Source organism: Carcharodon carcharias, chromosome 16, assembly GCF_017639515.1.
Source record: "Carcharodon carcharias isolate sCarCar2 chromosome 16, sCarCar2.pri, whole genome shotgun sequence".
NCBI lineage: Eukaryota > Metazoa > Chordata > Chondrichthyes > Lamniformes > Lamnidae > Carcharodon > Carcharodon carcharias.
The window spans coordinates 106,179,398-106,323,576 of record NC_054482.1 but is presented as its reverse complement, the minus strand read 5'-3'; positions in this window follow the sequence as shown (position 1 = coordinate 106,323,576).

The window sequence follows — 144,179 nt, the reverse complement described above, 5'->3', positions numbered from 1 at the left end:
AATTTGATCTTGTATGTCCAGCTTTGTTACAGTGGCAACATACTACTTTTCTTCTTTCTCCTTTGCCTTCGACCTTTCCATCTTTAATAGGCTGGCGTCCTTCAACTGGTTCCTTGTTACTAACACTTTTACCATCACCAGGTTTTCTATACCTCCAATTCCCTTGCAGACTCCCATATGATCCTTTTTCTACACTCAATTGTCTGTGTGAAATATCCTAAGTATCGGATAAAGCAACAGCTTTCCTGATCTTTTTACTTTGTCTTTCAGCTAGATATGCCTTGATAATTATTGGAATGCTATTTTTAAATTCATTCATAATCATAATTTCTCTTACATTTTGAAAAATTGTGTCTAACTTTAATGTCCTAAACTATTGATCCCAGAGAATTTCTTTTTCTCTTGCAAACTCGACAAATGTCTGATTAGGTCTCTTTCTTACAGTCCTAAACTTCAACTGATAAGCTTCAGGGATCAGCTCATAAGCATTTGGATTGCCTTTTTTAACTACCTCGTAGTCTGCAGGCTGTTCCTCTGATAAGCTAGCATTGACATTCATTGCTGTCCCTGACAGAACACTCTGTAACATTATAGTCCAAGCATCTATTGGCCAATTCAACTTCATAGCTGTAGGGGTTCCCCTTTTCCCTCAGTAACCCTCCTCACATTCAAGTTCATGACACCAGATTCACAAGTGTATGGCTTGAACAGAATGACCAGCGAGACAAGTTTCTTCTGATAATTCACAATCGCTTTATTGAAACACCCACAACCCCACAGCACAAAACCCCAAAATTTAAAGCAACCCGTTCCCGGTACCCGACGCAAAGTCACCACAACTTGGTTAAAACTTAACAAAAACACGGGCAAAGCACTATGTCCTGTCCTGAAGCCTTAAGAAAAAAATCCTCAGACCAATATCACCAAGGTACAGCTGAAACAAGTTACAAGGTACCGGCAAAAAACACCAGGCTTTCACCCCAAACCTTCACAAAACCCTCAAATCAACATCACTATGATTTGGCTGAAACTTACAATCCCCAACACGACTGGTCTGTCCGGTGTTGACTGTAGGCTTGAGTCAAGGTGACCAAACTTGACCCTTCTTCCAACTGCAGCACAAAGCCTCATATCTGCTTTTCTTTTATAATAATTTAACTCAGATGTGTCAAAACATATTTCCTGTGTTCCAATGTCCATTGATTCCATGCAAAGTCCAGACAAATGTCATCTGCTCCTGCTGGTTCAAACAATACAGGGTTTTCCATGGAAGATGTATCCAGACAAATATTATCAGTTCTCATTGTATCAGCAATCCTCCTGCTGTTTGAGGTGGCACAGTAACAGCATCTGGCTCCAAAGTTGATGAGAGTTTGAATGAACCTATTCCTGTATTATTGTCTGCGGTGGTTGAATAATTCCATGAGTGTATTGTATTGATGATATGTCCTTTGTGCCATTGTATTTGGTAATCAGACCTTGCTGATCACATTGGTCAATGTCCAAACACTTTTGATGAGTCACTGTGTTTTCACTAAATATCCGAATTAACCCTTCGCTACCCAGCCCTGCCCTGCTGACTGCAGATTATCTTTTTGAAATTTATAGTTCCAATCATGAGGTCAAAACATGTTGAAATTTTGTTCCATAAATTTCCCAATTGAAGGGGATTTCGATCCTACATAGCTACCTTTTCAAATGAGGTGAAATTTCTTTGAACTCCATCCTCTGTAAATTTAGGCACTAACCAAAGATTTTTAGTTAAGTCAAACCCCTCACAGGAATCAAAGTCATCACCTGAGTCACTATCTCTCATTTCCTCCCTTTCTTCTAAGCTCCACTTTAGACAATTCATACTGTCTGGCTTCGTCTTCTCTCTAAAACTTTCTATCTCTTTCTTTCTCTCTTTCCTCACTTGCTAACTTCCCTCTCTGAAACTGACGCTCAAGCTTTGGTATTTCTATTTCCTGCAATCTTTTCTGTTTCTTTTCTTGCTCCTCCTTTTCCAACTGAAGCTTTGATATTTCGATTTCTTTTAATCTGCCCTTTTCTTTTTTAAGTTTTTAATTTCTTTCTTTTTCTTTTTCTTCCAATACAAGTCTTTTCAGTTCCATTTCTTTTTCAAGTTCAAACTTCTGCCTTTCTCTGTCTCTTTCCATATCAAGCTGCTTAATTTGCAACTGAAGTCTTCCATTTCCAGCTATGACACATTAGTTTCAGGTGTCTCCTCCTCTAACTTTAAATGCTGAGTAAGTACTTTAACCATATCAGCCTTACAGATTTCTGCTTTTATTCCTACCTGCATTTCACCTGCTAACCTTCTCAGCTGTGTTTTAGTCAAAGATTTCAAATACTCCACAGTCACATCTTCCACTCCCAGAAAAGTCTTAGCAACTACCAAGTGATGTTGCAGTCCAACAACTTTAAGATCTCTCAATATGAGACTCCTGAGTTAAGTACTCTCCTCGTACTTGTATCCTTTAAATTCACAAACCCCAATTCAATCAAGGAGTTTTAAATCCCAGACGAGCCCCAAAATTTGTTATGACCACAGCCAATGATACTCACTGAGCAAACCAAATCCCAGAGGGAAACTTGTCTGACTGATCATAATTTTTTTTTTGTAAATAAAGGGAAAACTACTGATCCCAGAAGCACAGAGCAGTAACACTTTTATATTAAAAAATTTATTAACAACAAGAAGGAAAGACTTAACCACACAAGAGTCAAATTATACAGTTAAACATTCTTACTAAATATTCCCCCCAAAAAACCCATTTGGTCAGAACACACAAGTAAGCCACTTGGCAACAGATCCCTTGTAATTTTTAACCATAAAAATCCAGTAACTTTACCCAAGGCAAAGACTGCTGCTACTTTAATAAAGTATACCACACAACATCTCACACTCTTCCACTCTGTTGTGGAAATCCAAAAGAAGCTCAGAAACAGATTTCTTTCCGAAAACAAAAAATTTTCTGGCTTGAAATTGGGTGGCTGCTTCAAATTCACATCTTTTCTCAGCACAGAGCTGGTCTTAAGACATCTCCCCACATAGCCAACACAACTCAACTAAACATCTTTCCTTAAATATCTTTTTTACTCTTTCATCCTAGACTCCATTGTGCTAAGCATCACTTTGAACTCAACTTTTCCAGAATATAAAAACCTTTCATGTGTTCTTATCATCTCCACTTTTCGGTCAAATAAAATTTAATAACTTTCCCTTGTTTACATACGAAACCTTTGTAAATTGTAAAAATCCCTTGTCATCTCTATTACCCTTTGAAATTCAACTGCTGAAAAGTCAAGTCCCTACCCCTCACCTAATGCAAATTTTAAAACCCAACCTATTTACCTGTGTATTCAACTTCACCATAGCCTCGCATTACAAGTGCATACATCTGGTACCTTTATCTTTCATCTCTCAGTTCCCATAGACAAGCTGCCTCTATGAACCTTCCCCCAGTTTAACTTATCATGGACACACATAGACATGCACACAGCCTTCTTTACAGAATATTACCATATACCCAAAAAATATTAACATCTATCTTCACACCTACCTTACCCACCTACACCTACCTTACTGCACCTACTCATCTACCCATGAACCCACTTACTTACCTTACCCACCTACCCACCTTACAGCCCCAGCCACAGCAAGCAGCTGCAGCGACTTCCAGCGCTCAGAAGACTGCTGGAGGCCAGGAATCTGCTGAGTCTGAGTCAGATGACGAGACTCTGGACTTGGTCATACCTCAGTTGCTGGAGCTGCAAAGGCAAGCTAGGTAACATCAGGAAGGAATGTCCACTGCACTCCTTCAGATGATAGTGCAAGCATATCAAGGTCAACATTGGTAGGATGGTGGTTGCCAAGGAGACCTTGGTCCAGGACATCGCCTCTGCACTATGCGCAGGCTGAACTCCATCACTGACGCCATAGTTGGCCTCCAACAGTGTCAATGCAAGAGAGATGTGGGGCATTTCGATCTCACTCCAGCTTCCCCTTCTCCTCAGGAAGTCAGCCAGGGGCCCTTGGGCACCCATAGGGAGGAGGATCAGCAGGTGCACACCCCAGGGCCATCCACCTAGGTAACTCCAGGAATGTTCAGCCCATCCAAATTCCTTCTTCCTGTGACTTCAGCAACTCTATCTCCACAGGCCAAGGAGGGTGGCACTTCCGCACAGCGGGACTCCGAAAGCAGCCGGGGCCCTCCAGATATCGGCCCTTCAGAGGACACCAAGGTCATCACTGACAGAGTGTAGCAGTCAGCAGGCTGCTTCCACCACCGCTGTGGGTGTGCAAGGAATACCATGTAGCTGCTGGGTTAGGAAGATTAAGAAGATGTAGTTGCATGGCCTAGGCACAGCTGTCAATCATTTGTACATAATATTTACTATTGTAAATAAACTCCCAAGAATATCTCCTTGACTATGGCTCCTTGTTATGATGAGCAGTGAGCGCAGTGTGATTCCTGCACAAGATAAAGGCAGGTGTCTCAGTCCAGGGCCTCTTCCTTGTGCAGTGTGTAACCTTCAGACCAAAGTGATGGTCCGGCTTGTTATTGCTGCTAGAATGTCGTGGGCAGGCATCACAGAGTTCCGTCATTCTCTCTGTGTGCTCTCAGCACCTTTGAGGTGGACCTGGCCCCCTACTCTTCAGCATCTGTGACCAGTGATGCTGTGCTCCTGAAGGGGTCAGGTGCTGAAGGAGGACACAGGATCAGGTGCTTTTAAAGTTTCACGGCAGCGTTTCCATGATATGACCCTAATCTCAGAGCGCAAGTGAGCTGCCCTCAGCCAGGCAGGGGTCAGACATCACAGAGGCAATGTGAAGATCTGTGGAGTGTCCTCACTGCATGTCATCATCATCCCCCTGGAATCTAGCGACTATTAGTGTCTCCACTGCGTCTCCATGACATAAGCCTGAGCACTGAGGGTATGTGCGCTGCCAACAGCCAACACAGGAGTCAAACATTCACAGAAACAAGGTGAGGATGTCAGGACTGTCCTCACTGCATCTCATCATCATCCTCCACAAATCTTGTGGTTATAAGGGCTGCAGATAGCATCTGTGGAGAAAAACAGAGTTAATATTTCAGGTCAATGTCCTTTGGTTCTGATGAAAGGTCTTTAACTCGAAACAGATGCTCCCTGGCCTGCTGAGTATTTTCAGCATTTTTTGTTTCCATCACAAAAGCAGATTATCTGGTCATTATCATGTTGCTGCTTGTGGGAGTTTGCTGTTTGTTTTTATTCATTCACGAGATGTAGGCTTCCCGGGCTAGGCCAGCATTTATTGCCCATCCCTAATTGCTCTTTAGAAGGTGGCGGTGAGCTGCTGCCTTGAACCGCTGCAGTCCATGTGGTGTAGATACACCCACAGTGCTGTTAGGGAGAGAATTTCAGGATTTTGACCCAGTGACAGTGAAGGAACGGCGATATATTTCCAAGTCAGGATGGTGAGTAACTTGGAGGGGAACTTGCAGCTGGTGGTGTTCCCATCCATCTGCTGCCCTTGTCCTTCTAGGTGGTAGTGGTCGTGGGTTTGGAAGGTGCTGTCTAAAGAGCCTTGGTGAATTCCTGCAGTGCATCTTATGGATGGTACACACTGCTGTTACTGTGCGTTGGTGTGGAGGGAGGGAATGTTTGCGGATGAGGTGCCAATTAAATGGGATGCTTTGTCCTGGATGGTGTCAAGCTTCTTGAGTACTGTGGCAGCTGCACTCATCCAGGCAATTGGGAGTATTCCATCCCACTCCTGACTTGTGCCTTGTAGATGGTGGCCAGACCTTGGGGAGTCAAGAGGTGAGTTACTTATCGCAGGATTCCTAGCCTCTGACCTGCTCTTGTAGCCACAGTATTCATATAGCTAGTCCAGTTCCGTTTCTGGTCAATGGTAACCCCCAGGATATTGATAGCAATGATGGTAATGCCATTGAATGTCAAGGGGGGTGGTGGTTAGATTCTCTCTTGTTGGAGATGGTCATTGCCTGGCACTTGTGTGGTGTGAATATTACTTGCCACTTGTCAGTCCAAGCCGGGATGTTGCCAGGTCTTGCTGCATTTGGACATGAATTGCTTCAGTATCTGAGGAGTAACAAATGGTGCTGAACATTGCGCAATCATCAGCGAACATCCCCGCTTCTGACCTTATGATGGAAGGAAGGTCATTGATGAAGCAGCTGAAGATGGTTGGGCCAAGGACACTACCCTGAGGAGCTCCTGCAGTGATGTCCTGCAGCTGAGATGACTGAGATCCAACAACCACAACCATCTTCCTATGACTCCGAACAGCAGAGAGTTTTCCCCTGATTCCCATTGACTCCAGTTTTGCTAGGGCTCCTTGATGCCACATTCAGTCAAATGCTGCCTTGATGTCAAGGGCAGTCACTCTCACCTCACCTTGGGAGTTCAGCTCTTTTGTCCATGTTTGAACCAAGGCTGTAATGAGGTCAGGAGCTGAGTGGCCCTGGCGGAACCCAAAGTGAGTGTCAGTGACCAAGTTATTGCTAAGCAAATGCTGCTTGATAGCACTGTTGATGACCCCTTCCATCACTTTACTGATGATGGAGAGTAGACTGATGGGGCGGTAATTGGCCGACTTAGATTTGTCCTGCTTTTTCTGTACAGGACATAGCTGGGTCGATGCCAGTGTTGTAGCTGTACTGGAACAGCTTGGCTAGGGGCGCAGCAAGTTCTGGAGCAAAAGTCTTCAGTACCATTGCTGGAATATTGTCAGGGCCCATAGCCATTTCTTGATATCGCGTGGAGTGAATTTAATTGGCTGAAGACTGGCATCTGTGATGCTGGGGACCTCCGCAGGAGACCGAGATGGATCATCCAGTCAGCACTATGGGCTGAAGAATGTAGCAAATGCCTTATCTTTTGCACTGATGTGCTGGGCTCCCCCATCTTTGAGGATGGGGATATTTGTGGAGCCTCCCTCTCTAGTGAGTTGTTTAATTGTCCACTACAATTCACGACTGGATGTGGCAAGACTGCAAAACTTAGATCTGATCCGTTGGTTATGGGATTGCTTAGCTCTGTCAATCACTTGCTGCTTATGCTGTTTGCCATGCAAGTAATCCTGTGTTATAACCACATTTTTAGGTATGCTTGGTGATGCTCCTGGCATGCCCTCCTGCACTCTTCATTGAACCAGGGTTGATCCCCTGGCCAGACGGTAATTGTAGAGTGGGGGATATGCCGGGCCATGAGGTTACAGATTGTGTTCGAGTACAATTCTGCTGCTGCTGATGGCCCACAGTGCATCATGGATGCCCAGCCTTGAGTTGCTAGATCTGTTCAAAATTTATCGCATTTAGCATGGTGGCAGTGCTAATGTGAAGGTGGGGCTTCGTCACCACAACGACTGTGTGGTGGTCACTCTTACTGATACTGTCATGGACAGATGCAGGGTTGACAGGGCCATTGTTGTTTCTGGTGCCTAGGTCGATGCCTGGTGGTCCGTCTGGTTTCATTCCTTTTTTTGAGGCTGGCGGTTTGCTAGGCCATTTCAGAGGGCATTTAAGAGTCAGAGTCACATGTAGTCCAGATTTCCTTCCCTAAAGGGCACTAGTGAACTAGATGAGTTTTTACAACAATCATTTCATGGTCATCATTAGACTTCCAGATTTTTATTGAACTCCCATGGTAGGATTTGAACCTGGGTCCCCAGAGCATTACCCTGGGTCTCTGGATTACTAGTTCAGCAATAATTCCATCGCCTCTCCTGTGAGCAAATTGGTTACCGTGTTTCCTACATTGCAAGGGTGACTACACTTCAAAAGTACTTCACTGGCTGTAAAGCACTTGGAGAGATTCTGAGGTCGTGCAAAGCACTTGATTAATGCAAATCTTTCTTTATTTAAGAATAAAGGTGAACATGGTTGAGTAATGACAGCTCCACATAGGGCCTCAAACGTTTTTGGTTGAAGGATCCTTTCTCAAATGCATTTGTAATCTCAGACCCCGCCCCCAAGTCGTGCAAGTTATAATACTATATATAACTCACAATATAAAACTGCTAGAAGTGACGTACGTTCATACGCATGGACCCGTTCTTTGCAAACAAAAGGTACATTTTTAAGACTTGACCCTTTTTTGAATTACCCAGGAGCTTGGGAAGCCTATAGTTCCCCGTTGCTTTCTCCATGGCAACAACTTGGCCAATCAGAGCCGACTTGCCAGCCAATCAGCACCCTTTTTCCTGTGGTATAATTTGTGATCGTTTGAAATTTGGCATTCTTGCATTTGTCCTGATGAGTGCAAGATGAAAAGCTTCAGCAACACGCCTCTCTTTTCAGCAATATTCAACTTCTGTGCTTACTATAAAAGTGCTGCATGTAAGAAATGTTTTATAATGCTTGAAATCTTGAACTCGCCCACTGCAAGCCTTGATAATTGTGGGTCAGTTTGACAATCTTGGTGCCGCTCTCAGTGCTCCTCCATGCGCACTCCCCATCCCGGTGAGACACACACCCCATGCTGCACTGCACATGTGACAGCTGCACCCTGCTCCCATCATGCATCAAGCCCAGCCCCTCAGAAAGTCTTTTGGACACCAGGTGCCTGTGACCTCACTTTGAGAACCACTGCCCTGTGCTGTACCACACATGGAAAGTTGAAGCTCAAACTGAGACATATGAGGGGCCTTGAAAGCATTGATAAAAAGTGCCTCATTATTAGTTTCAATAAGCTAAAGATGTTTGAGAAGCAAGTGGGACCAATATATTGGATCAAAGGGTAAACAGCTGCATGTGAGGACATTGTGCAGTCCAGTAATTTAGACATTTGTGTTTGAACTCTGGAATCTAGTCTAAACTCAGCCCAGACTCATTTGGTAGAAGTTTCTTTGCTTTCCCAGATGTAAGGATCCTTTGGAACTGAACAGTTTAAATTGAGTTCCCAGCAGACACAGCCAGGACTGTTGCAAGTGTATTAGGGCACCCAGGCAAACGTTCAGCCTTGCACCCCCCCCTCTACACCCCCTCAATTAACTTTCAAAAATGAATACAGAAAAATGGCGCTAGAACTTGTTCCCCATCAGCCCCAATCTCGCACAACTGTTAAAAACTCATGGGCAGTCATTATTGACGGCCTGACCTCTCTCCAGTGTCAGCCTCCCACTATTCTGCGGCTCCATGCTCCCCTGCCACCAATAGAATTGTGTGCTCCCGCACTTCTCTTGAGACCTCAACAGCCTCATTACCCAGAGAATACTCAGATGTTTTCTGACTTGTTGAAAATGCAGAACTCCGAGGCAACCGGCATTTTTGATTAACTGGCATCATCCATTCCCCATGCATGCTGGAGCCTGTTTGTTCGCCTGTGTAGTTTACATGAACAGGCAAACAACTTTTAAACTACAAAACCCTTTTGCGTTAACTCTTTTATTTTTATATTTTCTAATTGATTTCGATCCAATGTTTGACACAAGTTTCATTTGCACGGTGAACTTTAAAACACAGTGCTTATTTGAAGTCAATGTTTGAATGTCATAATTTAAATTGATGAGTAAAATATTAATTTGAATTAATTTTATCTGTGTGATTGGGCAGACGATTGGCCGACGCTCAGGTGAGGGGGAGACAGGGAGATGTAAATTCAGACAAAGTAACCTCCCCCTACCAGTATTTCCTGACTTTAGGAGATTTTCAAGCACAATTCTAACATTTTAAACAATAAATTTCTTTCCCTAAGAGTCTATGAATGAAGGAATCCAGCTGTCTTTACAGAAAATCTTGTTTTAAGTGGAGATTTCTTGTTCTGCCTTGTGGAGTTTTCCTTCCCACTGTTCCTCTGTCTTTCTGTCTCTGTCTCTCTCTCTCTCTCTCTTTTTCTCCATTTGTGTGTGTGTATCTCTCTCTCCTTGACTCTAGCTGTCTTCCTGTTTTCTCTATTTCTTCCTATGTGTCCTTTATTCCTGTGTGTAGTGTATATGTTTCTCTCCCTCCCTGTCTGTGAATGTCTCTCCCTCTGTCTGTTTGGTCTATCTGTGCGTGTCTCTCTCTCCCTGTGGTTGCATGTGTACATGTCTCTCTTTCTCTCTCTCTCTCTCTCTGATGTTCTCTCACTCTTGTGTAGGGTCCTTCTTTGCTAGTGGGTCTTCCATACTCTGATTCTCCCGCTTTCAATTTTTCTAACTGCTCTGGTGTGGTATGCTAATCATGCTGATCTATTGGTTATTCATTGACCCCAGGATAGAATCTTTTCCGTTGGAAAGTTCTGTTCATCTCCCTCTGTCTCAGTTTCAGCCTCCTCTAAGCTGCTAACATGTAACTACAAACATGAATGCACTCCATGCATTCATTCAATATTTCCAACATGTTCAAGCACTGTGTGTTCATGAGAAACAGTGAGAGAGCAGGCAACTCCTTCAAACTCAACCACAGCAGACCAAATATAGAGGGACAGAATCTATGATTGGAGGAGCAGCTCTGCCTTTCCCGGTCCTCCTGCTCCTCCAATCACAACTCTACTGTAAGTTCCCACTCTCAGCAACTGTCAGAAACTGACCTTTGGTCAGCTTCATGGGTTTCTGGCCAATTAAGTTCTGATTTTTTTTGAAAAGCTGGCACTTTTTCGCTGGGCCCTCCCCACAAATTTTTTCCACCCTAGGCAATTACTTAGTTTGCCTAGTGGTTGCACCGGCCCTGGACACAGCCAACCTTCTTTACAATAATTGATCGTCTGCCCTCGTATTTCCTTTTGTGTCTCTGTCCAAATTTTTGAGAACGCTTTTATTATGTGAAAGGTGCTTCAGAAATATAAGCTGTTGAGTAGGTGAAGTGTTATGCTGTATCAGATCATGAAATGTCGGACCCAGAGAGAGTGCTCACTGACACCAATCACCCAAAAATAAAAATGTGTCGTTCTTTACCATCATAACCATCCACACTCACACCCCATCTTAATGAACACGAAATTCACAATGAGCCAAAAAAAACCTCTTAAAACATAAAACGTCATTGATGGACAGTGTTGGATATAGACTAAGCCACGTTGTCTGATGAAAAGCCAGAAAAAGGATCTTAAAAAATCTTTTCAATTGGCAGTGGGTTGGGAAGGCCATTCAGGGGCCTCCTGGCCCAGCACTTTATGGGGGCAGTGACAGGAAGGCAGCGGGCTCCCCACCTGCCACCCTCCCACCTAATTAAATGCACCCCCCCCTCCCCCCATTACCTAACTCATCACAGGGAAGGGCATTAAATTCCACCCTAAGGCTGCCTATTTCCACCTAGCATTGCCTGAGTTTGCACCTGTCTCAGCTGAAACCCACATCCAGGCCAGTTTTACCTCTATCCTTGACTATTCTAATGGCTGGCTGGCCTCCAACATTTTATGTGTAAAAGCAAAATAATGCAGATGCTGGGAACCTGAGATAAAAACAGGAAAAGGCTGGAAAAGCTCAGCCGCCACCTGTGGGAAGAGAAACCGAGTCAATGTTACGAGTTGGTATGGCTCTTCTTCTTACCCTCTGTAAACTTGAGGTCATTCAAAACTCTGCTGCCTGTGCCCTGACTCACATCAAGTCCCGTTTACCCAACACACCCATGTGCTTGCTGACATACGCTGTGCTTTGATCTTAAAATTCTCATCTTTGTTTTCAAATCCCTCCCTGGCCTCACCCTTCCTCTATAACTTCCACCAGCTCCACAACACTCCAAGATATCTGTGCTCATCTAATTCTGGTCTCTTGAGCATTTCCAATTTTAGTCGTTTCATCATGGTGGCTGTGCCTTCAGTGGCCTAGGAGCTGAAATCCCTCCCTAACCCTTTCTACCTCTCTAGCTCTATCACCTCCTTTAAGATGCTACTTAAAACCTCCATACCTGACCATGTTGTTGGCCTTCTGTCCCAGTGCCTCCTTAAGTTGCTTTACTTATGGCATACAATGTGGGAAAATGTGAGCTTCTCCACTTTGTCAAGAAGAATAAAAAAGCAGAATATTATTTAAATGGAGAACTCTGTGGTACAGAGGGATCTGGATGTCCTGGTACATGAATCACTAAAAGCTATCATGCAGGCACAGCGAGTGATTAGGAAAGCAAATGGAATGTTGGTGTTTATTCCAAGGGGAATAGAATATAAAAGTAGGGAAGCATTGCTACAGCTGCACAGGACCTTGTTGTGTGCAGGTCTGGAGTACTGTGTACAGTTTTGGTCTCCTTACTTAAGGAAGAATATAATTGCATTGGAAGCAGTTCACAGAAGATTCACCTGGTCAATTCATGGGAAGAAGGGGCTTTCCTCTTGTGACGAAAGGTCGGGCAGGTTAGGCCTACACTCATTGGAGCTTAGAAGAATGAGAGGTGATCTTATTGAAACAGAGAAGATTCTGAGGGGGCATGATAGGGTAGATGCTGAGAGGATCTTTCCCCTTGTGGGGGGCTCTAAAACTAGGGGGCAAAGTTTCAAAATGAGGGGTCTCCTCTTTAAGATGGTGATGAGGAAGAATTTCTGCTCTCAGAGGGTCTTTAGTCTTTGGAATTCTCTAAGCAGCGGAGGCAGGGTCATTGAATATATTCAAGGCTGAGTTAGAGTTTTGATCGACAAGGGGTTAAGTATTATGGCGTTTGGGGGTGGGGGGGGGGGGGGTGCGTGGGGAGGAGGGGTGGTGCGGGCAGGATGTGCAGGCAAGAAAGTGGAATTGAGGCCACAATCAGACCAGCCATGATCTTGTTGAATGGCGGAGTAGGCTCGAGGTGCCAAAAGGCCTACTCCTGCTCCTATTTCTTATGATCTAATGATCTTATACTGCTCATGTCAAGGGGCCTGGAATGTCTTATTACATTAAAGATGATATATAGACACAAGGCACTGTTGTTATTTGAAAAATGTAACAGCAGTTGGCTGCAAGTGATTGAGCTGGCCATGAAGGACCTGGATGTATGGTGCAGGGTTGTGTGTGATAATCTGAGTTAACTAGTACTTGACCCCGCTGAGTGGAATGGGATTGACTGTGGATAATAGAAGAAACTTTGCAGTGCTTCAGTGTCTCTCTCTATCTCTTCACAGATCAAGAATTTCCACGGTGCTGCTTCTATCCTCCAATCTGCAACTCACTTATACACTGAAAGCCCCATTAACACACCAAAGATACCAGCAAAGTTCCTGTTCTGGTTATGTCAACATCGCAGACTAACATATGTATGCTGCCAAAATTTATTTATGAATGAAACACAATGTGATAATGACCAGATAACCTGATTTTTTGTAATGATGACTGCAGGACAAGCATTGGCCAGGACACCAGGGAGAAACCCCCCTCCCCCCACAGGGCCAGCTGTCACTTGTTTTCATGTTTTGCTCTCACAGAGCGCTGACCCTTCTTCTGCTATTAACACCTTCTGCTATCTTACCTTTATGCCGCTATCAGCATCTTCTTTACTCTTCATCACCACCATTAACACTCCCTTGATCTTGTGTCCATGACATCTCTGTCGATCTCTCCTTAGCTGTCACCTATCCCTGACCTTCTATCTCGTTCCACCTGCTCCACTGCCCCTTAAATAGAATAAATTTTTATCACATCTTTACTCCTCTTCAGCTTTGAAGAAGAGTCATACGGACTTGAAACATTAACTCTGTTTCTCTCTCCACAGATGCTGTCAGACCTGCTGAGTTTTTCCAGCATTTTCTGTTTTTATTTCAGATTTCCAGCAGTATTTTGCTTTTATTTACCAGAGCAAAATCCTCTGCTCTTCTTCAAAATAGTGCCATGGGATCTTTCACATTCTCCCAAACAGGCAGATGGGACCTCGGTTTAATATCTCATCTGGAAGATGGCACCTCCAACAGTGCAGTGCTCCCTTCGTCCTGCACTGAAGTGTCAACCTTGCTTTCTGTACTGAAGCCCTGGAGTGGGATTTGAACCCTGGATATTGTGATTCAACTGACACCTGTTATGGTGGCGAAGCAGGAACAGCTTAAGATATTCCTGACATTTGTGCTTTCTCTGTTCTATGGATTGCCACCCAGTGCACTCCATAATTTCTGGTCTCTGTACAGGGTAGACTGTGGCTGCTCTGATGATATACCTGTCTGCTGTATTACATCATCTAATCACACTGATTAGATCTCTCGATCTCTTACCAGCAACTTTCCCAGGTGGTAGTAACTCCTTGCTCATAACTCCTGAATAATGTGCCCGCACTGTGTCATTTTTCTCGTCATAATCAGCCTCATCACTTATCCTATTCTTATCCCAGTTCCAGGGTTATCTCATTTGTTATGTTCTTCTTCAATTAATATTCAGCACATGTCTGTAGCACCATAACTCAAACACCTCCAGGTGTCTCCTTGTTTCCCTCTTCAAGTTGCAACTGTCGAATCGCTACAATAAAACTCACCAAACATAACATTAAACATGAACTCCGAAGAAGAGTCATACGGGCTCGAGGCGTTAACTCTGTTTCTCTCTCCACAGACGCTGCCAGACCTGCTGAGTTTTTCCAGCATTTTCTGTTTTGGTTTCAGGTTTCCGACATCCGCAGTATTTTGCTTTTACAACATTAAACATCGTTAGGTATGACTGGATTGGTTTTATTGGTCCAACAAACTCCTATATTTTCTTAAGTGAGCCTTTTTGCGATTGTTACCCCTCCATTTAATTTCTCCTTGACCTTAGACCTCTGATATTAGTAGTTATCCAAGGAAGCAATTTCAAGAGCTTGTGTTACCTCCACATTTCAATGACTCCAGAAGCTGTTATTCCTTGCTATGGCAGTGAGGTGGGATCTGTTAGAATCAGGCAGAAAGAAGAGGTTGGAATTATTTATAAAAAGCAGGGTCATGGGACGGGGCAATTAAATGGGCTTTGATGCCCTGGGCAATGCATCTGAGACATGCCCCCAGCAAAATGGCCACCTTGCGGGGAATGGGTGGCTGACTGGCCACAGTTTTAGCCCCCCATCCAGATGCAGAATGTGAGCCCCCTGCCGCCCCTATTGTAAGGGGTACTCAAATAAACCCCTTTTCTCAGTGGTCAAAGACCCCTCAGCTGGTCTGGATCCTGACCCTCATTTGCATTTCAGCAGTGGATCTAGGAAGCACAAAAAACACAGGCCCCTACTCCACTCCCCTCACCTTTGCACCAATTGTTTCGCAGGGACATGGGTCAAAATAATCTATCCTTGTACAAATTAATGTTAATGAAAAGAGAACTGGGGCTGTTTTTAATTATTGTCAAATAGTCTTAAAACAATCCCCCTGCGTGGGCTCCCAATAGCACCCACTTGGACAAAGTACTGGAGCTTGAACATCACTTATGGAAACTCCACAACCTATAAGGGGTGATGGTGGTTTAGTGGTCATGTCAGTGGGCTTGCCACCCAGATGCTAATGCCCTAGGGCCATGGGCTCAAATCCCATCATGGCAGCTGGTGGAATGTAAAATTCCATTAATAAACCTGGAATTATAGGCTAGCCTTAGTAATGGTGATTTTTTTTGTTGTAAAAACAGATCATTCATGTGCTATAGGGAAGGAAAACTGTCATCCTTACCTGATCTGGCCTGCATGTGGCTCCAGATCCAGGATCATGTCTCTTAACTGCCCATGAAATGGCCTAGCAAGCCATTGCAGCCAAACAGCAAATAGGGATGGACAACAAATGCTGGCCTTGCCAATGATGCCTGCATCCCATGTGGGAAGAAAACAAAGAGCCAGAGCTTCTGAAAGGAGAAGGAGGAGCAAACACTTTTTAGATTAGCAGCCACTTGACCTACTTTAATAAAAACAAAAAAACTGCGGATGCTGGAAATCCAAAACAAAAACAGAATTACCTGGAAAAACTCAGCAGGTCTGGCAGCATCGGCGGAGAAGAAAAGAGTTGACCTACTTTGACTGTTACAAATTTCAAAGTTTCCAGAAAAGCCGACTGCTTTAACATTGATATAATTATTTTTACACTGGAAATATTTGACAAAGAGAAAAAGCACAGGAAAGAAAATATGCCACAAAAAATTTGTTGTTAGGCATTTCAGATGTTATTACCACCAGTCGAGTGGAACTTCATGGCTGCTGTGGAATAATGAAGTGTAGCGTACGTACCATTGGTAACTAATGCACCTCAGTCTTACTTGTCGAGTGCTTGTGTTAATATCCAAATACATTACTCACCTTTAAAGCATGCTTTCCATTTAATTATTAATACTACATAATGCCTCATGCTGACAAAGATCAATTTATGAATAAAACTGATTACATTTCTTTCAAAGATGTGGTACCTAGTCCTGGAATGTCCCAGTCTGTCGCATCAAGGAAATTAATCATGGCTCTATATAATGATATTTCATTTAGAAAGCATTAAAGAACTGATGTCTTGAATCACTATGCATCTTGACAGTGATATTTGTTCTTCTAGGACAGGGATTTATTAATCGCGAAATGTATTTTTTCAAAAAAAGTATGGGCTCCATCAAGCCAATTTAACGCACATGTTAGGGCTTTCATACTGAGTAAAACAAAACATCTCGCGACGTAATATTGCTAATGGATTATGATTTGTTGCTGGGATCAGTCTATACGTTAGGACTAATCAGATGTGGGCAGCTTTTTAAATTTAATTTTAATATACCAAGGCCTCCAAATGATTTACATTCCTCAGCTGTTGTTTCATGCAGGGTGCAATATCCTCTCAAAACAGCAGCTTGCACAATAAAAATTATCTGAGATCATAAGTCTTGCACCGCTACAAATTTTATTAATTCAGCAAGGTTGTATTTCAAGTGGTTTATTATTGAAACAGCTGCAACTAATAGTTAGCTGCTGCAAATCTAAAGGACCAAGGCTATTTTTCTTCCTCTCTCTGCTAAAGACATAATGAACTCTTGATCAAGTCAGGGGGCTGTTTCCAGGTGCTTGTGCCACAGAATGGATGAGTGTACCATTACCATGGTAGCGGCAGGTTTTGTCTTAACCTCGCGTTGGGCTTCTGCAGACTGAGGCATGCTTCTCCTCTTCTGTGAGCTGCCCCAACACCGGATGTGACAGCTGTTTCCAATGAGTCCCCAGCAAGACTCGGACCACATGTATAGAAATACAATCCCCTGGATTAGCCTTTACAGTGAGCGCAGGCGATTGGAATCAAATATAAAACACGAAGGCATGTGCGTGGGATAAAAGCATGCGTAATGCGCAGTAAAGCAAAAGCCACTAACAGGAGACACATTGTCAGCGTTTTCTGCCTTTGAAGTGAGGTGGAAAAAAGGGAACTTTGTAGCACATAAATAAATAGTGCAGCGCTGTTTATTGCTGTGACTGGGTGGAATTCTGGATAGTCTTTTCATAACATCACAGTATAGATAATGGTGCAGTATTATGACTTTTCATGCACAAGCCCTGCTCTATTTTATATATATATATATATATATATATATATGTGTGTATGTGTGTATATATACATACATGAACACACTATATATAGCGCATGTATGCATGTGTACATGTGCATATTGTGTGTGCATATTGCATTGTATGAATGTGTCTAGGTGCATTATGTGTGGGAATATGTGTGTCCATCGACTATTAACACTGTTTCTCTCTCCACAGGTGCTGCCAGATCTGCTGAGTATTCTTATTTCAGATTTCTAGAATTTGCAATATTTTGCTTTAGTGTATCCATCGATATTGATATAAAGATACACAGCACAAACCAACCCAGCAATAGATGTTCTGCTTGACATAGCTTTCTCTCAAGGTCTAAGGCTCCTTTGCTTTCCATTTCCCTGAGTTTTGCTGTGTGGATTTAAACCCGATCGTAAATAAGAAATGACGTACAGTGAATTGATTTTTTATTTGGTTAAATGTACAACTTTGTTAGTGATCTGAGACAGCACTGGACAATTCCACTCTGACTATTACCCACTGACGTGTAATCCACGGAGGATGGATTGAGAAGGTTGTGGAGGGAAACAAATAAAACTTTACCTTCATGAAGAGGCAGCAGTGGTCTGTTTATTTCTCTCCTTTAAAGCATTTACTCCTCACCTTTGAAATTTTTGATGTGACGTGGGCATCATTGGTAAGGCCAGGATTTATTGCCCATTCCCAACTGTCCTTGAACTGAGTGGCTTGCTAGGGAGCAGTTGTGGTTGTGCCAATCACATTACTGTGGATCTGGAGTCACACATACATCTAGAATGGAATTAGTGAACCAGGCAGGGTTTTTTTTCAAATGACAATGTTATGCTCACCACTACTGAGGCTAGTTTTCAACTCTAGATTTATTAATTGAACTTAAATTCCACCAGCTGGATGTGAACTCACATCCCCAAAGAATTAGCCTGGGCTTTTTTGATTTATGAGGCTAATGTCATTACCACTACACTACCATTATTCCATGCTATCGATTGCTTGCCTTAGTCTAAGTGTCTGTTGATAAGCCGCATGGCTTGTTCCAGAGGAGCCCTCCATCTAGTTTGGACAAAATCCTGGGCTTTAATTTCACATGCACGTGGCATGTCAGCAGCCCCGGAAGTGGGTGTATAATCCGCTCCCGGGCGAGATCGTATTTCCAACGCGTTTTCACGTTGGGTGGCCAATTAAGCTCCGCCCAGCGTGAAACGGGTCTTCTCAATGATCGGAAGGCCCAAGCAGGTGCAGGAGCCTGTCAGGCGCCGGGTCCAATGGTGACCCAGTGGGGGATTTAAAAGCAGCAGAGGCAGCTCCCTGAAGGCTGCAAAGGGACACTTTGTAGCTTTGGAGTTCTTTGTCAAAACACTTTTTTTCAGCTGCAATGGCATCTGTATCTGCTGGGCACTCTCCAGGCGGGAGGGCAAGTCCTGTGGGCACTCGGCTCCCCGGTTCTCGGATGGTGCCTGGGAATCCTCGTGGAAGAGGTCAGTGCCAGGCGAGACATCCTCATCCCCAGAGATGGCAAGAGGAGGCCACCGCACCTGACCAAAAAAGGATGGGCAAAGATGGCACTCCAGGTCACTGGCCATGATGTTGTGTGGCACACATGGGTGCAGTGCCACAAAAGGTTCAATAATCTGCTGCGCTCAGCAAGGGTGAGTAGCAAGTTGGCATGGATCTGTGTGGGGAAATGTTAATGGCTGGCTGTCCCCGGTGGTGCTCAGGGGTGTAAGAGTCTGAGTGCCAAGTGTCAATGACATTGGCACCGGCCAAGGCGATGAGTTCTGGCTGCTTGACCTGATTGCTTTGCGGGTTGAGGGCCATGACTTGGTTGTGCCTTGCAAGGTGTTCCTCAGTTGGGGGTGGCCAGACTGCAATAGTGCTGCAGGTAGAAGGTGGACTAATCAATGCTCCTCTGTTCTTTCAGGAGAAAAGAAGCCATAACAACATCAAGAGGTCAAGGACAGGCAGAGGCCTCCCCAAACCTGCTCATCAGGAATGGGAGAACAGACCAGATGAACGTGTGGCTGGAGAAATAGTGTAGAAGGGAGGGATTTAGATTCCGGAGGCATTGGGACCGATTGTGGGGAAGATAGGAACTGTACAAGCTGGATGGGTTGTACCCCAGCAGGATCGGGACGAATATCCTCACAAGGGTATTCACTAGTACTGTGGGAGAGGGTTTAAACTAGATTGTCAGGGAGATGGGACCCTGAGCAGGGAGACACAACAGAGGGAAACAAAGATAGATATGATAGATGGAAAAGAGAAAGCAAAAGTGGAAGGCAAAGGAAACAGGGGCTAGCAGCAAATAGGGCCATAGCACAAAAAAAATGTGTAAAAATGTTAAAAAAAAACAGTCTAAAGGCATTGTATCTGAATGCATGGAGCATTCGCAATAAGGAAGATGAATTAACAAGACAAATAGATGTAAACAGGTATGATATAATTGTAATTATGGAGACATGGCTGCAGGGTGACCAAGGCTTGGAACTGAATATCCAAAGATATTCAGTATTTAGGATGGAGAGGCAAAAAGGAAAAGGAGGTGGCGTGGCATTGTTAGTTAAGGTTGAAATCAGTGCGATAGTGAGAGAGGATATTGGCTCAGAAAATCTAGATGTAGAATCAGCCTGGAGCTAAGAAGCAACAAAGGGAGGAAAACATTAATAGGAGTTGCCTATATGTCTCCAAACAGTAGTGATAAGGTAGGGGACAGCATTAAAAAGGAAATTAGAGATGCATGTAACAAGGGTGCTACAATAATCATGGGTGACTTTAATCTATGTATAGACTGGGAAAACCAGATTAGCAATAATACTGTGGCAAATGAATTCCTGGAGTATGTACGAGATGAGTTTTTAGACCAGTATGTCGAGGAACCAACTGGGGAACAGCCTATCCTAGATTTGGTATTGCACAATGAGAAGGGTTTAATTAATAATCCTGTTGTGCCGGGTCCTTTGGGGAACAGTGACCATAACATGATAGAAATCTTTATTAGGATGGAAAGTGAAGTAGACCGATTAGAACCTAGGGTCCTAAACCTTAACAAAGGAACTACATAGGTATGAGGTGTAAGTTGACAAAGATAGATTGGGGAACTTCAATAAAAGGCATGATGGTGGATAAGTAATGTCTAATATTTAAGGAACAAATGTATGCATTGCAAAAGTTTTACAATTATTTCTGGTGAAAAAATACAACAGGAAAAGTGGCCCAACCATGGCTAACAAAAGAAATTAAGGATAGTGTTAGATCCAAAGAGGAGTCATATAAAGTTGCTAGAAAAAGTAGTAAGCCTGAGGATTGGGAGCAGTTTAGAATTCAGCAAAGGAGGACCAAGAGATTGATTAGGAGGAGAAAAATAAAGTATGAGAGTAAACTTGCATAATAGCAGACTATAAAATCTTATATAAGTATGTAGAAAGAAAAAGATTAGTGAAGACAAATGTAGGTCCCTTACAGTCTGAGATGGGAGAATTTATAATAGAAAACAAGGAAATAGCAGAGCAATTAAACAATTACTTTAGTTTTGTCTTCATGGAGGAAGACACAAATAACTTCCCAGAAATACTAGGAAACCAAGGGCCTAGTGAGAAGGAGGAATTGAAGGAAATTAGTATTACTAAAACAATAGTGCTGGAGAAATTAATGGAACTGAAAGTCCAGGACCCGCTAATCTACATCCCAGGGTACTAAAGGAGGTGGCCATGGAAATGACGGATCCATTGGTTGTCATCTTCCAAAATTCTGTAGATCCTGGAACAGTCCCGGCAGATCGGAGGTTGGCAAATATAACTCCACTATTTAAAAAAGGAGGGAGGGAGAAAACAGCGGAATACAGACTGGTTAGTCTAACCTCAGTAGTAGGGAAAACGCTAGAGTCTATTATAAAGGATGTGATAACAGGACACTTAAAAAATATCAACGGGATTAGACAAAGTCAACATGGATTCATGAAAGGGATGCAGTGGATAAGTGTGAAGTTATCCACTTTGTTGGAAAAACAGAATAGCAGAGTATTATTTAAATGGTGATAGATTGGGAAATGTTGATGTACAAAGGGACCTGGGTGTCCTTGTATACCAATCACTGAAAACAAGGCAAGCAGGTGCAGCAAGCAGTTAGGAAGGCAAATGGTGTGTTGGCCTTCATTGCAAGAGGATTGGAGTACAGGAGCAAGGGTGTCTTACTGCAGCTGTACAGGGCCTTGGTGAGTCCACACCTGGGGTATTGTGTGCAGTTTTGGTCTCCTTACCTGAGAAAGGATATACTTGCCATAGAGGGAGTGCAGCGAATGTTCACTAGACTGATTCCTGGGATGACAGGATTGTTATAAGAGGAGAGATTCGGCTGACTAGGTCTGTATTCACTGGAAGTTAGAAGAATGAGAGGAGAGCTCATTGAAACATATAAAATTCTGACAGAGATGGACAGACTGGATGCAGGAAAAATATATCCTCTGGCTGGGGAGGGGTGTCTAGAACAAGGGGTCACAGTCTCAGGATACGGGGTAGACCATTTAGGACTGAGATGAGGAAAAACCTCTTCATTCAGAGGGCATTGAACCTATGGAATTCTCTACCACAGAAAGCTGTAGAGAACATGTCATTGATTATATTTAAGAATCACCATCTTGCAAACGATTGCAGGGCCCCAATGAGCCAGCCTTGATGCCGGTGGACCAGTGCCCATCAGATACACCCGTGTCACACCCCCTCTCTGCATCAGGCACCAGTGCAGATACCAGCACCTCGGTGGGCATTAGATTGTCAGCTACAATGTCAATGCACAGCCGTGAGAGCATGGCACAATATCATGAGGAGCAGCCGGAGGCAGAGAGTGTCCAGGGTGCCAGCAGACAGAGGACTGGCTGGAGACCAGGACCATGCTGAGTCTGAGGCAGATGATGAGCCTTTGGGGTCATCCATTAAGCAGCAGATGCTGGATGTCCAGCGGGATGTTTGGGAGGACCTGACAGAGATTCCTGAGTGTTTACATGTCATAGTCTCTGTTGTGGAGGAGTCCATGCGGAGCACGAGTACTGCATTGACCCTCAGCACCGAGTGCACAGCCTCCTCCATCGAGAGAGTGGCGACCCTCATGGAGAGGCAGCTCCAGGAACAGAATTAGGGGTTCCTGGGGTTGCACTTGGACCTGCAAACTCTCACACATGCGCTGAGCTTAGGAGGTCACTGCCAGTGTGAGAGTTGGATGAGGCACCTAGTATCTCTGCTAGGTGCCTGTCCATGAATGGTGAGCAGGGAGATCCAGAGCAACCTCAAGTTGGTGCACAGGCTTCTTATTGTCTCTGCGGGCTCCTCTCAGGGCACTCTGGATGACGGTAGCATCTCCCCCACCCCTCTGCCAGTCTCTGTGGCATCTGATGAGGCTGCGATGACTGAGGAGTGCCCAGTTGTGGCATTGGATGCTCCCTCCCAGACGGGGCCTGCACAGGCTCCACTGGCCAGAGAACGACCGCCAAGGTCATCAAGGCCAATAGGACAGCAAAGTCAGCAAGCTGTCTCCAATGCCAGTGCCAGTGAGGGGGGATCACCAAGACACAGCACTCACAAACTCAAGATTATATACAAAGATGCGAACAATGAACAGGAGTAGGCCATTCAGCCCCTCAAGCCTGTTCTGCCATTTAATAAAATCATGGCTGATCTGATAGTAACCTAAAATTTGCATCCCATCTACCCCCGATAACCCATCACCTCCTTGCTTACCAAGAATCTATCCACCTCTGCCTTAAAAATGTTCAAAGGCTCTACTTCCACCACCTTCCCAGAAAGAGAGTTCCAAAGACTCATGACCCTCTGGGCGGAACTTTCCCAGATTTGCACTAAGTGCAGTAGTGGGTGGGTAAATCGACGTTTTACCCGCTGGCCATGATGGTGGGTTTTCACACCGTATCATCCCGAACCTGACTCATTATTCATGAACTCCCGGGAAACACGCCGTTTCCATGGCGGGCGAGCTCTCACTTGCCCACTCGCGATAACCCCATCGCTGCATCACGCCGGGTGCCATGTTTAAAGTCCAGATGCAAGCGCACATCTCAGTGCTTCCAGCTCACCCCTGCTACACGGAAGACATGGCCCTGAAACTGAAGAAGACTCCAGGTTCGGGTTCAGTGACACATCCCTCAAGAACATTTTAGACGCTGTGGAGGCCCACCAGGATGTCCATTACCCCTACTCTGGCTGCAGGATGGGCAGCAACAGCAAAAACCTGGCTTGGGAGGCGGTGGCAGCGGTGGTCAGTGCCAGCACCCTTCAAAAGAGGACAGCCACCCAGGGCCCCAAAAGTTGAATGATCTCCTCAGTTCTGTTAGGGTAAGTCACTTATCTCATCATTCAACTCACACACCCATCACACATCCACAGGGCCTGCACTCACTGCTGGTTCAAGGGAAATCACCATTCACTCTCTCACACTCATCGTCATTGGCCTCATCCTGTCCGTGGGACCGTTCACCACCTACACATGCCAGGTATACTTATCATCTGGCCTGGCAGGCATCCTGCTTACACTCTCTCTATCTCTATCCATGCAGGGCAAACTGGCTCACAACAAGAGGGAGAGGTTGCAGACCAATGGCACAATGCCCGAAATCAAGGCTCTCACAGATTTTGAAAACAGGGCCATCCAGCTGGTTGGCAAGGATCTGGACCGGTCCTGTGCTGACAGTGAGGTTGGCGCTGCTCCACCAAGTGAGGGTCCAGCAGTGCAACATCCATCAGACAACCATGCTGTGAGTGATGTGTCCTCTTTCACAGGCCACTGCCATGCACTAATTTTCTCTCCTTGCTTTCACATGTGCCAAACAGTCAACAGAGAGCGTGACCCAGGACCTCTAATCAAGCCCTGAAGAGGAATCTGGAGGCACCCTCCCTGAAGTCCCGTCACAGCGCTCCCCACACCCTCAAAATTCGCCTCACAGTCAGGGCTGGACTTTCCCCCTGCTTACTAGCCTTTTGTGATTCATGCACTAGGACACCCAGATCCCGCTGCACCTCAGAGCTCTGCAATCACTCACCATTTAAATAATGTGCTTCTCTTTTATTCTTCCTGCCAAAATGGACAATTTCACATTTTCCCACATTATATTCCATTTGCTAGATCCTTGCCCACTCACTTAATCTATCTATATCTTTTTGTAGCCTCCTTATATCCTCTTCACAACTGACTTTCCCACCTATCTTTGTGTCATCAGCAAATTTGGCAACCATCCCATCCATCCTTTCATCCAAGTCATTTATATAAATTGTAAACAGTTGAGGTCCCAGCACTGATCCTTGTGATACACCACTCATTACATCTTGCCAACCTGAAAAAGACTCATTTATGTCTACTTTCTGCTTCCTGTTAGCCAGCCAATCTTCTATCCATGTTACACCTACAGCATGAGCTTTTATTTTCTGCAATAACCTTTGATGGGGCACTATTGTCAAAAGACTTCTGGAAATCTAAGTACAGTACATCCACCGGTTCCCCTTTATCCACAGCACATGTTACTTCCTCAAAGAACTCCAATAAGATGGTTAAACATGATTTCCCTTTCACAAAACCATGTTGACTCTGCATGATGACCTTGAGCTTATCCAAGTACCCTGCTATAACTTCTTTAATCATAGTTTCTAACATTTTCCCTATGGCATATGTTAAGCTAACTGGCCTGTAGTTTCCTGCTTTCTCTCTTCCTCCCTTTTTGAATAATGGAGTTACATTTACTATTTTCCAATCTAATGCGACCTTCCCCGAATCAGTCACCAACTTCACTCAACTGTGAACAGCTGACTGGGACACTCCACACAGATCAGCCACTGGAAGAGCTGGAGGCATAGACGTTGAAGGCCACTGTGACATTCAGAGCCACTGGCATTGTGTGGTCACCCAGATTGTTGGGGGTGATCTTTGGCCTAATCATCTGACATATGGAGGTCACAGTCTCCCTGGAGAGGTGGAACCTCCTCCAGCACTGCACTTCTGACATATTGAGGTGGCTGCATCGCTGCCTGTACACTCTGGCAGCAGGATAGTAGAGTCTTATGCGGCCCCTTTTGTCTTGGACACCCTGCTGGCCCTGCACCCCTTGTGCCTGCGCCTCTCCTCCCACAGGTTGCTCGCTTGATGGACACCTGGCCTCCTCTCCCTTCTGCCCCTCTCTTCCTCCCCAGAGGAGATCCCACCAGTGGAGTAGGCAATCCCCATTACCAGAGAAAGAGAAGGCTGTCTGGTGACTGGAAGGGTACACACGGTATAAGGGGCCTTGGAGATGCCAATGAGTCCTGAAATGAAGGCTAGCAATGCAAAGACTGAAGCTCAAAACAGAGATCAAGCTGTCAAGTTTCAATAAGCAACCAGCAATAAACTATCCCCTAAACTCCTCACTACTCACAATGGCAATGCTGCTGACCCTTTTTATCCTGCCCTTGGATGAGGTTTCGTTAAAAACGTGTTGTCCGCCTGCCCGTTTTGCCTGTGTGACGAGTGGGAAATTGTACGGGCAACGTAAACTCGTGGACAATCGGATTATTAATGGCCTTAGTTGGCTCTTTAATTGTTAGCGGGTGTGGCTCTGACTCATGCACGTGCCCGCTGACCTCAATATTGCTCATGTGCGCCATGTCACCATGTCAGGACGCACACCTGACGTCATTTCACGCTATTTCTCGTGTGTTCGGGTCAGCTGCACCCCCACCCGATCAACGTAAAATTCTGGCCCTGCATTTATTATAATGCATCAACCATTTTTTTAAAAAAATGTAAAAGTAAAATACTGCGGATGCTGAAAATCTGAAACAAAAACGAAAATTGCTGGAAAAACTCAGCAGCTCTGACAGCATCTGTGGAGAGAAAGACAAAGTTAACGTTTCATGTCCGTATGACTCTTCTTCAGAAATAAAGAGATGTAGAAATGTGGTGAAATATATACTGTTCAGGGGGAGGTTGGGACAGGTGAAGCTGGGTAGAAGCCAAGCAACAAATGGAGGCAAAGGAGAGATTGCAAAAGATGTCATAAGCAAAAGGTTGAAGGGGTGTTGATGGTGGTGATACCGGCTAAAGGAGGTGTTAATGGTGACATTAAGAATAGAAAGCAGGATGAGCAAGTGACCGATGGACCTAGTGGGGGTGGGGTGGGGGGAGGGGACTGTATGGGAGAAAAGGTCAAAATAGGCTAAAAGGTGAGGATAAAACAATGAATGTAAACAAATTTTAAAAATAATAAAAGGAATAGGTGGGAGAAAAAAATGTATATATAAAAATTAAAAAATAAATATTTGAGAAAAGGGGATCAAAAAGGGGTGAGGATGGAGGAGAGAGTTCGTGGTCTGAACTTGTTGAACTCAATGTTAAGTCCAGGAGGCTGTAAAGTGTCTAATCAGAAGATGAGGTGCTGTTCCTCCAGTTTGCGTTGAGATTCACTGGACGTCCTTGTTCTGCTGCAATGTTCCAGTGAAGCGTAAATGTCGAGGGTGAGCCTGCCTCAGCTTAAACACCTCGCCCCGCTTTAATTTTTCAGGTGACAGCCAGTTAATTACTCTGAGGCTGGACCTCCAGGAGGACATCCTTCCTCACAGAGCTGAGGTGAATTGGTGGCTGGAAGCTCTGCCCATCGGCAACGCCAAGCACCATTGGTTGTCACTGCTGGTACTGTGGGTAGGTCAGGGAGATGGTGTTCAGCCCAGACATTGAGGTAAGCTAGAGATCTCTCCACGGTCAGGCTGAGCGGCCCCAGTAAAAGGGGTTTGGTGTCAGGCTGCACAGGGTTGGGGAGGAGTATGGATGTGGGGAGGCAGAATTGTGGGAACAGACCTCTGATTGGCACAGAGGGCCCAGGAAGGAGGCACCACTCTACCACCCCCCACCCCCAAAAACCCGATTAAAAATCTGCCTATCTCAGCCCTGAATATACTTAGGGACCCAGCCTCTACAGCCCTCTGTGGTCAAGAATTCCACAGATTGACTACCCTCTGAGAGAAGAAATTCCTCCTAATCTCTGTCTTAAATGGGCAACCCCTTACTCTAAAATTATGACCTCTGGTCCTAGACTCTCCCACAAGGGGAACCAACCTCTCAGCATCTACCCTGTCAAGCCCCCTAAGAATCTTATATGTTACAATAATATTGTTTCTCATTCTTCTAAACTCCAATGAGCACAGGCCCAACCTACTCAACAGCTCCACATTAGAAAATCCCTCCATAAGGGGATCAACCTAGTGAACCTTTTCTGGACTGCCTCCAATGCTAGTATATCTTTCCTTAGATAAGGGGACCAAAACTGTTCACAGTTTTCTAGGTGTGGTCTAACTAATGCCTTGTGTAGTTTTAGCAAGACTTACCTGTTTTTATACTCCATTCCCTTTGAAATAAATTCCAACATTCCATTTGCCTTCCCTGTTACCTGTTGAACTTGTATATTAGATTTTTAGGATTTATGCACAAGGACCCCTAAATCCCTCTGTGCTGCAGCCTTCTGCAGTCTTTCTCCATTTAAATAATATTCAGCTCCTTTATTCTTCCTGCCAAAATTCATAGCCTCGCATTTTCCCATATTATATTCCACCTGCCAAGTTTTTGCCCATTCTGTTAACCTGTCTATATCCCTCTGAAGACTCTTTGTGCCATCCTCACCACTTGCCTTCCCACCTATTTTTGTGTCAACTGCAAACTTGGCAACATTCAGTACATTCACTTCCCTCAACTAAGTCATTAATATATATTATAAATAATTATGGCCCCAGCACTGATCCCTGTGGCACTCCACTAGTTACAGTACCATCTTGAAAATGCCCCCCTTAACCCAACTCTCTGTCTTCTTTCATTTAGCCAATCCCCTATCCATGCTAAAAACTACTCCCAACACCATGGGTCTTATTAAGTAGCCTTATGTGTGGTACCTTATTGAATGCCTTTTGGGAATCCAAATATATTACATCTACTTGTTCCCCTTTATCTATCTTGCTTGTTACCTTCCCAAACAATTCTAATAAATTTGTCAGGCATGATTTCCCCTTCATGAAGCCATGCTGACTCTACTTGATTATATTATACATTTCTAAATGTTCTGCTATTACAACCTCTATAATAGACTAACATTTTCCCTATGATGGCTGTTAAGCTAACTGGCCTATAGTTACCGCTTTTTGTCTCCCTCTCTTTTTGAATAAGGGTGTTTTCCAATCTTCTGGGACTTTTCCAGAATCTAAGGATTCTTGGAAGATTAATACCAGTGTATCCATTATTTGTGTCGCTACTTCCTTTAATATTCTAGGATGCAACCCATTATGTCCAGGGGACTTATTGACCTTTAGCCCCATTTGTTTCCCATGTACTTTTTCACTAGTGATAGTTATTGTATTTATTTCCTCATGTCCTTTTGCTCCTTGATTATTTAGTATTTTTGGAATGCTATTAGAGTCTTCTACCTTGAAGACTGATGCAAAGTATTTATTCAATTCCTCTGTCATTTCCTGGTTCCCCATTATTATTTCCCCAGTCTCATTCTCTAAGGGGCCTATGTTCACTTTGGCCTCTCTCTTCCTTTTTATGTATTTGAAGAAGCTCTTAATGTCCATTTTTATTTACTTGTTAGTTTACCATCAAAGTTTATTTTCTCCCTCTTTATTATTTTTTTGGTCATCTTTTGTTGGTTTTTAAAACCTTCCCAATCCTCTGCCTTACCACTGAACTTTGCCACATTGTATGATTTTTCTTTCAATTTGATACTATCCTTAACTTCCTTGAACCATGGTTGGTTTATCCCCTTTCCTAGGTTCCTGGTAAAGATACAATTGACTTTAAATCCTTAAACCCTCCTCCACTTCTCCATTCACATGAACTAACATTGAAACATCCACCCACAAGTGCTTGCCTTTTATTTCACTAGGACCTTTTGTACTGCATGATATTAATGCTACTTCCTGATTCACCCAGGTGTCATGAATACTTTAATCACAAAAAATGGTTCATTTTTAAGGACTAAAAACATTCTGGGAAAAATTGTGTTTGTCCCTTAAAGGGTTAATGCAGGACTCTGATTGCTATTCCTGGAAAAGACAGCCTTTTACAAGAAAAGGTAATTAAGTAGTTTTTAAAAACCTCCTGACCCTGGTGGACTGTGTACAAAGGGGGGTCACATGGTAGTTTATGGCTCTGAAAAAATAAACCATGTCTGGAAAACTGTGTTTAAAGATGGTTTTGGATTTGCTTTTAAAAAGAAGGACCAACTGCTTGCGGAAAGAAGACAGCAGCTTTTACGCAGTCCAGAGCCAGTCCACAGCAGAATGGGAGTCTAAGCTGCTTCTAAGCAGCTCTGCATGCTGGAATTGAGTATCTGCAAGTGCTCCTCGAGTCTGCCTGAAAAGCAATGCAAGAGTCATGGATTGTTAGCAGACCAGTGCCGAGACCCCAACCATATAACCCGTATACCATTTCAAGGACTATCCTTTTCCTTTGAACCATTGACTTTTAATCTTTGGCAGAATTCCTGGCTGTATAACAAGCTGAAAACATCATTTAAGTATATGTTGTGTCTCGTGGAGTAGTGGGACTGGAGACAGACAGTGCACTCCTCCCATCCCAGTTGTAACACAGCAGTTCCTTCAAAGGTGGTAATCTCTGGATTATTACCTGAGCCATGAGCAAATTAGCATAGGGTTAAAAAGATTCGAGAGATGAATGCATGGCTCAAAGATTGGTGTGGGAGCACAAAAACAGAAAATGCTGGAAAAACTCAGCAGGTGTAACAGCAACTGTGGAGAGAAAAAAAACCCAGAGTTAACATTTCAAGTCCGATACAGACACGAAACGTTAGCTCTATTTTTTTTTCTCTCCACAGATGTTGTTAGACCTGCTGAGTTTTTCCAGCATTTCCTGTTTTTGTTTCAGATTTCCAGCATCCACAATATTTTGCTTTTATCTTAGCTCTTTGTTTTTATCTTGGTGTGGGAGAAATGGGCTTTGATTCATGGGCCCCTGGCACCAGGAGTGGGGACATTGGGAGCTGTGCCGTTGAAACAGTTTTCACCTGAATCATGCTGGGACCAGTGTTCTGGCGAGTCATATAACTAAGGTAGAGGGTGTTTTAACTTAAATATTTCGGAGGAAGGAATCATGTGAGAGGAGATGTAGCAAATCATAGGGTAACAATGAGGAACTAGAGCAGGGTAGCGATTTGGGTAAAGCTAATCATGTGTGGCAAAAGGTACAAAGAGTACAAACTTAGAGCACCAGCAGATAAGGCTAGAGATTGCAAAAATGATAAACAGACAGAGTTAAAGTCTCTGTATCTGAATGCATGCAGCATTCATAACAATGGCTGAATAGAGGGAGATGGTGGCACAGTGACATTGTCACTGGACAGGTAATCCAGAGGCCCAGGGTAATGCTCTGGGGACCCGGGTTTGAATCCCACCATGGCAGTGCAATTTGAGTTCAATAAAAATCTGGAATTAAAGCCATTGTCGATTGTCATAAAAACCCATCTGGCTCACAACTGTGTTTTAGGGAAGGAAATCTGCTGTCCTTACCTGGCCTGATCTACATGTAACTCCAGGCCCATAGCAATGTGGTTGACTCTTAAATACTCTCTAGAGGCAATTAGGGATGGTTACTAAATGTGGGCCTAGACAGCAATGCCCACATACCATGAACAAATAAAACAAAATTGTTAGCAGAGCTGGAAATAAATAAATATGACCTGATAGCCATCATGGAGACATGGTTGCAGAGTGACCAAGGCTGGGACCCGAATATTTAAGGGTATCTGACATTTAAAAAAAGTGGTAGGGTAGCTCTGTTAATTAAGGGCGTCATTAGTACAACAGCAAGAGTTTACCTTAATTCGAAAGAGGAAGATGAAGAATCAGTTGGGGTAGAAAGTTCTATAATGGGTTTTCTCTGCCAGTTTACTGCTCAAACTCTCAAGGTTAACACTAACCTCCATATGGCTCCACCCCCATCCTTTACAGCTGTGTAGTTGGAACATGCAGAACCAAGTTGGCGTTTGTGTTTTGTTCTTTAGGCCTAGCAGAGGTGGCAGCAGAGAGATGCTATAATCAGCCTCAGTGCCCCACAAAATTGATCAATGTCTGCACTCCTGATGACTGCTGCTGGAATTGTACACGTGGACAGGATCAGGCTCAGCTGTGATGTTATAGCTTACAACCTTTCACAAAAACCAGTTGGGCAGTCTCAGAAAGCAGCACAGATCCCCGCATCAGTCAAAAGACAAGGGCAGAAAACGGGAAGAGAAACATATTTGTCTTCCCCCCCACACACAACAAAAGTAGATTTTGTTGGATTGTCCTGATTTACATTGTTTATAAAACCTTTAGACCTCAACTACTACTGTATTGTTGCTTAACATCCTTTCTAACAGATTAAATTAACAAAACCATATTACAGTTCAGGTCATGCTGTATCTAATCTATTTGTTTGGCTTACTTTTCATGTAAACCTCCCTTTGTATTAAGTATCATTGTTCAATCCCTTTATAATGGACTTTACAGTTTAGTTATCCTTCCTTCAAAATCCTCGAATTCTTCCTCAGTAATTATTGCTGTGTTCAGATATATTTATACACAGTAAAATCCCACCATTTGCGACTTCTCTTTCATGAATTTGCTTATCTGCGCAACAGTCTTTGTACACCAGATTGCCCGTTGTGGGTCCAAATGTTTGCTTATTTGTAGTTTTAAACGTGGAAAGTGCGCACTGCACGTGTGCCGTCTGCCATTGTTTGCATGTGAGTGTTCCTTGTGGTGATTTAATTACTGATCACAGTCCATCTCCAGTCCCAAGTACTGTAAGTGTGACAAAGTTTACATTGTTCTTGTTCTATTGTTTTATTAAACAACTTCTCCAGTAAATTTCCGTTTAAATTTATCAAGAATATAGCTTTTTTACCTTTGATCCTTTATACATGTAAACTTTTAGGATGGCTGGAACCTATCTAATTGGCTCCCATTGTAAAGTATGCTCGCTGTTCATGATTTCGCTGTTTGTAAGGTTTTGTGGGAACGTAACCCCTGCAAATGGCAGGACTTAACAGTATTCATTCAGGTATTGTTTGCTAAATATAATACCATCAAACCAAAGAAGCTTACAGCTTAAAGGTGACCACTTGGCAAAGTGCCTGTGTTAGCTCTTTACTAGAGCAATGCAAAACTAAACACCCTTCCCTGCATGCTCCAAATAGCCTTACATCTTCCTCTGTTTCAAATAATAATTCAGTTTTCCCTTAACAGAGGTAGTGATCTGTGCCCTGACCCCCTCCCAATTCCATGCTCCAACAGCCCATTGAAAGGTGTTATAGACATTGGACTTCACAAGATGGTAATTTAAAAAATTTATTCTGTTTATTCTTTCATGGGATGTGCAAGTTGCTGGCACAGGCAGCATTTGTTGCCCACCTATAATCGCCCTTGAACTGAGTGACTTGCCACGCCATTTCAGGGGGCAGTGGAGAGTCAACCGCATTGCTGTGGGTCTGAAGTCACATGTAGGTCAGACCAGGTAAAGGTGGCAGATTTCCTTCCCTAAAGGACAATAGATGGGTTTTTATGACAGTCAACAATGGTTTCATGTTTACCATTCCTGAGACTAATTTTTCGATTCCAGGGGCAGGATCTTCCGGTCGGCGAGTGGGGGCAGGGCCTGCTCGCCGACAAGTAAAATGACGCAGGATGGTGTCAGGTGGAACTCCCGACGTCACCCCGCGGCATTTCCATTTTCAGGTCGGCGGGGGAGCAGCCATGTCAGCTGGGCGCCTGCCAACCTGTCAACAGCCTTTTGAGGCCATTAAAAAACCAATTTAGATAATTAATGGGCCTGCCCGTCCAACCTTAAGGTTGGTGGGCAGGCCGGGACACCTGGCCGGCTTCAGAAAAAACATGAAACCTCATCCACGGGTGGGATGAGGTTTCATGAGTGATTTAAAATCTGCACATTGAGTTTTAATAAAAGTTATGGTCATGTCCCAACTCATGTGACACTGTCACATGAGGGCACATGGAAGGGAAATATTGGGATGGCTTTTATTAAAAATTTGAAGTCCGAACTGATTTCCCTGAGGCAGCACTTAGCCTCAGGGAGATCTGTGCGCTCTTTCACACTTATGCGTGAGAATCCCCCCCCCCCCTGCCCACATAGGGAACACACAGTGCTTCCTGGTAGACGTCATGCTGGGTGGGCCTTGATTGGGCCACCCACTTAAAATGATGGTGTGCCCCCAATCAGGGGCGCTGATTGGAAGTGTGCCTGCTTGCACCTGCTCCTGCACTTCCACCCCTGATGGGGGGGACATTTTTCCCCAGATTATTACTTGAGTTCAAATTCCACCAGCTGCCGTGGTAGGATTTGAACCTCTGTCACCAGAACATTAGCCTGTGCCTCTGGATTACTAGTCCAGTGACATTGCCACAACGCCACTGTCTCCATCCCCCCCACCCAAATTGTTTTAAAATATCTCCTTTAACTTAATGCAAAACAGAAGATTCTATAAAAAACACTACAAAACTTCTCTAGTTGGAGATGGGCCCATGTAATCTGGGTGCCATGGGGAAAGAAACACAAACAGAAACATTTTGAAATACCAAGTAGTTTCCACACCTGAGACAGCTGCTTTTTGAGACTCAGAGAGAGATAGAGAGAGAAGGCAGGTGCTGCTGTGTGGAGGAATAAAGCAGCAGCTGCTGTGAAAAGCAGAGAAGGACAATTTAGTGTTAGCAAGCAAGCGGGATGCTTAAGAGAGTTGGTTTTCTGTTTGAATGGAATGGAACAGAACTGATGGGACTTCTGTAAATTTAGGGAACAAGGAGCCATCCAGATGTGTTTTGCCGGTGAAAATTGGATGTGGAAGACTCGGACTAAGTGGAACAACTTTCGAAAAACATTGGAAGTTTTGACCTAGCTTGGCAGGAAGAACATAGCCTGCTGGAGAGCTGGGAATAACTTTGGGCTTGTTCGTGTAATGTTACACATCTACCAGAAATATAATGCACAGCAAAATGAGTTGTAAGAAGAATCTCGCTGGCATTAGTTATTGAATGTGAAAGTACCTTTTCTTCAGTTTGATATATTCATTGCCTGTTAACAACTATTTATTTGATATATGTTGATTTTAATTTGTTGTTATAGCAGAAGTTTTAAAACATGAATTCTTGTCCTTTGGTTTTTCTGTCAGTCACTGGGAAATTCATCTCTTTGTGAAAGTTATTGGTCTCTGAGGGAATTGTAAAAATTGAGAAATTTACTTGAACTTGTCTCCTCATTCTCAGTGATGATTTTAGAAGGTAGCCCTGCATCACTGTCATTCCTTATTGACTCTGGTAGGAACTTAGAACTTAGGAGCAGAAGTAGGCCATTCGGCCTTTTGAGCCTGTTCCACCATTCAATGAGGTCATGACTGATTTGGTTGAGGCCTCAACTCTACTTTCCTGTCTGCCAGCCCATAGGCCTTGTCTCCTCAGCCAACCAGAAATCTATCTAATTCAGCCTTGAATAAATTCAATGACCCAGCCTTCATTGTTTTCTGGGGAAGAGAATTCCACAGATACATGACCCTCTGAGAGAAATAAATTCTCCTCATTTCCATCTTAAAACTGAGACCTCTTATTCTTAAACCATGTCCCCTAGTTCTAGTCTCTATGTTTCATATATGTTTCAATGAGGTCAGCTCTCACTCTTCAAAACCCCAATGGGTATGGGGTCAACCTGTTCAACATTTCCTCATAAGTTCTTCATCCCAGGAATGAGCTGAATGAACCTCCTGTGAACTGTTTCTAATGCAACTATATCTTCTTAAAGTAAGAAGACCAAAACTGTACACAGTACTCCAGCTGTGGTCTCACCAATGCCCTGTACAGCTGCAGTAAAACTTCCCCATATTTGTATTCCACTCCCCTTGCAATAAACACCAACATTCCATTTGCCTTCCTCATCACTTGCTGTACCTGCATTTTGTGATTCATATAGCAGGACACCCAGATCCCTCTGTACCACTGAGTTCTGCAATCCTTCTCCATTTAAATAGTATGCTGCTTTTTCTATTCTCCCCACCAGAGTGGACAAGTTCACATTTTCCCACCTTATATTCCATCTGCCAACATTTTCCCAATCACTTAAGTGATCTATATCCTTTTGTAGACTCTTTACCTTGTCTTGACAACTTAGTTTCCTACCTATCTTGGTGTTATTAGCAAATTTAGCTACCATACCGTTCAGCCCCTTCATCCAAGTCATTGATATAGATTGTAAATAGTTAAAGCCCAAACACTGAGCCCTGTGGAACTCCACTAGTCACAGCTTGCCAACCCAAAAGAGACCTATTTATCCCTACCCTCTGCTTCCTGTTAGCTAACCAATCCCTTATAACCTACACTATGCACTCTTATCTTGTGTAGTAACCTTTAATGTAGCACCTTATCCAATGCCTTTTGTAAATCCAAGTACACCACATCTACAGGTTATCCTTTATCTGCCTTGCTTGTACTTCCCCAAAGATCTCTAATAAATTAAGTATAACTAAAAAAAGACATGTTATCTAATCTTTTTGTCTTGCACTCATCAGAACAATTTGTAAGAATAACAAACGTAAAGGGGACAACAATTTATACTTCATGAGAAGAGAGTACTGCTTGGATGGCTAGTGGACTCTGATTGGTAAAGGCATTGCTGTGGAGCATATACCAGTTAACTGTTGACTGATAGTTAACTGCTAAGCTTTGTTTAAATTCAAACCAGGCATGTTGACTTTGATTGGTCAAGGCATTGCCTTGGGGAATGAACCAGAGAATGACTGTTTAGTTGAAACAGGCGCAATGTGTGTACATGTTCTTTCTGTCTGCAAACATCAATGGTTAACACCTCATCTGATGGCCAGCAATTTCAACAATGCCTCAATACTTCACTGGGAGTATCAGACTAGATTTCTGTGCCAAGTCTCTGAAATGGGATTTGAGTGTACAACCTGTTGCTGGGTCAAAATCCTGGACCTCCCTCTCTAACAGCACTCTGGGTCAACCTACACCACATGGACTGCAGCGGTTCAAGAAGGCCACTCACCACCACTTTCTAAGGGCAAGTAGGGATGGGTTATAAATGCTGGCTTAGACAGTAACACCCACATACCATGAATGAATAAAAAAACTCCTAACTCAGAATCAGGAGTGCTATTCACTGAGCCACAGATCAAAAGAAACTTTAAGAGAGAATCTCTGCAGCATAACGTAATTAACTATTACACATTTTTAACTATGTGAACCTTTGTTTTGTGTCAGTGTTGATTCTCAAAATCTTTAGCTACAGTAGTGCTGAGCATGCCATGTGCCCTTTGGTACCTCATCCAGTGAGAGGGATGCCAATGGTCCCAACAGGTAGTTGACCACAAAAGGACAATCAGAGCCAAGCCTATTCCTGCTCACATATCCAGCAAGAGTCAGAAGTGATCAGGAACTGGAAGACTGGCTTATCTCCTCTTCACTTGCCTGGATGGGACAGAGACCAATCGCAGCCCTGCTTCCTCCGACCCCCATTGCCTGTTCCACCCCTGCCCCCCACCCCCGCATCCCCCCCACCGCCCCCCCCCGCCGGCTTACAGCAGCTGCTGTTTTTCTCACCAGTGTCCTGTGGGGGCATGTCTAAAATGAAATCTTTTCCACAGGAAACAACGGTGAAAGAAAATGCATAAATAAAGCCAAATTTGTTTAATTCGGCAGTGAGGTAGGTTAATCAATGATGTCAATGAAAATGCCAATCAGGTGAAAATGTCAGGGAACATTGGTTATTCTGAAGGCTAATTGGATGTAAATTGTTTGCATCTGGATAAGCGAATTTTGCAACAAAAGTATTTATTACCTTCTTTTGAAGGGATTTCAGTCAGTGGTCTTTATAATCATATTGTTTATTGGCAAGTTCATTATTGTTGAGCTACACTGAAACTTGCGCTTGGCCTAAATAGCCAAGTGGTTATGGTACTGGGTTTGTAACCCCAAGATCAAGAGTTCACATCTCATAATGGCAAACTATGAAACAATGTAACTTCAGATGGAAACATGTTTGTACTTGAAAGAGTTACACTGAAACTTGCTGGCTCTGAATGACTGAAGTGACGTGTGGGATGTTGAGAGCTTGACTGGTTACAGAACAGGTGTTGATCGCACAGTCTTCCGTGTTCCAACAGGGTGTAGCTGAAAGCAGGAATTTTTCTTATTAAACTCAAGTATGGCCATAGAGGAGCAGAGGATAGTATACATGCTTGATCTGTCCATACTGGTGTGATGAAAATATAATAATTTTCATCACATTATTGTGATTTATTGTAATGATAGGTTAATATTGGGGTGTGGATTAGTTTCTCTGTGTGGATGTGTATGTGTGGGGGATTTAATTAAATTGAGGACGGCTAGTCAGGAGCTTTTGGGCAGAATTTTTGCCATCGGCGAGCAGGGGGCGGGGCCCACTTGCCAATGCGTAAATTGACACGGGATGATGTTGGGCGGAACCCCTGACATCATCCCACCCCATTTAAATTTTTGAGGAAGGCGGGGCCGCAGCAAAATCAACTGCGGGCCCGTCGACCTGTCAATGGCCAATTGAGGCCATTGACAGGGTCATTTAAACAATTAAAGGACCTGCCCGTCCAACAGGCCAGGAGCCCCGGCGGCAATTAGAGAAAACAGGAAACCTCATCCAGCGGCGGGATGAGGTTTCATGTAGGGTTCAAAAGAGTTTAATAGAGTAAATTATGAACATGTGCCACCTCATGTTACATTATCACATGAGGGGGACATGTTAGGGAATTTTTTTTTCTATTTTTCATATTTTTCAAAGTGTCAGCGATCTCCCTGAGGCAGCACTTAGCCTCAGGGAGATGTGCACATGCACAAAAGTGCCCACTCTCACATTTGGGGAACCCCCCCAACCACCAGCACAGGAAGTGCATATCGCTTCCCGCCGGACATCACGCTGGGTGGGCCTTAATTGGCCTGCCCATGTAAAATGTCGGCAGGGCCCCCTTCTCCGGCGGGGATCGGCTCCCCACCTGCTGGAGATTGGGTCGAGCCCGCTCGCCCGACGGGCAGAAAATTCAGCCCTTTGATGTATCAAAAGGGAAGTTAGGTTTGAAATGCTAAATACGTAAACATGGCTAAGGTTTTAGAATGTGAGGTGTGAGGAACATTTGCATTTTTAGTTAAATTAGAGCAGCTTGAATTTCAAAGAGATGGTAGATGTTACACCTGGCTAAAAGAAGCTAAGCCAAACAGTGTGTTTATTTTTCCTAAAGTTACTGATAATATAAGTACTATGAAAGGTTTATATTATGAGAAAAGTCAAGTTGAAAAAACATATGGGAACAATGGAATTTACATTAAAAAAGGAGAAACATATACAAAGGAGAAGGCATTGCAAGAGCTAACATGTGTGAAAAGCCTCCAGCCTCTGGCCATCAAGTTGCTGCCTACAGGAACTGAAGCTAAGAAAACTCACTTTATCACTCTCCGTGACATTGTGTACTTTGCCTGGGTCTGTTAAAATCTATTTTGTTCTTACTGTTACCTTAATAGAGATCTAACTGGAAGTTTTCTATTATTTATTCACAGGATATGGGCTTCGCTGACTGGGCCAGCATTTATTGCCCATCCCTAATTGCCCTTGAGAAGGTGGTGGTGAGCTGCCTTCTTGAACCGCTGCAGTCCATGTGGTGTGAGTATATCCACAGTGCTGTTAGGGAGGGAGTTCTAAGAGTTTGACCCAGTGACGGCGAAGGTGATATATTTCCAAGTCAGGATGGTGTGTGGCTTGGAGGGGAACTTGCAGGTGGTGCTGTTCCCATTTGCTGCCCTTGTCCTTCTAGATGGTGGTGGTGGTGGGTTTTGAAAGTGCTGTCTAAGGAGATTTGGTGAATTCCTGCAATGCATCTTGGTGAATTCTAGCAGGTACACACAGGGTGGAGGGAGTGAATGTTTGTCGATGTGGTGCCAATCAAGCGAGCTGCTTTGTCCTGGATGGTGCCAAACTTCTTGAGTGTTGTAGGAGCTGCACTCATCCAGGCAAGTGGGGGATATTCCATCAAGCTCTGGACTTGTGCCTTGTAGATGGTGGACAGGCTTTGGGGAATCAGGAGGTGAGTTACTCGTCACAGGATTCCTAGACTCAGATTAATTAGGGGATTTAGGAGTTATTATAGTAGTAATTTGTAGACCTATATGTGCTTAAAATCTTTTCTTCTATTAATAAGTGCTTAATTTAGTATTGTAAAAAACCTCTAAGACTCGGTGAACTTATTACTACTGAATTCAAGGCACACATCTTGAAGTAAAATACAAATTGCAAAACAGTTGTGGTAGCTGTTTCAAATTTCTCTCTGGGATTTGAGCAGTTCGGTATTTACCATGCATTGTGCCATAACACTGGAACCATATCCACAATCTGACTGGCAAATGAAAATAGGCCTATTAATTTGAATATGTAGCCTGATTCTCAAGTATTAACCTGGCACCTAAGCCCCCAACATGGTAGGCTAGCAGGGGTACATTTCTGATGAGAGTTACTCCACCTGCCACATTTAATGAAAGGCTTTTCACCATTCTTGGCCCTTCTCCTCACTGATCACTGCCTTTCATGACTCTCGATCTCTTAGCTTTCCCCACTATCAATCCCCAACCTGAACTCCTGTGATCCTGAACTGGTCATTCATCTCATTGCTGCCTGTGCAGCCTTCCTGCGAGCAAATTGACTGTTGCATTTTCTTTCTCTTTTTTATCTTGATGGACAACAACCTGAGGGCTAGTGACATTGAGCCGGGTTTGCAAAGTAGGTCAGGAACCCACCCTGCACCCCTCCCTCTCCCTGTATGAATTCCAGGTCCCAACCCCACACCTCAGTGGCGTTGCTCTGGCAGCGTTATTGTGCTGATTGGCTAGGAGGTGAGCTCGGTGCCCAGGAGCTGTCTGCAAAGCACTAATGGTGAAAGTGTGCAGCCGCCATGTTGGGGCCTGCCATTGCTTTGTCGAATACAGCATGCAGAACATTGGAGGGCCAGGAGCTGGGACACCAAGGAAAACGACAATGCAAGCAAAATAAAAGTAAAATGCTCAAACAAATGAGCCCATCAAACTTCAGTTTTTTCACAAATAGAAAGAAACTTTCTGCTGTCCCCACAATGACCTCTGACAGTTATGCACTAATGTGCACCAGGCTGTTTGGGTTCACCTGAGTAAACATCAAAAAGCTCATTCCCGACCTTAAGGGCCCATTAAGAAACTTCTAAAGGGGTTTAATGGGCTATTAATTGGCGGCAAGCGGGATTCCTGTCCCCTAACCCCCACAGGCCCTTTGAAAATTGCAAACTGTCCCCAGACGACCTCCGGGCCCACGAGTTTGAAATTGCACTCGCACCAGGTCCTGACCTCACCCTCATTCGATAATCCGGTCCATTGAATCTAAAATTACCAAACTAACAACTATGAAATAATACAATTACCACAAATTCAGAGGAGAGAAAATATTAAGACTGAGCGAGACTCATTTTACACAATCATAACAGACTATGTTTCAGTATATTTATGGATGGCACTCTAAAAATATCAGGCCTTACTTTTTTCTGAAAAAGTTCTTTAGAAAACTACGTTGTGGTTGAGGAGGGTCCCTTTGTTGCAAAAATAAAGTATTCAGCACCAAATCATTACTTGAGTCATTAGCAAATTACAAGTTGGTTTCATATTTACCGTCCACAAACTTGAGAGTGAATTTTAAAAAATTTTCTTTCACGATCATGGCCATCGCTGGCTAGGCAAATATTTATTTCCCATCCCTACTTGCCCTTGAGAAGGTGGTGGTGAGACCCCTTCTTGAACTGCTGCAGTCCATGTAGGTACACCAACAGGACTGTTAGGGAAGGAGTTCCAGGATTTTGCCCCAGCAACGGTGAAAGATTGGGGATATATTCCCAAATCAGGATGGTGCGCAGCTTGGAGGGAAACTTGCAGCTGGTGGTGTTCCCATGCGCCTACTGCCCTTGTCCTTCTAGGCAGTAGCGTTGGTTGGTTTGGAAGGCGCTGTTGGAATACCCACGGTGAGTTGTTGCAGTGCATCTTGCAGATGGTACATACTGGTGGCACTGCACATCGGCAGTGGAGGAAGCGAACGTTGAAGGTGGTGGATGGGGTGCCAATCAAGCGGGCTGCTTTGTCCTGGATGGCGTCCAACTTCTTGTGTGTTGTTGGAGCTGCTCTCATCCAGCAAGTGGAGAGTATTCATCACACTCCTGACTTGTGCCTTGTAGATGACAGACAGTCTTTGGGGAGTCAGGAGGTGAGTTACTCACTGCAGAATTCCCATTCTCTGGCCTGCATGAAGGTGAATGAAGGACATTGGGGGTAATTGTATCTTTTGATGCTTGGCAATAAAAAGTAAGATGATCCCTAATGGCATTAGAATGCCTGTGTGGTCATCATGATCAACAGGGACACCTTACAGTTTATATAATATTTCTGGTGCTAATCAAATGCCAAGAACTGGAGGAACGTAACCTAGTGCTGAAATGGCTGGGAAAGAAAACATGCATTTTGAGGAGGAGGTAAAGCAAGGTTTAATAGATTACTAACATTTCATATCAAAAGTAAATAATTTGTAGGGCTTTGAAATTTTAAAGAATTTATTGGCTCAGACCTCTGAGTGAAAAATTAACCCAACATTTATATTACCAGTTAAATGTGAATTCAGAACATATGTAACACAGTAAACCTGACAGCAAACCTTACACTTTTAAGTAACAATGCAAATAAAAAAAGGTTCTCATAAAATCTAGATGTCATTACATGAATACAAATCTGTGCTGCCTCTCATAAATCACTGTTAGGGATTTTAAACGCATTACTTGTGTCACCTTTAATATTTCACCAATTAAGGACTTCACAACAGTCCCAAGCCAAGCATTGGCGAGATGGAATCATTTGTTTTTTATCAGTGTTGAGTTCAAAATACTGAATGGGATTCGACTGCCCATTTTGTAAATATTCGCCTGTCCCAGTAGTGTTCGTCACTTTGGCTTAAAAGGCTGCGCTAATGTTAAGGCTGTTCATGTTGAATTTTGTAACACGATCATGCAAACTGACAGCTTCATAACAAAAAAAAACAACTGCCATTTTATGAGGTTGACCCCACACTGAGCGATATGGCAGATAACAACATCTTGTCCTTATATGGCACCTTTAACGTAGAAAAGCATTCTAAGGCACTTCACACGATTATCATCAAACAAAATTTGATGTTGAGTCCCATGAGGAGATACTAGGACAGGCAACCTAGAAGGATGCTTTAAAGAGTGTATTAAAGTAGGAGCGGGGAGTGGAGAGTTTCAGGAATGGAATTCCAGAGCTTAGGACTCAGGGAGCTGAATGCCCGACCACTAATGGTGGAGAGATTAAATAAAGGGTGAGCAAGATATGTGATAGCATATTATATTGCAACTGAGGAGGATTTGAGGGAAGAATCCATATTTTTTTAATATTCTCAACTTTGTTTCAAATCCCTCTGTGGTCTTGTCCGTCTCTGTAATTTCCTCCAGCCCCAAGATATGTGTACGCCTCTAATTCTGGCTTTTTTGTGCCTTGTGATGAAAGTATAATAATTTTCATAATATTTTTCTGGTTTATTGTGAAATAGGTTTATGGGTGTGATTATAGTTGGGTTTGCCTGTGTGATTTAATTACATTTGGAGTCAATTGACTGCAAGCTTGAAACCATCAAACAAAGCTAGGTGTAGAAATGTGCTTGACATGCTAATGAGTAAACATGGGTGCTGGTTTAGCATGTAAGGTGTGAAGGAATTTGCATTTTTAGATAAATGAAGGAATTGTTGGATTTCAAAGTGATGTTAGTCTGTTTACAGCTAGCTAGATAAGCAAGGCCAAGATGTGTGCTTATTTTTCCCAAAGGTTACTGACAATATTGGCAACATGAAAGTTTTAATATTATGAGGAAGATACAGTTTCAAAGAATTATGGAACAATAGAATTTACATATTAAAGAAAGAAAAACATATATAAAGGAGAGTGAAACGCTATGTAAGGAAGGCCATGTAAGATCTAACAGCAGCGTGTGAAACAGCCTTCAAGAAGCCTCCAGCCATTTGTGCATAAGCCTGCTAAGTAAAGTAACTGAAGTTGGGGATAAGTCATTTGGAATTCCACTGTCAAGTGGATACTGTGTTAACTTTCTGATTTTGTTTTAAATCTAAAATCTATTTTGGGCTGTTGCCTTAAAGGGGGTGTGTAACTGGAAGTCAGGTCAATTAGGAATTTTAGGATTTGTTATAGTAGTAAGTAATTTTAGTCTTATGTATGTGCATGAAATCTTTTATTATGTTAATAAATATTTTAATTTAGTTTTAGAAAGAAATCTCTAAAGGTCTTGTTGGACTCATTACTTCTGAATTCAGTGCACACACCTTCTCGTAATAAATACAAATTGCAAAACCATTGTGATAGCCTGACCAAGTTTCACTTGTGGATTTGGTCTGCCTGGCATATATCATCTGCCACGTCATAACAGCATCCCTGGTCCTAATGTCTCCACAATTATGGCCCCACCTTCATCTGCCTAGGCCAAAAGTTATGGAATTCCCTCCTTAAACCTGTCTGCCTCTATCTCCTTCTTTAAGATGCTCCTTAAAACCTGCTTGTCCTAATATCTCCTTGGTCTCAAAATAAAATTGATAGTGTTCCAATGAAGCACCTTGAGATGCATTACCATGTTAAAGGTGCTATATAAATACAAGCTGTTGTTATTGTTGTTGGCCAGAGAACAACAGAGGCAGAATCCTTAATGTAGGTCACGCCCTGCCCTCTTAGTCCAGGAGTGCTCAATGGCCTTGGGGGAAGGACTTAGATGAAAATGTGCAACGGCTACCACAATCTTGAAGAAGATGGTGGCGTAATGGCAATGCCCCTGGACAAGTGACCTGGAAGCCTAAACTAATTCTCTGGGGACATAGGTTCAAATCCCACCATGGCAGTTGGTGGAGTTTGAATTCAATTAATTAAGAGGAATATGAAATTGAAGGCTAGTCCCAGTAATGGTGACCATGAAACAAGTGTCATAAAAATCTATCTGGTTCACTTCTCTTTAGGGAAGGAAATCCAGCCTACAGGTGGCTCCAGACCCACAGCAATCCAATTGACTCTCAAGTGCAATTTGGGCAGCAACTAATGCTTGCAACACCTAATCCCATGAAATAAATTTAAAAAAAAAACATTAGATGATAAAAGAACTGTGAATCTCTTTCAAATGTTTCTGATTTATCAGAAGAGTGATTTCTCCAGAATTTCTGTTGGATTCGACTATCCAATTTTGCTGCAAATCAACTTCCCTTTTGTTATTTTTAATCTCGGATCTATGTAGAGATGACACACCAGTTTCTATGTGTGTAACAGATTTTATTCACAGTGCTTTGAAGTGTCTAGTCTATGCTTCAGCTCTGGCTTCCAGCTCTTACTACAGGTTTGTTTCCTTTTCTCTGATTCCACATCCAGACATAAACAATCAAGCATAGAGAGTATCAATTGTACACAGACTCACATAATCAAACACAGAACATCAGAATATCACAGCTTTTGCCCTCTCCTTGCCCAATATTATTTCCTATCCTGGAGACACTGTCTCCAGTGAGCATATCTCAGGCACTGCCAGCTTCCATTAATGTGACCAAGTGACCATTCTTCATGTTGCAGCCAAGATAAGGAATGCAATGCAAATTCCTTATCCATGGGGATGCATCACAACAAAACCTGATGCTATTGTCTTCTGTTGTTCATTAACTAGGATAGTAATGAATAGTAGAAATATTCAATGATGTTTCCTGGCTACAGATCAATGGGTTGTTTAATTAAAATCAGACAACTCAACAAGGATCCAGGACTGAACCCCACCTAAGTATCGATGAGGGTTAAAAGAGAGTGAGAAGGAGTTGGAGAGTTAAAGGACCGCAAGAAGGAGCGAGACGGAGAGCGGAGATGGGAGCAAAAGGAGAGTAGAAGGAGCGAGACTGAGGGTAGAGGTGAATTGCTGCTTGACTGCACTGCTGATGACCCCTTCTGTCACTTTGTTGATGATTGGGAATAGGTTGATAGGGTGGTGGTTGGCCATGTTGCATTTGTCCTACTTTTCATGGACAGGACATATGTGTGTAGGTATGTTGAGTCCATTGACAGGATCATTTAAACAATTAAAGGACCTGCCCATCCAACCTTAAGGTTGGCGGGCAGACCAGGAGCCCTGGCGACAAATAGAGAAAACATAAAACTTCATCCAGCGGTGGGATGAGGTTTCATGTAGGGTTTAAAAAAGTTTAATAAAGTTATTGTGTAAATTATGAACATGTCCCACCTCATGTTACATTGTCAGATGAGGGGGACATTTTAGGGAATTTTTTTTTTCTATTTTTCATATTTTTCAAAGTGTCAGCGATCTCCCTGAGGCAGCACTTAGCCTCAGGGAGATGTGCACATGCACGAAAAAGCACACTCTCACATTTGGGGAACCCCCCCCCCCCCCCACCCACACAGGAAGTGCACAGCGCTTCCCGCTGGACGTCACGCTGGGTGGGCCTTAATTGGCCCGCCCACGCAAAATGGCGGCAGGGCCCACTTCTCCGGTGGGGATCGGATCCCCACCTGCTGGAGATTGGGTTGAACCCGCTCACCTGACAGGCAGAAAATTCAGCCCTTTGGGATATCAAAAGGGAAGTTAGGTTTGAAATGCTAAATACATAAACATGGCTGAAGTTTTAGAATGTGAGGTGTGAAGAACATTTGCATTTTTAGATAAGTTAGAGTAGCTTGAATTTCAAAGAGATGGTCGATGTTACACCTGGCTAAAAGAAGCTAAGCCAAACAGTGTGTTTATTTTTCCTAAAAGTTACTGATAATATAAGTACTATGAAAGATTTATATTATGAGAAAAGTCAAGTTGCAAAAACATATGGGAACAATGGAATTTACATTAAAAAAGGAGAAACATATGCAAAGGAGAAAGCATTGCAAGAGCTAACATGTGTGAAAAGCCTCCAGCCTCTGGCCATCAAGTTGCTGCCTACAGGAACTGAAGCAGAAGGAGCGAGACTGAGAGCGGAGATGAATTGCTGCTTGACTGCACTGCTGATGACCCCTTCTGTCACTTTGTTGATGATTGGGAATAGGTTGATAGGGTGGTAGTTGGTCGAGTTGTATTTGTCCTACTTTTCATGGACAGGACATATGTGTGTAGGTATGTTCTACATAAAAGGTTACTGCGCACGATAAGACTTGGGGGTGATATAATAGCATGGATAGAGGATTGGCTAACTAACAGGAAACAGAGAGCCTGGACAAATGGGTCATTTTCAGGTTGATAACCTGTAACTTGTGGAGTGCCACAGGGATCAGTGCTGGGGCCTCAGCTATTTACAAGCTATATTAATGACTTGGATGAAGGGAATGATTATATTGTAACCAGGTTTGCTGATGATACAAAGATAGGTAGGAAAGCAAGTTGGGAGAATGACACAGAATCTGCAAAGAGATAAGGATAGGTTAAGTGAGTGGGCAAAAATTCTGCAGATGGAGTATAATGTGGGAAAATTTGAGGTTATCCACTTTGGCAGGAAGAATAGAAAAGCAGAATATTCTTTAAATAGAGAGAAACTGCAGAATGCTGCAGTACAGAGGGACCTGATTGTCCTTGTATGTGAATCTCAAAAAGTTAGCATATTGGTGCAGCAAGTAATTAGGAAGGCCAATGGAATGTTGGCCTTTATTGCAAGGGGGATGGTGTATTAACTTAGAAAATCTTGCTAAAGTTATACAGGGTATTCATGAGACCAGACCTACAGTTTTTGTCTCCTTACTTAAGGAGGGATATACTTACATTGGAAGCAGTTCACAGAAGGTTCACTAGGCTGATTCCTTTGATGAAGGAATTGTCTTATATCGAACAGGTTTGGCCTATACTTACTGGCGTTTAGAAGAATGAGAGGTGACCTTACTGATATATACAAGATTCTAAGAGGGCTTGACAAGGTAGATGCTGAGGGGATGTTTCCTCTCGTGAGGGAATCTAGAACTAGGGGGCATAATTTCAATATAAAATTCTCCTGTTTAAGATGGAGTTGTGGAGGAATTTCTTCTCTCAGAGACGCAATAGTGTTTGGAATTCTCTACCCCAGAAAGCATTGCAGGCTGGATCATTGAGTATATTCAAGGCTGAGTTAGATAGATTTTTGATTGACAAGGGAGTCAAGGAATATGGAAGGAAAGTGGAGTTAAGGCCACAATCAAATCAGCCTTGGAGATCGATGGGCCAAATGGCCTACTCCTGCTTCTATTTCTTATGTTCTTATGGGTGGATAGGTGCCAGTGTTTTACCCGTACTGAAATAACTTGTCTAGGGATGTGGTTAGTTCTGCAGCACAGGTCTTCAGCTAGGTTGTTCTTGGGAACCACTGCCTTTGCTGTTCCCTGTGCGTTTAGCCCTTAAAATCACATGCAGCAAACTGAATTAAAATTGCAATGTCCTTTGCACTCATGTTCTGGACTCCACCATTGTTGAGGATACGGACGTTTATGGAACCATCTCTTCCCACTAGGCTTTCAATTGTCCAGCACCATGCATGACTGGATGTGGCAGCTCTGTAAAGCTTTGAACTGATCCGTTAGTCGTAGGGTTGCTTAGCTCTGTCTATAGGATTTTGCTTTCGCTGTTTAGCACACATGCAGTCCTGTTCACAAATTCTGACTCAGAGACTGTTTATGTTGACTATAATTTGTACTTCACCTGATTGAACATGAGTGTATGGACAAAAAAACAGAAAAAGCTGAAAACACTCAGTAGGTCAGGCAAAATCTGTAGAAATCCCAATCTTTGCTTTCATATAACTGTGTGGGCACCCTTTTCACCATTAGCTGCTATTTCCTTCTTCAGTTCTGGAATTCACCACACTGTTGGGTTTTAACAAACTGTATTGTGAATAAGAAAGGAAAATTTTTCAACTACAGCAGAGTTCTCTTTGTCTAAAGCATTTTCTGTCTCTCATCAATCAGTTATCCCAAGAACAGAACATAATGAAGAGCAAAGTGAATCAAACAGAAGAAGAATTGCTTTTTTCTTTGATTTGTGAATTAACTTTAGATATTTAGACCCTTGTGTGTGTGTCCTTGCTATCAATCTCTTGGCCACTTAAGCCTGAAACTATTTCTGTGCCACAGCTCATGGCAGTGCGGTGATAATCCTACTGGACTAGCAATCCAGAGGTCCAGGCTAATGCTCAGGGGGAATGGGTTCAAATCCCACCATGACAACTGGTGAAATTTAAATTCAGTTACTAAATCTGGAATTATAAAGCTGGCCTCTGTAAAGGTGACCATGACAACTAAAAACCCACTACTAATGTGCTTTAGGGAAGGAAATCTGCCTACATGTGACTCCAGACCCCACAGCAATATAATGGACTCTTAACAGCTCTCTGAAATGGCCCAGCAAGCCACACACTTCAAGGATAATTAGGGATGGGGAACAACTGCTGGCTTGACCAGTGATGCCCATGTCTTATGAAAGAATAAAGAGCTGGGCTGATGATCTCACATATCAGAGTTGCCCCGTGTAGAGCACTGGCTGGTTTAGCCTTGGCTGTCTTGTTCTGTTTTACATCTGGGCCTGGTTTTAACTCTATGCAATTGGATGGGTTAATTGAGCGGGTTAAAATCTCACCCATTATGTCTGTGGCATTCCTCTCAGTGCCTCACTGTCTGACCATTGAACAATTTAACAATTTCTTGCCAAGCTCCATGTTTTTTAAAAATATTTTTTCACAGGAAGTGAGTGTCGCCGGCTGGGCCCATCCCTAACTGCCCTTGAGAAGGTGGTAGTGAGCCGCCATCTTGAGCCGCTGCAGTCCATGAGGTGTAGGTACACCCACAGTGCTGTTTGGGAGGGAGTTCCATGATTTTGACTCAGCAACTGTGAAGGAACGGCAATATTCTGCTGGTAATTCTGCAATTTAAATTATCCAATAAACATTCTTAACATCTTAAAATAGAAGAGGAATGTAGAAAACAGCTCAATGACTTCCAAAGGGTGAAAGCAAAGCTGACCAAGTCCATGAAGCAATGCCACAGAGGAGAATAGCTGTTTCATTGAGGGCAAAGAATGGTCTCAATATTGTGGTACCCATGAAGAGAGATGAAAAGGAAACCACCTGCTCCCCTGGCCAGAATCATACAGTGATTCACACAGATTCACAAAGAAGCACCATTATTGTTAAGAAGGAGGAGAGTGAAGACAAGGAGGGAGATATGAAGAAACAGGAAAGTGTGGGAATCAACGGAAACCCAACCAACATCGATCAGTTACATGGTCAACAACAAAGGAAACCTTGAGCATGATGTCTTATTTGTAGGGTCCTCTGTTGGGCCAGCTCATGGGACAGTCTTCCTTTTTCTCTGGAATATCAGCCACAGGGGTTTGAAATCATTCCTAAACCTCACTTTCAACACCCTGTGATAGCAGGCAACAGGGAGTGACTAAGCTTAAGTATATCCAGATCATGTTTGCTACGGTGGAGATTGACTTCAAATTGCAACCTAGCAACTGTTACATTTGATACAATCACATGATACAAGGTGGCCTGACACATCAGACCATCTGATCAATATGCTATGTCTCCATTCCACCTCCGTGCAGCACTCAGGCTTATGTATGGCATGAATGGCAGGATTGTTAGTATAGCCTGAATGTCATGGTAACAGATGACACCCCCTTTCTGACCTCATGGCAGGTCTAGGAAGGGATGCTCCAGCACAAAGTTCAATATAATGCAATGTTACATTTATTCCTCAGAAATAATCACTACCCTTAACCTTTTCTGAGTCGACTACAGGCAGGATCGTTTCCATCTGTTTTTTAATCAGTTGGGTGTAATCACAGAAACATAGAAATTTTTGCTTTGTGCTGAATTTAGGCAGCAATCAGGGGCTAATGTTACACAGCCCCACACTTCACTTGCAAAGGCATTACCACATTGAATCTCCCAACATCAACATACTGTGGAGTATTATTGACAAGATACTAAACTGGAACAGTGGTATGCCTACAAGAGCAGGTCAGAGGGTGGGAATGATCTGGTGAGTCACTTACCTCCTGAATTTCCCAAAGCCTGTCCACCATCTGTGAGGTATGAGTCAGGAGTGTGATGGAATAATCTCCACTTGCCTGGATGAGTGCAGCTCCCACAACACTCAAGAAGCTCAACCCCATCCAGGACAAAGCAACTCACTTGAGTGGAATCCAGCACCTTAAACAATTCACTCCCTCCACCACTGATGCTTAGTGGCAGTAGTGTGTACCATCTACAAAATGCAGTGCAGCATTCGAATTGGCTCATTTGACAGCACATTCCAAATCAGCGACCTCTACCACCTAGAAGAACAAAGGCAGAAGACGCATGAGAACATTGCCTCCTGCAAGTTCCTTTCCAAGCTGCACACCATCCTGACTTGGGAATATATTGCCATTCCTCATTGTTGCTGTGTCAAAATAGTCATTTGGTAGTACAGAACTAGAGTATTGCTGAAAAAGAGACATGTCAAAGCTTTTTGTCTTGCACTCATCAGGACACTTGCAAGAATACCAATATAAGGGGAAGACAACAATTTATACTATATGCAAAGAGAGTGCTGATTGGTTGGCAAGTGACGTTATCATGGAGAATGCACCAGTGATGGTGACTGACAGTTAACTGCCAACAATTGTTTGAAATTTAAACCAGGCAGCTTGACCCTGATTGGCCAAGGCATTGCCCTGAGGAATGAGTCAGTGAATGGCTGTCACTTATTTTGTTTTGCTGAAACAGGTTCAATGTGTGTACATGTTCTTTCTGTCTGCAAAGAACAGGGCCCTTTGTATTAATATACGTGGCGTCTACTGCATGCAAATGTGTCACACTGCAAACCTGACTGACAATCTTAAATTGGTTGTCAGTGTGATTCTTGGCTCACTGAGGATTATTTAGCAAATGTTGTCCAATCGCAGAATCACATCTAATGTTGGACATTGTGTTTTGGATCCAAATCCTGGAACTCCCTCTCTAACAGCACTGTGGGTGTACGCACACCACAGGGACTGCAGTGGTTCAAGAAGGCACCTCCCCACCACCTCAAGGGCAATTAGGGATGGGCAATAAAAGCTAGTCTAGCCAGCGATACCCGCATCCCGTGAACAAATAAAATGTCTTGTTTACTCCCCATTTCCCTTTTGTAGTTTTCTTTTTTAAATAGTCGTCTAGCTTCTTCTTGAATAGTGTAATCCATTAAGCATAATCATTACTCTGGGAAAGCATTCAATTTTCCAACAACTCCTTACACCGATGAGCTACCCATGACTCTTCCCCATTCAGAGCTTATCTTGCACACACGGCTTCATGTCTCATTTATGTGCCACTGGAAATAATTCATCCACGTTTACCTTGTCTGCTCCTTTTATCATTTTGAATACTTCTGTCAAATCCTCCTTTCAGTCTTCTATGTTGGAGAGAATACAATACGAGAGGCTCTAGCCTTTTTCTCATAACTCATCTTTGGCATCAACTAGTAAATCTGCAATGCTGCCTCCAAAGCTATAATATCCCACCTGTAGTGAGCAGCTCAAGACTACATTCTGATTTCTAGTTGCAATCTATTTTGTGCAAATCAAAAGCTAAACAATCACTTACGTTTATATAAAAAGGAAAACTAGCATTTACAGAGCTCCTTTCAAAACCTCAGTGTGTCTCAAAGTGCTCTGCAGCCAACTGCGTTCATCTCGAAGTGTGGTCACGGTATAAAGTAGGAAATCTGGCAGTTAATTTGCACACAGCAAAGTTCACAATCAGCAACGAGACCATGGCCAGATCATGGCTCTGTGATGTTGGTTGAGCGCTTCATATTGGGCAAGACATTGTGTAGGACTTCCCTGCTCCTCTTTGAAATATGCTTTGGGACCTTTCTCATCCACCTCAGCAGACAATCGGTTTAGACGGTTCCTCCAACAGTCCAGGACTCTTTCCGAGGTGTCAGCTTAGATTCTTGTGCTCAAGGCTGGAGGGTGGGGGGGATGCTTGAGCCCGTAATCCTCTGACTCAGATACGATGCCTGTTGTGAAATGTTCCAAGGATAGCAAAAGTTCAATTGATCAATTGGGCCTGTGCTGTGTTAGCATAGTGCTAGTTATGCACACTTTCAATCCCAGGCAACTGAAGGCACATCTGCCAATGGTAGAGTAATGGAAATTGGGGATATTGAAGAGACCGGATTTGATGAAGCACAGAGATCTCTAGTGGGGACTGGGGATGGTTTGTAGGGCTGGAGGGAACGGCGTTACAGAGGTGGGGAGAGGGACCGAGGGCATGGAGGGATTTGGAAAAAGGCTGAAAAGTTTAAACTACATCTAATATATACTGCTATGAACAACAATTAAAACACTTCTTTATTTCTAGAAGCTTCCCCACCACCAAAGTTGAAATGACTGGCCTGTACTTGTTGGGCTTATTTTTACACTGTTTTTTGAGCAAGGCAGTAATATTTGCAATTCTCCAGTGCTCTGACACCATCCCTGAGTCTGAGGGAGACTGAAAAATTATGGCTAGTGCCTCTGCAATTTCTGCTCTCACTTCCTTCAGTATCCTTAGATGCATCTCATCCAGTCCTGGCGCCTTACCATCTCTAGGTACAGGCAGCCTATCCAATATCTCCTCTTTAACAATTTTAAACCCTTCAGGTGTTTGAACTATTCTTCTTTTGCCTTGACCTGGGCAGCATCATCTTCCTTGGTAATGACAGATGCAAAGTATTCACTTAATACCTCAGCCATGTCCCCTGCGCCCATGCATGAATCCCCTTTTTGATCCCTAATCAGCCTCACTCCTCCTCCTCCTACAATTTTGACAATCTATCACCTATCGTTCATGTCTGGCATGAGCTGATGCTAAAAAAAACTGTTTAGTTTCATTTTCAAGGTTTGCAGATAATATTAAAAATAACACAAAAATATTGCTGTTGTGAGCTACCGTTTCATTACCTTTCCTCTCTGTGGCCCATCAATCATCTTATAAGTTGTACAACACTTCAACTCTCCCTGACACTGCTAGCATGTTTTATATTAATGCCAACTGAAATCATTGTGTAAAGTACATTTTATGCTGAATATAGATACACGCACACACTCTGGAGGAAGGCACTACAGTGGACTGATTTGACCAGCACAGACTGTGGCAGTACAATTTTCAACGCAATTGCAAACGTGCAGAATTTCTCTTGTTGAGCATATATCCTTACGCTTCTTTTAAAACTGTTCAACAAATAAGTATTGGGGGAACACTAATTTGAAGGTGTAAGGTATAATAAAAAGAAAGGTAATGAACACAGATTACATCATTCTGTGTTTGAGTAACTAGCGTCGAGCTTACATAGTGAGGCTAGAGGCTTTATATGAATGCAAACGAGTCCACTGTTGAAAGATGGTTTAAAAGGAAAGAGCCTTATTTATTTCAGTCTTGCCCAGGCTATTCTGCAAATTGCCAGTTGCTGGTTAAGTCGCTTCTGTAAAAACAAGGTTGTGAAGTGATAAGCAGCAGTACAAGGCAAGCTTTTCACAACTGCACGCAATAACTCTTTTTTTTTCCAAATTGTGCCTTGAGCCCACAGATGTTAAATGGCAAATTCCCTTCTAGATTACACTTGTGGAAGTCCCTGTCAGTGAAAGTCAAACACCATGTTTGTGGTCAAAAATCTAATTAAATTCACTTCCATGCAATCCAGAAAGGATGTAAAAGCCTTCAGGGGCCTGAAGTCTGAAGAAGGTTCACATTGTTGTTTGTAAAATTATAGCAGGTAGTTTGGACAGGAAATGGGGTTACTGGGCTGTCAATCATCAATGGAACGAGCACCTGTTCTCATACTAACTATACTTAGAATATTTATTGCAGCTTGAAGGATGACAATGTGTTTTTCATTACGTGAAACCTTTTCAACTTGTTCCATTTAAAACTGTTATCTTAAGTATTTTATCAAAAGAAGCCAGCAAGTACAATTTGGCCTTGTTCCTTACTGTGGCGTTGTTATTAACTTGAGGAGGTTCTTCCTCAACAGAAACAAACGTTTTCGATTCAGCTTCCTCATTCTGAATGCTCATGGTGCAGCATCGAGAAGAATCTACCAAAGTAATGTTAAGATGAGCCGTAATGGATACAATTAGTGATGGTTTTCATTCAGGCACTGGAGTATTGGTCATTATAGTGTCATTGTTCAAAGGAGGCCTTTCAGCCCATCAAATCCATGCTCAAACATTCTTTTACTTTCTGGAGCATTATTTAACTCCGAAAAACCTTCCCAATTCGTAAATCATATTTTTCTTTAACTTCAGAAAGCATCAATGTGAAGCTGATGAAATGTCTAGTACAGACACTAGTGTGAAGTGTGGCACTCTATGGGTGTGAGAGTGGACTCTGAAGAAAGCAGATGAGAGGACAGTGTTGTAGTGCTGCTGGAGTGCACCAGAGCGCTGTTCTAGCATCTCCTCTAACTAGCGACAGCCGCCTTGAATAGCCCAGTGATTCGTGACACCCCTGGAACATTCCCACGGCTCCTACCAAATCCCGGCTCCCCACCACACCAAACAGCTTGACTCTGCTGAACAGCCCACGATCGATGACTACCCTGGAACTGCCCCACAACTCCCCCCGAACAGCCTGGGCTCCCCACAAACGGCCCCAGCTTCCCCCCCACACCCAAGTATCCCTGTTTACCCCCACACTGCTCACCTCTCTCCAAACAACCCGGGCTCTCCCCAAATTGTCCTGGATCTCCCCAAAACAGCCCCAGCTCCCTCCCAAACAGCCCTATCTCCCCCCAAACTGCCCTGACTCCCCCCAACCAGCTCTAGATCCCCCCCACCCAAACAGCCTTGAATCCTGCCGAGCCGAGCCCAGGGAACTTGCCGCTGCTGTTGCTTCCATGTTTGCGCATGTGTCTGCCGGGAACTGCCCGGCACATGTGCAGTTTGTCTTCTATCGTTCCTTCAGTGGGAAAACGGCACAAGAAAATGCCTCAACGGGACCAAACCCTGCAAAACTATAGGTCAGGTGACCTGAGCAGGAGACCATCAGGGAGGAGGCGGCCCACACAGCAAGGGGGACAGGAAGAAAGTTCCAGAACTTCCAGAAGTAAATTTGAAGAAAGCTCCAAGTTAAAGAAAGAGCAGCAATGGGAGCAGGCTTGAAGCAAAGTGGACTTGAAAGAAGCTGTGAATATCTGAGGAGACAGCTGGAGGTTGGTGACTCCTTACTGTGGGCCTTTGGAACAGTGGTGTTCTGCTTGACATGGCCAAATATCTGAATGTGTGCTTGGAAGGTGAGGCTTGAGTATGTGTGCAGATGCATAGCAATTGCAGAAAGTGAGACTGAATACCATGTCAAAATTACTTTCCATTTTTGGTGCATTGCATGCCAGTTGTCTCCTGTTTAGTGTCTACACATTCTTCTTTTTCCTGATGCCTGGCTCTTGAAAATGTTATCAATGGCTGAGGAGAGTGCACCAATGGGTGTTAAGGATGCTAAGGATAGGCTGACTTGGTTGTGCCAATGCGGTTGGCAAACACAAATGTAAATTGGCTGTAATTGGGAAGAGCAAATGCCCCAGGAGCTTCAAGGGTATTTGGACATTACTTGTTCACTACTATGCCAACAAGAGAGCCTGGGTAACCAGGGACACGTTTCTCCTGATTGGTTTCACAACCACTTTGTACCAGAGGCACATGCACATTGTCGGGTAGCTGGACTTAAAAAAGACTGTAAAATCATGTTGCTCCTGGACAATTGTTAAGCACATCCCCCCGTGAAACACTTGGTGAAGAACAGTGTCTGCGCTGTTTACTCCCTGCTACACCACTCAGCCCTGCCCACCCCTGCAAAATAGCATCAGTAGTTCAGCCAATGGACTGAGGCAATTTTTGGGTCATGGAATGTAAATGATAAAAACAGTGGTGACAAGGGTGTCATAGTAAATCCGGGAGAAAAAGTGCCCATAGGCGATATTATTAAGATGCATGATGGGTTGACAGATGCACTTGAGCAACGTGCATTTACAAGTGAGTAGGAAATAATGGCCAGAATTTTTAGTTTGGCGGGTGGGCGCATGCCTGACCTGAACCAGCGTGAAATGATGTGTGTTAATGTCGGCCGAGCATGCCGATGCCAACACGTGGTTGTGCAATAGCTCAGCTGGCTGGTGTGCACCAGAGCTGGCAGCACACCCACCAACAACAAAAATGCCTATTAAAGCCATCAAGTTATCAATTGTCCTGAATTTTTCACTTTCCGTTGAACCTGACGATTGCCGGGCAGGCGAAAAGGCCAAGTGGCCTTTGCCTTTTTTTTGGAAACCTCATCCCAAAGCAAATAGCAATCAAATAAAAACTTTAATTTTTAATTAAAAGCATGTCCCTGCTCACGTGACAGAGTCACATGAGGGGACATGTTTTATTAAATTTTCCTGATGTCTAATAATCTTTCTAATATATTCTTCATCTCCCTGAGGCAGCTCCGTGCCTCAGGGAGATTACTCAGCGCTCTTTCGGGCACATGTGCGATGTTGGCGCTAGGCCAGCTCGCCCCCCTGCACCCCCCCGCCACCCCCCCCACCCGCACATGCAGCGCCCACCGTGTCACGCTGGGCAGGCCCTAATTGGGTGGTCCACCAACGTGAAATTGCGGTGCACTGTGGATTGCAGATGGCTGTTGACTTCCTGACCACCCCCCCGCACGTCCCCACCGATCCTGCAAGCCAAGGGCAAAATTCTGCCTAATGTCAATCTATAAAATCAAAGACAAAGCTATCAGACAGATGAGGTAGATGAATTTGAAAGAACTTGTCAAGAATGCCTCCCAGCAGAGTACATCAACACTCTGAACCCTCTCCTACAAGCAGAATCGCAGATGACAGCTTATTACAGTTATCCTGCATTTATTATTCAGCAATGCATCTTACTTTTCAAGTAATTTTATTGAGTTTAGACTATAGCTAGCCTAGGGTTAGGCCATTGTAATGTAAGTTAGCCTAGTCCTATAGGCCGTATCTGAAAACCGAAATTATCTGGAATCTGAAAGGCAATTGGCCCCAAGGATTTGGGACAACAGATACTCGGCCTGTAAAGCGTTGCATAATGAAATCCTAGCTACGTGAAAGACTAATGGCTCAAAATACCACACAGTTCAAAATAAAATGCCTACTGACTACTAGCATTAACATTTTTCACCTAAAAAGCATAGCTTACTGATTTTGGGGGACTCAAACAATTAATGCATTGGAAAATAACATAACAGCAGATTTAGAAATAAAATGGCCAAAATATTTTCTTGGGGTTCCTGCGCCTCAAAATTTCCTGCTACCCCACTGTGAGGGGAGGAGAACAGCTTTTGAAAATGTAGGGATGGTGGAGGATGAACGGAAAGAGAAATGAGTGGGTTTGACCCAGAGTAAAAGTTCAGGAACCAAAATGGTTACTAAGTGCAGTTAGAGAAAAGTATGAACATTGGAAGCAAAGACCTGATAGCCTTGTCCTGACAAGAACTGAAGGAGAAATTTAGGACTAAAACAGAAGAGGAAGAAGATAAATTGATGGGTGGATAACGTTCAAACATGGAATGAGGGACGCTCGAAGAAAGCCAGAGAAGAAACAAGACAAATGCCAATGGCCCCACAAAGGCTATGGTGAAAACAAAGTAAATGAATACGAAAACCAAGGTGAAGCACACAGGACACCGGAAAGCCTAAAATGAAGAAAGAAAGGAGCATCATGGCTTTTGAAGCCTTGGGAGAGGATGATTTAGAATCAACAGGGAGAAATATTTCTGGCTTATTTTTGGGCCCATAACAGCAGCCAGAGGGTGGGATTTTTCAGCCCTGCCCACCGCCAGGATTGTCTGGTCCCATCAAAAGTCAGTGGGCTTTTGGCTGGTCCATCAAATCTCCCGGGGTGAGTCCCTCCATGATTGGCTGGAAAATCCTGGCCAGAGGCTCAGTCATAATTAGGTTTCAGGCGTCATCTGAATGATTCCAGTGAGCTGAAGGCTTCTCCTGGGCCTCCTGAGGCTGCTCCCTGGTTTCTGCTGGACCAGTTGTAGGGTTGCCAACTCTGATTGGATATCACCTAAAGTATCATCACATGACCTTTGGCCTCCAACCGCCTCATCAGCAACACTCTCACATTGCCTCAACTATTCCAATGCTTTCTTGGCTGGCCTCCCTCATTCCACCCTCTGCACACTTGACCTCATCTAGAACTGTGGTTACCCTTGCCCTATCTTGTACCAAGTCCTTCTAACCCATCAGCCCTTACCCTTGCTTTCAAATCACTCCATGGTCTCCCCACTCCCCCCAGCTCTCCAACACTCCAAGCTCTCTGCCCTACTCCAATTCTAACTTCTTCCATATTCCCAATTTGATCACCCCCAACATAGATGACTGTGCCTTTAGCTGCTAAGGCCTTTGGTTCAGGCTTTCCCTGCCTAACCCTCTCCATTTTTCTACCTCTCTCTCCAACTTTAAGATGCTTCTTAAAATCTACCTTTGTGATCAATCTTTTGGTCGCCTGTCCTAACATCTCCGTATGTGGCTTGGTGTTACATTTTGTTTGATAATGCACCTGTGAGGCACCTTGGGATGTTTTATTATATTGAAAGTGCTATATAAGTGCAATTGGTTGTTGTTTGTAAGGTGTTATTTATGTGAGGTCCAGACAATGCCATAACAACAACAGTTTGCATTTATATAGCATCTTTAACTGTGGTTCACCAGTCACAAAAAATGATTTGGCCTTGGAATCAGGAAAATTATATCAAAATGTGTGGGTGTCACCAAACTGTGGGGTCTACTTAATACTAGGGAGGATTGTGGCAAGAGCTAATAGGTATATTTATGGCCATGTAAATGGCAAATGAATTTCAATGTCGACAAGTGTTGGGCCAAATGGTCTATTTCTATGCTGGAAATTCTTGGTGATTCTTTGCACTATTATTTCATGAACACTTTAAACCATGCATCCATTCTTCGTGTGGAAGCGGAGATCATGTCAGGCTGCCTGACCCTCCCTTCAAGGCGATTTAGACAAGTTGAGTGAATGGGAAAATACATGGTAGGTGCAGTGTAATTTGGATAAGTGTGAAGTTATCCACTTTGGTAGAAAAAACAGAATGGCAAAGTATTATTTAAATGGTGATAGACTGGGAAATGTTGATGTACAAAGGGACCTGGGTGTCCTTGTACACTAGTCACTGAAAGCAAGCATGCAGGTGCAGCAAGCAGTTAAGAAGGCAAACGATATATTGGCCTTCATTGTGAGAAGACTTGAGTACAGGAACAAGGATGTCTTACTGCAGCTGTACAGGGCCTTGGTGAGACCACACCTGGAGTATTGTGTGCAGTTTTGGTCTCCTTATCGAAGAAATGATATACTAGCCATAGAGGGAGTGCAGCGAAGGTTCACCAGACTGATTCCTGGGACGGCAGGATTGTTGTATGAGGAGAGATTGGGCCAATTAGGCCTGTATTCACTGCAGTTTAGAAGAATGAGAGGGGATCTCATTGAAACGTTTAAAATTCTGATAGAGCTGGACAGACTGGATGGAGGGATGATGTTTCCTCTGGCTGGGGGGGTCTAGAACATAGCGTCACATTCTCAGGATAGGGCGTAGGCCAATAGGACTGAGATGAGAAGAAACTTCTTCACTCAGAGGGTGGTCAACCTGTGGAATTCTGTACCACAGAGGCTGTGGAGGCCAAGTCACTGAATATATTTAAGAAAGAAATAGATGGATTTTTAGACTCTAAGGTTGTCAAGGAGTATGGGGAGAGAGCGGGAGTATGGCATTGAAATAGACGATCAGCCATGATCATGTTGAATGGCGGAGTAAGCTCGAAGGGTCGAATGACCTACCCTTGCTTCTATTTTCTATGTTTCTAAATGTTCACACTTCCAACGAGGAACATTGGACAATATTCAGGAGCAGGAAACCTGTGTAATTTTTCCCCTCCTTATCCAGGGATCTTGAAACCAATTGTACTGCCTTACAGCTGCACTTAACTAGGATTAACTGAGTACAGACTCTCAGTGAAGTCAAGGCCCTATAAGCTACATCACATCCCAGTTGTGGCTTAGAGGTAGCAAAAGGTTGTGAATCAAAAGGTTGTGGGTTCAAGCCCTACTCCAGAGCTCCTTCAGTGCAGTATCCAGGCATTGGTGGGTGGGATGTTAAACCAATGTGTTTTGACTAGATGTAAAAGATCCTATGGCACTATTTTAAAGAGGGTGTGCTGGCCAACATTTATCCCTCAAGACCATCACTAAAACAGATTAACTGGTTAACATCTTATTGATATTAGTGGGACCTTGCTGTGCTCAAATTAGCTGCCATGATTACAACAGTGACTGTACTTCTGTTTGTCCTAAGGTTGTGAAAGGCACTGCAGGTAAAAATGGAAGTTCTTTCTTTTGCATGTTTCTGCCACAGAGGGAAGACATGTTAAAGTCCTGGGGCAGCACTAACTTCAGGAGCAGTTCATGGAGCAGATTTGGGTACATTGCTCTGCGACATCATTCAAAGACAGTCGATTCAAGTGGTGGCCAAACTCTGCATTAGCTGCTGTATGAAGGCATTTTGCTCTGCCTCATTCAATTCAAGTGCTAATCTGGAGCGCCTGAACAGAAGGCAGACTTATAACAGTTGCCATACAAAAGGGAAGCAGTCATGAGGTTTGGTGATAATGTTTTGTATCATGCTGGAGTACAACATTTTTTTATCCAATGGATTGATCAGATCAGCAGTTGTTTAAACACAGGCTATCTCAGCTCTGATGGCCCAGTTTAGTTACAATATATTTCAAAATAAAGACAGTACAAAATATAACACTGAGGGTTCATTTCAGTTGATCTTTTACTTATCGCAAACAGAGATTGTGGCAAAGCTTTTCCACAGCGACCAAGGCAGCAACAATACTCTAGGGCTCTTGACAGTGGAGCAGGGCGAACGCACCTTGTAGGCAAGTGGAGACATTCTGAAATGAACATTGCTTTTTTTTAAGTCAAAAACCTATGCCAACTGCATGCCAAATGCTGCAAAAGGAACATTAGAACAGGATTAACAGGAGGCCAGTTCATGCCTCGTTCCTGTTCCACCATTCAATGAGATCATGGCTGTTCTGCGACCTAACTCTATTTTCCTGTCTTTGCCACATATCCCTTAATACCTTTGGGAACAGGAATCTGTGAATCTCAGATTTGAAATTAACAATTGATCTAGCACCAGTGATGTTTGCAGAAGAGGGTTCCAAACGCCTGCTCTCCCCCTTCTGTCTAGACGTACTTGCTAATTCCTCTCCAGAGAGGCCTGACTCTCAATGTTAGACCATGCCCCCTGGTCCTAGACTTCTCAACCAGCAGAAATGACTTCTCTCTGTTCACCTTATCCGTTCCCCATAATATTTTGAAAACTTAAATCAAACCGCTCCCAAGAATTCTAAATTCCAGGGAATACAACCCTAGTTTCTGTAATCTCTCCTCGGAATTTAACCCGTGGAGTCCAGCGGCCAGTTTTCCTGCAGGATCAGGAAAACCCAACCTGTGCACTTTCTCACCTTCTGCAATGCACACCTGACACATGTGTGACTTTTCCCAGGATTTTTCTCTTTTCACATAGGTGTAGGGTTCACAGTGCATTTTGTGAACAATGATGGAGTTTATGAGGAGTGTAGGTATGGAGGCGGGCCAATTAGCAAGCCTGCCTTGGTTCTCCAACACAGAAACCCAGCTCCCAACATCATTTAAAGGTCCCCTTAACCCCATCCACCCCCTTTCTGCCCTATGCCCCCCCAGTTCACCCATGCTACCTCTATGCCCCCTCCGCCTCACCCAATCCATGCCAACCCATGTCCCCTCAGATCACCCATGTCATCCAATGCCCCACCCATGCTACCTCATACCACCTCCATCCCCTCCATGTATTCTCCATAGCTACTCAGCCAGAAAACAGTATGTACTATTCTCAGGAGCCATGCAATGGGAATTATTTTAAAAGCATTGGAAAGAAAAACCTCTAACAATCTAGTAAAAGCCTGAATTCAAACACCCTATCACTGATACTGGAAAAAACAACTCCAGTGCAAAGAAATATAATCCTTTAAATGCCTGCTAGGTTTGTAAATAAACAAAAAAACCACATCAAAGGCAAATTCTATTATTATGGCCTCTTAAAATTTTCAGTTACTCTTGGATCAATAGACCACCTGCTGTGCTGAAGCCATTAGTAGCTTTTGAAATCCAGCCAAGCATTTACAATAGGTATAGCTGTCATAGCAAAAGCTTCCAGTTACATTGCCTGAAACTGACAGAACAGAATAGTGTCCACCTGCCATTTCATAGCACTTGTCATTCAATGGAGAGGAGCAAGTGCTAAAATTTCTTTCAACTTTCAAAAGCAGTGTTTATTTTTAACAGCCAGAGCTGCCAGCCAATTTACATCACAGCACAAAACACAACAGCAGAGGGTGACAGGACGTTTTTTTTTACATTTTTTAATGCATTATGCAGTTTCTTCACGGGAAAAGTACTATGGTGCATGACAACACTTACACAGTGGTGGTCAATGTAAGGATCACCTTATCTTTGAAAGACAGGTCCCTGAGATGAGTCACTGCATTAAAAGCACATCTACATTACAATACACATCTAATAGTGGCATTTAAAGATGTCAAAATATTTGACACAACTTTCAGAATGTTCCTGACTCCTCAGCAGCTTCCCCCAGTGGTCACGAACTCTCCAAGGAGGTGAAATTTTTAGGGCTTCCAAAACCCACGTCGGCAGACAAAAATAGTGGGCAGAATTTTGCCCTCGGATGGCATGTGGGCCCCACCGGCTCGACGGCGGGCGGACAGCCGACCCCCGCCACCGAAACGGGGCTGGCTGCCATTTTGAGTGTGCGGGCCAATTAAGGCCCACCCAGCGGCCTGGCCGGCAGGAAGCATTATGCGCTTCCTGTGTGGGGGGCTGGAGGGAATCCCCATCTGTCAAAGCGCATGCGTGCGAAAGGGCACACTGCTCCCTGAGGCAAAGTCCTGTCTCAGGGAGATTCGTGACAGGTAAGTAAAGTCTAAAAATAGAAAAACATTAAAATTATTAACATGTCCCCCTCATGTGACAATGTCACACGAGATGGGACACGTTAATAATAAACACTTAAAATTTGTTACATTTTTTAAAAAAACGGACATGAAACTTCATCCCGCCAGTGGTTGAGGCTTCATGAATAATCAGAAGCCCACTGGAGATCCTGGCCTGCCCGCCAGCCTTAAGCTTGGACAGGCAGGTCTTTAATTATCTTAGCTAGCCGGTCAATGGCCTTAATTGGCCATTGACAGATCGGCGGGTAGACAGCTGATTTCGCTGTCTGCCTGCCTTCATAAAAATTTAAATGGCCCGGGATGACGTCGGGGATTGGCCCCGCCCCCAAATCGCCGAGGGGATGTTCCTGGCCAGTGTGTGGGAGGAAATACAATTTTCCTGTGGTCCTCACAATGGAGACTCCGACCTTTGGAAGAGGTGCATGTGCATTTTGCACTCAAATCCTTCCCAACCCACAAAAAGGCCACATGAAAATGGTGTGGGCGTGGGAAGGCAGGGGAATATTGTTTTTCCAGCAAAAAACAAAACCCCCAATTCAGCATTTCGCAACCTGATTTGCACCTCTATTGGGAGACAAAAGTCCAGCCCCAGATATTATTTGGTATAAACTTATGATGAACTCTCTCTAAGACCAGTATATCCTTCTCAAGGTGTGGTCTCCAGAACTGCTCACAGTGCTTCAGGTTGGCCTACCAGTGCTTTGTACAGCTGAAGTCTAATCTCTACCCCTTTGTATTCTAGTCCTCTAGTTATAAAGGCCAACATTTAACTACCCTTTTTAATTACTTCCTGTATCTGGTCATGACATTTTAATGAGCTATGTTCCTGAACAACAAGTCTCTTTGACCCTCCAGTACTACAAGCTTTTCGTAACTTAAAACGCACCCTGCTCTACATTTCCCCATTCACCTCATTTATCTCTTTATAATTTCACACTTCTATATACACTGATGACAATGTCTCCAATCTTTGTATCATTAACAAATTTGGATACGTGGTATTCTATCCCATCACCTAAGTCAGTAATAAATATGATGAATAGTTGAGGCTCCAATATAGATTCCTTGTGGAACACCCGCTAGTCACAAGCAGCCAATTCCAGTACCTGCCCATTGTCCCTACTCTGACTCCTTCTGCTCAGCCAATTTCCTAGCCAGATCACTAATTTGCCTTCCATTCCATGAGCTTCAACTTTAGGGCCAGGGTTTTCCCCTCGGCGATTTGGGGGCGGGGCCAGGTCGCCGAGGGGAAACTGACGCGGGAGGAACCCCCGAAATCACCCGGTCCATTTAAATTTTTATGAAGGCAGGCAGACAACGAAATCAGCTGTCCGCCCGCCGACCTGTCAATGGCCAATTGAGGCCATTGACAGGCTAGTTAAAGTAATTAAAGACCTGCCCGTCCAACCTTAAGGCTGGCGGGCAGGCCAGGAGCTCCAGCGGGTTCCAGATTATTGACAAAACTTCATCCACTGGCGGGATGAATTTTCATGTCCGTATTGTAAAAAATTAATTAAGTTTATGTGGTCTTTATTAACATGTCCCATCTCGTGTAAGAACGCACTTTAACAGCTGGGGATTCCCTCCCCCCACCACACAGGAAGTGCATAGCGCTTCCCGTCGGGGATGCCGCTGGGCAGGCCTTAATTGGCCCGCCCACTTAAAATGGCGGTGGGTCCCATTTCAGTGGCAGGGTTGGCTGCCCACTCACCGCCAAGCCAGTGGGGCCCACCTGCCATCCAAGGGCAAGATTCTGCCCTAGGTAATAGTCTCTTATGAGGCACTTTATCAAATGCCTTCTGGAAGTCCATGTAAATAATATCCATTGACAAACCTTTCTTCACTGCTTTAGACACCTCATCAAAAAATTCAGTCAGTTTTTGTCAACATAACTGAAAAATATCAAGCTGTTCAGTGTCCCTATCCTTAATTATAAACTCTAGCAATTTCTCTACAACAAATGTTAGGTTGACTGGTCTATAATTCCTTGGCTTCCCTCTGTCCCTTCTTTCAGGTGCCATGCTGTAAGGGGGCATTGACAACCACAGACTTCCCATTGGATTGGTCCATGATTATACTTGACAAAGTACAATAGTCAATTAGTCCATTAGTTCCTTAGAATTTTCAGATCTCTTGCTCGACTGCAAATCCTGGTGCAAAGTATTTATTTATCCTGGTGCTATTTCCTTACTTTCATTGACAACATCAACATTATCAGTTTTCAAGAGGCCCACATTTCTCCTGACCACTTTTCCTTATATAATTGCAAAAGGTTTTTGTGTTAATTTTGACATGTTACAATTTCAGTGGAGATCGGTAACTTTTAAAAAGAAATTTGTACTCCCAGTTATTAACTATTCTGTTATGCCACAAGATTTCACATTTTAAACACAAATTTTTACTGTATAAGACTAAACAAAACACTTACTACAAACTTAACACTACAATTCATAAACACACAAGTTTTAACAGCACACGCCTCATTCTGCTTTTATATCAACCCAAGAGTTTCCGCCACACTTTTCAAGATCTTGAGGGTTCCTTCACTTCTCCTAAGACTAAACCAAGGTATGCCACAGCTTTCAGGAATTCACTTTGATCCTCCTCAGTGTTCCTGCTATTCTCCAAGGTGCAAAGTTTCTTGGAGTCTTTCCTATAGTATCCAACTGGTGAACCCTCTAACTCTCTTTCAACACCTCATGTTTGTTGACTCACCTGCTGAAGAATGGGCCTCACTGTATTCTTCCTTAGTGACTCTAATTCAGAAACACCCCAGTTTCTGATAGCCCCCTGCTCCTGCTCCATTGCTGTTTTACAGCTCCTAGCAGATTTTCTCTCTGCTTGTCTCAAAACTGCTCCCCATGTTGGTTGCCTGTTTCTGTGAGAAATCACCCAGATAAAAGCCGCAGCCAAAAAAAACTTTCCGGCAATCCACCCCCATGACAACACCTGGGATTTCCCAAATAAAAATTTAAACCAATTACCCCCAATTCCCAAACCTTCCCTTTGTTCTGGGAAACCATATGAATAATTTGAACCCCTTATTGAGGTAGCTATGGACATGCTGTCTCTACCAAGAAGCCCAGAGAGGTTGCTGATTTTTTTAGGGTCAAATCTGCCCCAGTCCACAGATTCATTTCATCTTCATCTCATCCGACATCTTAACAGAAAACTATTTATCTTCCTTTCAGCTGTGAAGGATCACAATCTTCCACAACTTATGAGTACCAACCTCCCTCCAGATCTTTCTTCCTCTTCACTTACCTCTGACCCCATCCCTTCATCTAATCATAGCCCTTGTTAATTCTGATTTATTAACTCTGTTTCTGTCTACACACCTGCTGAGTATTTCCATCATTTTCTGTTTTTGGTTCAGATTTCCAGCATCCGCAGTATTTGTTCTTCTTTTGCTTTATAACACTTCTGTGCCATACTTTGTGATGTTTTGTTATGTTAAAGGCGCTATATAAATGCAAGATGTTGTTGTTCTAATCTGCTTACCCCTATGATAATTTGCACGTGGCTCACGTAATAATCTAGAAATTATTAACCTTGAAGTCCTGTCTTTTATTTAGCTGGTACTCTGCAAACAGGTCTATTTGCCTCCTCTTCCCAAAATGTGATGCTCAAATACTAAGGTCCTCGATCAGACTGTGGCTCCAAATGTTGTCATACATTCGCAACAGCAAAACGTTTACATTTCTTTTTTAAAGTAGTTAAACTTCCAAAGATTAAAGATTGACACCGAGGTGAAGGAGACATTAGAAAGTACAACCAAAACTTGGTCAAAGGGGTAAGTTTTAAGGGGCATTTTAAAGAAGGTGAGGTGTCAGAGAGGTTTATGGAGGGTGTTTAAAAAAATTAGGCCCAAGATGGCCAAAGGCACGACAACCAACAGCGGGACAAAGGAACGGGGGGTACAAAAGAGGTCATAGTTCTCCGAGGGCTTTTGGGCAGGGGGATGTTAAGAGTTAGGGAATGGTGAGATCATGGAGCTATTTGAACACAGGCATAAATTATTTAAATTGAACCATTTCTTAACTGGGAGCCAATGGAAACCAGTGAGCACACTGTCATGACTCACTGGGGATAATGCGCTGTAATATCAAGCCCCACTGCTTCCTGAGCTGTGACAAACACGAAAAGTTTGATCAAACCACCAAATTTTGCCCCAATTCTACCTAACTGTTTAATCTGGGTCAGCAGAATATCAGTACCAGGTTTGTAAACTTAACAAGTAAATAACTGCTTATTGAACAAATTGTCTTTAACTAGTGGCAAAAGAAGGAAACATGAACTGCTGACTTCTAGCAGTATAATTTAAACTTACCCCCTTCTTAAATCCCTGCACACACATGACACATAAGCACAAAACATGGATTTTAAGGGTGGGGTAAAACAATTCAATAGCACCAATTCCAGAGTACAGGATTTTATGGTTTGATTTGGATCAATGTCTTCCAAGTTCCTTTCAGTTCTTGTTGATGACATGAGGTGGTCTTCCAGCACTTTCAGTATTTAGTTCGCCAGTTGAGCACTTGCCTTTCAATGTTTCTATCAGTGATTTTCCCCTTTGCCTCTTGATAGGGGTTTTCAGAGAGAGAGCAGGTTATAGAGATATGAGGAGAAAAGCTATTGTTGTGGAATTACTGGAATCTTCCACAAACAGGAGCAAGAGGTTTTAAGTCTTGTTACTTTTATGCTAGGAGCTATTCTACTTACTGCAGAAAACCTGGCCACCTGGCCAGGAGCCAATTAAAATGCTGCTGTCAGGCAGCTTCTCTGGTCCAGGACTCCTTCTGGCACCATCCTGTCTTTCATGGCACACTCTGTTTCAGGACTGCAACATTGTATATATCTCTCATCCTGTTCCAGTGGACATGCCTTTCAACAGCAGCCATTGTAATTTTACCACAAAGCCCAACAGAAAATAAAAAGAATATGTTCCTTACAATTCAGGCATTGAGAGAACAGGAATTGGTGCGAGTTAGGATACCGACTGCAGAATGTTGGATGAGCTGAAGCTTATGGGGAGCAGTGGAAGATACGAGGAGAGGATTGGAATCATCAGATCTCAAGGTACAAATGCACAGATGAGGATTTTGGTAGCAGATGGGCAGAGGGCAGGGCAGGGCAGGACATTGGTGATATTACAGAGGTGGAAGAAGGCGGTCTTGGTGATGTAGAAAATATGGGTTTGGAAGCTCAGATCAACGACCAACAGGGCACTGAGGTTGCAGTTAATCTGGCTCAGCCTCAGACAGTGAATGGGGTTTTGGACTTGCGGGGCAATTGAGTGCAGGAGGTATTTACAAATTATTCTATGAAATGCAATACGCAATGGAACATCCTAATTACAGCCCTCATCGAGATACTCCTTGTGGGGTGATGGGGGTTGTTTCTTTTTGTTTTGACCATCTTGGAATCCTATCAGATTGTGAGGAAGTTTTGCCACTGTGCCTTAAGAGTGGATGGATGCCAATTGTGTTGCTGAAAATTATCTGTTTAATTTACTAAAAAATATAGATGCATTAACTAACATTCCAGATAGCCTCTGTATCTAATTATTTTCTGGCTAGCTCTTTGCATTATTTAGAACATGTTTCCGGACCCCCCTCTACAACCTTGGTGCTGCCACACAAATCACTGCTTGACTCTTGGCATGGATTAGCAGAGTGTTGTAGGAGCTTAATGTGACCAGTTTCATTTACGAAGGAATTATTGAACATGGGTGTGAGAACAGTCCCCTCTTCATAGTTGCCCCTTGCTTGGTACGAATCACATTGCTTGCTCTAAGAAGTAAGACATTTAATTTAACCAAGGCATGTTTGGCCCCTTTAAAACCATTCAATCCCAGCAGTCTGTTTAAATTAGGATGCATTTATTCCATGCAAGTTTACATTGGCCTCAGGCTGGTTCCTAAACCATTGAACGCAATACCATTGTGAAAGCGGTTTATGTGTTTACAACACGATTGCAATGTGTTACATTCAGCTGATCTGAAAACTATTAGACAAGGTCTAAGATAAACAGCAACTTGGAACCCAGCACAATAACTGGAGTGTTATGATTGAATTTTTAATGTACTTACAATCTCTCGAGACCAAAATATACAAGACAGCTGAATCAAACGATTGTTTGGAGCAGCAAAAAGTTCTCATTACAACTAAGTATTATTACATCCGATGGGATGCATAATATAAAGTAGAAAAGAGCTGTCCATCAATCTTGAAATATTATTTATAACTTCTTTCATTTTTGCTTCACAAGAAACTGGAATAATTATGAGGAGCTGCTCAGGGTATTGACTGTATAGCTGTCCTAACCCATAGCCTTTCCAATTGAGAATTTGGCAGTTCTTTCAACTTTCTACCATTTATTTTGTGACTCCTTTTCAACATTTCCTTCATGTGTCAGCCATGCCTCAGTGGTACTGTCAGAATGCTATGGGGTCCACACCAGGGATTTGTGCACATAAGCTAGGCTGAAACACTCCAGAGCAGTACTGGGGGAGTGCCGCAATGTCAGAGGTGCCGTCTTTCAGGCGAGACGTTAAACCTCGACCCCGCCTGCTCTCTGAGGTGTAAATTAAAGATTCGATGGAACTGTTTTGAAGAAGAGCAGGGGTGTCCTGGCCAACATTTAACCCTCAACTAGAATCACAAAAACAGGTTATCTGGCCATTGCCATGTCTTTTTTGGAGGGGATGCAGAGGGGTGCTTTGCTGTGCGAAAATTAACAGTGACTACTCTTCAAAAGTACTTGATTGGCTGCAAAACTGTTTGGGGTGTCCTGAGGCTGTGAAAGATCTAAGCACTCTGATCTTCTCCATCTGTTTTTCAGCCTATCCATTTGGAAATTCTGATTAAGGTTTGGTTTCAAAGTGAGAGTTCTCAGTTAGGAGTAGAGCTGTTCCACCTACCATTTTGAGCACTGCACATAAAACATCTTTGGGGGAGAGATTGGACCAGGCCTTAAAACAGTCCAGGGATTATTCAACCCGCATCCATTGCTTCTGATGCAGGCAGCAGGCAAACTTCATACGGTCTGCTCATTTAAATGATAGGGGTGAGCAGCCAGTGCTAAATGCACTGCTGAGTGGCTGCATGCCTCAGTAGGGGTTCCAAATTCGTGTGAAGGGTAGGGTGTCCGAACTGTAAGAAGAGATAATATGGCACAAGAGGGCAGAGAGTGTGTTCCAAGGTTCTCTGGCACAGAACTGAAGAGTTTGGTGCAGGAGGTGGAGAGGAAGGGGGTGCTCCTCTGTCTACAGGAGGCCAGACTGCTTTCCTCATAGTCATTAAAAAGGCAGTGCAAGTGTAGTCCTGAGGACCTGGATTCAGTGCCACAGGAAGTTTAATGACCTCATGAGTGGTCAAGATCAGCGGCTCCATCTTCAAATGCCAAATTCTTCGAAATTAACCGCTAGCCTCAGATAGTGCTGAAGTCAGCACTCCCGCCCCAACCCCCAAACCATTCACTTCATCCACCGACACTCTCTATCAATCATGATGCATATCTCACAATCATAGCTTCACCTCACCCTCACACATTTGACACCCACATCTCACAACTTGCACACACTGCCAGCTACTCAACCGTGACAGCCACACCAACCAAACACATTGCACCACCCTGGCTAACACTCTTCCCTCTCTCTTGCTGGACAAGGTGGTAAAAAAACACATGCAGCAGCGCCCAACTGGTGGGAGGTTGGTACAAACACATATCCTCACCCTAATGAAGGCTGGTTGCCATCACTGGAGTGGTCACGATTGAAGCTGTGGCCAGTGGCAGGGCTGACATTATTGAAGATGATGATACCCTCTTACCTAACCACCTTCTCACACCCCTCATCCCACAATTGCTTCTGACTTACAAGCTTAAGATGGTGTAAATGCACAGATTTTAATTTCTCCCCTCTCCTCACCATGATCCAACACTCGTGCCTTTCTCCTTTCAGGTATCCAAGAGCAGCTGCCTGACCAGGTGTTGATGCAGGGACGTGAAGGGCAAGAGGAACAAGAGTTTGACTATGATTAAACATCTCACACTCAGAGCTACCAGCTGGGATGCCGCCAGCCTTAATTGGTAGTGCAGAGACATGAGGAAAGATACGAGGGCCCTGCAGCGAGGGCAGGTGGAAAGGATCATCCAAGTGCCAGCTCTGCAGAGGGTGAGGTGGATATGGGCTCTGTTGTAGGGGCCTCAGATGACGACTTCACTAGAGGGTTGATGGATGTGCACACCGAAATACTTGGTGCATTGCCTGTTCTGTCAGAAAGCCTGCAGTCACTGTCAATGAGCACTGGAGGAGGATTCCTGTTCTAACTTGGCACAGGGCTTTGCACAGAACTTGGAGCCCATAATTCTGGTGTGGACATGGCGGGAGCCACATGAGGACACTTGCAGACCCAACCATGATGCAGTGTCTGATGTCCATTGTCTCAGCTTCCATTGCAGCACTGCAGAAACCACCCAATGGAAGCTCGACTGAAGCCATGCGATCTCAGTTTGGTGCCATGCACGGGGACACCACCACCGGGAAGTTCCCCTCCAAGACACACACCATCCTGACTTAGAAATATATCCCTATCACTGCTTGTTTGTCCCTACAACCACACCACCCCCCTCCACTTCTCTCTCTCTCTCTCCGCCCCCGCCACACACCTTAAACCAGCTTATATTTCAACTCTTTCTTGGACTCGAACTCAAGTTCTGTCGAAGGGTCATGAGGACTCGAAACGTCAACTCTTTTCTTCTCCGCCGATGCTGCCAGACCTGCTGAGTTTTTCCAGGTAATTCTATTTTTGTTTTAGAAATATATCGCTGTTCCTTCACTACCACTGGGTCAAAACCCTGGGACTCTCTCCTTAACTGCAACTGTGGGTGTACCTACACCACAGGGGCTGCAGCGGTTCAAGAAGGCAGCTCACCACCACCTTCTCAAGGGCCATCAGGGATGGGAAATGTATGCTGGCTTAGCCAGGGAAGCCCACACCCCATTAAAGAATAAAAAAAGTCTCTTCGATATGCCCCTGACAGCAGGGCCTCAGCCCCAAGTCAAGATTCCTTGGACAATCTTATAACTCTTGCCCCCAACAGTCTTTCACTACTCTACTCTGTTCCTAGATCACCCCCTTATCCTGCCTCTGTCTTCCCCCTCTCCTCCCATGTTCCACAAACTATGACCCCTCCCCAGTCCTACCCCTGTCTTCCTCCTTCCTACTGTTATTGTCTCCTGTGTCCAGCCTTGGCGCAGCTGATGATAGAGGCACTCGAAAGTTAACAGCAAAGCTCTGAAAGGTAGGTGAAAGCAGCATCCACATACCTCGAAGTCATTGACGAAGTGAAGCTCGCCAGGTGCAGGCCACTTATATACAGTCGGGAAACAGGCCATTCTAATTAACTGCTGGCGGGGCACTTAATTCAGAGGGGGAATGTAATTCCGGTGAGTTAGCTTTTTAATGAACATTCAGGAGATGAAATGAATGCACATGTGCTTCGCTACGTAGCTCATTGGGAAACTCAGCCTGCCTTTAACCCGCCATCAAAGTCAGGGGGAGCAAAATTCCAAACTAATTTCCCAATGGTAGGAAACTGGCTTTTTCAATCACGCCAAATTTCGTGCTCCCACCAGCCACAATTCCCACCACTGGCGGGGGTGGATAATCCAACCTGGTGTTTTTTCTCGTAATTTTCTTAGAACATTTCTTTTTACCAGACATAAAAATATTGAAAATGGGAAATAAAGGCTGTTTGGCTGACAGTCAAGCATCATCCAATTGGGTAATGAGTCTTTTTGCTTTCCAGTTGGTGTAGGAAGGCAGTGCGACACAGGGATGGATGTGTTGGTTAACTAATGGCTGAAGCCCGAGGGCTGATGAATTCTCCAGGAATACATTTAGTCATAGCTGACAACCCTAAACTGGAGGACTATCCAACCAGGGTCTTCAGACAGCAATTCTCCAATCTCAACCTCAGTGAGAAACAGTGTGTGTGACGTCTCCGTTTTATGAAGGGAGTGCTCACTGCAATTTGCCACCTCTTGCAGACAGAGCATGGTAAGGGCAGCCCAGCCAATGGCTGTGAAGATGACTGCGGCTATGACTATGGCAGCAGTGTGGACCATCTACAAGGTGCACTGCAGGAACTCACCAAGGCTCCTTAGGCAACACCCTTCCAGACCCACGACCACTGCCATCTAGAAGGACAAGGGCAGCAGACACATAGGAATGCCACCACCTGGAAGTTTCTCTCTAAGCCACTCACCATCCTGACTTCGAAATATATCATCATTTCTCAACTGTCACTGGGTCAAAATCTTGGAATTCCCTCCCTAACAGCACTGTGGGTGTACCTACACCACATGGACTGCAGCAATTCAAGAAGGCAGCTCACCACCACCTTCTCAAGGGCAACTAGGGAATGGGCAATAAATGCTGGCCTAGCCAGCAACATCCACATCTCATGAATGAATTAAAAAAGAGATTCTCTCTTGTTGGAAACGGTCATTGCCTGGCACTTGTGTGGTGAGAATGTTACTTGCCACTTGTCAGCCCAAGCCTGGATATTATCCAGGTCTTGTTGCATTTGCACATGGACTGCTTCAGTATCTGAGGAGTCGCAAATGGTGCCGAACATTGTGCAATCATCAGCAAACATCCCCTTCTTCTGACCTAATGATGGAAGGTAAGCCATTGATGAAGCAGATGAAGATGGCTGGGCCTAGACTGTCCTGGGGCTGAGGCCACGCTGTCGGGGGAGTATTGAAGAGACTCTCCTGGGGCTGTGTGGGCCATGTTAGAAGGCTCTGCGTGGCAGGCTTGCCTTGGTCCTGGGCAGGGGTAGGCCACTCTGGGCAGGGACAATCATGCACAGCGTGGCATGGGCAGCTACCTAAGGAACTTAGCCCTGGCGATAAGAATCATGACAACTGTGAGGCAGATGGCACAGTCCCACCAGGGGAGGTATCTGTATCCTGAAAGTCAGTAGCTGAAAAGTCATGGCGAGGTATTGGATGGTTTTGTGTGGGGGGTCCGGGAAGTAAGGGTGCATGTTGCCTTGAGAAGGGGAGCGGTCAGGTCACCAAAGGGCATCAACATTAAAGGGGTTTGGCGGGAAGAACAGGAATATCCACATGGATAATGATGGGGTCAAGGGTAAACAGGGGAGGCTGGGTAGTGACAGGGGGAAGGGGACTTAGGAGGTGGCGAGTACGTAGGAAGATGGGAGGGACTTGGTGGGTGATAGGGGGAGGTAGGGAGCTGGCCTCCCAGCTGAAGGTCAGCAGCTCCATTTTCAAGCTCACCTTGCAATAACGCAGTTTGAAAGTCAAGCTAGAAGAACATCAGTTGGGCAGGGGTCTCAGCATGTGTAGGAGGAGATCGGGACAGCAATCCTTAGCCAATTGAAGAGGCACCCTATAACTGCTCCGCTCGAACTATGGAGAATATGTCTCAGCTGATTTCTGGACTCGATAGTCTAATGCATAGTGAATGGGCTTGGTTCCTTTACTAATGGCACGCACTCATACGAGAATCCATTATGTTGCGTATGGTCTTAATTAGCATCTGATCCTTACAGAGGCATGTCAGAATGGATGTAGGGTCAAAAAAACAATGGCCACATCTGCTGTGTAGAGACCCTACAAGCCTTCATGTTCCCAGTGCGCTGGTCATGACATTCAAGACACTATACTAGCAGTCAGGACAGAAGTGCAAGGACTGGGTTTGGAGAGTTATTGTCAAGGCCACTGGAGGCCAATCAACACAAGGCTGAGTATGGCTCCTGGGACTTGGGTCTTTTGACCCTAATTAAGACCCACATTGTAAATGCGCAGTCACGTGTGAGGGGAAAGCTCAGCCATCTGTTGTCCTCCAGGATGATGTTATCCTGCAAGGGGTAGCCTTCTTATGCGATGTGCAGACTAAGAGAAAGTCAAGGGCTGGAGACTGCACTCCTGCCTTGTATATGAAAGGAGATCATTCAACAGGAACAAGCATTGATTGCTCAATTATATCCACTCACAGATACAAGGAGTGGAGGCTGCAGGCCACACTGTCTTGTTGATAGCTTTCATAAAAACGAGAAGAAGATGGGCCCATTGCTGATTGGCACAGCTCAAAGAAGACCATCACCTTGAGGAACAAGAGCCAGTGGGGCCCCAGGAAGACCCAGATGCCGTTGAGGAGGGATCAAATCCACAAAGACATTTGGCGTGTCCAAGGGTCTTTCGAAGATGCAGCTCATACATGGAGAGGAGTGAAAGACAGTGCTGCAGGTGCCTTCACTTGTCGAGGGATGAGGTAGCTCCTAGTTGCCACATTCTCCATGAGGAACTCACGCCACATGGATTTGGAGGGCATCCAACGCTGCTTGCTCTGAAGGTTACCGCTGCACTGAACGTTTTTGCCTGTGAATCCTTCCAGAGGTCCACTGGGGGCCTATGCAGAATCTCACAATCCATGACACATAAGGAAGGTGACAGATGTCGTTTTCAATAAAGCTCACCATTATGTGCAGTTCTGCATGGACGAAGATAGTCAGAGCTGTGGTATTTGCTGGGATCTCAGGCTTTCTGCAAGTACAGGGTGTCATCAACTGCTCACATGTGGCCTTGAGAGTTCCCTGGCAGCAGCTTGTGGGATCCATTAATAGAAAAGGATTTGACGCTATAAACATGCAGCTAATTTCTGATCACAGAAAGCAGATCATGCATGTTTGTGCTTGGTACCCAGGGAGCTCACACAATTCATATATTTTGAGTCACTCCCAGGTGCCAGAGGTATTTGAGGGAGCTCAGTGCTTAGACTGTTGGCTCCTTGGTGATAAGCAGTACTCCTTGGAGATATGGCTAATGTCGCCTGCTCATCATACACAGAGTGCATCAGAGGAGAGATACAATGCTGTGCATTCAGCCACAAGGCCCTTAATAGGGCAGACTATTGCCCTCCTAAAGACACATTTCAGATGTTTGGACTGGTCATGCGGGGCTGTCCAATACTCACTACAGAGACTGGTGCTACAGAGTCCCACATCTTCTTTGTTTGCTGCACCCTGCACAACCTAGCACTGCAGGGGCAGGAGGTGTTGCCACAGGGAGACATGGAGGATCTAGACATCTCCTTGGATGAGGAGGACGTTGAAGGAGATGAATCTGAAAAGGGTGAGGATTCAGACAAGCCACATGTGGAAGCCACTGCAAGGTCATGACATGGAAGATGTGCCACAGTCTCATAGCTATAAGATTCCAGGAGGAATAAGGTGAAGACAAGTTGTTGAGAGCAGTTCTCTTTATGCTTCAATGCAGAGGACTCAGCAACACCTTTATTGTCATCAAAATATGATGAAAGATCAACAATCTCACAATGAACACTGAGGAAGCATAAGTTACCTTCAACTCTAATGATGGGGTCATCCTTGTAAGGCACAGTAGCCAAGGTACCATGTGATCACTGTGGAATGTGCACAGAGAGAAGAGGTACTTAGTGATTTCCCAGGCAGGTTCCTACACTTCAGGTCACTCACAGTCATTGTCCGCACGTGGCCAATGTATACTGGATGAACCATGACTGGCTTGTTGGGGGAGGCCGATGTCGCCTTCCACACAGGAGTGATCTCAGTCCTCACCAGAGAGATTTGCTGCTTGCTTCTTGTGGAAGGAGAGTGTCCTGAGCTCAGGGCAACTCCGATCTTTGCTCTCTCCCATCGGTTGTGGGTGATCTTGTCCTGCTTAAAGACCGATGGATTGACTGTGAGCACTATGGATGAAGTAGCATTTCAGAAGCTTGCAGGTCTGTTGTGTGTGCTGAGCCCTTCCCAGCAAAGGATTAAGATGCCATTTGTGCAGGATCTTACATGAGATGGTGATCTTAAAGTGGCTGGCAGACATTCAGTACTGATCACTTGTGACATCCCTGTGGACTTTAACACTTATACTGTCTGATGCCCTTATGGGAGGATGAGTTTGGAGGATTCAATTGCCCTGGCAGAGCCCATCTGATCATTCACTCGTTTTCTGCACTGCAGGGTGGTCCTTTTCTGTTGCCCACGGGCGCTGACCTCCCTGGTGACATCCTCCCAGGCCGGTGCGGTCAGGGTGGGAGGACCTCCTGCTCCCATTGCGAGGATAGAGAACCTCCCACCTTTCCTGGATGGCCTGGAGGAGAATCTCCAGGGAGGCCTCGCTAAATTGTGGAGCGGAGGGTTTGTTGTGTTTGGTCACCATGGTGATGCAACCGTTCAGCCCACAGCCAGCCGGCAGTGAGCGAACGCCTGTGTGGGCGCCATTTAAATGCAGTGCCAGGACCTTCGACCTCATGAGGTAACATCATCCATCACCATCCCCCCCCCACCACGAGATTTGACAAGCTCCTCATTTACGCATAATTAATTAGCGGAAAAGCGAGCGTGAAAATCCTCCCCGCCGACCAGCAGGAAATAGGCCGACTTTCCCTCCCACCACTGAACTTAGCCTCCAGAATGGAAAATTCTGCCCACAACCTTTTTTTATGCCCTGATGATTTTTCTCCAGGGCTGCATGCCACGTTGCCCTGGAGGGTTCATCTTTAATTTCTGGAGACTCCTGCCCAACCCTGGAGGGTTAGCATCCCTAACTCCAGCTGCGAGCCCTTCTCCCCCTTCACCTCCCCCTTTTCAAGCAGATGGTTCCCCCTCTGTGTTGCCTCTACTCATTCTCCCTGTCATGGTGCAGGTGAGGAAGTAACTGCCTTATCCATGATTGGGCGCAAGTGGTCTGAGCGGAACCCTTGAAGTCAGAACCAAGGCCTTCACCACATGCAACACCACTGCCTGCAGGCTTCACCAACTTTAAACAGCGGCAGCAAACTCACCGCACATCTACAAATTCTCAGCAAGAGTCAGCAGAAATTAATCAGTAACTGGCCTGAAAATGGTTGATGGTCTCTTTAAATAGCGCTGCCAGGGAAGTTCTTGAACACCTATTCAGCCGTGAGTGTTTGGTAACAAAATGGCATCTGAAGTGCCAAAGCTACGAGTGCCAGGGCTAGATTTTGAGGCCCGTGTACCCTGTTACTGAAGAGAGGGCTGGGCACCATTTTGTCATCATATACAATGGCTGCAGGAGTTTTGGATGATGAACTGCAATCTATTTCTCAATAAATGTGGAGTAACAGTTTGCGGGGGTGGGGGGGGCGGGGTATCAATCTTGCTGTGTACATTTTCATTGGGCACCAGCAGTCAAAGCTTGCGCTGCCATGAACAGTTACTCTCATGAATGTAGAGGATTAAAACCACCTTCTAAATTGACATATCATTGATTAAAAGGTACCCAGTGCCTTGGAGGGGTTTGGATGTGGTTCAGATGAGTATGAAGTATTTTGATCTTTGCTCTCATGGTTTACAGAAGTACGTTTGATGGATTAGTGCTCCTGGGGCAAATCATTGTCTGACCAGGAGGGAGGATATGCCCACTACTGCCCCCAAGCCTGAAAATCCATTATGCCCTCCCCTACAGGACCTCAATGCCAGGAGTGCCAATTAGTGAAATCTAGCCCCACGATACCATTTGAATCTCTCATTACAACGATTTTTTGATCACTTTCTGGTATCTTATATTCTATGGTTAGCTGGCCCTGCACCCCTGATAACATATAGTGTATTTACATCTGCATGCCCCAGAGAAGCCTCCTTTCAGTTCTACAATCATTTTAGTTAAGTAAAAGTTAATCAGAGCTGGTTTTCATGCTGATTGATTGAGGCTGAAACCAAATATCTGACTGGGTCTGAAGGGTCACAATGTCTGAGACAGTGCAGAAGGTCACTTCAGGGCAAATTTGCGCTGATTATTTAACATTATTTTCTTTGGTTTGCTTGCAGGCTGGGACATTACGAGAATGATTGAATTCCACAGGGAATTATAAAAACCGAACAGGCGTTTGTTGTTTTTACTACGCCCTGTGTAGTCCCTTCACAAGGTTTGCAGCACAAAGGGAACAGAACCTTATTGTTAAAATATTGAGTTTTATTTTCTTTAAAGAATTTTCTCCTCAGCTTCTCAGTAGGTGGCGTACAGTTCCATGGGTAACTGCATTCCTCCAGGCCATTCCTTTGTACCTCAACCTGCATATTGAATGCTAGCAGGCCCCTGATTTAAACCCACAACTCACCACTGAGCCACAGCTGACATCTCATAAAGAAAGGAAAATGTACATAGAGATATTTAAATAACCTGTATATCAAGCAAGGATTCTCTGCTCCCATCGTCAAGTCATGCTATCATTTGACTAAATCTTGGACAGTAAAGGGTGGGCTCTGGATTGCAGGAGATGTAGGGCCGGTTCACAGGGGTCAGTGGTGTTGCTGAACCTGTTAAATATCTAGTTCAAAAATTGAGTATTGCTGAAAAAAGAGACACATAAAAGCTTTTCGTCTTGCACTCGTCAGGACACTTAACAAGAATACCAATATAAGGGGAAAACAGCAATTTGTATTGTATGAGAAGAGAGTGCTCATTGGTTGGCAAGTGGACTCTGATTGGTAGAGGCATTACCATGGAGAATGCACCAATTGATGGTGGCTGACAGCCAAGCATTGTTTGAAATTTAAAACAGGCAGCGTAACCCTCATTGGTCAAGACATTGCCCTGAGGAATAAGTCAGCGAATGGCTGTCACATTTTGTTTAGCTGAAACAGGCGCAATGTGTGTACATGTTCTTTCTGTCTGCAAAGAACAGGGCCCTGTGTATTAATATATGTATCTTCCAGCACATGCAAATGCACCACATTACGAGCCCGATTGACAACCTTAAATTGGTTGTCAGCGTAATTCTTAGCACATTGAGGATTATTTAGCAAATGTTGTCCAACCACAGAATCACATCTAATGTTGGACACTGTGTTTTGAGCTTTGCAAGCACGGGCTGGTTGGGTATGGCCTGTACCTTGCCCATTGCAGACAGTGACTGTTTGTGACACAGGGCCTACATACCTAGCATCACATTGGCACTGAAATTCAAATACCACATTACTACAATTGTGCGATAGGCAGAATGCCTTTTTAGCTTGATGGCAGCATCCTGTTAGTGGTGAATACCGCTCGTGTTGCTACTGCATAGTAGCAGCGTGAAACAGCCAGCTTCACCTGATGCTCAAATTTTTGAGATACCTTGCCCTCCCAGTGTAATCTGAGGTAGACTGGGCACTTTTCAGGGCTGAAAGTAATAGCCTCAGGCCTGTTCATGATGGAATGACACCTAATCCCTTACCCTCGCATATTTCTGATACGATACGTTTGCTGTATGTACATCCGCAGCTGCGTGTAATCATTTCTTTACATGTCTTAATGGGTTCCACCCTGTACTCAAATTCACCTTTGAAATGGAGCAGTCAGATGAACCCCTTTCCTTGACATATTAGTCAAGAAATCTGCCAGGGGCTTCTCTCCACAGTCCACCGCAAGCCTACCTTCACTGGTCAATGTACACGTTGGGATCCTTACAGTTCCACACACTATAAGATTGGGCTTATCAGCAACCTTGTAAATAGGGCCCCAGCCATTTACTCACCATGCAAGCTTGATGCTAAAATAGGGCGCTAGATGCGGGTTAATGTCTACCCTGATCAAATCGTTTTGCGCTGTATATCATGCAAACTCATGACATGACCAATCAGGGTCAAGCTACCTGGTTTAAATTTCAAACAATGCTTGGCAGTTAACTGTTAATCTCCATCAATTGGTACATTCTCCATGGCAAAGCCTCTATCAATCAGAGTCCACTTGCCAACTAATCAGCACTCCCTTCTCATTCAGTATAAATTGTTGTTTTCTCCTTATATTGGTATTCTTGTGAATTGTCCTGATGGGTGCAAGACAAAAGGCTTCAATATGTCTATTTTTTTCAGAAATACTCAGGTTCTGTTCTACCAAATGGCTATTCATTCAAAAATCCAGAAATTGGGACATTGACAAAGGATCTCTGAGCAAACATTCTTGGACACATATACAGAACTCTGCTAGTATCACAAAGGGGAGGTCTTTAATGTCCTTTTGAAATGAAGCTTCGGACTAGTCTGGAGTTATACTGCAGCCAGCACAAACTGGCATGTCAAACTGACCTTCTGGAGGTGGTCACACTGGCCGTTGAGTTTAATGCGTCAGGTAGTCAGGTACTGAGTTACAAGTGCCACCTACGTTGGTAGGCACTCTGTGACAATATAATGGAATGGCTGCATAAGCAGAATGTGTTATCTCTCAAGGATGTCCAACACTACAATGTGACGAGCTTTGATTGAATAAATAAGAAAAAACATTTTTTCACCGGCAGGAGGGTCGGTAACCAGAGAACACAGATTAAAGTTAATTGGCCAAACAGCCAGGAGGCAAGATGAGGAGAATTTTTTTTAAGCAATAAGTATAATGATCTGGAATATGCAGCCTGAAAGGATGGTAGAAGCAGATTGAAAGTAGCTTTCAAAAGGGAAAGGGATGTAAAGCTGAATGGGCAGGGGGAGCAGGAGGAAATTGCAGGGCTATGGGGTAAGGGTGGGTGATTGGGATTAATTGCATAGCTCTGTCAAAGAGCCAGCAGGAGCAGGGTAGGCTGAATTTCTCCATCTGTGCTGTAAGATCCTCTGATTCTAGACATCACTGGTCTCTTCAGTGGGTGTCGTAACCTGTTTCCTTTCCAAGGGTGGGGATTGGGGTGGGGGGGTGGTGGGAGGGGTGGCTGTTCCTGTATTTCTGCTAAAGCTAAAGTTGACTGCGCTGCTAGTGAACAACACAAAGCGGATCTGTCATCCTGTAGTTGCAACCTCTGAAAAGAAGTGACGTGACTGTGTAGTGTTGTTGGAAAAAAAACCCTTTCCGTCCTTGCTGGAACACTTAGTACTGCTCCACTGGTTTGCTGTCACTGTCACCTTCAATTTGCCAATGAGAAAAGTGGCAATAAGCAGGAGGTGACGACAACATGCATTCTCTAATATGATGTTGCTCTCCTCAGAAAGGCACTCAGAAAGAAACAGCTTCACAATAAAAACACTTTAAGTGCAGCCACTTTCTGCAGCGACATTTCCTCTAACTTTCACGGAACTGAAGCTTATTTTTCCTCATTCGGAGAACAGCTGGACTGATGAGCACGTTAGGACCGATATCGGAATACTTTTTCCCATGAAATGGACTTTCGGCTGGTGCAGTGGAAGTCAAACGCTTGGAAGCTGCGCTGGGGAATCTTATAGATGAATGAATTAAGGTGGAGGTAATTGTCCCTCTTCGTCCATTTTGCAATGTTGGATCACGACAACAATTGCTGTGCATAAAATGAACAGCCACTCCCTCCGGCGTCAGTGCACTGTGGCTGCAGCGTGCACTATTTACAAGATTGACTTCAGCAGCTCTCCAAGGCTTCTTTACCAGCACCTCCCAGATGTGCACTCCGTTAAGTCCCTGGAAGGACAGGGCAGCAAGAGCATCAGAACACAACCACCATCAAAACCCACTTCATGTCACACACTAACCCTACTTGACCATATATCATCATTTCTTCGTCATTGCTGGATCAAAATCCTAGAAAAACCTCCCTAGCATCATGGTGGGAAAATCACAGACTGCAGCGGTTCATGAGGTTCCACCAGCATCTTCTCAAGGGCAAGGAGAGAGAGGCAACATATGCTGGCTTTGCCACTGACACCATCAGCATTCTCAAATGCATTGCAGGGCCATCATAGAGCCCAGGAAAGTCACCATTTCTCATGAGCCTAGCCAAGGCAGTATAACTGACTTCACACACCCCGGATTAAACTGGCCAAGTTTCCTGTTCCTGATTACTAGTGGCTCTTGGCCAAAAATATACCTGTATGGGTGCTTCATTAGCACATTGATACTAGGGAGGATGTGGGGGGGGAGCATAAATATGTTCATGCCTGCCATAACAATGGTAGGATTCTGCCCGCGAGGCTGGAAATTGGACCAGGACATGGATATGCCAATTTATGTGGGATGGCGGTTGGGGTGGGAGACTTTGCCCAGCCCGCACAGAGCGACAGGCCCAAGAGGGATCTCTGGAAGTGACCCCCTGTAGGGATGGCAGAGGAACACTTGGTGAGACTTGACATACCATGCTGGTCACAGGCAAAATGGGACCCACCTGTGGATCTGCTAGCAATAGATTTTTGACTGCTAAGAGAATCAGGGCTTTGGGGATAGGCCGGGAAAGGGAAGTTGATGTGGAAGATCAGCCATGATCTTATTGAATGGTGGAGCAGGTGTGAAGGGCTGAATGACCTACTCCTGCTCCTGTTTGTTTAATGTTCTTATAATGTACCTTGTCAGTGTAATACATATTGGCAATAATTGAGTTATAGAGAAAGGTTTACTTCGTGATCAACTGGATCTACAAATTCAATTCTAATCAACATTTATATCTGCTTCTTTACTAGTATTAAAAAATTATTAGCCATGTTTAATGAAAGATTAATGGGGCCAGCTTTATGCACATTAAAAAAATCAAAGCTGCCCTGCCCATGACTTTTCCATCTATTAATTCCAAGGCTGGTGGATGAAGCCCCTTACTTATAAAAGGTACATTTACAGAATGGGCTGCTGAATGCCTGTTTCCTGGTCGATTCAATTTGTCAATGCAAATATGGCCTGTTGACCATACTCTGCTTAAGTCTCCTATTAACATGCTGAGCAAGTTTCACACAAGTTAAGAATTGTGATTTTTAAGCTATAACGAGAAGAATATTTTTAATTAGCTTCATTTGTATATGAGGACACGTAAATATTTATACAACCAGTCCTGTCCACGTGGCCGGTGTTGTCAGCTCCTTTCAACATGAGCTGCTCCTATCCCCTGTCAAACACCCAAAGCAAAAATGTACGAGATCAATAGGAAATGCTTAATGGTGGGGACCCGGTGCTGCAGTGAGTTAGAACGCCAACCTTTCACCTTTGGGATCTGAGAGAGAGCGTGGGACCTAACCAAAATGCATTTTCGAGCATTTACAGTGGGCAAACGGCAACAGCACTACAGCGCTCACAATGCAGCCTGAATCAGGACTGAATATACCCATTTGCAACCAACAAACTCATTTCATGCCAAGGCCCTTGCATCTGGGACAGGGAAAGGACTTATTTTCATCCTCTTAACCTTCACTGGAATTGAACTGCCAAGGATGAAAGGGAGAGTTTCAAACCCACTGATCCACCCAGTCCCCCGGGGCCATGTTATTTAATATATCTTTTACCCATCCATTCTCTTTAATATAAGTGCATTCCACTTTCCATTCCCTACAGCCCATAAGTTCTGGGTACATTATACCAAAAGTTCAATCATATACGATTGACTGCAACATTAACTGATCAAACACCAAGGCCGTGTAAGTCTAGTACACAGACTAAGGATGCATCAACTAAGAATAAAGGTAGACAGATAGAAAAGCAAACTTGCAATTATGCAATGCTTTTCACAACCTCAGAAAGTTCCAAAGTGTTTACAGCCAGTAAAGTATTTGTGAAGTGTAGTCGCTGTTGTAATATGGGAAACACAGAAGCCAATTTGCACACAGCAAGCTCCCACAAACAGCATTGTAATAATGACCAGATAATCTATTTTGTTAGTGATGGCTAAGGGATAGATATTGGCCCAGGACACAGGGATTACTCTCCTGCTCTCATTCAAAATAGTGTCATGGGATCCTTTTTTTAAATTCTTATATGGGGTGTGGGTGTCGCTGGCAAGGCCAGCATTTGTTGCCCATCCTTAATTTCCTATGACATGGTTTACAAGACCATTGCAGAGGCGAGTTAAGAGTCAACCGTATTGCTGGTATCTGGAGTCATGTGTACCCAAACCAGATAAGGATGGTAGATTCCCTTCCCTAAAGGGCATTAGTGAACCAAATGGGTTTTTATGGAAATCGATTTTAGTTGCATGGTCACCATTACTGAGAGACTGGCTTTTCATTCCAGATTTATTAATTGAACATAAATCCCACCAGCTGCTGTGGTGGGACTTGACGCATGTTCGCAGAGCATTAGCCTGAGCCTCCAGATCACAAGTCCAGTGACATTACCACTAAGCTACCATCTCCCCTATCCAGCTGAGAAATCAGACAAGGCCTCAGTTGGGCTTCTCATATGAAGGCTGGCATCTCCAACAGTGCAGCACTCCCTCAGCACTACACTGAGAGTGTCAGCTTAAATGTTATTTTTAGAGTAGGGTGCCTGTTTACACACGGAAAAGGAACAAGGTAACTAAGTATAGAAATATATTTACAGGAAAAAGCAATAATTTTATGTTCACTGTGGCTGATTTTCTGATATCACAGTTCATCCAAGCAGGCAGACACGCAGCTCACCCAACCACATTTCAAAGGTAGGCATCATTGCAATGTGATAGGTGAGTTGTTCGTGCTCAATGAATCAGCTCACCCATCTTTGAGAGGAACGTAGAAGGCGATGGGGGGTGGGGTAGAGGGTAGTGAAATGAGAGGTCATTGCTTACTGGTAGGGTTTGCCAGGGGAGGGGGCGGCAATCCTATTTGTTGAGGGGGGTGGGTGGGGGTGGCAAGGGAACCGGCAGCAGGCTGGCAAATTATTATAGGATCATGAGGGCCATTCACCAAATGCAGTGCCACTGCTGGTCTTTAGGTGTCTCCTTTAGGTGATCCCTTTAAGGGCTGCTGAGTTGGCCATTCATCACTTAGTTCCACACAGCCGGTTGTGTAGAGCTCGCGTTCCCATCTAGGGGAAGACAAGAATTGCATTGGGGGTCCTACAATCTGCTTAGAACCCCAATTTCAATATCTTAATAAGGCTTCCACTTCACACAGGTGGAAGTGTTGGCTCCTCATTTTGACATACTCAAAAATCAAGTCAGAAAAATGGACAAGCTAGTGATTGGCTGTTGTTTCAAATGTTCCTCTCTGCCCCATTTTTCAATGTGAACTATGCATTAAACACCTCCCCAACCCCCCAACCCACCAGCACCACCCCCACCCCCGCCTTGCAGTCCGATTTGTTTATTCAGTGTTTATTTGCTGGCTTTCCATGTTTCCGTTGTGGCATCTACACACCTTATCCCAGTGAGAACCCACCATTCAAACTAAACAAGCGCAAATCTGTAAGCACCTTATAAGGGAAAGTCACTTCTGCTTCATTAATGGAATCCTCCAGGTTGGATTATTTAAATAAATTGAAGAGAACTCCCCAACATAATATGTATTTTATTTGCTTGCAGCTTCTTAGAATCACTGTGTGTAAACTATTACATCTGTTAATTACAAATAATGTTGAGAGAGAGAAAGAAAGATAGAGAAAGAGATAGGAAAAGAAAATTGTGCATTTATATATCGCCTTGCCTGACCTCAGGATGTCCAAAAGCCACGAAAAATCTTTGGACTGCAGCCATTGTTGAAACGTGAGAAAATGTGGCAGCCAATTTGTGCGTAGCAGGTGCGTTATGGTTTGTATAGAGATGCAATAGGCTCATGTTTCAGGTATGACGCTTCATTCGAACTGGCCGATGCTTGATGAAGGAAACTTCAAGACCATCATCAACGAAAGGTATTAATTGTTCCTGATGAACAGGGAGAGCAAGTGAGAAATGGGTCTTCCTGGTCAGTGGTCTAAAAATAATAGCCTGGATTTTATTTTGAGGGAATGGTTCCATCCTCACATGTAAAATCTGGGGGGAGCCCACCTCAGATTGATGGCTTGAGGTGGACTTCAACCTTTCAGCAACAGGAAGACCTGCCCCTCCGAAAGCTGCCAGCCAATCAGAAGCTAGCAGCACCATTGGGAATGGTGGCTACTGCCAGTACTGCAGCAAGGGCTGCAGGAAGGTGCGCTACACTGGAGTCGGGACTGGAGGTAAGTCTGGGGGTCTCACTGGAGCCAGGCTGGCAGGCTTACATGGCCAAATATGTATATGTCCCCCTGGATCATGGAGAATCAATAATCCTGCCAGACTCTGGAGCTTTCTGCCTCTGGTCTTCTCTGTAAATTGGGAATGATATGGAGTCATTCCTCAGAGTGTATAGAATATCAAAGACCTCCCTCATGTAGAAGCACACAGGGGATTGTGTGGTGTGACTTGTATCACCTGTGGCAGCTGGAAGATTCCAGTTAAGTGCTGCTGTGATGCTGTGACTGTATGATCTCCTTGGTAAAGGACAGCCTGCTCATCCAGTGGACTTGGGTTATGTAAATGCAGGAGTACCACTATCTGAATAGCCAGAGATGAGGGAGCCTCCTGCTGAGAGTCCACCTCGACTCATCTGTTCCTCTCTCCTGTAGCGGTTGATGCCTGGACTCAAGTCCTTTTTCCATTCCCCGTGCAGAACAGGGGAGGCCCCTCGTGAGATGCTTATGAACAGGCACTTCCTTCTGCTGGTTGCTCCTGTAAGGTGTCCAATAAGGGGAGTACTCACTCTTTTAGGTGAAGTATTGAGAGAATACCTGGGTAAAATTTTGATAGAGATTCGATGAAATCCTTTCAAATTGTCCCAAACAGTCTCCCAATGTGTCTCAAAAATCCTTGTCAAATGCAAAGTAGTCAGTTGATCTCTATCAGCAAGTGAACACTCAAAGCAGAGTCTGGCTTTAAGCTCAAAATACTCGACATGAACTTGTCTATTCCTGTTCAGCTGGTCACTGTTAGAAGTCATGAAATGATGTGTTATCCACCAATATGGCGTGCAGCCTCTCGCTAGTGTGCAATCTAATTGTCAATCAGTCCCTTAACAATCGACTGTTCCTCGCCCATGTTTCATCTCCTTTACCAAGATGGCACCTTGCGCTAAATGCACACTAAACTGACATTGCAGCTTAAGACCCCAGAGTGGGCAACTCTTTGCTTCCTTAGTGCTGAAAGCATTCAGCCAAGTTCACCCCCTTGCAGTTTTAGCTTTTGTCTCAGTTATGCCTCCTTTGTTGATTATAATGGGCTGCATTTTATGCCCCCGCTGGGCGTGCTTTCGGTAGTGGGGGGGGTGGGGAAGACACGTAAAATAGGGCGGGTGCCCACTCCATCACCTTGCCAACCCCCGAGCTCACCCCCCAATAATGGCAGCAAAATCAGCAGACCATCTGCCATCTCTGAATAAATAATCAAGGGTCACTTGATCTTGTTACCAAGCGAATTGACCCCGCTAATATACTGCTCACGCCGTAATGTGGTTGGCACAGGCAGTCAGGCGGGAGTGGGCAGGCCACTTCTTAAAATATTTTTTAAAGGGGTGCGAAGGATGGGGGCTACTATCTTCAGGGGGTTCCCTTTCTGCATCAGGGGGCAGCACCCTTAAGAAGTACCCTCATTTTCTGCCTAACTGCCTGCCCTGTAAAACCCACCACTCCCCTCCGACTGCCCTCCTCCCTAAACTGCCCAATTCCTCCTTGCCCAGTACCCTGGTCTTACCTTGCTCCGGGATCCATGGGCCTTCTTCTTGGACTTGCTTGCGCTCTTGGTGCTGCCCGAACTGCTGAAGCTGCCAGCCAATCCAATTGGCCGGCAGCACCCAAGGGCGGGACATCCTTCCCAGTGAGGGGCAGAAGTCCCACTGGCAGCCTATTTAGCTCGCCAGCAGGGCATTATGGCTGTAGGATGGACTGGCGTGGAGTGAGTTGGTTCTATGCTGACTTTATTTCAGGTGCCAGGGGTGGGGTGCAGTGGGGTGGTGGGTGGGGTGGTGAGGAATCCATCTCCCCCTGTAATATGCTGCCCAATGATTTTATGAGGTGCAGCACATGTATATCATTGGGCTAAATGTGGCCAAAAGGAATGGAAACCTGATTGGTCTTGCTGATACTGCCCGCTTTCAACTCCACCAAAGTTGAAAGTTACCCTCAATGATTCTAGAGGTTCTGGGTTCAAGTCCCACTTCAGAATGTAAACACATCATCCAGGCCATTCACTGAAGGGGAAGCTAGGCAAGAATTTGAGGGAGAAGAGAATAGATAGCGACAATGGTAGATTTAGATGAGAAAAAATGGGACGAGCCTCAAGCCTAGCATAAACACCAGCATGGACTGGTTAGGCCGAATGGCCTGTTCCTGTGCTGTATACCCTATGTAATTCTATGTATGCTGACATTTCAATGCCATACTGAGGGAGTGCTGCATTGTCGGCGGTGTTGCTTTTTGAATAATTTGTTAAACTCCGCTCCCAACCATCACTTCCAGAGGGTTCAGTGGATGTCAAAGCTCCCTTGGCACTATTTGAAGAACAGCAGGAGCTTCTGTCAGTGTCCGGGCCACCTTCCTCCCTCAATCCATCCCACCAACGATCATTCACCACTTGCTGTTTGTGGGACTTTATACACAGACAATGACTGTCACTCCTGCCAGCGTAGTAACAGTCACTGCCCTTGAAGGAATTCAATAAGCCGCTTGAGATGATTCTGCAAAATCAGGCTAGTTGTTATAATCAGCACAAGTTCTTTATTTCCTTGATGCTTATAGAACAATCGTTTTATTTAGCGGAAACATGCGGGTGTTAGATGGACTTTGTTGTCACAGTGAGGGGTCATCTGCTGTACAAGGCATTGCTGCTCCAAGCGTGCTCAGTACTGACGTGGTCAAGCCCCAGCCACAGAAGTATTTTTAAATCTTTGAATTATATGTTATGCATGAATCTATAAATAGTTTATCAATAACACCTGAGGAAATTGTTACTATAGGATTTCCTGTCTAGCACCAGAAATTTCCTGTCAGATGGAAGTTTGACCGGCAAAAACCTGACTTCCATGCACCTGTGTGTGCTTGTGTGCAGCCCTTAGCTTCTGCATTGCAATAATAGAAACAGGCTGGAGTCAAACATAATGACAAGCTTGGTGACCTTTCACTCTCCAGGTCATAGTTCGCAATTCGCAATTAGTTACCTTTAAATGGTTTTCTTATTTGCCAATTATCTCCCTTCGTTCCCCCCCAAAGGCATTGTTGCTTGCTGGGATACGGACTCCTCCAGTACCTGCTGCCCTCTTGCATCATCCCCAACTAGCCAATCTTCACAAAAGCAAAACTTAAAATACTGCAGATGCTGGAGATTTAAAATGAAAAAATAGAAGATACCGGAAAACAGTCAGCAAGTCAGTCAGCTTAAGGGAGGAAACAGTTAACATTTCAGGTCAGTGACCTTTCATTAGAACTGGAAGATGAGCAGCTATAAAGTTCAGAGACAGGGACAAGGAGGTCAGGAAAAGAATTCAAGTCTGGGATACTGAGATTTAAGCACAAAAACGTAGGCTGAGACTCCAGTCACGTAATGAGGGAGTGCTGCACGGTCTGGGGTGCTGTCTTTTGGGTGAGGCCCCCTCAGGTGAATGTCAAAGATGCCATTGGGACTATTTTGAAGAAACGCACAGGAGTTCATCCTGATGTTTAACCCTATTTATCCCTCAGTCAATCAAACCTGTTCATTTTTACATTGCTGTGTGTGGGAGGTTGCTGTGTGCTGCCACATTTGCTAAGTTACAAGAGCACCTAGGCTTCATAAGTGCGTTGTTGAAAGTAAAGCACTTTGGGATGCCCTGAGATTATGAAAGGTGCTTTATAAATGCAAGTCTTTATTTCTTTTATAGGGCAGAGGGAAGGAACGATGAAATGACAAAGGGAAATATGGTCCAAGGCACAAAGAATTGATACTGGGAACAAGTATAGAAACAAAAGTCGGGTCCAGAGGAGGTGCAAATGGTTACTGCAGAATAGCAGAGGGGGAGGGAAACATGGAAAATTTGACCAAGTGGTCGCGGCCCTAGAACGTGGAAGAAGAGACCATATACTGAGAGGTGACCCTTACCCCAAGCACCAGCCCATCCCCATTCACTCCCCATGGCTCATGTCTTCACTGACCAATAGTGGCTACCAAGGCCTTCACTTAAAATTCTTATTTCTGTGGTTAAATCCTTTCACGGTCTTGCCCCTACCATAGGTCTGTAATCTCAAACAATCCTACAAACTTCCCACACTTCCCATTCCTCTGACTCCTGCTGCTTGTAAAACCTTCTTTCCTTTGCCTCACAACTGGTGGCCATGCTTCCACTCGCTTGGGTCCCTCACTCTGGAATGCAGCCCTGAACCAGTCTACAACCCACAGAGAACTTTGTTAAAACCCAACACTTTAGCAAACCTTTCAATGGAATCGGATTGGCCCTGCCATTCTTGTTCTATCAGGTGGGCGCCTCTCTATTGGGCCAGAACCTCTTCAAGCACAGATCCTCCCTGAGGCACAGGTAGGTCAGAGTTTTGTGTTACAGCTGCCACTTGAGGGTCTGATAGATCCTGTTGTTTTCTTAGTATTTCAGCTGACCAACCAGGAGACCCCTTCCTGCTCATCCTTGTTTTATTCATTCTTGAGGTGTGAGCACCGACATTTATAACCCATCCCTAGTTGCCCTTGGTGAGCTGCCTTCTTGATCCGCTGCAGCCCCTGTGGTGTAGGTACACCCACAGTGCTGTTAGAGAGGGAGTTCCAGGATTTTGACCAAGTGACAGTGAAGGAACGGCGATATGTTTCCAAGTCAGGATGGTGAGCAGCTTGAGGGGGATCTTGCAGGTGATGGTGTTTCCATACATCTACTGCCCTTGTCCTTATACTTCAGACTTGTCCATGGGCTGCATTGCGGTCTGCAAAGCCCCTCTATGTGGCCTGTGGAGCCACTGTTCAAAAGCCATTAAGACAGGCTGGTAAGTTCAGCATGCAGGCAACTGAACTTCAAGATTTTGCAAGGAGTTGCTCCTCCAATCACAGGCCTATCAGCAGCAAATGAGGGAGAGAAGTAGCCTCTGATTGGAGGAGCAGTGAACACTGGCAGCGGTGAGTGTGCTGAGGACTGCCAGGTCCAAGAGAAGTGAAAGTACAGCGAGACTGGACCAGGGCAGCCAAATGGCAAGTCTGGAGCCTGGGGAGAAAAGGTACAGCGTGGCTGGTGCCTGGGGAGACAAGGTACAGCGTGGCTGGTGCCTGGGGAGACAAGGTACAGCGCAGCTGGAGCCTGGGGAGACAAGGTACAGCGTGGCTGGTGCCTGGGGAGACAAGGTACAGTGCGGCTGGAGCTGGGGAGACAAGGTACAGCGTGGCTGGTGCCTGGGGAGACAAGGTACAGTGCGCCTGGAGCTGGGGAGACAAGGTACAGCGCGGCTGGAGCTGGGGAGACAAGGTACAGCGTGGCTGGAGCTGGGGAGACAAGGTACAGCGCGACTGGAGCCTGGGGAGACAAGGTACAGCGCGGCTGGTGCTGGGGAGACAAGGTACAGCGCGGCTGGTGCCTGGGGAGACAAGGTACAGCGTGGCTGGTGCCTGGGGAGACAAGGTACAGCGTGGCTGGAGCTGGGGAGACAAGGTACAGTGTGGCTGGAGCTGGGGAGACAAGGTACAGCGTGGCTGGTGCCTGGGGAGACAAGGTACAGTGCGGCTGGAGCCTGGGGAGACAAGGTACAGCGTGGCTGGTGCCTGGGGAGACAAGGTACAGTGCGCCTGGAGCCTGGGGAGACAAGGTACAGCATGGCTGGTGCCTGGGGAGACAAGGTACAGCGCGGCTGGAGCCTGGGGAGACAAGGTACAGCGCGGCTGGAGCCTGGGGAGACAAGGTACAGCGCGGCTGGAGCCTGGGGAGACAAGGTACAGTGCGCCTGGAGCTGGGGAGACAAGGTACAGCACGGCTGGTGCCTGGGGAGACAAGGTACAGCGCGGCTGGAGCCTGGGGAGACAAGGTACAGTGCGGCTGAAGCTGGGGAGACAAGGTACAGCGCGGCTGGTGCTGGGGAGACAAGGTACAGCGCGGCTGGAGCTGGGGAGACAAGGTACAGTGCAGCTGGAGCCTGGGGAGACAAGGTACAGCGTGGCTGGAGCTGGGGAGACAAGGTACAGCGCGGCTGGAGCCTGGGGAGACAAGGTACAGCGTGGCTGGAGCTGGGGAGACAAGGTACAGCGCGGCTGGTGCCTGGGGAGACAAGGTACAGCGCGGCTGGAGCTGGGGAGACAAGGTACAGCGTGGCTGGAGCTGGGGAGACAAGGTACAGCGTGGCTGGAGCTGGGGAGACAAGGTACAGCGCGGCTGGTGCCTGGGGAGACAAGGTACAGCGCGGCTGGAGCTGGGGAGACAAGGTACAGCGCGGCTGGAGCCTGGGGAGACAAGGTACAGCGCGGCTGGTGCCTGGGGAGACAAGGGCCTGGATTTCCTGCTCCCATTCGGGGTGGGCGGGAGTGGAAAATATCACAAGAAGGCCAAAAATTGGTTTTATGGCATCGTAAGACCAATTTGTGATTGTGCAGCCTTCAATGGCGGGTCACATGTCCCACCGTGGAACACTGGGAACATTATTTCAATATATATTTGCATCTCATTATGAGGACTGCTGACCAGAATCATCCCCTTACGCTGGATCACCAGACCAAGTTGGCGTGCAATTAGACTGATGTGTTTCGCAATGGTGTATAAGTGACCTGGCAACCTGCACTTTGCTCTTGACTTTGAGATTCGTTGACCTACTTCCCATCATGCAGCGCTCATGGTAATCAGCGCCAGGCTGTCCGGCAGCACCACATCGCTTTCATGGGGCTGTCAGAGGCACGTCTCTACCTACCAGGACCAGCGGTAAGGCAGGGGTGGCTTTTAATGGGCTGCAGGGTTAGGGCTTCACTGGGGAAAGGGGGAAAACTGGCCTCAGGCATGGGAAGGGGCTGCAGGGCCAGGGATGTACTGGGGGGTACGTGGGGAAAGTGGCACTCAGACACATGACTTGGGGGGGGAGGGTGTGGGGGTGGGGGGGGAGGTGGGGTGGTCTCAGCATCCTCAGCACCAGGATGGGGAGAGAGAATATTACAGAATGACATAAGCCACCTGGGGCCAGAATGGGAGGAATGCTGAGTGAAGAAGTGCTTCAGTTTACATTGCCGAGTGTGCAAAGACTGTCCTTCTCCCTGTCCAGGGAGAGAGAGAGAGGGCATGTCAGTCCAATCTCAGTCCATGCCCAGGATGTTGTACGCAGGGAGTTGTCACGCACCTCGGTCCACGGGGTTTCGGACATCATACTGGGCCGCAGATGGCACACTCAGTCAGGGGAGGTATCTGCAAACTACAGATGGGGAAAATACATTATAGGGGTATCTGAGGGTGTGTGGGGAGGTATATGTGTAACAGTGCAAGCGCCCTCAAGATGGGGAGGGGTGAGTTCCACACGGGTCATCGGCACATCAACCTCTAAATGCTCAGGGGATATCCACCACAATCACAATGCGATCAAGGAATACAGGCAGAGGATTGAGAGGTCTTGGAAGGAGGGAAACCTAAACATTAAGGAGGGGTTTCCATACTCACACAGCGAGGGTCCAAGCTGGCCTGGCAGTGAGAGCTCGGCACCACCATCTTCCAACCTGCAGCGATGGCACAGCACAAAATTAAAATGAGGAGAATCTCTGCTGGTGAGGACTCTGCGGGTGTAGTGGAGGGCAGGTGCATGCACTGGGGGCTGGTTAAAGGGGCACCCAACTGAACTGTAGCTCTTGTGAGTTAAAACAATCAAACCAAATTAACAAAATGAAGGACAAATCAAGCACAGCCCCTAATTCAGGTCAGCTGTAAAACTAAAGACAAAATTTAAAGGAAACTTACAACTTTAAACCAAAATGTGATTAAGGGGGTCAACAAAACACCCCAGTCCCCGCGGTGCCCACCGGGCATGGAAGGCCTCGAGAGTGCCAGCAGACACCGCGTGCTCCCTCTCCAAAGACACCCGGCCGCGAACGTAGCCGCGGAAGAGGGATAAACAATCGGGCGGGACTCCCCCGTCGTTCGCCCGCTGCCTGGACCTGTTAATGGCCAACTTGGCCAGGCCCAGGAGCAGGTTCACGAGGAGGTCCTCCTCCTTCCCGACCCCCTTCCGCACCAGGTGTCCACCAACTGAACTATACATTCCCAAATGAGGGGAGAGGCACAGCTCAGGCATGTTAGGAGCCTTTCAATGACAATGCAGGGAATCAGGAAAGTGAAGCAATGATACACAATTATGCAAGGCTAATCCTGCAAAGTGGCACAAATTGATTCCCTTGTTTTAACCCTTTGTTCACAGTGTGGAAATTCCCCAGAGCAATAACAAACTACAGAACAATAGGTTGACTGGACAATGTTAGAATCGTGGTGCTGGACAATTCACAGAAGAGAAGCCTCAGACCCCCTCCCCCCCTCAAATAATCTAATTCTCTGACTAAATATTCACCCTTGTGTTTATTCCAAGAATGTGGTGTTAAAGTGCAGTGAATGAGGATCCCAGTGACAGGGCTGAAAGCAGCACATCCAAGCGCCTGGCCAGAGCAATGTCATAGCATTCGGTCATGTGAACGGGGCGGTGGGGTGAGGGGGATCATCTTAAAACGCACCCCACACTGGCCATCATTTCAGGGGCAAGTACTTTCCGACATGGGAACAAAGCCCTTGAACTCACATTCACTAATGAGTCATTGACAGAAAGTGGACCTTTGGAGAATAATGCTGACCCTTGTCTGTTTCTGATTGATGCTGTAGAGATGAGACCATCAGGAAGATGGAGCCTGGATTTATTGCTGCCTACATAATCACTCACAGGCAGGGGGGAAGGAGGAGAAGATTTCAATGGAGGTGCCAGGCTCACCAAAGGGAGGAGCCAAACGCTCCACATCAAGGGGCAGTACAGCTCTCTCTGGACACAGAGGATGAGGCTCACAGTGACATTGTGTGTAGACACCTTGCAAGACTGAGGATGTGCAGAACATCTGCAGATGAGCAAGAACCAGTGTCACCAACGTCTCTGCATGTCCTGGGATCTGGAGACTCACATTTGCCACATTCTCCAGGAATTGCTGTCACAGGGACTGGGAGGGCATCCATTGCTGGTGGCTCTGAAAAAGTAACCACCGCACTGACCTTCTACACCAGTGGCTTCTTCCAGGGCTCCACTGGGGGCCTCTGTGGGATTTCTCAAGTGTCCACGCACAGATGCATAAATGAAGTAATAGACGCCCTTTTTGCCAAGGCCCACAATTACGTCAAGTTTGACAGAGATCGAGCAAGCCAGGATGCCAGAGCACTGAGCTTTGCTGAGATTTCCAGATTCCCACAAGTGCAGGGTGCCATCAACTGCACTCATGTGGCTATGTAAGCTCCCTGGCTACAGGCACTCCAATACCTAAACTGGAAAGGCTACCACTCGCTCAATGTACAGCTGGTCTGCAACTATGAAACAGATCATGCAGGTTTGTGCCAGATACCCGGGAAGCATCCACAACTCATACATCTCGAGTAGATTGCAGATCCCAGAATTCTTCGAGGGTCCACATTGGATCCAGAATTGGTTCCTCGGTGACCAGAGGTACCTGCAAATGACGTGGCTGTTGACACCCGCGCAGCAGTCAAAGGATCCTGCAGACAGAAGGTACAACGACGCTCATACCACTACCCAAGCATTGGTGCAGTAGACCATAGACATCTTAAAGATGCGATTCTGATGCCTAGACTGACCTGGTGGAGCATTCCAGTACAGTCCCCAGAGGGTCCCATGGATCATCGTGGCTTGCTGTGTGCTGCACAACCTGGCACTGCAAGGGTGGGGGAGGTCTTGCCAGATGCTGACTTAGAGGAGCTGCACATCTCCTCAGATGAGGAGAACATCAAAGGGGATAAGGGCGTTGAGTTGGAGGAATCCGAGGCCATAGGGGAAGAGGCCATAGCATGGGTCAGACGAGGCAGGTGTGCAAGTGAGACCCTCATAGCCACCACATTCCACCAGGAGGATGATGCATTTCAGTGAGCACTCTCTTGGACAAGTGCCCTCCACCATGGGCCAAAATGAACACCAGCATTGCTATTCCTCTTACTTCACACCGTCCTGATCCTTTGAAGGTTGATGAAGCCTCAGGAGCGTGAGTCCTTGCTGAGATGAGGTGCTAACTGGAGGAGGGAGTCCCAGCATCAGGTGTCAGAAAGTGCTGCCTCTTCAAGCATCTCTCCAAATCCCAGTCACAACGGCAGCCTACAAGACCCAGGAGCTGTTCCAATATCCTCAGTGGGCTCGTAACTGTATACCTTCAATCTGACAATGCTCCTGAAGGCAATCCATCTCCAGCAATGGGACAACACACTCTGTGTAACCTCGATGGCAAAACTGATAGGTGACACTTGGGCCAAGGCAGCCGGGGACATTCCACAGGCGTGCAGCTAATCAGAGATGACTCAGTCCTCTGTGTCACCTTCTTCTCTGTCACATTAACATGTGGCACTTTCAGTTAGGAATGCTGATCTGCTTTTATCCTCACCTTACGATGTATATGGGCACCTGAAGATAATGATGTTAAACTGCTTTAATGCCAGGTATTAAAATTCCTCCTCTTCATTGGTGAAGACTTTCGGCAGAAGTAGCAACAGAATGTCTTGTTGCAGTAAAACCGGAGGCAAAGGTCATGCCAAGGCCAAGACCTGCTCCTCCAGATCCGGTCTCCAATTCCCCGTTGGCCGTATCCACCGGCTACTACGCAAGGGTCACTCAGCCGAGCCTGTCGGGGCCGGAGCCCCCATCTACCTGGCCGCTGTCCTCCAGAACCTGACGAGATCCTTGAGCTGGCCGGCAATATGGCCCCGGACAACAAGAAGACCCGTATCATCCCCCACCACCTGCAGCTCACCATCCACAATGGCGAGGAGCTCAACAAGCTTCTGGGAGGGGTCACCCTAGCCCAGGGTGGGGTCCTGCCCAGCGACCAGGCTGTGCTGCTGCCCAAGAAAACCGGCCACCCCAGCAAGGTTTACACCTGAAGGGACGAGATTGGAAATAGATCAAGACACACATTGTGCCCACATGGCCAGGCCTGGGCTTTGCGAATTGGAAAATGCTCCCACACTATGAAGCCCTCAAGGTGACGAGTCATTGCTAATAAAGAGCAGACTTCAGCTTCAATACATCCCATTGCTCCCCTCAACATTGTCTAAAGCTACGATGTGAGCTTCCAGAGTGTGCTCAAAAGTTCTACTGACCATCAAATATCACCATTTGCAATTAGCATCACACATCTCGATGAGTGTTTAGGTGACACACAGCGCTGCATCCCAGCATGGTGACCAGAACCTTGTGGCCATGATCCAGACAATTACAGATCGAGAAATGTTCAAGGTTGTATGTTCAAGCGCCAGGGCAATAATGTGGCTGAGAGGAGCAGAGCTTTGGCACCTTGAGGTACAAGGTGCTCCCTCTCAGAAAGTCAGAAACACGGTTGGTAGACGGGAGTGCACACGAGCTCTGAGTATGGGCTCATGCCAGATGACAGAGAGTACATGGAGTTGCACAATATATGACCCCTCTCCATGCATAAACACATCTCTCCTTGTAAACTGCACCTTCACCTTTCAAGAATGCAAATGAGATAGGAGAACACCTCTGCCTCAATCTACACTGCAAAGAATAAACATGACATGACCCTGCAAAGCATGTGGACAAGGTTCGTTCCACAAACACACTTAACATTAAGGTCGCAGCATCACTAATGTCGAGAATAATTTGGAAAAGGGCTGCACACTGTGGTGACATGGAACCACATTACATAGATGAGAGAAATATGATAGCAACATTTGCGTTAATTGGGGGGAGGGACTATGGTACCTGATTGACAACAACATGGTTCATCATGAAAAGGAGGCACACACAAGAGGAGATGTGAAATGGATGGGATTCTACATTACATTTGGGAACATTATATAAATGTTGTGAACCCCCCTGCCGCCATTGTGTTCCTAAATCTTTTTAACCTTCCTAACTGTACCGCTATGTCTGGGTGCATCCCCAACATCCACAGCGGAGGTGGAGGCAGCCTGTTGACTGCTACGCCCTGTTGTCTGTGATGACTTTGACGGGTGTCCTCTGGAGGGCCGAGACCTGGAAGACCCTGGGCTGCTTTGGGTGTCCTGCAATGGGGCAGGTGCACACTCTTCAGCCTGTGAAGCTGGAGGTGATGGGTTCAGAGGAAGAGGGGATTGAGATCAGCCGGACAGTCCCAGAGTCGCCTGGATGGATGGCCCCGGCATATCCAACTGCCGATCCTCCTCCCTATGGGTGCCTGAGGGCCCCTGGCTGACTCCTTGAGGAGGTGGGGCAGCTGGAGTGAGATCTAGGGACCCCGCACCCCACCTAGTCATGTAGCCACTGATGGAAGCAATGATGGAGTACTTTTTATCCATACATTGCATGTGGGCGTTGCTGCCTAGGCCAGAATTTATTGCCCATCCCTAATTGCCCTTGAGAAGATGGTGGTGGTGAGCTGCCTTCTTGAACCACTGCAATCCTTGTGGTGTAGGTACACCTACAGCACCGTTAGGGAGGGAGCTCCTGGTTTCTGACCCAGCGACAGTGAAGGAACGGCGATATATTTCCGACTGTGGACCAGATTGTGTGCTATGCTCACCAGATTGTGACCCCGAGGCTCCTCTAGAACTAGGCCTCACCCAGGTGAGGGTCTGTGTGGGTGAGCGCTGCGATGGCTCTGCTATGGTCCTCTCCTCTTGTTCCTCATCCGAGCTGTCGTCGGGGCTGGAGATGAGGGCCTGGCTTGTGGATGCCCTTGGGCACTTTCCAGACATGCCTATGAAAGAAAGGAGAGATAATTAGTGCATGACAAGCAACTCTAAATCAGGACAATGCGCTCAGAGTATGGTTGTCTGAGGATTGAGCTGGTGCAGGATCCTCACTTGGGTGTGTGCCACTGACCTCTCCATCAGCCCGGGCATGGTCCATGTCCTCTCAGGCCAGCTCGATAGCTGGATTCTCAGAGGGAGTGAGGGCCTTGATTCCTGCCCCCCTCCCCTGCCCCCTTCTGAGACCTCTCCCTCTGATTGTGTGTGAATTTGTCCAGCATAAAAACAGATGGAGAGTGTGAGCAGGACGCATGCCAGGGCAGATGGTAAGGATGCCTGCCTTGTGTGGGTAGTGAGTGCTGTCATGGACAGGATGAGGACATGAACTGCAGAGGATGTGAGGCCAGGTGGAGATGTGAGGCTGTGTGTGAGAGAGTGAGTGCTGATGTCCCTTGAGATGGCAGCATGTGAGCTGCCAGTGAATGTGTGACGGGCTGGTGAGTTGAGATGCTGAGATGGTTCTTACCCTAGTCACACGGATGAGATCGTTCATCCTCTTTCCGCACAGGGTGGCTGACCTCTTCTGGGCTGCATTGACACTGACCACTGCTGCCACTGCCTGCCAAGCCAGAGTGGCGAGGTTGGTGGACCTCCTCCAGCCATCGCGGTGGTCCTCGACTGTGCCCAGCAGGCGTGGTAGGGAGGCGTCACTCAACTTGGGCTCTGCCGTCTTCTTCCCTTTTCGGTCCATCTCTCTCACCTGTGGCATCCTGGGCTGCGGCATTGACAAAGCTGTGCATGGGTGCCATTTGAATATGGCGCCCGGAGTGAGGAAGCGGTGAGCTCACAGCAGGGCAGGCGAATCAGAGGCCGGCTGCCCACGATCCGGTGTGTTTTCCATGTGGCGGGAACCAAATGAGATGACATGAAAACACGCTGTTGTGGCCGGCCGTGGGTGGGACCTGCCGTGGGTGAGGCAGTGCCCCGGTCAGAAGTCCATTGACTTGCTGCAGGACAGGAAGATCCTAACGGCAGGCAAGTGCGGAAAATCCCGCTCTGTTTGTGTGTGTGTGTGTGTGTGTGTGTGTGTGTGTGTGTGTGTGGAATAAGGCAATGAGTGTGTGTGGGGGACTGAGAGAGTGAGTGTGTGGGGGGAGTGTGTGGGAGGGAGTGAGTGAGTTACTCCCAGTGTTAGGTTTCTCACTCACTGTCACCAACACACACACACACACACCTACTCACAGTGGGCGAGGATAAGTGAGAGAACACCCTGAGACTGGGAGTGAGGCGGACACACACACTGACCCTCTCACACTTGGGTCATTTTTATTAATTATTCTTTTTGAATTTAACAACCTATTGTTATGACGTAGCTTTCCTTATGCCCAGGAATTGTTTCTTTTCTTAATATTTCAAATTTTTTTTAAAATTCAGTTTATTGTTGTGCCAAACCTTACCTTTCCCAAATTTGCTCACTGGCCTCTTGAGTGAGGAAAGAATGCAAATGCGGCCCTGAGTGAAAAGGTTGGACAAGCCTGTTCTGGCAGGCTTGAATGTTGCTGTCGAAGGAGCATTGGTGAGCTGCTGCAGTGCATCTTGTGGATGGTACAGACTGCTGCCACTGTGTGTCAGTGTTGGAGGAAGTCAATGTTTAAGGTGGTGGATGGGGCTTTGATCAAGTGGGCTGCCATATCCTGGATGGCGTTGAGCTTTGTGATCGTTGGTGGAGCAGAACTCATCCAGACAAGTGGACACTATTCCATCACACTCCTGACTTGTGCCTTGTGGACATGCTTTGGGGAGTCAGGAGGTGAGTTACTTGCCACAGGATTCCCGGCCTCTGACCTGCTCTTGTAGCCACAGCATTTATATGGTTGGCCCACTTCAGTTTCTAGTCAATGGTAACCCGCAGGATGTTGATGGTGGAGGGATCAATTATATTTCAAGGGGAGATGGCTAGATTCTCTCTTGTTAGAGATGGTCATTGCTTGGCATTTGAGTGGCAAGAAACATTCACACTGCACATCAGCCTGAATGTTGTCCAGGTCTTGCTGCATGCAAGCATGGACTGCTCTTTCCTCCTGCTCTTTCGAGGAATTTTCTCATCTGTACTGGGTGCAAGCAAAGATGAGGAGTTATGTGTCTCCTCTATTTCCGAGAGTAACTCTTCCAATTTTGGCCATTACAGTTGACCATATATGGAAATGCAAATTGTTGTCAGGTTAAGTGCATGTAACAATAAATAATGGTTGATCTGAAATAATTTTTGTTATCTGCAATCAAAACATAGCATTTAAAGAGGAGATTAAGAGGAGACGTGATTGAGGTCTTTAAAATTACGAAGGGATTGGATTTAGTGACCGTGAGGCAACTTGCGGGTGAACCTGCAACAAGTGAGTTGAATACAAATAGTCTCCGGCAGATCAATGATTAAGGAGGAGTTTATTTACACAGAGAGTGGTGAGAATGTCGAAATCGCTGTCACACGGAGCAGTTGAGGAAGATGACATCAGCGCCTCCTAGGGGAAGCTAGTTGCATACATGAGGGAGAAGGATTGGGGTGAGAGTGAGAAAGGTGAGTGGAAAGGGGCTTGCGTGGAGTATCAACACTGGCATTTGGGCTGAATGGCTGATTTCTGAGCTGTAGCTCCTATGCAGTCTTGTAGCAAAATACTCTTACCTGAACAGAAGCCAAAAATGAATAGGGTATTGTTGAAGGGATACAAAGTTCTGGCATTAAAAAAACAGCTGTGAACGCCAAATCTTCAACATTTGTTTGATGACAACAATGTTAGTTTATTTAATTTATGAAATGGCTCTTTTTATTGCTCCCCCAATGCCCCCAACCCCCTGTAAGTATAGTATTCACTTTTCATTAAAAAAACAAAGACTAAATTGTTAAAAAAAAAAGTCTGAGAGCTATTGGAAGAATGGGAGGAACAAAACAAACCTCCAGCTGTGAAAAAGTTCTGCCTCATAATAAACAGTTAAAGTTCTCAAGAGCGAGTTTCATACAGATGGTGCCTGTAACAATGCAATTAAGGTTTGTGGATGAGTATTTAAAGTAAATAAATAAATCACATACTGTACAATCACACAACTTTTCTCGGAGAGGAACACCTAGCTCATTACTTACCCTCATTGTCATCAAAATAAATTTCCTCCCTGAAAAACAAATTATCTGGTTTCATGTGAAATAAAAATCAAAGAACAAGAGAGCATCTGTTTCCTCTATATTTTGTCTCCTCAGTCCCTTACATATAAATGAATCACAATGTTCAAACTTGAATTAAGATCTGGAGCTAGATAAACAGTTAAACAGAGTTCCCATGGTAACTTCTGACACATAACTGTGATTGCATTATAATCCCATAGTAATCAAGTCAAAATGAAAGAAAGATGATAAGGTTGCTATTTCTAATTTTCCATTCTGTTTTTCCCCCCTTTTTTTTCATTTTCCAATCAGGTCATGACTATCATCCTGGTCATTGGAGTGTGGCCAAAATACTATCTGTGAAAAAAAAGATCAGGCAAATGAACTTAGAGAAATGAATGTACTGGGATTTTTTTTTCTCTCTCTCGCTCACCCCCACTCTCTCTCCCTAAGTGATGTATGTGTGAAAAGGATTTAAAAGATTACATTTCATAACTCAGATTAATTTAATTTAGCCTTTAAATTAACCATGACATGCAAGAAAAAAGAATTAAATAGACTACCAGAGTCAACTGGGGAAATATAGCGTGTTTTATGATTGTTGATGTGAATTAATATGTCGTCTTCAGTTATATAACAAATTGAAGCCTCTGTTTTCATTGTCACTGCATATTTTCACAACACTGAGAATGCCAGGCATTAGACAATCAAACAAGAACAAATGTTATATAATGACAGATATAAAATGCATCACATCTTCAATAAATTAGGATTGTTGAAGATATGTTCTGCAAAAAAAATCAGTGAAAACTTTTCCTTGTGGTATCAGTTCTTCAATGCTGCACTATACTCACATAATCTTCCTTCTTATTTTGAGGAAGAATGTCTACCCAGAAAAAAATCAAGGGCCTTACACCTGCAATGTCAGGATTCTTCTTCAATATTAACTCAAGCCTGTGCACTACGCTGTAATGTATTGCCTCTTGCTCTGTCATTGCCATGCAGGAGGACTGCAGAAACACTTTCGGGCTGTCCTCAAAGCATTCCTGAGGAGGTCAAACAACCCCGCCAACTCATGGGAGTCCATGGCCTGTGACCAATCAAAATGGAGAAGGTTCATTTGGAAAGGCACCAAACACATTGAGAAACTTCGTCGAGAACATTCAGAGGCGAAGTTGAAGCACTGGAGAGGGTGCACAAACACCTCCTAACACCTCATCTACTTGACCCTTTAAGAACCAACTGCCCCATATGTGGCGAAGTCTGAAGATCACACATTGGACTTATCAGTCATCTCAGAGCTTGTTTCATGTTTAAAGCCAGCAGTGTCTGTCTCAGTGAGAGGTCTTTATTGAACTGATCTCAAGATATCTGCTTACACAGACTGCCTCATGACAGAGGTCATCTAACTATGGAAAGCCAGGTGGGACATGTGGAATTGATTGTATTTCAAACCCAAACCCCTTTTCATACCAAACAAAAGATGCAAAGAGCCCCTTTTTCCTAGCGAACAAAAGGCAAATTTGCATGCATGATCTTATGTAACTGTGAGTTACCCAAGTTACCCACTCTACACCCACTGTTCTCATACTGTTCTCATACTCAGATTGTTCTACTGGTCAGCATACATAGTCATTAAACTGTGTTGGTCTTAATGGCACGCATGCGCGTTGTCATTGGCTGTTTGCCTGGGTAATGTTCCCTCGCTGGGGAGCATTATTCCCATGGCACTTGTTGCCATGGCAACTGTTGTGCTTCCATTGCTGTTCTTGGGGACACTTGGACCTCTGGGAATATGGTAGTTCTGTACTCAATACCATTGGTGAGATCCTTTCTTCCAGACCGGCCGATTGCTATGAAGGAACAACTTTGTTAGTTGTACATATACGCCTGCAATTGCGCTGGTATATTTGGTCATTCACTTCCACCGCTTACAATCAAGGTGACAATTTCTCTACGCATGTCCCAAGCTTCCCGGTGGACTGACTCCTGTTGAGAGGCATTGAAGATTTTGACCCTGTCCGGCTCTCCAACATTCAGCTCTGGCAATGGCTTGGTAGTTTTGTCAAACTGAAATTTGGCTTTTTGCCATTTCACCTTAATTTTTTCACTTACGCCTGTTACTATCTCTGGTTTCAGTAGCTTTTTTGCTATTGGAAAAGTATTTTGCGTGTTGCATGACATTAGTCTTTGGACTGGACTACTTTTCATGTCTTCAGTCGGTGTGTTTCTCCACTTGAGGATTGCCTTGTTTACATCTGTGCTAGATTTGCCCGATTTCTTGATGATTCCTTTGGCGATTTTCACTGCCGCCTCAGCCTTTCCATTTGATCGGGAATGAATGCAGAGCTGATGTGTAGTGTTGAATTTCCAAAACCTTTGTGAAAATGCCGAATTCTTCAATCATGAACTGAGGGCCATTGTCACTCTTCACAATGTCTGGAATGTTGTAATGACTGAAGTGTGCTTTCAGGCATTCTACTGTTTCTCCTATCGTCATTGAAGTCAGCTGGTCTAATTCCCAGTAGTCAGAATAATAGTCCACAGTGATAAGATAATGAGTTCCTGTGAGAGTGGAGAAGTAGACTCCCAGCTTGATCCATGGTCTACCTGAGATGTCATGCATCATCAACGGCTCTCTAGCTTATTTAGCTTGGTTCTCGTTTGAAGAGCTGCATTGGCCAATGTGGTCTTTAATTTCATTACTCATGTTTGGCCAGTAGAGCACTTCTCTTGCCTTTTTCAGGCTTGATTCAGTTCCTTGATGGCTTGCATGGATGTACTTCCCACTTCTGACACCATGTTTCGTGTTTAAAATCAGCAGAACTTCTCAGTGAGTGAACTCTCCTCACTGTTACAGTTCTTTATTGAACTGATCTCAAGATGTCTGCTTTACACAGACTGCTTCATGGCAGGGGTCACCTGGCTACAGAAAGCCAGATGGGACATGTAGAACTGATTTCATTTCAAACCCAACAGAGCTCATTGAGCCAGAGTGGAAACACGTCATCCTCGATCCCAAGGAACTGCCTAAGACTGAGGTTGAACTGGTGTGCATCACCAACCTTTGTAAATGAGCTAGAGTGGCACATTTAGCATCTCCTCCTTCAGGTACCATGCCCTAAGAGGGTGTTGGAAACCATGAACTTCCATTGGATTGGTCCATGATTGTGCTTAGCAAAGTATTTCAGTGGTTTGTCATTGCCTTCTGCAGAATGGCTGACCAGGAAACTCTCCTGTTCCTACCACCTGCCATCAGGCATTTCGGAAGGATTTACAGGCTCATAGTCAACCTGTTTGACCATGGTATGAACACGTCTTCCATGGCACCCAAGCCCTGAAGAAGGATTTGAACCCACTACCACTGCATCACAAGACAGCTCACACTTAGCACCACATGTATGATTCTACATCATCAATGTTCAGATGCTAATTGGCATTTGTTAGTAGCATTATGAAGATTGTGGACAAAATTACATTGAATTTATAAAACAGAAAAAGACATTTGGCCCAAATGGTCTGTACCTATGTTTATGCTCCACATGAGGCCATTCTTTTATTTGTAACAGTGGCATAGATGTTATTAGCACTAGTACTCATTTAGTTTGGACTTCTGGTGTGAATCAGTTTATCTGAGATAGTATTTTCTCCAGCAACAAGCTGTAATGTAAAAAAGGGCAAGGATGTTGGAGGAGGCTGAGGGGGACACCTGTGCTGAGCCCTTTAACAAGACCAGTGACAAATACTTAAGCAGCTCTCTGGAAGGAAGTAATTGTACCCATAGGCCCATCTGCGCCTACACTGAAGTAACCTTTTACAATCAGAATGTAATGAGTGGTGTATATGTAAGTAGTATGCAGTAAATGGAAGGAATGTCATCAACAACATGTTTGGACATGATTCTGGCTCTTCCTCATTACTGCTTTGTTTGAGAATGGAGCTTTTGACAAAAAAGCTACCTGATAGGTATCATAAAATCCTGGCATATTGGTCACACCAGCACAAATGTTGTACTGTGTGTTTTATATCAGCTGCAAAACATCAATCAGGCACACCCCATGATTCCCTGGTCATAAAAATCTACCTCAAGGTGTGACCCATACATCAAATTATACAGCAACATCTGAGCTGATGCTTGTGTTCATGTTTCCACACTGCTGATCCATAATTCTTTCAGTTCAAAGGCTATAGTAACTAATGACACTAGATATTTAGCTATTAAGCAACAGGTGATGGGTGAGATCCTCCAAATGTTGTGGCTTTCGGCACTATTGTGTTTTAGGGTCTATCAGGTGTCCTGACACACACAAGCACTGTAATTGTCCACCTCCTTTCAGGAGAAGATGAGCCATAACAACATTGAGAGGTCATGGACAGGCAGAGGTCCCCAAACCTCCTAATTCTTACAAGATACAAGCAGGACACCTTGGAGCTCGAGAGGCATCTCAGTCAGCCGGTCGTGGAGAGGCCGCAGGTAAGAGTGCAGTGCACGGAGGTGAGAGTTTCGGATGGTGCAAACATTCTTATGTGGTCTCTTCATTGATGGGAGCCTCAAAACTGGAGTCCCCATTGATCAATGAAAGACGATGGCAACTTGATGCAGACCTCCACTGTCTCACCAGGGTGCCTGGTATGCACAGTGACAGTGTGACATAAACTAATGACATGTCGTTCTCCCTTAGGTTCACCAGAAGGCATTCATTTGCAGCACCCCAAAGAACCACCTCTGATGCCAGAGGACAACCGGGCTTCAACTGCACCTGCATCACACCCACTCTCTAAGTCAGGCACCAGCGCAGATACCAGCACCACAATGGGCATTAGATCTTCGGCTAGAACATCAGAGCACAGCAGTGAGGGCACTTCACACTCACTTGAGGGACAGGCGGAGGCAAAGAGTGCCCAGGGTGCCGACAGTCTGAGGACTGCTGGAGACCAGGACAATGCTGAGTCGAAGGCAGATGATGAGCCTCTGGAGTTGTCCATTAGACGACAGATGCTGGATGACCAGTGAGATGTGCGGGAGGATCTGGCGGAGATCCATGAGGGTATGCGTACCATGGTCTCTGTTATGGAGGAGTCCATGCGGAGCATCAGTACTGTGATGACCCTCATGGCTGAGTGCACTGCCTCCTCCATTGAAAGAGTGGCGATTCTCATGGAGAGGCAGCTCCAGGAACAGAATCAGGGGTTCCTGAGATTGTGCTCAGACTTGCAAGCCCTCACAGAGTCACTGACCTCAGCTTGTCAGTGTCAGTGTGGGAGATGGATGAGGCACCAAGTATCCCAGCTAGGTGCCCATCCATCGAAATGGTGAGCAGGGAGGTCCAGAAAGACCTCACATTGGCACACAAACTGTCATCTCTGCAGGCTCCTCTCAGGGCGTTCCGGATGTTAGCTTCTCCACCCCTCTGCCAGTGCCTGTGGCATCTGATGAGGCTGTGATGAGGCTGGGCAGATGCCAGCCTTGGCAATGGCCGGTCCCTCCCAGTCAGGGCCAGCACAGGGGGCGTGGTGGAGGGAGGGGGTTGGTAGAGGGAGGGGGGAGGGGTGGGGTGCACCCCGATGTAGCACTCACAAACATAAGTTTAAGGCACCATGAGCACAAGAGGGACTGGTCACGGGTGATCTTCTGTTCTATAATGTTTTGTTTATGTTTACTGGTCTGGGAATGAAGACCAGAGAAGGCTTTGTTAATTTGTCTGGATTGTGCAAATGAGATAAATTTTTTTTTTGTCGTAATGGCCTGAGCATGTTTCACCTTTTTATTTCTCTGGTGCAGGGTACGCCAGTGTTTAACGCTGGATGTGAGTGGCGCAAAATTTTATTGCACAGGCACTGAGTGGACTTTGAGTTCAAATGAAAGGGCCATTTCAGACATCCAGGATGGAGGTGGCAGACCTGGTGTGAAATTGAAGCAGGTCTTTGGCAACCTAGCTGAAGGAGCATTGGATCAAGGCGTCCCTGGTGTCCCTGCCTCCCTGAAGGATACAGAGGTCTGCCTCCATGCCCTCAGAGTTCTCCTCACCGTGCTCCCCTTCTGACTCCGTACAGGGTTCATCCTCTGTGGCCTGTGGAGCTGCATCAAGGTCGTCTTCCTCCAGTGAGTTGCCCCTTGCCAGTGCCAGGTTATGGAGAGCACAGCATGCAACCACCGATCAGTGACACACACTCTGGGAAGTATTGTACTGCTCCCACTGAACAGTCCAGGCATTGGAAGCACATAAGACCTATAGCCCTCTCTATCAACGCCCTTGTGGAGGCATGACTCCAATTATAACGCTGGTCTGCCTCTGTCCTTGGGTGGCGGAGAGGCTTCATAAGTTACCTTTCGAACAAATAGCCCTTGTCACCCAGCAGCCATCCATCCAGTCGGACTGGGGCACCGAAGAGCCTTGGCACCTAGGAGTGTTTGAGGATATAAGCATCATGGGAGCTGCCAAGGTACCTTGCACAGACTTGCAGAATCTGCATCCTGTGGTCACACACTTACATGGACGTTCATGGAGTGGAATCCATGGCGTGACCCACTGGCACCTTGATGGCCACATGTGTGCAGTCGATTGCACCCTGGAAGTGAGAGAAACCAGCAATCACTGCAAGCCCTCTGGCTCACTTAGACTGGCTGGCCTCATCCATACGGAAATTAATAAATATCATTACCCGCCTGAACAGAGATTCTGTCACCAGGTTTTCGCAACTGTGGACAGCTGATTGGGAGGCTCCACAAAGATCCCCAAATGAGCCTCGGAAAGAGCCGGAGGCATAGAAATTGAGGGCCACTGTGACCTTCAGAGCCACTGGCATGTGGTATCTACCCACACTGTTGGAGCTGATCTCAGGCCCAATCATCTGACAGATGGAGGTCACGGTCTCCCTGGAGAGATGGAGCCTCCTTCACCATTGCACTTCAGACACGTTGCGATGGGTGCATCACTGCCTGTAAACCTTGGCAGCAGGATAGTGGTGTCTTCTGCGGCCCCATCCGCCTTGGACTATCTGTTGGCCCTGCGCTCCTTGTGCTTGTGCCTCTTCTCCCACATGTTCCTTCCCTGGAAGCTGCACTGGGACACCTGGCCTCCTCTCCATTCTGCCCCTCTCTTCCTCCTCAGAGGATGTGCCAACAGCGGAGACCACAATCCCCATTACCAGGGTAAGGGAAGGCTGTCTGATACCCGGAAGGGTCTACACAGTCTGAATTCTCTGGGGGCCTTGGAGACACCAATAAGTCCTGAAATGAAGGCTAGAAATGCTAACAATGAAGCCCTGAACAGAGATGAAGCTGCCAAGTTCAAATAGGCAACCAGCAGAAAACAATCACTTAAACTGCTCACTACCCACACTGGCAATGCTGCTGACCCTTTTTATCCTGCCCTTGGTTGAAGATTTCCAAATCTGGGCTGCCCACCTGCCCATTTTGCCCATGCAATGAGCAGGAAATCACACAGGTGACATAAAATCGGGATCAATTGCCTTTTTAATGGCCTTAAGTGACACCAACCCCAGTGTGCACCTGCTGCCCTGAAGATTTCCCGCGTGCAGGATGACATCGGGACACTCCCCCGACACCTCCTCGTGCTATTTTACACCCGATCAGGTCAGGTACGCATGTAAAATTCTGCCCTTGGGCTAGATCCGCACTACTTACCCTAGAATTGTTACACTGCTTAATCTCTGGGGTAACTCAGTGATTAATAGCGTAATTCAACCCGTAACCCCAACTGACCCCAATCACACCCCCGCCGACCCAAATACCCACCCACACCCATTGACTCAGCCATTCTTTCACCAACCTACCCACCCCACCACTCACTCCCTCACCCACCCAATCACTCATCCGCTCACCCACACAAGCACACGTCCACTCACCTGCTCACTCGCCCATTCACCCACCCACTGACTCACCCACTCACCCACCCACTGACTCACCCACTCACTCACCCACCCACTCACCCACCCACTGACTCACCCACTCACTTAACCACTCACTCAACCACTCACTCACCCACTCACTCACCTACCCACTCACCCAATCACCCACCCACCCACTTACCCAATCACCCACCCATTCACTTACCCACTCACCCACCCACTCTTCCACCTACTCACCCACTAACTCACCCAAATACCCGCTCACTCCCTCACTCCCTCACCCACTCACTCAAGCACTCACTCACCCACTCACTCACCCAATCTCCCACCCACCCACCCAACCACTCACTCACCCATTCAGCCACCAACTCACCCACTCACTCCCCCATTCTCTCACCCATTCACTCAACTATTCACTCACCTATCCACTCACCCACCCACCCACTTACCCACTCACTCACCCACCCACTCGCTCACGTACTCACCCATCACTCCCCAAATACCCATGAACCCACCCACGCAACCAACCACTCACTCACCCACCCACTCACCCACCCACCCACTCACCCACCCACCCACTCACCCACCCGCGCACTCACCCACCCACCCATTCACCTACCCACCCACTCACCCACTGACCCACCCACCCACTCACTCACCCACCCATTCACCCACTCATCCACTCACCCACTCAGTTCACTCGCCCACCCACTCACGCAACCATCCACTCACCCACCCATCCATTCACTCACCCACCCACACACCCACCCACCCACCCACTCGTTCACCCATCTAACCACTCATCCATGCGTTCACCTACTCACGCTCTCACCTACCCACTCACCCATGCACTCACACATTCACTTAGCCAACCACACAACCATTCACTCACCCACTCACCCACTCACTCACTCATCCACTCACCCACCCACCCTTTCACCCACCCACCCACTCACTCACCCACCCACTCACTCACCTACTCATTCACCCACTCACCCACTCAATTTACTCACCCACCCACTCACTCACCCACCCACTCACCCACCCATCCATTCACTTACCCACCCACACAACCACCCACCCACTCATTCACCCACCTATCCACTCACCCATGCACTCACACATTCACTCAGCCAACCACTCACTCACCCACCCACTCACCCACTGACACCCACTCACTCATCCACCTACCCACTCAACCACACACTCACCCACTCATGCTCTCATCTTCTCACTCACCCATGCACTCACACACCCACCCATTCACTCAACCACCTACCTGCTCAACCATGCACTCATCCACTCACGCTCTCGCCCACCTAGTCACTCACCCAAATACCCATGCACCAACCCACCCAACCACCCATTCACCCACCTACTCACTCACCCATCCAATCAATCACCCACCCATTCACTCCCTCACCCACCCACCAAATCACCCAGCAACTCAGCCATCCACTCACACCCACCCAGTCACTCAAACCCACCCATTCACTCACTCACCCACTCACTCACCCACATACTCACTCATCCACAAACCCACCCACCCAATCACTCATTCACTCAATCACCCACCCACCAACTCAGCCACCCACTCATCTGCTCACTCACCCGCTCACTCACCCACCAACTCACCTACTCATTCACACCCACCCACTCATCCACCCACTCACCCCCACGCACTCACCCCCACCCCCTCACTCCTCCACTCACTCACCTACACACCCACCCACTAGCAAATGAGTTTAAAACTGGAGTTGAAAATGATTTCTAGATTTTTCAGCCCCTGGAAGTCATCCGTAACCCAAAGCAGCATTAACGCATAGATCCACTTTCCCTATGAGGAAAAGATTTCACTCTATGAATGTATGTGTGGTATAAAATGCCTGTTACAGTTATAAAATAACTCTAAAGATATCTCTGTAACCTGCGTTGACTTATTGACCTTTTCACAGATCTGCTTCAGTAAACTGCTGTCTAGTGGTTACTGGGCATTATTCTGATTTTGGGGCCTGCAGTAGAACATAATTACTTCTGAATTTTTCCTACCTTCACCCCCATTTTTTAAAATTCATCCTTGGGATGTGAGTGTTGCTGGCAAAGGCAGCATTTGTTCATTGTCATCATCATGTGTGCTCTGCCTGAAGGCAGGTCCTTGGCTCATAGCAATCTTCCCATGTCTCTCTATCCTGTGCCAATCTTTTTCATTTGCTAATAACTTTCTTCAATTTTCAAGCGATCCAACGTTGATTTTCTCTTCCTTCCTCGTCTTCTTTTCCTTGAAATCTTCCGTCCATAACAAGTCCCTGTTTCCTCTTAAGATGTGGCCTGCCCAGTCTTGTCTTTTCCTAATTATGTACAGTAAGTTTCTTTGTTCGTTCACTCTCCACAATACTTCATCATTTATTATTTTTTCTGTCCAGCAGGTCCATTCTGTTCTCCTCCAAAACCACATTTCAAGGCTATTTATCAAGTTTATCTCCTCCTTCCATAAGGTCATGTTTCACACCCATACAAAACAACTGTCCAAATCAAGCTCTTTATAAGTCGCTCTTTGAGTTGTTTATGGAGATTTCCTGTTAGCAACCGTCTCTTCTTACCAAATATGGCCTTTCCCATTGCTATCTTATTTCTTTATTGCATTTCCATCTGCAAATATTCTGCTTCAAACACTTGAATTCTTGCACCCATTCCAGTTCTCTTCCTTTTAGGAATATATGAATATTTCTTGGTGAATGTGAGATATGCATCACTTTGATTTTGTCAAGGTTCAGTTTCATGCCGAGTTCATGCCTGCTATTGTTAGTCTATCTGCTAGTCCTTGTCATTCTTCTTCTGTGCTTGCTGCAGGTGCTTTGCCATCTACCTCATTACCATTTGCCTCCCAATCGTAACACCAAATTCCAGCATTTATTGCTCATCCTTAATTATCCTGAGAAGGTGGTGGTGAGCCACCTCCTTGAACTGCTGAAGTCTATACTAAGGAGGTACGCCCAGAATACTTTTTCCGTAGCAGCATGATACAAGTGTGTGGCTTGCTAGGCTAGAGGGCCATTAAAAGTCAACCACATTGCTCTGCATCTGGAGTCATGTGTAGGTAACGATGACGGATTTGCTCCGCATCTCAGCCTTTTGGCTAAGATCAAGTGTAGTCGTGAAGCGATGTCTATAACCAGTTGAGCCCCATACCATGGGGTGCATAACACTGTTCGGATGACAGTGAAAGACAGCGAAGGAGGAGCACCCATGGATCGGGCCTTCTTCAGGATCAAGCGGATCCTGTTGAACACGTATGGATTTGAAGCGGAGGAGATCTACTCCCTGCAAGACTTCCCCAGCGCTGGATTTTTCGACGTGACTTTCAAGCGTGTGGCAGCTTACGTCAAGTTCCTGAAGGTGTTCAAGGCGAAGAGAGACCAGCCAGAGATGAAGATCCTGATGGTAGAGCGGTGGAGCCACTCTTTGCTCTGCCATTGCAACAGGACCATGTGGTGACGGTGCTTCTCTACAACCCCCACGTCCCCGCCGCCGACGTGTTCACCTTCCTCGCCAGGTACGTCGACAAGGTTGGGAGCGGCACCGAGGTTAGAGACGCCTTCGGGATTTGGACATGCAAATGCCAGGTTAAGGTTACGCTCAAGACCGATGGTAAGGGAGCCATCTTCCACCCTCCTTCCAGATTCGCTATCGGGAGAAGCCGTGGCTACCTTGTCTATGCTGAGCAACCCAAACTTTGTCGCTCATGCGGCAAGTCTGGTCATGTGGTGGCCAACTGCAGCACCGTCCTCTGCAAGAGCTGCAAGTAGGAAGGGCACCAGACAACGGACTGCAAACAGACTAGATGCTGCCACCTGTGTGGTGAGGCAGGTCACCTCTACAGGACCTACCCCAAACACTGCTGTACTTACGCACAGGCAGCCAAAGCCAACGAGGGGGAAGCAGAAGAAATGCTTCGTGTCACTACTTCCAAGGAAGCTTGCAACCCTCCAACCACCAAGGCCCCCAGGGAGAACAATGGGACAAAGGAGGACACAGAGAGAGAGAAGGTGGAGGAAAAGATTGAGGCAGCAGAGAGCCAATCAACAACACTGCCTCCTGAACCTCCCACTCCTCAGGAGAGCGAATCAATGGAGGAAGAGGAAGCAGCAGAAACTCAGCAGGGGGAGTGGCAGCTGGTGAAGAGACCCAAAAGTAAGAATGGGCTAAGAAGGGACCAACCCACTTCCCAGGCAAGAGGCAAGAGGCGTCTCCAGTCTGACACGGATGACAAGGGCAGCTGCTCTTCGGACGAAGAAGTGTAAGGGCGGCACCTACAGAAGAAGTGGCAAAGCTCTAGGGAGTTGGAGGACGAGACATCCGAGCTCCAGAACATTGGAGACAATGAGGAGACCAGCGCACCCCAATTTTGCCCACAACCTGAAGAGGCCAGTGCACCCCAGCCCCAGGAATCTGGGAGAAGTGAGACGATCAGCGCACCCCAGCTCCGGGAAGCCGGGAGCAGCAACGCCCCAGAGGAGGAAAGGATCGGAGAGACATCTCCAACAGAGGACATTTCAAATCCCATTCTTTTCATGAAGCCCCAGATGCCACCTGAGCGGAACATCTCCAATGGGGAGGTTTAGGACAGTTTCCTCAGCCCATCCAAAGTGAGGCAATTTGTGAACGCTACGGGTATGAAGGAACAGACCAAAGGTCTGGGATTCTCAGAAACAACAGGTATGGTAAGAGACTAAATGCTTTAAAATGGGTGTAAAGATTGTATCCATAAATGTGCGTAGCATTAAATCTACTACGCGATATGTTGCGACCTTGGACTACCTTGCCAAGGTCAAAGCTGACCTGTTGTTTCTGCAGGAGTGTGCGATACCGCACCTCAGCTCCTACAGGCAATGGTCACGATGGTGGTCCCATGGGCCATCGATCTGGTCAGGAGGAAACGACTCTCGTTCCTCCAGCCTGGGGATTCTGCTGCGGGGAGGCAACTTCACTGTCTCCCAGGTTAAGGAGGTGGTGGGCGGGCGCCTCCTCGTAGCAGACATAATGTACAAGAATGCTCCACTCTGGTTAATTAATGTCTACGCCCCATCACATGGAGCCAAGCGGCTGGAGGTTTTTCAGCAGCTCCCACTGCCGCTGGTGACCTCCAGGCCGGTCATTCTGGGCGGTGACTTCAACTGCATCATTGATGCGGCTGGATGATCCGGCAGGGCCGACAGTAGATTGGATGCTACGTCCATATCCCTGATGAAAACAGTTAAGGATGCCAAGCTGCACGATGTCTTCAGCAACCCTGCAGACAGTGCGCAGCGTAGATACACCTGGTCGGGCCTGACGGGTCCATCCGTTCCAGGATAGATTTCTTGTTTGTGTCCCGTGCATTCACAGTCAGATCCACCGACGTCAAGCCGGTGTTCTTCTCTGACCACTGCCTCCTACTGGCTGACTGTCACTTAGAGGAAGACCAGAGGGTGGGCAGGTGGGCAGGGGGGCATGGAAGCTGAACATGCAACTGCTGACCCCAGAGAACATTGAGGAGCTCAAGAGGGATTACAAAGGTTGGAGAACGGTGAAACCCCTCTTTGAGTCCCTGACACACTGGTGGGAAGCGATCAAGGGAAACATCAAGAGGTTTTTCATCGTCAAAGGTGCCCAGAAAGCTAGAAAGGAACAGAGGGAAATGTCCCAACTCCAGAAAAACATGCAGAATCTTCTCCGGCTGCAGTCGATGGGGGTCGATGTCAAGGAGGAACTCCAAGAGGTGAAGAGCCAGCAAGCCTCGCTCTGCCTCGGAGGCCTCCAAGATCATCTTCCGTTCCAGAGTCCGCTCCGTGGAGCAGGATGAGACGTGCTCACGTTTCTTCTTCCAAAAGGTACACAGAGAGAGCTCTGTGATCAGCAGCCTGAAGGAAGAAGACGGCTCAGTAAAGTCATCGCACTCCGACATTTTGAGATCAGCAAATCCTTTTATGCCGGATTGTATGACCTGAAGCTCACAGACAGCATGGCCTCCCACTCCTTCCTGTCCTCTATCATGGAGGTCTTAGACGACAGTACACGGGACAGTCTGGACAAACTGCTAACTCCTGACAAACTGACTAAGGCCCTTGAGTCCTTCGAGAAGAGTAAAACTCCCGGAAGCGACGGCTTCCCAACGGAGTTGTATTTGGCTCTGTGGGACTGGATCGGCCCAGACCTGCTAGAAGTGTACGAGAATATGCTTCTGGCCGGTAGCATGTCAGAATCTATGAGGAAAGGCATCATCACCCTCATCTACAAGCACAAGGGGGAAAGGGAGGAAATTAGAAATTGGCGACCCATTTCACTGTTGAATGTGGACTATAAGATTCTGTCCAAGGTCATCGCCAATTGGGTCAAGTCCGCTCTGGAATTGGTGATCCACCCTGACCAGACCTGCATTGTGACAGGCAGAAGATATCTGACAGCCTCACGCTGCTCAGGGATACAATTGCCAATGCAGGACAGGGGTGTGGATCAGGACCCTGGATCAGGAGAAGGCCTTTGACAGAATATCGCACACCTACATGGTGGATGTGCTCTCCAAAATGGGGTTTGGGGAGGGAATTCGCAATTGGATCCAACTGCTCTGCACTAACATCAGTAGCGCAGTCTCAATCAATGGGTGGGAATCAGATAGCTTTCCGATTAAATCTGGAGTCAGGCAGGGCTGCCCTCTCTCGCCTGTCCTGTTTGTGTGTTGCATAGAACCCTTTGCTGAGTCCATCAGGAAGGATCCGGGCATAAGAGGAGTGACGATCCCAGGCAGTAGAGGCACTCAGGTCAAAGCCTCCCTGTACATGGATGATGTCGCCGTCTTCTGCTCGGATCCCCTGTCGGTGCGCAGACTGATCCACATCTGCAACCAGTTTGAACTGGCCTTGGGAGCCAAGGTGAATCATGGGAAGAGCGAGGCCATGTTCTTTAGGAACTGGGCTGACTGATCCTTTGTCCCCTTCACTGTCAGGGCTGACAGCCTGAAGGTGCTGGGGATATGGTTCGGAGGTACCAGGGCATGCGATAGAAACTGGAAGGAGCGAACGTCTATGGTGCAAAGAAAACTGGGCATGTGGGAGTGACGGTCCCTCTCCATTGCGGGTAAGAACATGGTCATCAGGTGTGAGGCACTCTCGCTGTTGCTGTACGTGGTGCAGGTCTGGCCCATTCCACACTCCTCTGTGATGGCGATCACCCGAGCCATCTTTTGCTTTATCTGGAGGTCGAAAATGGATCGTGTTCACAGTGACGCAATGTACAAACCTCTAGATAAAGGGGGAAGAAACATGCCCAACATCGCCCTCATACTGATGGCCACCTTTGTGTGCAGCTGCATCAAACGGTGCGTAGAACCTCGGTACGCAAACACCAAGTGTCACTAAGTGCTGAGGTTCTACCTGTCCCCGGTGTTGTGAAGGATGGGTCTGGCCACGCTGCCGTGGAACGCTCCAAGTAGTTGGACCGTGCCATACCACCTGTCCCTCGTGGAAAAATTTATGCAGAGAAATACCTTTGACCACAAGTCGATCAGGCAGTGGTTGGCACGTAACGTCTTAAAGGCCCTGAGGGAAAAGGAGAGGGTGGATCCTGTGGGATGGTTCCCCGAGCAGACTGTCAAAGTCATTTGGCAGAATGCTTCATTGCCAGAACTTTCCAACAAGCACCAAGATGTAGCTTGGCCGGTGGTGAGAAAGGCCCTCCCCATCAGATCCTTCCTACACACCAGGAGTTTCACCCCCTCCGCACGTTGCCCTCGAGGTGGCTGTGGTGGGGACGAGACCATTGTTCACCTCCTTGTAGATTGTGCCTTTGCAAAGAAGGTCTGGAGAGAGATGCAGTGGTTTCTGTCGAGGTTCATCCCAAGCAGTTCTGTGACACAGGACTCTGTGATCTATGGGCTGTTCCCAGGGACACACACCGAGACAAACATCAACTGCAGCTGGAGGATCATCAACTCGGTGAAAGACGCTCTTTGGTCTGCCTGAAACTTGTTGGTCTTCCAGTGCAAAGAGTTGTCCCCGACCGAGTGTTGCAGACTGGCACATTCCAAAAGTCCAGGACTACGTGCTGAGGGACACACAAAAGCTTGGGGCAGCAGCCGCAAAGGCGCAATGGGGAAGGGTCGCTGCCTAAGACCTTTCTGCCACAGTGCACTGAGGGACTGGGAACTGTTGAGAGCCCCTTGGCCTGTACAGCTCAAAATGAATGTATACATTGAATAATAATTGAATTATAATTGTATTGAAGCACCTCAGTGCAACATGATGTATGTCGAATATCTCCAATACCTTTGTCTGATTGCCTACATTGACCATACTGAAATGATTGTAATATTCATTGATTATATTGATGCACCTTGTGATACATGTGTAAAAGTTGAATCTGATTGTACTTTTGTGATGGTGATTTTGAAATGGTTTGGAATGTTCTTCCAGATATTTTATGAATAAAGTGTATTTTTCGAAAAAAAAAGACAGATTTCCTCCGCTGATGGATATTAGTGAACCAGGTTGTTATTAATGATACTAATATTTTATTCCAGATGTATTGTTTGAATTTGTATTCCCTTGCTGCACTGGTGTGATTTGAGCTCATGTCTTTAGAGGATTAATCTGAGCTTCTGGATTACTTCTGTAACATAGCCACTATGCTGTCAAAGTACTTTATTTTGGACACAGCAAGATCTCATGTTGTTTTCGGTACATTTTTGTGTGCAAACTGGCTTCTGCAACTGACTAAACACAAAAACAATAATGCACTTCGGAAGAAATTTGTTGGGTGTGAATTGTTTCAAGACAGTTTTGAAACATTTGATAAAGTATCATATATACCTGGTGAAAGTTAGTGAAAGTGACTAGTCTGCTAATTATCCTTGGCTCCTAATAGCAAAAATCTTAACTTCCAATTGGTTCTGCCCCTCCCTTCTCTTTTTAGCCTCTGGCTACCATATATTTCTGATATGAAACTTATGTTTTCTACTCTAAAGACAGACATAAAATATTTGTTCAATGCCTCTGCCATTTCCTCATTCCCCATGATAAATCCTCAACTTTAGGCACAGCAAGTTATTGGTGAAATTATCACCCAATTATTCTGACAGCTCCACTTCTCAGGTGACCTGATCAATACCGATAGACTCTTCTCCCAGTGAAAATAAAGCTGCTTTGTGTTTTTGTAAAAAAAAATTACTGACGATTACTTGAATCATAAAATATTTTGAGAGGGCTTGACAGGGTGATTACTGAGAGGCTGTTTCCCCTGGTTGAAGAGCCTATAACCAGGGTGCATCATCTCAGGATAGACAATTGGCCATTTATGACTGAGAGGAGGGGGCATTTCTTCACTCAGAGGGTTGCAAATCCTTGGAATTCTCTACCCCAGAGGGCTGCAGAGGCTTGGTTACTGAGAATGTTCAAGATTGAGATCAAAAGATTTTTGGACTCTAAGGGAATCAAGGCACTGGATGAGAAAGTAAGGGTGAAGTTGAAGATCAGTGATGACTTTATTAAATGGCAGAACAGGTTTGAGTTCATATAGCTTTCTTCTGCTCCTATTTCCTATGTTCTTATGAAAAATTGGCAGTTGGCATGAATGCAACATGTCCAACTTATCCAGAGCAATTTAACCAAGCACATGGGTTAAATTATTGAGCACGCATCATTCCAAATGGTACAAGTTCATTCTTCAGTCAAATCGAATCAGAAGTATTTGATTCGCTGAGGATGAGCAAGTAAGTATTGACAAGAATTGTGTCCAACTTATCCATTTAAAAATGAGGGACCATGAAGGAAACTAGTTTTCTGTGTGAAGCATTATGAATATTCAAAAAAGCAACTAATTTTTTTAACTATTACCTATGTGCTTCCAATGAGTTTAATATGTTGTTACGATAGCTAGGAGGCCAAAGAAATTAAGGGTGTTCTGATGGAGTTACGAAAGAAAAGGGAAAAAAAATAAATGCAAGGGAAAAGAAAATAGAAAGAACTTGAGTTTATAGATCATCATTCATAACCTTAGGGATGTATTTAATCTTACTTTACAATGTTAGATCAGAGGGATTAATAGTTTATTGTGTTTTTTTCTGGTGCATAGCCTTCACATATATCCACCAAATTACAACAAACTGTTAATCCCTCCAATTGTGAAGTGTTCAAAAACAAATTTCCATTAGTTCCCCAACTCCTGATGCATGACAAAGAATACAAGAGGATATTGGGAAAATCTGTGAAAACACACGAAGTGGGGACAATAGGACAAGATTGACATCTTAATCAAATTGGGACACTTGAGATGTGAACAGCCACCTATACGGAGCAGAAGGTCCCAAGTAGGTATTGGATAAGATTGTCCCAGCTATGGCAGCATTTGTGGCACTACAACTGGGCTTAGAAATCCTGGACTAAAGGATAAAAAGCAGACACTTGTTCCTGTTTCTGATCACTCTCCAGTGACTGTGTGACCTGCAGGTTATTCCTAACTTTAATCTGTTTCCTTTGCTGTTGGTTGTGAGATGAATTGCAGCAGTGCAGTCAACATCTGTAAAGCGAAAAGACAGGTTGTCACATTTTCTGTGTTTTCCCTTCACCAGAGTTCCAGCCTTTTCCTTATGAGTTAATGAGTTATAAATCCCCTTTGCTTTTTGTGGGACTTTGTATGAATTTGTTGCTGCGTAAGCTTAGGTGACAACACTAATTGTCCCGTTGAGACTTGGGCTGTTTGCCCTGTACTTACCCACTTTTTTGCACTGATTTGCACTCTTCCTGGTAGACGTAAATCAATCTTAATGCACCAGGCACCCCAGTGCTGCTAAAACCCCCTTCCTGCAGGCGGAGCTCACTACCCGTCCCACCCATGCCCCAACATCACCCCCTCCGCTCATACCCCTGGCTCAACCTCACCTTCCCCCACCCCCAGCTAAACACCTCCTCACACATACACATCTAGCCCACTCCCAACCTCTACTCACACCCCTGACTCAGTGATTATACATAAAAGCAAAACACTGCGTATGCTGGAAATCTGAAATAAAAACAGAAAATGCTGGAAAAACTCAGCAGGCCTGACAGCATCTGTGAAGAGAGAAACAGAGTTAATGTTTTGAGTCTGTTCAGAGAAGAAGGGTCCTTCATCAGTGATTATATATGTTTGTTGATCTCCTGTGCAGTCTTATACATGGATTAACCATCAGTATAACCATCAGGTGAGGTACAGTTAGAGATGGATATAATTGGATAGGATATGCAGATGTAGTTCAACCCCATTTTAAAGTCCTTCTCTTTGGAGGACTTTATTTTTTAATATTTTTATTCTTTATTTTTATGTTTACCGTATAAATTCCCATGTTCACATTTATAAGGGGAGCTATGTATGTAAACTTACCAGGCCACAGGTAAACCCTCCTTCTTGTGGAGGTGCTGGATAGAAATTTATAATGGGGGAACTCAGCAGGAAGTGCATGCAAGCATCAGATTTTTAATATATTTTATACATTATATATAAATCCTCTAGTACACCAAAACAACAAAATCAACCACACCATTTATACAAACACCTTTACCTTAGTAAAACCTTCAAAGGCACATCAAGGGAACATTATCAAACTAAATTTGACACCACACCACATAAGGAGATATGAGGACAGGTGATCAAAAGGTTGGTTAAAGAGGTTGGTTTAAATGAATGTCTTAAAGGAAGAGAGACAGGCAGAGAGCTTTAAGGAGGGAATTATAGAGCTTGGGGCCCAGGCGCTGAAGGCACGGCCACCAATGGTGGAGCAAAGAAATTCAGGAATGAGCGAGTGGCCAGGATTGGAGGGGCACAGAGTTATTGGAGGGTTTAGGCCTGGAAGAGATTACAGAGGGAGGCAGGGGCAAAGCCAAATCAAGCAGGCTAATTTGTCCTGGGTAGTGTCAAGCTTCTTGAGTGTTATTGGAGCTGCACTTATTTCATCACACTTGACATGTGCCTTGTAGATAGTGGACAGATGATGGATCAAAAGGTGATCCACTCACCTCAGAATAACTAGCCACCAACATGCTTTTGTAGCTACAGTACTAATGTGGCTAGTATAGTTAAGTTTCTGTTCAATGGTACCACACAACTGACGCCCGCCTCTCCCCTTCCCCATCCTAGGATATTGATGGTAGGTTATTCAGCAAAGATAATGATTTGAATGCCAAGGGAGATAGTTAGATTTTCTCTTGTTAGAGATAGTCATTGTCTGGCACTTGTGTAGCACGAATGTTACTTGTCGCTTATCAGCTCGAGCTTGAATGTTACCCAGGTCTTGCTTCACATGGGCACAGGCTGCTTCATTATCTGATGACTTGTAAATGGAATTGAACACTGCTATCATCAGAAAACATCACCACTTTCTGGCCTTATGATGCAGGGTAGGTCACAGACGAAGCAGCTGAACATGTTTGGGCCTAAGGCACTACCCTGAGGAGCTCCTGAAGCAATGCCCTGGGCCTGAGATGATTGAACTCCAACAACCACAATCTTTGTCCTTAAAATGGCTCCAGCTATGAAGAGCTTTTCCCTGATTCACATTGATTTCAATTTTACTAGCTAAGGCTTCTTGATGCTATACTCAGTCAAATGCTACCTTGATGTCAAGGGCAGTCATTCTCACCTCACCCCTAGAATTCAGCTCATGAAGTGAATTGAATTAGCTGAAGACTGGCATCTGCGATGCTGGGACCTCAGGAGGAGGCCGAGATGGATCAGCCATTTGGCATTTCTGGCTGAAGATTGTTGCAAATGCTTCAGCCTTATCTTTTGCACTGATGTGCTGGACTCCTCCATCATTGAGGATGGGGATATTTATGGAACCTGTCCTCCAGTTGGTTGTTTAATTGTCCACTACCATTCATGACTGGATGTGGCAGGACAGCAGAGGCTAGATCTGATTTGTTGGTTATGGGATCACTTAGCTCTGTCTATTGCAGGTCGCTTCAGCTATTTGACACTCAAGGATTCTTACTGTAACTTCACCAGGTTGGCACTTCATTTTTTCGGTATGCCTGGTGCTGCTCCTAGCATGCCCTTTTGCACTCTTCATTGAATCAGGGTTATTCCCCTTGCTTAATGGTATGGTTGGGGGTTGGGGGTGGGGGGGTTGCTGGGGGTGGGGGCGCGGTATGCCAGGTAATGAGGTTACAGATTGTGGTTGAATACAATTCTGTTGCTGCTGATGGTTCACAGCATCTCATGCATGCCCAGTTTTGAGTTACTAGATTTGTTTTAGCACAGTGGTAGTGCCACACATATTGATGCAATACCCTTGTGGCCTAAACAGAGCTTTATAAAGTTTCAGGATAAATCCCTGTTTTTGGATTCAATACATTGAATAATGAAGTTCAAGATCCCATCCTTTTTGTTAACTACTCTCTCAATGTGTTCTGCCACATTCAGAGATCCATGAAGCCCAAGGGTCATTTATCCCAACACATTCTTTAAAACTATGCCTTTAATGTATATTGCCTCTCCCTATTCCTTCTGCCAAAATGCATCACCTCAAACTTCTCTGCATTAAATTCCACCTGCTCATTCTGCTAGCCTATCTATGTCCTGCTGCAGTCAATTGATGTCATCCTCACTGTTTGCAACACCTCCGGGTTTGATATGATCTTCAAATGTTGAAATCTTACTCTTTATTCCTGTAGTAGGGGAGACGAGCAGGACATTGGCTCCCGTACACTGAGAGGCATTCCCTGTCGGGCACTGGGTTCCTGCCAGCAGAGGTCGATGGCCCAGGAGGATAGTGTGCAGGAAACACAGTCGGCCCTGCGGGCCCCCCTTGGGATGAGAAGAGATGCCCTGGGCCTGAAGCCCGGAGTGGGGGCTGGAGAGGCTCGGGAGGCCAGAAGCCTCAGAGAGGGGGAGGGGAGCATAGGGGCAGCAGAAAGGAGCAGGAGCAGATGTCCAAGACTGGTGCGTCACAGCATCGAGGAGTAAAGGCCACAAATAGGGCAGGCCAAAGCCTCTGAATGATGGCTGGAGCACTGGGAAGTGGCAGTGGAGTGGGCAAACAACTGTGGAAGATCTAGGCGGAGGCGGCACCTCTGAGTTCAAGAGGTCACGAAAAGAGGGAGATCCTATTCATGTCTGGGAGACAAGGTAATCTGGGTCACTTGTTCACAGGGAGTTAGCAGTAGGAGCTCCACCAACTGAGCTCTGCGATCAGGCTGATTAGAGATCAGGGGTTAAACTCTCAGTGGTATCCTGGTGGATCTGAAGCATCAGCTGTGAATGTCTGTAGTAAATAGTTTATTCCTCTATATTAAGCTTTCCCATTAATGTTTATGAAGGTTTGATGCCAGTGGAAAAAAGAACTTCTGTTTTATAATCTTTGTGCAGTCCATGAGCTTGAATCTCATATTACACTCCAATATCCAAGTCATTTATCTATATCAAAAAAACAGTGGTCTCAGAACTGACCCTTGGGGAACGCTACTGTCTACCAATCTAAAAAAAACATTTACCACAACTTGTTGTTTCCTGTCCTAAGCCACTTTTTATCCAACGTGAAATTGACCCGCCTATTCCATGAGCCTCAATTTTGTTAACCAGCCTTTTATGTAATACTTTGACAAGCATGTTCTTAAAATCCATATAGACAACATCCACTGCATTCCCTTCAGTAACTTTCTCAATAATCAATTGGTCTAGTGAAACACGTTCTGCCTTTTACAAAGCTCCTTAATTAGCTCAAACCTTTCCAAGTGCCTGTGAATTTTTTCCTTGATTATTGTTTGTAAAATTTTATCCACCACCTATGTCAGATTGACTGGCTTGTAGTTACAAGAAATGTCGTTACACCCTTTTGTGAACAAGGTTTGTCACATTTGCCACTTCCCAATCCTCTGGCAACTCCTCTATAACTAGGGAATATTGTAAGATTATGACAAGCTTTTCCACTATACCTCCACCCTCACTTCCCTTAAGCATCCAGACCAGATAACTTATCCACTCTGAGCATAACCAGTCTTTACCCATACACTCTGCCTTTCAATTTTCACCCCACCCATTACCTCCATCATCTCTGTCTCTACTGACATTTTGTCAGCATCCTGCCTCTCCCTTAGTAAACACCGATACAATGTACTCATTAAGTATTCTATCCTTGTCCTGCGTCTCTATGCATATATTACCTTCTTTGTCCCTAATGGGCTCCACCTTGCCTCCTACTACCTGCTTACTATTTACATGCTAGTAGATGTTTGGATTCCCTTTTATGTTAACTGCCATTCTATTTTCATATTCTCTTTTCCCCAATCTTATTTCCCTAAATGAGGTGTGTTCAGGAGTGGGGCAGTTTTTAACTACACTGAGCAATGCACTGAACAATGAAGGATATTTTCAATAAAGCAAACATTTTTGGAAATGATTAAAAGACATATAATTACTGTATGGTGCCAAGACAGTACATCATTTTCAGTTCTGACGAAAGGCCATTGTCCTGAAACATTTACCCTGGTTTCTCTCTCCACGGTACTGTCTGACCTGCAGAGTGTTTCCAGCATTTTCTACTTTTATTTCAGGCTTCCACCTGCAGTATCTGCAGTATTTTGCTTTTAAATCAATGTCTGTCCACTGTACAATTTGTGGAATTTTAAAATAAGGCGCTATGCTTTATGCCCTCAAGTTTTCTCATTCCTGGATCAATTTATTTGCTATATTTTTCGATGATTTCATGTGTTCCCCTCTTTGTTTAATGGCACCAATAGTTAAAAAGAAAGAGCTATCACAGTGATCAAGAAACGGTATTTATGAAGATATGTCTTTAACTTACTTTATCCCTTTTCTCATCTTCAAAATCCAAATCATTTTTTTCCAAATACAGTTAAGTGGCACACAGCTAAACCATAATGAAGTCTTTGTTCAGTTAATCTTCAAAATCATTAGACAGAATGACTTTGAGATTTCCTATAGCAATTATGACAATAAAATTTGACCAGGGAGCTAGGGGGAGGAGTTGGGGGGGTGGGGGGAAGAAAAAAGTTTTCCTTTTCTTATGCCAGACAGTACGTCTCTCGCAGAAGAATACAGCCATCAACAGTGTCTCCAAGTTGTCAAACAGAAGCAGGTCTCAAGACCCCCTCTGGCTGTAATGACCTTGTAAAAAAACATCTCTCTGTTGTCTTCAGGCCACTGCTATCACTCAGCCTCAGGAAATGGTCACTCACTCAATAAGACTTCCAATATAATTTGGGGAGAACAAGATTTTCTTTATAATCTTAATTTCCAATTCAGTTAGTAATCAGCAATGCAACGAGGGAGCAGTCCCTCAAAATGTTTGCATTTTTGAAGCTAGTCTATGTGACAGTGAATAGAGCAAATAATTACTCTGGAAAAATTAGGCTTGATCATAATCACCCTGCAGTCCCCCCACCTCTGGTTATGGTTACAATCATGTATATTTTTTTAAACATCACAAAATATGCGTTAATAAAAAAAGAGTGCAGAGTGTTGACAGACAGGCAAGCAAGTTCAAAGAGGAAACAAAACTGTTTTGTTTTGAACTGAATCTACGTGAAAAAGCCACACTATCTGCTACCACTATATGCATGTATCACTGCCCGAGCTGATGAAATGTAATACTGACTTTACACTGCAGCCAGTCATAGAGTGTACACAACATCTACTTGATACAAGTCACTTTGAGCTCAGGCTCACAGCCTTCCCTCTGTATGTTTGTTAATTGTTTGTGATGGGAGCTGGGGTGGGGGGTGGAGGAAAATAGATTTTAATTATGCCTGTAAGCCATATTAATAGTCAGCCAGACAGCTAGGCGGGCAACATAAAAAGCAAGGTTGGAGCTGAATGTGTGTGTTTATGAAATAGTACCAAATGAATGAAAAACCTTTCCCAAATTCGAACCAAAACATCGTTTACAAACAAAGATTAAAAATGTGACACTGATAGAAATCTGACTAAAATAACTTGGGGCTGTTGATCAATATATTTACCTGCATTAATCCCAAATGATAGAAGGTAGGAAGCAATACACATTCTAATGCAATTTATCCCCAGCAGACAATGATGATTAATGGGGAGACGAGTGCTTTTACCAGGTGAAACACAAGCCTTTACATGAACACTGCTTTCCCTTGATCAGCTCGCTTACCTGTGAGTCACTTTAGACTTTCTTACATCCAGCCCCTATAGACAAAATAAATTCACAAATAAAATGAAACTGTATGTTATTGATTTAAAGGACTTACATCTTCAAAGCAATACAATTTAACAGCTTATGATTTAACTCGGGATTTCTTCAGGTAGAATACACCCAATAGTGTAACCTAATTGTCACATCTTGTCAAGTTTGGTAACTTTTGTGCTCTGAGGGCTTTTCCCATTGAATATTTCTGAAACATTCTGCACAATTTTGTATTGAACTTACATGGTACAGCTATATTTAAAAAAAAGTTATGTGTCATTCAATTTCATTGCAGAAATTATGCAATTTATTTAAAATAAATTTTAACTGCAGAAGTTATGCAATTTATCACCTAACATCAAAATTTTTTTGTTGCTGTAAAGATTCGGAGATGAATATTGGACCATTGTACTTTGACCATTATTCTCACTGAAGGTTTTTTTTTACTTGTTGAAGTTTTAGCATTGCTGCCAGGGAATTTTAGCTTTGACTATAAATGACAGATAGTTCGAGCTTGCATCCAAGAGGGAGTGGTGTGAGACACATTGACGGATGTAGTCTCACACCAGATGGCTATTGGCATTGCATGGAATACAACTTTAGTGCAGCATAAAACCCAGTTTAAGGCACTCGAGAGTTCCATCACTCAGTTTATTTAAATACAGAAAGGCAAACTTGAATTTTTATATTGCCTTTTATGACCTCTAGATGCCACTTTACAGTCATTGAACTACTTTTCAAGTGTAGTCACTGTTGTAATGTAAGAAGTGCAGCAGCCAAATTGGGCACAGCAAGCTCCCACAAACAGCAATGTGGTGATGACCAGGTAATCTGGTTTTTGTGTGTGTGTGTGATGTTGGTTGAGGGATAAATATTTACCACTTCACTGTGGAGAACACCCCTGCTCTTCTCCAAAATGTATGGAATTTTTATTTCCACCTGAGATGACAAATGGGGCCTCGGTTTAGCACTTAACCTGAAAGGTGGCATCTCTGAGAGTGAAGCACTCCCTCCTCACTGCATTTGAGTGTCACCTTAGTTTGGAACCCATGACTTTCTGAATCAGATGTGAGAGTGCCCCCTTTGAGCCATGGCGGGCGTCCAAATGTGCTGGCAGTCGTATGAAAAGGAACAGCTGAGAGCGGTGTGTAAGAAAACATGCTTACAGCAGAGTCCTGAATGGGAGAATTTGTATGGAAACAAGACACTGGAACCTGTACTGTGGGCATCAGCGTCAGAGAAGGGTTGAATGCACCATGAGATTTTTTTTTTCACGATGTCTTTTTCAGCCTTCTCGCAACTTTGATGGGGTTGCTGATGTGTCATGGAGTTCCATTTCTTCCCAGCAGGAGGCGCCAACTCTTCAGCAACTCTCTCCAGCAAGTGCTAAGGTTGTGAGAGGTCTGTCATTTGCTACCGAAGTGAAGACGTGACGGATTCTGACCTACTTAGAAGGAAAGATTATTTATAAACACAAGTAAGTGGATTATTTGAAAATGAAACCTGTCGAGTTGCGATTTGCTTTAAACAATATAGTGGTAACTAGTAAGAGCATTAACAATGATGTGAAAATGACAGATCCCAGGTCTATTTCATGTTTAAAGCGCAGGGTAGCCGATTTCCTTCAGGACTGAGGCTATTGCAGAAACTGTAAACAAAACCTTTGTTATTGAATCGCGTTTGTGCCTGTTTTTTGTATCTGTGTTGTTTCGGGCCGCTATTTTAAAGCGTGACACGGGGCTGGCGTGGAGCCCAACTGAATCAGTGCGAGAGCAAAGCAAAAAATAACATTTGCCCAGTTCAGAGACGGAACGAAGATTTGATGGGACTCTGGTTAATAAAGTAAACCTATCCGATGTTTTCAGAATTAATGACGGGGTTGACACGGGCTCTGATAGCTTGTTACTGTAAATAAAAGGCATAAAACAGTCCCTTCCTGAAGAGCAGGTTGAAATAGTACTGTAGCTGTGAAATATGTAGCTAATTAAACCTATTGGTGTAAACTAATAAAGTATATGTGCCCGCTAGATTCCTTATTCTAATGAATCTGAACTAATTTGCTTTGACTGATGAATTTTCTGTTAGCAGTGGGTAGAATAATTATGAAATTTATCACTCGGCAGCTCATTAGATTCTACCTGCCCCATAGCATGGCATTGTGTTTTCGCTTGTAGCTCCAGCAGAGTGGACCTTAATCAACTGTTAGCTGAAGAAACACGCACCCCCTCCCCCTCCCCCACCCATCCCCCCACCCCCCCAAAAAAAAATAATGGGCGGGAGCCTTTTGGAAATTGTTTGCACTGGGGGATTTCATTTCGACTCTTCTTAATACACTTACCTCGATCACATTACAGAAAAGCGGTAATATTTCCTCAGCATTTACCAAAACCTCATTAAAGGACAAACAATAGGGCTCCTCCGAGGCTCCCATTCAAGTCAGTTCATAATTCTCTCTTGTTTTAATAGTTGGAACAAATTAATTATTCCATTGTGAGAACGGTATTATTCACATCATTCATGTCGATGAATAGCCTGGAAACTCGGGTCTGGGTGGAATTTGAGGAGAAATTAGAAAATGGAGTGATCTCCGTGCCAGCAGGGAAGGAGAGAGACAATAGTTCATTAATAGTGGGGGGAAAGCAATCGAGGTTTCAAATAAAGTGAGGGTTGAACACCTGAGATTTTATTTCCACGCTGGGAACTCGCCCACAATCTGCTAAACTTGCCTAAACAATTGACCAACGCGCGACAGCCAGTTTGAACTAAAACTTTGAGAAAATCAAGCTTATTTTATTCTCTCTCTCTCTCTCTCTTTCGCCTGCAAGGTGTGATTGAGCCTCGGCTGAGTTTCTGGGGGAGTCTCAAGTTCAGTTGGAAGGTTATCACTTGAGCAGAATGCAAAAGATCCCACGAAGCTCGGATCAATAAAGGCGCCGTTGTCACTCATTAGTAGCCTCGTTAACCCTGTCAATCTTCAAACTGAGATACCTGCAAATAAAACTGCAGATTTACAGGTGCTGAGGCGGGTGGGCGGGTGGTACAGGCACAGGGTCACCTTACAATGGGGACTCTCCGTTATCTAATAAGCTACTGATTCCCCTTTGACTTCGCTCCTATCGCTACCGGCTGTAAAACATGTAAATCCTCTTCCAAATCGGAAGCCCCCTCCGTTGTCAGTCACTCTCAGTAACTCAATGATCCATGAACAGAGCTGATGGGGTAATGGCTGGGCTGTGAGCGATTACTGCCACTCCCGTCATAAATCCCGGGCTTTCCACGCGATTTTTAAAAAAAAAACTCAGGGCCATTCGGGTGAAATCTACCTTGTTGCCGTGAATTACAGTCAATAACTCACTCGGTGCGCGCGGCGATAACATCACAGAGCTACGGTGTGATTTACAGTAACCCACAACCACCTCCACCCGCCCCCAACCCTTCCATGTGATTTCTTCTTTGACTGAAAGACTATCTGTTCGGCGGATGTTGAGCTTTTTACCAGCAATAACCGGATTATTTACAGCGTGCGACCTTCTCGTAATTAACTGCAAACCAGTGGGTCCAAACCTCTTCTCCATTTCCAAAGACAGTGATTCCTGTAAACTTTGTCCAGTGTGGCTGTTGCAAGGGAGGGGGGTGGGGGGGCGGGGGGGGGGTGCTTTGATAAGTGTATCGAACAGCAAGAGATAGTTTAACTTCATTCCTAACCGTTCATTCATTCTCAATAGCCAGCAAGCAGACACCTAAAATAATTACAATATATATTTCATCGTAATTTTCACACTCGTGATAAGGGTGTTCCAGAAAACATTGTATCCTGAAACAATTGACCTACTTTAAACTCTGGCCCACTCTGAGGAGATTCCGTTAAATGGAGGAAATTTGTGATTTAAGCCGATGTAGAATTGAGAAAAACAGCACTAAACCGAAGGTACAAGGCAGCTTCATAATGAAAAGCTAACTTTTCAAGCGTTGAAAACGTAGTACAGCAGCTTATAAAATCTGATCGTGTACGCACGAATTTCCCTCTCGAAATTTGCCAGAGCACTGATTCTATAATTTATAATCAGGTACAAAGATATTAAATACGTTACTTGCTGCTGTAATGCCACATCAAAAATACGTGTTGGAAATGTATACATAAACAATAAAACTGTACCAAGAGTTGTGAAATTTAAACAAGATAATTGGCGTTGATTTAGCAGAGATGGGTTCATGCTGAATAGACATGATTCAATGTTACGCCACGAAACACATTAATTGAGAAGCGAGCCACCGTATTAATGACTGCACCACAGAAAGCATCATCGGGTGTGAAAGATTGGCGGCAGCCTAGACAATGACAGTGAGCCGGGCACTGAGGGAGACTGTAAGATTATTGCTTCCTCTACACAAGCCTGGGAGAAAATGTACACGGAAGAGGGAGCGGTTGGCTACAGATTACTTAACAAGCTGTTAAAAGTAAAAAAAAAGTCATTTTCATTTTCTAGGTGACAAGCCTGATTTCTTAGAATCGACGGTGCTGCTGGTCACTAAACACTAAGATTTGTCAGTGAGCATTGGAGCGAAAGGGGGACTGTACTGCAATTAAGAGGAAATTGCATTTGTTTAGCACTTTTCACGACCTCGGGACATCCCAAAGCGTTTTCCAGCCGATGAAGTACTTGTGAGGTGGTGGCCACTGTTAATAATGTCGGAAACGCGGCAGCCAATTTCGCGCAGCGCAAGGCCCTAGAAACTGGAATGTGATCATGGCCCAAGTAATCTGTTCAGGAGATGTCGCTTGAGGTTTAAATATGTGTGAGGGCACAGGAGAGGTCTCCTCTGCTCTTGGCCCACATGGCAGGGTGGACAGGCCTTGGTGTAACATCCTCATGGTACCCCAAAGGGCACTGCAATAGAATGCCAACATCAGAAGGTTAGCGAGGGGCCAACTGAAGCAAGGCTGAAGCTAGACAAGTACATGAGGGAGAAAGGACGCGATGATAGGGTGAGATGAAGTAGGGTGGGAGAAGGCTTGTGTTGAGTGGAAACCCTTTGGGCCAATGGCCTCATTCTGCGCTGTACATATTCCCTTTTCCATATAGAAGCAAGTACAGTGGGTAGACACGGAGAGATTGTTCTCGCTGGCCGGGGAATCAAAAACACCGGGGATAAGGCGCCGATCATCATAAAGGGAGAAATTTCTTCACTCAAAGGGCTGTGAATCTACCCCAGAGGCTTGTGGATGCCCCATCATTGACTATATTTCAGGCTGGGATGGACAGATTCGTGGTCTGTCGGGGGATGAATGGATAGGGGGCCGGCGGGAAAGTGGAGACCCAAGATCAGCCATGATCATACTGATAGCGGAACAGGCTCGTCGGGCCGAATGGTCGCTCCTATTTCTTACGTTCTTGGGGCTGTGCTTGCTTTTATTCTTTTATCAGCAGCATTGTGCTCTATATAGAAGACTCAGGGGAAAACGCTTTTGGAATGGTTCGGGCACGTTTGACCGCAAAGCAGGTTCAGTAAATTTCAGCAGTAAAATATATCGCGGCGTACCAGTGGAAAAGTCTATTTGATCTGAGGTAATAGATCAGGGGGAATGTGAATTAAAAGCCGGCTAGATACCTGCCCAAGGTGAGCTGCGGTGCTAACTGTGGGATGCAGCGGGAATCCTGCAAGGGGACTTGTTAACAGAAACTGGTACTTGGAGAGAGAAAAAAAATAAACGTGTTCCTCTGAGGCTTTACTACTGGAAGTTTTACAGGAAAATTGAATTATTCCAAAACCTTCTCGCTATGTATTGATTTGGGCTTAACTGGTGCACGGGGCTTTAGAAAAAACATCATCTCAGCGCCATGAATAGAACAATATTAATGTTTTACTTTGAACAAAACCATTCTCCCTACTGTGTGTGTCTGATTGCGTGTGTGTGAGAGAGTGAGTGTGTGTGAGGGAGAGTGAGTGTGTGTTTGTGTATGTGTGTGTGCGTGTATGTGAGAGAGGGAGTGTGTGATTGTGTGTGTGTGTGAGGGAGAATGAGCGTGTGTTTATGTGAGAGAGAGAGTGTGTGTGTGCGTGTGTGTGAGAGAGGGAGAGTGTGTGTGTGTGACAGAGAGGGAGTGTGTGCGTGTATGTGTTTGTGTATGTGTGTGAGAGGGAGAGTGAGTGTATGTGTGTGTGTTTATGTATGTGTGTGTGTGCATGTATGTGTCCATGTATGTGTGTGTGTGTATGTATGTGTGTTATGTATGTACGTGTGAGAGTGTGTGTGTGTGTCTGTGTGTGTGAGTGTGTGTGCCAAGGGTAAACTTTGCCTTTGCTGATTTTCCGCACAGGTTATCTTATAGTCCTCACATTAACCCACGTGCACTGTGACCCCTTTTACATACTTGTCTATGTGGTTCTGGGGTACACTTTTTACATTGTCCCACAAAGAAACACTGAAGAAGAAGGTCCAACTGCGCCCTCCGCCTCATTTCCCCACCGTGTCACTGCAATGTCTCTCTTCCCCATCCACATAGACCACCCCCCTCCCCCTCCCCCTCCCCCAATGCGCTGTGGCCAGGGACAAGGCATCAGCGCGCATTATTCCCTTGACAGCCCACTTTTGAGAACACCTGGTACGCTGTTAACCTAGATTCCAGTGTGACTTCCTGCAACCCAGGGAAAATGCAGCGATTTTTAAATTATTGTGGGAGGCGGTAGGTCTTAAGAATTCTTCCACCTGTCCCACTGCGAGACTTCGGTCCGCTTTAACTCCCACCTCCCTCAGCACCTGGACAACCCGGACGATCCGCCGTATTTGGAGACGCTGAAACAATGCACCTCGTTCACCGGCAATCTTTCAATCCCTGCACAGTACAAGGGATATTGGGGGCAAATCGGGTGGGTACCCGTTCCAGGGACGGGTGAGGAATTTTCCTTCCTGCTGGGTGTGCGTTCAGGTTGCAATGAGTCCCGTATTTTGTGTGTGTGTGTGTGTGCAGAAAGGCCCTTTCGCCTTCAAGGGTTCCATCCCACGGTAGTACAAGTGTGCAGGACTGTGCTGGCGTCCATATACATGAGGGGGTTTCATTGTTTTTTGTCGAGTCGGAGGATGACACCAGCTGGAGTTAGGCAGAAAGGGCGTTGGCGGGTGGGGTGGTGCGCTTGTGGACATGACTACAGAGCCCTCATCGCCCGGGTTTTTCAATCTCCTACACGTTCTGGCTCAATCCCCAACCCCCACCCCTTCTCCGTTCTAGCACCTTTTTTTTTAAAAAAAGCAAAAATCGTTTCCTGGGGTTATTTAAAACGACAGATTTAGATCAGAAGTCAGTGGCCATGCGCTCGCAGGAGCTCCGCGAGAAGTATTTTATTCTCAAGAAAGGTGTGAGGATTTTATTCTTTTTCTAGGTGTCGAAAGAGACAAGCGTTCACTTGTTACCCCCCCCACCCCCTCACACCCCTTCACACTTGTTGTGAGGGAGAGCAGACACGGTTCTGTCGTGTGGTCAGATTGAAAAGCATCGCCGAGCACCGAAGGTCAGATCCCGGACAACAGTCCAGAGACCAATCAAATTATTGCCAAAGGAGTGAAATACAAAAACGCTTCGACAATCCTCCTCATCCTGAGGAGTTCACCTCATGCTGGTGAAGCACCCACCCCACCCCCCACCGCCACACGCCAGCCTGGGCTCACATTGAACCCGCATTTTCTAACTCAGAAGTGAGAACCAACTCTGCAAAGTGATCTACCTTCATTTACCTAATTCGCAGCTAATAAATGCCTTGAGCAAACAAGGTCAAGGCAGGTGGATTTTTGTTCAAACTGTTGGGTGTTGGCCCTACTGTCGGAATTGACAACACTGATTTTGTTCTCAATGTAAAATTTGCTTCAAATTGGAAGGTTCTTCTTGTGTGACGGCTGATTTTGCCAAGACATGGGGGCTGTGAAGAGAGGTCAGATTGGGGGCCTCTCGACCTCTCCAAGCGCGCAATGAAAGGAATGGCGGGAGTGAAAGCAATCGCACACACAATTGAACGTTTCTCGACATTACAGCAGTGACTACATTACATCAAAAGTACTTCATTGGCTGTTAAGGTCCCTCATTTGGGACCTCCTGAGACTGCTAAAATGCCTTATATAAATGCCCTTTCGTTCCCTTGTTCACAAAATGGAAAGGCGGGTACTTTGCCGACTCCTCTCTGCCCCAGTGTTTCCCAAGTTTTGATCTCGTTTAGAACCGGCGGCAAGATACGGCGCACAAGGAGGCCGTTCGGCCCTTGGTGTTTGGCGCGGGCTGTCTGAAAGAGCAACTCAACTCGTTCCACTCCCCTGCCTTTTCCCCGTGGATCTGCACTGTTTGCTGTTTTCAGGTCCCTCTCCAGCTACAATTGAACCTGCCTCCACCAAGCTCTCAGGCGATGCATTCCAGACCCGAATCACTGGCTGCATGAGAAGATTTTGCCTCTTGTCACTTTTGGTTCTTCTACCATTCACCTTAAATCCCTGTCCTCCCTTTCTTGACCCTCCATCGGAACAGTTTCTCTATCCATTCTGTCCATACCCCTCATGATTTTGAACACCTCTTACCAAATCTCCTCTCTAAAGGGGACAGCCCAGCTCCTCCGATCTATCTATATAATTGAAGACACCCACAACTGGAACCATTCTGGTCAATGTTTTCCACACTCTCTCTTATCCTTAGGAGTTTATTTGTAACTCTTATCGCTCACATTTTATTATCCACCTCAATTTGTTTGGAGATTGAGTGAATAAATGTTTACTTCACTGCAATATTAGTTAGTGCCCAAACGTTTAGCCAGGTTTCAAAGAGAACCCGTGCAAACTGAACGGTTCAAGTCAAACCAGAGAATCGACGGAAATGAGAGCGAGCAACCAGCAGGAGGTGCTGCTGTCCTACAAGGCGTTGCAGGCAGGGTTTACAACTCCCTCTGTGTGAAGAGACGGGGGCAACTCACGTCGCTTCGCCGATTGCAGCCAATTGGAAGTTAGAATTTGGGGTTTATCGTGCGTTGCAAAACGAGACATTGATGGCTCACCTGACGTACATGTACATTTTAGAAACAAAAATAACGATGGCTGCAAGTTTTTTTTTTAAAAAAAAGCAGACATCAGTAAAATGAGGGGACACAGGACCGGATTTGGGACTCCAAATTAGCTAATCCTGTCAAAGAAATGTCTGCCAAATGTACAGAATGGAGCGAGTGCTGATTACACTGTGAACACAAATACAGATGCCTTTAAAGGGTGTTGCAATATGTAATATAACACGATGGAGGGGCTTCGGATGATGCCATAAGCCACAAGAAAGATATCAATCCCCCACTCCCAGATTGTGTTATAGCCTATTAAAGCACTCCCGAGCATCTGTTTTATATAAATTATATCTTTTTGAGACGCTTCCAAATTCGTGAGGCATTTTTCAGTGTGACTGTGCCGTGGAGAGTTCATTACTGTGGCCCTCCGTGCTGTCTGGGAACCTATAGGTGATTAAGTGTTCCTTTCATTAGGGAATTATCTCAAAAGTTCTTACTCCCACTCCAAAGTGTAGTTAATTAATGGTCTTGATCAGGCGCCATCACTGAATGCAGTGGTTAGAGCTACTCTCGAATTCATTGTAAGTGGCTGTAGCAGATTTTAGCAGAGGCCATCACGTAAAAATCCAAAGCCTTTGTCCCAGTGTGGGCCAGAATATTATTTTGATTGTCTCAAGCAGTTACCGGTGCCGCTTCCTCTCTCTCTGTACCCAATCACACGATTCTGCCCAAACGCTAATTTCCCGTGGAGTCATTTTCAGAGGACAGAGCGCAAATTCACCAAAAAAAAATAAACCTCCCATTGATCACAGCAGGAGCAAACATTCACCCTGAAGGTGAAATAGTGGGGTGGGGGTGGGGGAGTGGGTGAGTGCTAGGTGTCAAGCACTAACCGCCTTCAGAGGTTGTACCGCGCGTGGAAACGTTTAGAAGAATGAGAGGTGATCTTATTGAAACATAATCCTGAGGGGACTTTGATCGGAGCATGTTTCCTCTTGTGGGGGAGACTAGAACTAAGGGACACAGTTTAAAAATAAGAGGGTTCCCATTTTTAAGACAGAGATGAGGAGAATTTCCTTCTCCCAAAGGGTCCTTGGTGTGTGGAATTCTCTTCCCCAGGAAGCTGTGGAAGATTTTTTTAAATTCATTCACGGGATGTAGGCTTTGCTGGCTGGGCCCAGCATTTATTGCCCATCCCTAATTGCCCTTCAGAAGGTGGAAGTGAGCTGCCTTCTTGAACGGCTGCAGCCCGTGTGGTGTAATTATACCCACAGTGCTGTTAGGGAGGGAGTTCCAAGATTTTGACCCAGCCACAGTGATGGAACGGCGGTGTATTTCCAAGTCAGGTTGGTGAGTGGCTTGGAGGGGAACTCCCATGTTCCCTCTATCTGCTGCCCTTGTCCTTCTTGATGGTAGCGGTCGTGGGTTTAGAAGGTGCTGTCTGAAGGGCCCTTGGTGATGCTGGGTCATTGAATTTATTCAAGACTGAGTTAGACAGAGTTTTGTTAGGCAAGGGGGGTCAAAGGTTTACAGGGCGCAGTCAGGAAAGTGGATTTGCGACCACAACCAGATCGGCCAGGATCTTATTGAATGGTGGAGCAATCTCGAAGGGCCAAATGGGCTACTCCCGCTCCTATGTTCCTATGAAAACATATATTGTGAGACCAAAGCACATTAAATCAAATGTATGGCGAGTATCTTCGGAGTTTGCAGCACTTTGCAAAATAAATGGAGATACTTTAACCAAGTAATATGCAGCATATAACATGCTGTGAAGTATTCAACAGTACTCTTGCTTTAATAACTGCCAACATGCCTTTATCTTGGCCAATAGCTTTGAGTATCAGTTACATAGTTACCTTTATTGTAACAAGATGTTGTTTACAATTGTTTTCCGCTGATTCTCTCGACTTCACGGCAGTAGTTCGCAGACTAAATTAAAATGCGTGCACATCAGACATGTTATAGTCAGATCTTAATCGGAACCCGCTTTTATCCTTACCCCACAATCTAATGAACATCCAGGCGCATTTGACAGTGAGCGTCTGAAGCAATGATTAATTAGATTAAAACAATGGCGGGTACAGATGCCGCTGGGGTGGGAACACATTGTCCACTCCCTTGGGAACACGCCTAAGCCCTTTGATATTACCTGAAGACATAAACCCATTTAAAACCCACATCAGATTCGCATCCATCAGATTCGAACAGAATCGTGTCTTTCCATGTTCCTCACATGCAGTTAGGTGAACATCCGATCTCACCATTGTCAACTATCGTTGCAAACAACGAGGCTGACTGAGTTGTGAGCTGGGTTTTCATTTAAAAAAAAACACAATCAAATGTTTTTACGCTATTAAATAATGCATCATCCCTATGCTTATATGGTTTGTGATTTATTAACCATGAATTGTTTCGCTATTTTGTGATAAAAAAATATGCTTGCCTTATTTCATTGATGAGTTGCAGTCACGTACTTGCTAACCGTTGCGCTGTTCGACGGCAGTGCGAGATTTAGCTAAATATAACATTGTAGATTTTGAATGGACGAGGAGAAGAATCAATCATTTATAAAAGATTGCTAATGGGTACGTGCTATCAAGATTTACATTTTGAAATTGTTCAAATGATTGTTTATGCAGGTTCCTCCAAGACAGGCCTCAAACACTTACAATCTATAAAAAGAACTTTGACATGTCCTGTTACAATACTTGAGTGTGAGCTTGCCTGATTGTATAATTTATAATATCTCTCTGCATTGGCTAAAGTCAGCACCTTACAGTGCGCCTCGGCTGACTGCACCTTGCAGGGATTGTTTAACCGTTGGTTGAGGGCATCACTCAGCCGCACTACACCTGAAACGCCGCAGTACAGGTGAAGCAGGATACCTGCCCTTGAACAAGACGGGCGACCTTCCGAGCTGGGCCTCGGGTATTTCTGATCTCTGGAGTCTCGCCAGTATTTTCTTCCTGTGAAACAAGGGCAGGGCAGTGACAAATGGTTATCCGCAATAAGAGCCATTGTGATCACCTCTATTGCTTTTCTTCCTCCTGTCGATGTCAGATTGTTTTGTTAGTTACCAGGTCAGGAAGTAGGAAAATAACCGTTTGAGTTTTGTAATCTCACTTGCATTAAAACTGGTTGAGTTGTATATTCTCACTCGCATTAAAACTGGTTGAGTTGTATATTCTCACTCGCATTAAAACTGGTTGAGTTGTAAACTCTCACTTGCATTAAAAATGGTTGAGTTGTAAACTCTCACTTGCATTAAAACTGGTTGAGTTGTATACTCTCACTTGCATTAAAACTGATTGAGTTGTATACTCTCACTTGCATTAGAACTGATTGAGTTGTATACTCTCACTTGCATTAAAACTGGTTGAGTTGTATACTCTCACTTGCATTAAAACTGATTGAGTTGTATACTCTCACTTGCATTAAAACTGGGTCGTTTTACAGCTTCAATAAGATTGCAGTTTTAGGCCCAGGCATAATATGGCGAGAAATCCGTTGAGAGCCATGTGTGCTAACACCAAAACCTGGCTACTCAGTATCTTGAATGGTTCAAAGGTAATTTGTTTGGGACGTACCTCCGTGTAGGGGCCCAATTATAAAGAATGAGCGGGTGACCCATGGCATTTCTGGGTATCACGGATCATGGTTGTAGCGTTCAGTTGCTGAGATGGAGCTGTGGGCTACCCGGCCTCTCCCTTTAAACTCTTGCCTGGGAGGGAGAGAAGGAAGGTGATCTGCTGGTGGTGTGTTACAGTGCACTCAGGGAGGCCGACCTGCCGTGGCAACATGCATTTGGGCTGAGATGAGGAGAGGTTACTCCACTCCAAGGGCTGTGAATCGTTGGAATTCTCTACCCCTGAGGGTTGTGGATGCTCCATCATTGAAAACATTTAAGGCTGGGACAGACAGATTTTGGGTCTCTCGGGGGGATTAAGGGATATGAGGAGTCGTCAGGAAAATGGAGTTGAAGCTCTAGATTTAATCGTATTGAATGGTGGAGCAGGCTCCACTAGCCATATGGTCTCCTCCTATTTCTTGAGCTATGGGAGCGGAACCAAAGTGCTTTCCATCACATGGCTGACCAAGAATCTCTCCCACCCGTACCAACTGACATTGGTGGGTGTTGAAAGGATTTATAACTGCTCGAAAGGGTTAAAGAACGCGCCTTCCGTGGCTATTAAGTCCTGGGATAGGCCTCGAACCTACAGCGTCTGGCTCAGCGGCATGAGCGCTACCCATTGCACTATAGAACCTCTGGAAGGTAAGCCTGATAGGTAAAATTCCTAAGGTCTTAATTTCAGGCTGTAGGCCAAAAGAAGCATCGTTGGGTCTGGCAGGCAGCATTAAAAAAAGGAATGTACTCATGAGGATGCTGAGGAATGGAGTATTTTACATTTCATCCAGTTCACTGTCAGCGGAACGCACGAGTAGGTGCAAACTAGCCATATACCCGAGGGCGCATATAACCAGCAAGGAAATTAAATTCTTATCCCTTCACTCTTGGCTCGATTTAAACTCAAGAGGTGAAAAGCCAATCACGGTTTTATAACCAAAGATTGGCACTTTCAAGTGCGGCGTCAGCGGTGTAACAGATGCACACTCGATGCAAGACTTTCAGATAAAACAGTAGTAAAATCTATGCAGCACAAAAATCTATATGTGTAATCAATGGAAACTTTTAAATCTAAACAATAAAACTGGTAATAGAAAGTCAAACTTCGAATGAAGTAACAAATAGTACGAGGAAGGAAGGATACAGTGCGCACAACAATGGAGCAGTGGGTAGAGGGAAATTGTTCCGAGGTTAGTATCAGGTTATCGATAACATTATGTATCAGTATTAACTTTAATTGCTACTATAAACACTGCATTTTGATGTTTCTGATTTATTAATTGATATGTAACTCCTATCTTAATTCTAGAACCTAATAGAGCTCCTGTGATATTGCTCATGGTATGTCAGAGAATTAGCACAAATGTGACTTTGGAAATATGACAAAAAGTGTGACATTGTACGAATTGTGCACTATACACAAGACGTTCAAGTCATTGAATTTCATAATTGACATTACAGAGCTTCATTCACTGGGCTGCATCAATTCATTCACCTAGCTGTCACAGGTTACTTATGTCCTGTCCAATCATCAGCAGTTTCAGCGGCACCCATCCTGTCCTCGAGGTCACATTTTCCTCTCTCCTCTCCCAGGAGCTGTAAGGCTTCTACATTCTGTGATGTTTCCAGTTGTCCCAGTGCATCTTCGGCCAGTCTTCTAGGAAGTGAGTGGTAGAAGACTACTCAGCTGTGGAGGGCATCACAGCACAGCCAGACATCTCACCCGAAATCCACACCCCGCCCACCCATCCCCACCTCCCACCAGACTATTGTCCAGGATAAAAATCAAGAGCATGACTACTTTTCTGACCCTTCCCCTTTCTGGACCCAGGGCGCTTGGACTAATACCAACACCCACACTTGGCTGAGGTCAGGTAACTAAGCACAGATCAAGAATCAAACATAGGACCTAATCATCTATGTCGCTTATTCATCCAGCAGGTGGTGCTTTTAACCACCAAGCCATGGGGAAAGCCATGCTATAGTATGCTTCAAATTAGGAAGGGAATCAATCATGTGGGCAAAACTGAATAAAATGTACTTGTGTAAATCCCCAATGTGGGTGTGGATGTGCAGTTTTCTGCAATTTATTCTGCTCAGTGTTGACAAGTAGTCCTGTTGGAATATCTTGACTGTGAAACTGAAAAGATGGCAGGCAGTGACAAGGTAATATTGTAGCCACTGCTGTTTGCCTGTCCTCCTTGAAACTGGTGTGCATCCTGATTTAGAATCTCCAAACAACTCAATCCATATCCGGACCGTGACTCTCGGCAATTGGCAGGGTAAAGGGTCCGTCTTGTTTACACCAGTGTGAACTTGGAACAAGGGAAACAAATCAAATATTTTTGAGAGATCGGATCCCTCTTTTGCCTCGTGGTTCTTTAACTCACCCTTTCTGAAGGTTGGGGTACAGCTATACAAAGCTTGGCCTAAATAGCCAAATGGTTATGGTACTGGGTTTGTAACCTCAAGATCAAGAGTTCAAATCTCACAATGGCGAAACAATGTAACTTCATCTGAAACAAATGGAAACATGTTTGTGCTCGAAAGAGTTACAGCTACACAAAGGCTGACTGCCTACCCTTCAATCCATTGCCTAAAAGGTCATTCGTTATGCGGCAGGCCAGGTTCTGAGTGCAGTTGTCTATTTGGGCACATGGAGTTCAGAGCGCTGAATCCGAACGTGTCCATGTGCCCATACAGACTTAACTGAGTGAATTCCCTTGTCTGATTTCCTTTAGTCTAACCCAATGGAATGACACCGACCCTTTTACAACTACCACAGAGTGGGCATGGAACCTGGAAGCTTCCTAGTTAGCTTCCCCAATACCGTACGCATTTGAGCATTTTGAGGAGTTTCCGGACAATGATCCAAGCCTCGGCGAGGAAAATTAAAACCCAGAGAAAACAAGTCTCTAACAGCGTGTGACTTTAGCAAAGGTGGAACAGAGAAGAAAGATTCCAAATAACTGCTCGGTGGGCTTTCTTCTGTTTATTCAGGGGCCAATTTCACACAAAACAATCTGACTATTTGCCGAGTGTCACGGATCGCGCCAGATACAGTTTAACAAACCAACGGTAGCGATCAACTGGTCCAATGTAAATAATTCACCAAATGGCGTCACTC